This window comes from Quercus suber, unplaced genomic scaffold (genome assembly GCF_002906115.3).
Source record: "Quercus suber isolate HL8 unplaced genomic scaffold, Cork oak 2.0 scaffold_757, whole genome shotgun sequence".
Lineage (NCBI taxonomy): Eukaryota > Viridiplantae > Streptophyta > Magnoliopsida > Fagales > Fagaceae > Quercus > Quercus suber.
This window is the reverse complement of record NW_027070193.1, coordinates 29424-173602: the sequence shown is the minus strand read 5'-3', so window position 1 is coordinate 173602 and position 144179 is coordinate 29424. Positions and strand designations below refer to the sequence as shown.

Here is a 144179-nt window from a genome sequence, read left to right as displayed (position 1 = left end):
CCAATAATGGAAATGACAATAATTCTTTGTTTGGTAGGGAGGCAAGTAAAGTGAGAGGAAGAAAAATGTGAGGAAGGGGGAATAAAGGAAAGAAAAGATTTACAGTATTCATTATAAGCTTTTTATAGGAGGGATAGAAAAGTGGAGAAATTCCTGTTATACTCATGTATTGAATTGATTTTAATAAACTATAGGGGATAAGATTGTAAAATCACCTATAATATTTTCTCTTCTATTTTCCTCCAATGTTGGGAATATTAAAAATGGTGAACTCAGGTAAAAAAACAATATCTTATTTTTTTTTCCTTCCTTCTACTTTTCTACTCTACCAAACAAGAGAAAATATCAATCCATCTTCCATTTTCTCTCCATCCGTTTCTATCCTCACTTTTCTACCCTAGCAAATGCAAGTTCCTAAGAAACATTTTTTGCAAACAATAACAGTCATGAAAATTTTTAATTACATATACTTTTGATAGAAATTCATAAGTTGGAACGTCTATGAGAGATTTGGAGCTAAAGCAGCTTGGAAAGAGAAAAAAGACTAGGAAGTAACATTTTTAGCAATCAATTTATAAGGAGGGTAGAACTGCAAATGAATCAGACTGATTTCAAAAAATATTAAAAATTCCAATGTTAAGAAGTAACAATCCATCCAGATGCCATTGATATGATATTGAAGAAATGAGAAACTGAAAAGCAACAAGGGTTCATATAATACCTTGAGAGTAATATTAGCACCAAACCATACATCACCAGCCACCTTAAGGCTATCAAGCTCAACAATACTAGGGATAGACTTGAATCGATTCAAGAAGTTGCCAACCTGTTAAGGAAATTAAAAATTCACTATCAATGTCAAGAATCTTCATGCATCTAACAACACCAACTCACAAAGATAATCTTCACCTTCTTAAATTCAGGCCCCAATTCAATAGAAGGATTTGCAGGATTTTTCCTCGCTTTATTCCGGATAACAAAGCCATCTTCTAATGTATAGAGATCAGACTGCGCCAAAGAAGAGGAGAGTGGGCAAGGGGGAGAGAGATAGAGATTTTAGACAAGCATCAAATTACCACCTAAGTTCCTACGCCTAATGTCAGAGAAGAGATGGTAACCTGGACAAGAAGCAAATCCGAAGTTGCCTTCACAGGAAGAAATCGAGATCGAGGTACATTGCTACCAATAGCATTATCGAAGAACTGGTTGACATGAGACGGTAAGAATTACAAGATCAATTTTTGACTTCAACAAACATGTTAAGAATAATGATTAGCAAAAAAAACATGTTAAGAATAATTTATGCATAACAAATACCCTAATGGCTGCACCAGCAGCAGTTTCCAGCTGAAGAACTTTGATTCCCTCCACTTCCTACAAACAAGATTAACTTCTCCCAATTACTTCCCCGTCTAAGCATCAGAAATGAAGAGCACAAAATAAAAGCATCACTGTTAGAAAATAGAATATACCTTTGGGTTTGGTATGATCTCCATCTTTAATGCATCAGCCTCTACAAGCCTCTTAATTGCCTTCAAGTTAGCCCACCTGTGTGAAATCTTGTTAGTATTCAATCAATTTATGTAAATTTCAGTTAGGCCAACATGACTTACAAATTATTCGTGTTGAAGATTTTGAACTTCTCTATTGACTTGAATTCATTGACCTGTTTCAAAGAAAGCACATCACATCAACACACACCAAAGACATTCTCTAAATAAAGTTTACATTAAGATGACCTCATTGTGTCAAAAGCACAGTGCTTGTATCAAGCTAATACAAGTAACTGCAGAGCACCTCGTAGGGAGGCAGGAGCATGGTGACCACCATATATTTTCTCTGGTATGACAATCTCAGTGTCATCTAAAGTGATCTGCCAGCACAAGGCATCTTTAAAAAGGCAAGTTCAGAAACATTATGGTCTTTGTTACAATCCCAGTGCAGATATTGATTGAAGAGAGCATAAGTCTATGCTTTACAAACTATTATGACAGTTTAACTAGCAATTTTCAGAACAGAAAGAAAGGACTAAGAAGAGTAGGTGTCCCTCATAGACTAAGAAAGGACTAAGTCTATGCTTTGCAACTCTTGCAGCTCAGTACCTATAAACTAACTTATTGTTGCAAATCTAGGGCAATATCTCATCATAATTAATAAGAAATTCGTCTATTTGTTTGGATAATCTGACCTAAAATTTCTGATTGACTGGTGGAGATACAGACAAATAACAACTCAAAACTTACTTTCATAATGTCACCTCCCTCGTCAAATTGACACTTTAATTTTTCTTTCATAATTCATTTCTCCATGGTATGACTACCATACTTGTAAGGATTGAACCTATATCCTCACCCTCCATCCCTAGTTTTGGGAAGGATAATGTAATTAGTAACTATAAATAGTTATAAGCAATTGTGCCGATTATTTTTTAGCACACCACCCCCTCTTCTGTTGCTTCACATCCCTACTTCCTTCATGAAAATTAGTTCTTTCGGTGTTTAGGTATGCCAAACATAAAATCAATAAGCATTAGCTACTTGATGCCTTACTAATTAAGTTATTATGCCAATTAGATTATATCCATATACTACATATAACAATCTCTTAGGATCAATTGGACAGTCAATTAGTATTTGAATTTCAAATGTACAATTATGTAGCTGGGTGTAGTGTGTGTCGGCTTGGCTATATCACCCCTAGCCTTCAACTACAATGAGATTCTGGACAATGAAAGCATTTCTCACTTGCAGGGAAATTAAAATGACAAAGGAGATAAAGAGGAGAAAAGAGTGGAATAGAACAAGAACTTACATGTTCATCAGGAACCTGTGCAATTTCCAGTAGCTGCATCATGAAATTAAAAATAAATATGTTACTAAAACCCATCAATTCAAAAAGAAAAAAAAAAAATCTTGAATGTATTACAGTTGCATGTAACGCTCATAAGTACTGGGCTCATCTTGAAGCAAATTCACATTGCCTACAAACTAAAACCGCAATTTAAATTCCTTTAGATTCTTTGTTGAATCTATAAGCTACGAGGGGCAGGCTTTGAAAGCAATCTGAAGCTAAACATCATTGACAAGAGAGTACTTGGGCCAAATAAAAAGGTAAATCCTAGGAGGAAATATGTGTAGCATTTTGCCAATGAGCTCCAGCTCAAATGGCACCAAAGGTCATGGGTTCAAGACCCACCAGGTGGATGTGCAACTTACCAATAAATAAAATAAAATAAAAAACGTGTATCATTTTCCTCTCAGCTAGCTATAAAAACTTGCCATCATCAGCCTGATCTTAAAATATTATGTTTCTTGTACAGGCGACTATCTGCTATATTTCCTCTCAGCTATCTATAAAAACTTGCCATCATCAGCCTGATCTTAAAATATTATGTTTCTTGTATGGTGAGCATCTGCTTTTTCAAAAACTGACCAAAATGAGAAATTTTGGATAAGCAATTGATAGAATTTGACTGTATTACAACAAAAAAAAAAAAAAAAAAAAAACACAAGCCCTAATCCCAAAACTTTGGGTCAGCTATGAATCCTTAACAGCCTAATCAGGGATTGGCCACATGAATCATTTTCCACCATCTTAGTCATACTCTCTGTATGTCCTTAATTGACATATCATTTTTTACTACTATTAATTTTATTTTTAGCTTCCCCAGCATTTTTTTTTTCATTTCCTCAACTTAAATCAACTCATTTTTTCTCACTGGTGCTTTAATTGCTCTCATTTGAACATGCCCCAACCATCTCAAACGACTCTCCCTCCTCTTTTTGTCAAGAGGGACCACCATCTTAAGCAATTTCCTTATTTTGAATCCAACATTTCTTATAGTTAATATCAATTAGAAACCATAGTTAATATTTAAAATAATATCTATTATATAATAAAAATCAAAGAAAATTTGGCATTCTTAACCAAAATTAATTTCACACTCAAATAAAGTTCCCAAAAGTTTTATGCAATAAGAAAACCATTTTTTTAATGTTCTTGACTTGAAATTCTTGGTTGCAAGATTATAAGCTACATAAAACTAATTTTTTTGATAAGTAATGCGCAATTGAGCATCTAAATAAAATCAACCTCAAAACCTTTATCATGCTTTAAACAAAACAAATCAGAAGATTGTGAAGAAAAAAACACCAAAAATGCAAGTTATATATACCTGAACCCTTCCTTCATAAGAAATGAGAGTACCACCTTTCACATCAGCCAAGGTTTTGGGTGTCACTTCCATACAGTATTCATTCTTGTTGTGAACCAAATGATTTAAAATTTCTAACAAATCCAGTTAAGGATAATGGCAAAAGATATGCACTATTATCAGAAACAAAGCTAGAAACCACAAGGATCACCGAGGACCAGTAAGAGGATACTCAAGTCAACAACAGCACCCAAGTTATCCGAGTTGGCAATAAACACATACTCCTTACCCTGAATCAGGCAAAAGACAGGAAAACAGTAAAGGATATAGCTTATGCATGTACTGGTATATAAGTCAGCATTCAGATCGTAAAATCCACCATAGCACCAACCTGTGATAACAGCAAATCAAGTTTGCCGCTGTTCCTCAAGGATGGAAACACATCACCGTGCCCAGGTGGATACCTTCATGTGCATATAGTACTCATAAGTGGAAAGGAAAAATTAAAATAAATAAGCCACTAATAAGAAAAAATAACCTTTAGTACTATTGACATGGTTTTTTTTTTTTTTTTCTTTCAAATCTCTAATCAAAGTAGTAGAAATTGAAGCCTATAATCAGGGGAATATGTTTCAACAAAGATGAAGATACTGAAATAATTTAAAACTTCAACAGATTTATAAATGTCGATGCTATTCAAGTGGAGATAACTTGACCGACAAAATATAAGACAAACTTTTACCCTATTGTAGTCAACAATTTTGCAATGAAAATGTTATACTAATCAAAAATACTCTAGATCAGACATCCAAGTGAGCATAGCTTCAAAATTTGCTTTAGGTGGAGTGCAGAAATGGTTGCCATGGAAAGGTTAAGAGTTACACAATTAGAAAAAAATAAGGTTCAACTATTCAAGAGAATAGACTTTGAATTTTCATGTGGTAGATTGCAGAAACAATGGTGTTTAGAACCATTTTTTTCGATAGTTACAAAGGGGGAATAGAGATTTAAACCCTAGACATCTCTATTAGAAACACCAAGTATGGTGGTTTAGAACCATATTATAAGCAGCGAAAAATATTTCCAGTTCATAATGGGGGAAAATCATTAAATTTTTATTTAAAAATCAATCATTATTTCGCATAACAGTATAGTAGTAAGAGTTTACAAAGAAACAAGGATAAAATTTTCACATAATTAGGGCTCAAAAGAAATTGGAATAGGAAAAAATAGTACATTAGTTCTTACTACTTGGGAAAGTGAACAAAAAAATAATGAAAAATATTTCCAACATAATTGGGGCTCAGATGAAAATGGAACGGAAAAAAATAGAAGTTTATTGACTCATTCATATGCCACATTAATTGCCCATGGGATGATGCATACAACCAACTTCCCAACTTCTTTCCATTTTTAATAAGAATCATTCTCATATTGCTGGATAATTTGCAAATATTAAGTGATGGATAAATTCCCAAATAGTAGCCCATAATAAAAATCACTTGTCATAATTTTCTAACATTGATTTAGCATCTAAAAGAGGTGAGGTCTTAAGCTAAAACCATCACCTGGCTTCCCATAAACAGAGGTCCACAAAGTAGGGGCACAAAAATAGATCAAATTGTACAACAATATCTTACCAAAGCAATTAGTGAACTAAGGACTTTGAAGTTATATGATTATAATGCGAAAGCCATATAATAAAATTAATTAATTATACCATCCATCCTTGCCAGTCACTCCTTTGCTTGGCAATGGACTGAAGTCTTCAACAACCAGACGAGGATACTGGCTCTGTGTAAATCCAAAGATTCAGGATAAATTATAAATTCATTTTTTAGAATTTTCAACGGTCAGAAGGTACTTAGTAAAGCAGAAAATTCAGAACTAGTATTGCAGACCTGATTAAAAGTATGAATTTCTACATTTGCACCAGAGTATTTTTCCACTATCTGAGCAGGAAAACAAACTCATTAGTTCAATAGGAAAATATATTGAAGAAGAGATTACTGTATATGTGAGTCAAAGTAGACAAGATTTACCTTCTGTGTATCATCATGAGTGTTGAATGAATTCATTAGAAGCAGGGGAACATTGCACCCGTATTGTTTGTTGAGATTCTATAAACAATTGAAACTGTTAGTTGCAAGCCAAGACACAACAACCCACCCCCCCCCCCCCCCTATAATAAATTGAATTATATCTCTTGTATCCCATTATGAAGTAAATTTATTAGTAGATGAAAAATATTTCAAAATTGAGATCCACACTTCTGTCATACTACTAATTTAATAGGATTTGACAGAAGTTCATTTGAAAAAAAATGAAATCACTTAGATAATAAAAAATTCAATGGACTTTTTGAAGGGTATACAAATACATAAGCAACAAGACAACAGAAAGAAACATCTCAAAAGTTGGACTAAAAACACATACTTGGGACCAGTACAACCCATTGTTGTTCCAAGACCTCCATTAAGCTTTAGCACAACAAGTTTGTCCAAAAGCTTCTTTGTCTCCGCGGGATCTGCATCCATTCACACATATATAACTTAATAAGCTTCAAATCAGATCAGTGGAAATTCATAAAAATCAAGTTATTAAATTTCTTTTCTTTTCTTTTCTTTTTTAATAACTTAGGAAACATTTATAAAGAATAGTCATTTGGACTCGCCTCTACCTAGTAAAACATACGACAACAACTGACCCCACCCATCAGAACGAGTTGACAAGTAAGCTAAGCAGTATACATATACTCATATAAAGTTATTCAAATAATGAAATAAAACAAAAGATTGGTTGAGTTACCATGAGGAGCGGGTTTCAAGGTATCATAAGGAACCACTACTTCATCAGTTGGGGTCTGGATCTTACTCCAGTCCACGTGTTGCGCTTCGCCACTTTTTCAGAATCATAATTAACAATATCACAACCAAACAAACCATCATAAGTATCCATTTTTTTACAGTAATAATTTCTTCAAATATACATATATATAAAGAACAGAAATTACAGGTATCAAATCTTCCATTAACAAAAATAAGAATCACATAACCAACACATACATACAAACATGCACACATAAATATATACACACATTATACCTGAGAAAGCGAGCGATGAGGCTGATGAAACCGTTTTTCTCATTCTCACTGCAAAAAAAAAAAAAAAACACAAAATAGAAATATAATCAACAAGGATCAAAATTCAGATCTAAGATCTAATGCTGAATTTATACAGAAGATCCGAAAAACAGTGAGAAATTGCGAAATTCGATCGGATACATTGAAATCGGAACCAAACAGATAATTTGAATTTAGAGTGAAAAAAAGAAAGAGGAAGAAGAACCTGATTTGGGGAAGGCCAGCTACAGAAGATTTGAGCCTATTGAGTTTCTCGGCATCAGCAGCGCTGAGAGTGGGGGCAGCCATTGTTCACAGATTCCAAAAAAGCTTCAATCTAAACCTCAAAGAAAAAAAAAAAAGAGCTCAAAGAGAGAGATAACGTTTCTGGGTGCGTATATATATGAAAACTGCTTGCGATTTGGAGTGGTGGTGAGGATATTTTTATAGTAGTTCAAGACAAACGAAGCATAATTGTCGTGGCCAAAGCCTATAACGATGTAATATTTAATTGTGGTGCTTAGACTGGAAGTTAGAAATTTTTTTTTTAAGAGAGAAGAATAGAAGTTAGAAATTAAAATAGAGTAAATGAAAAAAAAAATAAAAGGAAAGGAAATATGTATAAAATAAAAAATAAAATAAAAAGACCTCGTAAGGGAATATGCAGTCGAATATTACGATTGATTTGATCTGATCTGATCTGATCTGAGCTTATTAGCGCCTTGCGCCGTGCGCCTTGGCCCCTCTAACCTCTTCCAACGAATCCAATCTTCGAAAATTGTGGCGCCTCTTTTACGCTAAGCTGACACCTCACCCATATGCAGCCAAAGTTCTTTTAAACGGAATTTTTTTTGTTTTTAAAATATTTTAGAGTAAAAATATTATTTTCACAATATTTTTATTTTTTATATTATTTTTAAAATAAATTTTAAATTATAAGTTGTTATTAATTATTGTTGGTGGACCAAAAAAAATAATTTTAATGGTAGATATAAATTAGAAATATTAATAACTTAACATTTATGATTTGTTATGAAAGTGTACTAAACATAGTACTTCTCATTTTATATTGCACACTCATACATACTGTTTTTTAAAATAATGATAAATCTAAGAATTTTTTCTTGGGTGGTCATTATGAAACTTAAATTATACAAAATATAATAATTTTTTTTTTCATATATAGACAAAAAAGAACGCGTACAAATACATAAAGTTTTACAATTTCTTTTTTTTTTCTTTTTTTATTTTGAAATTATTACTTGATAGTCTTATTATCAATGCTGCATGCTATATTGCTTTCAAAATTTTAGTTCAATAAAAAAAAAATCTTGGGATTTTTCTTTTTGTTTGTAAAGGCCTAATATATTATTAAGGTAACCAAGGTTTAAGGACAAAGTTAGACTATAAACTTAGTCATAGTTTACAACTCTCATTAAACAAATTAATATGACTATTGTATGGGTCACATATATTGGCCTATACAAGCTCATATCATGTTTCCTAGATTGGCCCTGCCCACCCTAACTACTCACTAGGCACCTAACCCATTCCCTAGATGGGTCCGACCCAAGCTCACAACCTGACCGAATATTTTCCATTACACCAAGATCGGAAGATAATGCCTTAGGGGAATCCGCCTGCCGAGCATCAATTGGCGCTTGGTGCAAGTTCCAAGAGGTCACATCAGTTATGACTAGTGGGTCTCATATGGTTAGGAATATAGCTCAGAAAGGTCCCACCAACATGGGGAACAACTCTCTGACTCTCATCATGACGATCCCACTAAGGAAGTCTATAAATAAGGACTAATGGGTAGAGGGTTGGAAAGAATTTGGGAAGATTGGGGAGAGAAACGCGAGAGTAGTGAGGAGATATACATCTTGGGGAGAAGAAAGTTCAGTCCTGATTTCATAGAGAGGGCTCAATTACACTTTGATTTTCTCAGAGAGGATGAGAATATGAGAAAGGAAGCTAAACAGAGAAAAAGACTTTTGTTTGTCTCGTATAGAAACCTGCACCATCATCTTTAGAGCCTCCCATTGTGGGATATTCCTAACCCATAATACAAGTAAATTGGGGAACTTGGTCCAAAACCTTCATTCCAATGGGCCAAGCTACCACAACTATGTATTTAATTGTATGTTTTTTATATTTTAAAAAAAAAAAATTCATATTAATTAGATGTTATTTATTATTCAATTTTTAAACTTATTTTTTATGTATAATTTTATACTACAAAAATTCGAAATTAAAAAATTGATTAATAATGTAGCTATTAATCTTTGATCTTATTGAAATTTTGCAAGCATAAAGGATATAAGAAGAAAATGAAATCCAATGGCAAATTTCTCAAATTTTACATCAAATAATAATATATTAAATGGAGTTGTAGCCTTAGTTTATGTAAGGGTAGGTTTTGAGTCCTTAGCCCAAAAGATAGATGGATTAAGGCCCAAAGAATCCAATACAATGAATTTATAGAGAGTGGACTAAAAACTAGACTTCAGCGAATTGGACAATGCTCACAATGGACCAAAGATATTGAGAAAGTAAGAAAGACAATGAAAAAACAAGTTTGTGAAAAGAAATTCGTCATCGGCAATGTCCGAGGAGAATAATAGTTGGATCTCTATATTTCTCTTAGACTTGTCTATCATTACAGTTCTTAGTACTACAGTGTTTCTCTCTCTTTCAATTCTCAAATCCCCCATCTGTAATTGGATTCTTCTCTTTTATATTACCTCTCTATTCTCTATCTCAACCTTCCACGTATAGATCTGATGACTAGCTCCTACCCTTGTCCCATCAGCACCTTCCTAAAACTTTTTTAGAGGTAATTGTAAGGCTGAACATCACTATTCAGACATAACTTTCACATTAATGCAGCCATAAAGTTAGCTACAAAGTATTTAATGCAATAGTAGCAACATTTCCTCAGATATTTCGTACCTTCCCCATGTCTCGTTTCTTTCTGATACTTATCCTTAACAGTGGAATTACCTGGAACGTTGCTCTTGATGACAGGTCAACCCTTCTGACCTCTGCACTATTACAGCCGATGAGGAATTTGTCCTTGGACCACCTTCCTAAACTCTTATGACCAGTCACTTTCCACTATTTACTAGCCCGCACTTCTACATCAATGTTCCCTTGTCCTCAGACAGGGCCCATGGCCCAATATACACTTCTGGGCCTATCTTCCCTACGATAGCCTATTGAAATTCTCCTATTTTGCTCCTTGGAGGAAAAAACGAGGACTTCGATATTATTGCAATTACCCTAACCTTACCATACGACATCTCTATTTGTGCAAGTGTCTTTTCAACTGCTCGAAGCACAATCCTGACGTTTCGGCATCCGGGACGCGCTCGCAGTTAATTTCTGCGACTCCATGCTCCTCATGTTCTACAACGCGATGGAGATCAAATGGCTGGAGATTTTATGGGGGATTGGAGCAAGAACTTTCCCACTTATATTTCCCTCTCATATATATAACACCTAAAAGCTTCGACTGCTACACTTTTTGCACTCTCAAAACTCAAGAGCTAGTCCGAGGAGCCTTTCTTCCTTTCTGTAAGTCATCTTTAGTATTTTCTCCTTTTCTTCTATCTCTTTTCATTTTAGAGCCCTTCCTTCCTCGGCTCCTCTAATTCCATCTCGTCTTTCTGTTACCTCACACCTTCATTTCATATGGGTAGACTCGCTTACCTCATAGACACCCCAGAAGTTATAGAGAGCTTTAAGGCTCAATACCGAATTCCCCAGGGGGTTTCCATTAGGTACTGTAAACAAGGGGAGTGGCACACTAAGAAGTAGGAGGGAGAAGTAGTAATCCCCATGATTATTTTCATAAAGGGAGGGATGAGAATCCCCATGGGCAAAGTCACTAGGGATTACCTGATAGCCCATTGATTAGCCCCTACCCAATGTGCCCCAAATATGTTTAAGATCTTAGGTAGTGTCAACGCCTTCAACGAGAAGATGGGTGTGAACCTCACCCATCACGATGTTAATTGGGTTTACAACCGCCATAAACTAACGGGGTAGAGATACTACTTAAAAACTAGAGAACCTACAATCAGGCTCATATCATGCCTCTCTGAGTCCAATAAAGGAATGGATAAGGATTATTTAATCGTCTCAGGGGAGTAGCATGATGGACTCCACTACCTGACACAAGAGGATACACCAAGTGAGGTACTTAGGTTTAGGTCTATTACTCTAACAATACCCCTTCTTTTCATACTAACACTTTATCTGCTCAACCTTTCTATTGGCACCCGTAATTTACCTCTCCTTTTATATGTGCTGTTTTCTAACAATACTTTTGGTTTTTGATGAATTTGCAGATAAGCATTCTAATGTTCCAAACTTCGGCCTTGTCAACGAACCTGATTTGACGAAGATACTTAAGGCAGAAATCTTTGTCCACACCGACGAGTAATTAAGAGTAGCCTACCTCATCCTCAGCTACAACTCGTTCTCATCTAGCTTCCAAGCACCCAAGTGTGTGATCAAGGTGAGAGATCCGTGCCTACACCAAATCAATATTGTCGTTCCTAGTTTCCTTGTCCTCGGCCCCATTCCAAAAGATGTACAGCAAGTAGAGCTTCCTTCCCTGCGTGTAGCCAAAAAGCAAGCAATGCCTTCCCAAGCAACTGTTAAGGAAAAAGAAGACGTAGTTGAAATCATGGAATTCGAGGACGATTTCGAGATTTTTGACCAACTCCTATCTTCAGAACCTCTTATTGCTGAACTTGCCGACCTCCCTCCAGCTTAAGTAAGCTATACTCAGGAAGCTCCTTTTGTTCTAGATGCCATGGTGCTACAGCGTAAGACAAGAACGAGCCTTCTTGACCTCCTAGAATCCCATGCCAAGGGCAACGTGCCTGAGAAAGTAGTTCAGCCCAAACCCGCTGCCCTTCCCTCTACCCAAACCTCCCAACCCGATCTCGCTGACAAAAAGAGAAAGCGAGACCAAAAGGGAAAGGAAGAGATGGAAGAGAGAAAGAATCGTCCATCTAAGGAAGCCAAGGCCCAGAGGGGGGGCAAGCATGCTCGGGTCACACAAACTAGATCCTCTAGTGAGGAAGTTATCACAGATAGGAAGGGTGACCATCAGATTTAAGTCACAGCCTAGGACCCCTCCATAGTGCTAGATAGAGCTCCTCTTCCTAGTGATGCCTCCATCAGAAACTTCCAGTAGGGCAGGGCTGGATACGTGGCCAATGCTGTAGAGCAAGCGCTGCTGCTGCCCTCTAATATGGCTAACCTTAGGTCAATGAGGAAGCATGAAGAGTTTCTTAGCTTGAAGAGGGATCTTGCAATGGTAAATCCTTTAACCAGCTTTCTTTCGTTTAAAATTACACTCCCTTCCCCCCCCCCCCCAATTTTTTTACAATTATACCTCTTCCCTTGGCATGCTATTCAAGCCACATTCAGGGTTGAGGAAATGGTAAACTTCTCCCATAGGCAANATACCTTTCTCGGCCACCTATTATGTCCCGCCTAAGAAAGAGGAAGTTCTGTTTGCTTATGTTGTTGTAGCCTCCTATACAGCGAGCTTAATATTGATACGAGTTGATAACAGAGTACAAAGACTAGTTTATTATGTGAGCAAGTCACTGTATGAGGCTGAGGTTCATTACTTACCACTAGAAAAAACTATTTTGGCAGTGGTGCATGCTACGCGTAAACTGCCACACTACTTCCAGGCTCACATAGTTGTTGTTTAAACCCAACTTTTGCTTCAGTCACTACTTTGGAGAGCTGGTTACACAGGAAGGATTGCCAAGTGAGGCATGATTCTAGGGGCTTTCGATATCGAGTATATGCCTCGTACCTTTATTAAAAGCCAAACCCTTGCAGATCTAGTAGCCGAGTTTGCTGAATCCCCATTAAAAGATGAAGAAGAAAAGTAGAACATAGATGGAAAATCAGTTGGCGTGGTTTCCCTGCAAGAGCCTTTATCTTGAAGGGTATTCGTAGATGGTGCGGCAAATAAAAAAGGATTTGGAGTGGGGCTAGTTGTAATATCTCTTGAGAAGATCATTATTGAAAAATCCTTAAGGTTAGGTTTCTCGACCACCAATAATGAGGCCGAGTATGAGACTCTATTGGTAAGGATAACTATGGTTCAGAAAATGGGAGGAAAAAGTTGAGTTATTTTCAAATTCAAGGTTGGTTGTGGGCCAAGTAAAGGGAAAGTTGGAGGCCAGGGATTTGAGAATGCAATAGTATTTGAATCAGGTTAGGCACTTGCAATTAGGGTTTGAGTCTTTCTCCTTATTGCAAATCCCTAGGAGCAGAAATACACATGTTGATTCTCTTGCCACTCTTGTAACCTCCTTGGCGTATAGCTTACCTTGGGTTATTATGGTTGAAGATTTATGTAAACCTACTGAGATAAGGGGAGAAGGTCCAGATTCATCAAATTAGGGTGGGACCTTGCTATATGGACTTTATTGTGCTATCCCTTAAGTAAGATATCTTGCCCGAGGAGAGGGCTGAGGCTAATAAAGTGCAAAGAAAGACTTCTCGATTTTAGCTATCCGAGAATCAAAAGTTGTACAAACGCTTTTTTTTCTGGGCCATATTTGCTATGCATACACCTTGAGGCAATAGAGCTACTCCTAGAAGAGTTACACGAAAGGATTTGTGGAAGCCACACAAAAGGCAGATCCTTGTCTCAAAGAGCCTTCACTTAGGAATATTGGTGGTCGAATATGCAAAAGGAAGCACAAAAGTACGTGAAGAAGTGTGACTAATGTCAAAAATTTGCCCTAAATATTCATCAACCAGGGGGTGTCCTCAATCATCTGTCTAACCTTTGGCCTTTTGCTCAATGAGGCTTAGATATTGTAGGGCCTTTCCTGCAAAGAATAAGAGATTACTACTGGTCGGCATGGATTACTTCACCAAGTGAGTTGAAACTGAACCACTGGCAAATATCAAGGATGTGGATGCCAAGAGATTTGTGTGGAAAAATATTGTCACTTAGTTTGGGATCCCTCATACCCTTATCTTGGACAATGGTCTTCAGTTTGATAGCAAAACTTTTAGAAGGTATTGTTGTGACCTGGGCATTAAGAATAGGTATTCCACCTCGGCTTATTCACAGGGGAATGGACAGGTCGAGATTGTCAATAAGGTCATAGTGAATAGACTTAAGAAGAGGCCAAATGATGCAAAGAAAAAATGGGTGGAAGAGCTGCCACACGTCCTTTGGACATATCGAACTACACCTCATAAGTAAATAGGGGAGACCCCTTTTCAATGACTTATAGGGTCGAGGCTATAATTCCTCTAGAGATCGAATTCCCAATGCTGAGGATGAGCTCTTTCACTCCGAACAACAATGATGGGCTATTAGAGAAGAGTTTAGATTTGATTGAAGAGCGAAGAGAAAATGCTATGGTTCAATTGGCGTATTATCAACATAAGCTTAAGCAGGGGTACGACTTAAATGTGAGGTTAAGACTATTAGCGCATGGAGACTTGGTATTAAGAAAGGTTTTGGGTACTGTAAAGAGCCTAACGTGAGGAAAGTTAGGGCCCAACTGGGAAGGGTCATATCATATCATCTCGGTGGCCGGAATAGGTGCATATTACTTAGAAGATCTAGATGAAAATATTGTACCACGCCCCTGAAATGTAAATAACTTGCGAATGTATTATTATTAATGAAAGTCTTTTCTGCCATATTTTTGTTTACAACATTATGCGCTACATCTTTTGTTATTTGTCTAAGTATTAAATAGAACATTGGTCATGTTTAGCTCCTTGGACCACATACCTTAGATAAATTAATACTTCTTATTATTGGTTTAAGTATTAAACAGAATCTTGGTCATGCCTGGCTCCTCGAATCACATACCTTGGGTAAATTAATATTCTTTATTATTTGTTTAAATATTAAACAGAACCTTGGTCATGCCCGGCTTTTTGGACCACATACCTTGGGTAAATTAATACTTCTTATTATTTGTTTAAGTATTGAACAAATCTTGGTCATGTTTGGCTCCTAGGACCACATACCTTAGGTAAATTAATACTTCTTATTATTTGTCTAAGTATTAAATAAAACATTGGTCATGTCTGGCTCCTCGAATGACATACTTTGGATAAATTAATACTTCTTATTATTGGTTTAAGTATTAAACAGAACCTTGACCATACTTGGCTCCACGGATTACATAGCTTGGGTAAATTAATACTCCTTATTATTTGTTTAAGTATTAAACAGAACTTTAGTCATGTCTAGCTATTCGAACCACATACCTTGGGTAATTTAATACTTCTTATTATTTGTCTACGTATTAAACAGAATATTAGTCTTGCCTGGCTCCTTGAACCACATACATTGAGTAAATTAATACTCTTTATTATTTGTTTAAGTATTAAACAGAATCTTGGTCATGCCTGACTCCTCAGACTACATACCTTGGGTAAATTAATACTTTTTATTATTTGTCTAAGTATTAAACTGAACTTTGATCATACCTGACTCCTCAGACCACATACCTTGTGTAATTTAATACTCCTTATCATTTGTTTAAGTATAAAACTGAACCTTAGTCATATTTGGTTCCTCAGACCACCTACTACGGGTAAAGTAACACCTATCTTGGATTTGGTGTGCTGTCAAATGGATGATCAAGTAAAATTGTAAGTAAATGCATGGTACACCATTATTTAATGTTAAGAGGAAGAGTTTAAAACGTATCTGGCAATGCGAGCAGCTTGTTTCAAGCATGGCAGGTATGTTTTTGAAGCTGAAATTACTCCTTATTACAGATTATAGACTTGGAAAATTTAGTCTGTCTTGTGATTGATGGTGTAAAGGTAGCAACTATACCACCATTTGTATAGATAATTGTTGAAATCAAGGGTGTGGGTATATCCCAAGTTGGATGAAGCTATGTCTCATTTGTATATCAATTAAGTGCAAGATAATGTAAGCGTTATATTAGAATTTACACGAGTACCAGGAATATAAAATAAAACTCATCATTGTCATTAAGTTGAGCCTCAAAAAAGGAAAAATGAGTACAATTTTGAAAATTTAAACAGTCATTAAAAAAAAAAAAACTAAACTAAAAAGAAAAACTAATACATAATGTGTCTAAGCACTACTTAATCTTCAGTGGGAGGTTTTACTTCCCTGTGGCCTTTGGAGGATTGGCAGTTTTAGCAGTAATAGAGGTTGGACCTTTGTCGTTGAGATTGTCTTTGGCAGGTACAAGAAGGGTAGCAAGAATAATCTCTAAGTGCTGAGAAGTCTCTCTGCCCTTAGAAGGATCCTTAGGTGTAGCTGGAGGCTTGGTGGTATCTAGAACCATTCCCTTGGATGAGTCTTTTTCTTTTTCAATGGCCTTGACTTGTTCTGCTTCCTTAAGAGGACTGGTAGAGGAAGGGGGGACCTTAGCCAGGTTGCCTTTGTCTTCATTTGCCTTATTGGAGACAGTGGAGGCCTGAGGGCCTGAAGAGCTTGGAAGGCTAGATGCACGAATTGCTAGGGGGTAGTAGACATTCTCTGCTCTCCTAAGAGCAGAGAAGGCCTCAACCCTAGCCTAGTTGAGGGTCTTGCTCCACACTTAGAGGCAGTATGTCATACACACCCCAAGACCTCAGCCCTAAGCGCCTCTTCGATCTCTGCTACTCCCACATCGTAACCATTCTACTCGGCTTGGTCCTTGGCCCTCTCAGTCTCTTCAAGTTTCTTCTTCAGGCCCTCGATCTGCTCCTTGGCTATAGATAGCTGGTCCTCGGCTTGGTGGAGCTGCTTACATTGACTCTTCGCCTGCCTCTCAGCTCCTTGCAAGGCAGCCTCATCACTTTTCTTGTCCCTATTAACCTCCTACAGCTTAGTGGTTAGCTCTTGAATTTTCTTTTCTGCCACGTTGAAAGCATCCACAGTTGCAATGCGCCTCCCTTTCTCTTCCTTCATTTGCCTATGGGAGAAGTTTACCATTTCAGGAGAATAAGCATTCACCACAATGAAGTCCACCTCCACCACTTCTAAGCCTACTTGCACGGGTAATCTAATCTAGCCCCTTGGGATAACGACTTTCCCATCAAAGCCCACCAAAGGTGAATCATATCATGCCAAATCTTCAAGTTTTAATTTTAGTCCTTCATACAAATCAGGGTACATGATCTCTGCACCGCTACTCTGATTTACCAACACCCTCTTCACATCATACCCTCCTATCCTGAGAGTGACCACTAGGACATCATCATGTGGCTGTAAAGTTCTAACTTTATCTTTATTAGAAAAACTCAATGCTGGTCAGACCTCCATCTTACCCCTTTTCGGCTCATGGTTGGAATCCTTGGCAGGAGACCAAGTCACAGACATCACCCTGGAGGGATGAGAACTGATCCTTCTTGGAGCAGCGAGGATAACATTAATTATGCCTAAAAGTGGCCTTAAAGAAGTATCTCTCTAAGATCCCAATCCTGCCTGGCCCCCTTGCCCATTGGGTTGATATAGAAATTGTTTTAACTTTCCATTTTTGACCAACTGTTCCAGATGACTTCACAAAGTTTTACAATCTTCTATGATGTGTCCTTACTCCCGGTGGTATTGGCAATGAAAGTTTTGGTTGTGCTTCATAAGGTCTCCTTCCATCTTATTTGGCCATTTAAAATATGTTTCATTCTTAATTTTTTTCAAGACTTGATGTACCAGCTCTTGGAACACTATGCCAACCACCTGAGTAGCAATAGATCTAGATTGTCCGGCAAAATCTCTCCAAGGCCGGTTATTGTTGTATCTGTCCGACTTGAAATCCCTCATATCCTGAGGGATAACCCTAGCCTTCCATTTCCCTTGCTATTGGTCCTCCTCTACCCATTTATACTCATCAATACAATCCATGAGTTGACGCACACTCCTAACAGGCTTCCTTGTTAGAGATTTCCTCAAATCATGCTAGACGGGCAAGCCAACCTTGAAAGTCCTTCTAGCCACATCATCGAAATTCCTATCAATCTCATTGAACATCTCCCAATATCGATCAGAGTATGTTTTCTCGGTCTCCTCTTCTCACATAGTCATGGACAACAAAGAGTCCAAGGGCCGAGAAACTCTGCTGCTAGTAACAAAACAAATCTGAACGCCCGGGTGAGTTCCTTAAAGTAATTAATAGAACTTGCCCCTAGCCCATCAAACCATCTCATTGCCACAAGCCCCAAACTGGATGGGAACATCTTGCACATCAAAGCCTCATTCTTGGAGTGCATAGCCATTCTCTGGTTGAAGTGGCTCACATGCTTTATAGGGTCTGTTCGACCATTGTACATGGTGAATGTTGGCTAAGTAAACCATCGAGGAAGTTTTCCCCCTCACGAAAAAGACTCACTAGGGGGAGTTCTCGACCTGGGTCTGTAACTGCCATCTCCATCATCATCAAAAAAAAAGTAAAAATTTGAAGGAGTCCTTCTCCGTCATTTGCGGCACAACCTCCTTCGCAAACAGTCAATCTCTAGTTGCATGCTTCTAGTACTCTCTTCATGAGAAACGTGGCCCACCACTTCAAGATTGGATCCTACTAGTATGGGTGGTATGAACACTAACCTCCCGATCCCTTCTTCGCTTAAGATTGAGAAAATGATCTTGACGTTGGGACCCCATAGATTCCTTGTGATTTGGCCCAAAGCCACCATGACTGAACGTTTATCCCGCTAAAGCTTAAGTTACTCGCCACAGATGGCGCCAATTATAAAGGCGGGTTTTGAGTCCTCAGCCCAAAAGATAGATGGATTAAGGCCCAAAGAACCCAATACAATAAATTTGTAGAGAGTAATACTTGGATCTCTATATTTCTATTAGACTTGGCTATCATTACAGTTCTTAGTGCTACAGTATTTCTCTCTTTTTCAATTCTCAGATCCCCCCTCTGAAATGGGATTCTTCTCCTTTATATTACCGACCTGTTCCCTATCTCAGTCCTTCACATGTAGATCTGATAACTGGCTCCTGCCCTTGTCCTATCAGCACCTTCTTGAAACTTTTTTAGAGATAGTTGTAAGGCTAAACATCATTGTTCAGGCATCACTTCTACATTAATATGGCTAAAGAGTTAACTATAGAGCATTTAATACGGTGGTAGCAGTCTTTTCTCAAATATTTCTTACCTTCCCCATATCTCGTTCCTTCCTGATACTTATCCTTAACAGTGGAATTGCCTGGAATGTTGCCCTTGATGACAGGTCAACCCTTCTGACCTCTACACCATTACAGCCAAGGAGGAATTTGTCCTCGAACCACCTTCTTGAACTCTTATAAGCAGTCACTTTCTATTATTTACTAGCCCACACTTCTACATCAATGTTCCCTTATCCTCGGACTACTAAATGTCCTCGGACAGGGCCCATAGCCCAATATACACTTCTGGGCCTATCTTCCCTACAGCTTACAATCAAATTTGTTGCAAAGATTTGTCCAAAATTTAATTATGTTAGGCCTAAAAAAATTTAGGCCGGTCACAAATAATTTTAAGGGTAAAAAAATCATAATATTTTTAAAATTTATATATAATAATTATTTTTTTCCAAGTCAGGATAGTCCAGTGACCACTTAGCTTCAATGCAGAGCCGCCTCTATTTTAAAATCGTGTTTTTATAACACGATTTTACAATTTTAACTAAAAATGATTTCAAGTTAAGAAGTGTATAAATATCGTTACTCTTTCTTCTAAGGCAAATATACATGTGCGTGCCAAAAGTGAGGTAGATGGGCCAATCCTCGCTTGGACTCACAATCTATTTGTTATATGGACTTTGGATTTCCTGCTTTGGGTAGTTCCTTATACAGAGACCCAATGGGACTGCCTTCCCCTCTAAATTGTCTTTCCCTCTCTTCCTATTATCACTATGCTATCCAAATACACTCTTGCTCTTTCTACCCTCAGTTCCTTTTGCGAACTTTTTCCAACCCCCCTTTCTCCTTTAGCTCCTCTTATTTATAGCCAAAAATTAGTGGGGATTTATTATTACTTTCATGGTTAGTGGGAAAAGAGGTCCAATGCCGTTAACCTTAAGTGAGTGTTCAGTTAGGAGTGGGGTGTGGTAAAAGTGACATTGGAACTGGTTCCCACCTAAGTAGAAATGCTCGGTAGCAATACTCCCCAAGGCACTGCCGGGCATCTAAGTTGTCTTATTGTTCGGTAAGTGCCTCACCGGGCATGGTCCAGGTGATGAAGCATGGTGTGTACTAATTAAGACTATTCGCTCAATAGGCTTTAAGGTGTCATGAGACCTAAGCCTGTGGTCCTTGTGGGCCTAGGGCCCGGGCCTCAAGCAAAAAGAGGTTGGAGTCATAGGCCACATTGTTGGGCCGAAGTTCAAGGCCCATATAGGCCTGGGGATCCAAGTGCCGTACAATACAACTTACCTTTATAACCTTATTTAATGTCATTTTACTCCATTAAATTTGAAAAAGTGATCACGTTGCACATGAACTTCTGCAAAAATTCATATATATTTTATCATAATAATCTTTTCTTTCTTTTTCTTTTTCTTTTTTCAATTTTACATAACTACCTTTTAAATACACGTGCATCAAATTATTTATTTTACACTATCTTTTATTAAAATATTATTTCGTTTATCAATTTTTAAATACTCTCTTAAATCGTCTCTCTCTTTACAAGCAAAGAAAATATTTAAAAACATAATTGCATATGAATAGTAACCGTGTATATTTACACAATTACTGTAGCTAGAATCCTATTTTGCACAATTTTGCACGAGCTGATATAGATGCTTTTTTAAGGCTAGTAGGGTAAATTGTGGGGCTTAGAGTATTCACAATGGTAAAGCTAAAATTTTTAACTTTTAGGAACTCAAAAACTCACTTTATTTATTTTAACATAACACTTTATAACACATTCAATTCAACATTAATGGATTTTTTTTTTTTTTACCACTTTGATTAAAATAATATAAATAACTTGTGGGAGTAAATGATCCGAGCACATTTTTAGGCCATGGGCCCTATCCAAGGATGAATAAAGAGCCACACATGTGTGAACCAAAATCCACACGTGGATAAGAGGTTTGAAGAGAAAGGATGAACTAGTCCACCGACCGAGAATCCGAGGAGCATAGACACCTCGAGAATACTTTAAGTAACTGTCCACACAGGAAAGTAAAACTTCAGGGAAGACAACAGAGTCGTGCGAACAATAGAAGGAGAAAATATCTGGTAATGTGACTGCAACCTCCACATTTAATGTACTGCACCAATTGAACTGGCCGCATTTATGAGGAAAAGACACCTAAACATTGACTTCACAGCTCATAGCCCTCTCTACCACCTCCAGAAAGGTCCTGATGGGACAAGCATCCAAATGGTTTCCCTGAATTGTACATATAGAGGGCTAAGATGCAACGAAGGGAACTATATAAGGAAAAGATCCCCACAGAAATATACTCTTGCTCTTTCTACCCTCAGTTCCTTTTGCGAACTTTTTCCAACCCCCCTTTCTCCTTTAGCTCCTCTTATTTATAGCCAAAAATTAGTGGGGATTTATTATTACTTTCATGGTTAGTGGGAAAAGAGGTCCAATGCCGTTAACCTTAAGTGAGTGTTCAGTTAGGAGTGGGGTGTGGTAAAAGTGACATTGGAACTGGTTCCCACCTAAGTAGAAATGCTCGGTAGCAATACTCCCCAAGGCACTGCCGGGCATCTAAGTTGTCTTATTGTTCGGTAAGTGCCTCACCGAGCATGGTCCAGGTGATGAAGCATGGTGCGTACTAATTAAGACTATTCGCTCAATAGGCTTTAAGGTGTCATGAGACCTAAGCCTGTGGTCCTTGTGGGCCTAGGGCCCGAGCCTCAAGCAAAAAGAGGTTGGAGTCATAGGCCACATTGTTGGGCCGAAGTTCAAGGCCCATATAGGCCTGGGGATCCAAGTGCCGTACAATACAACTTACCTTTATAACCTTATTTAATGTCATTTTACTCCATTAAATTTGAAAAAGTGATCACGTTGCACATGAACTTCTGCAAAAATTCATATATATTTTATCATAATAATCTTTTCTTTCTTTTTCTTTTTCTTTTTTCAATTTTACATAACTACCTTTTAAATACACGTGCATCAAATTATTTATTTTACACTATCTTTTATTAAAATATTATTTCGTTTATCAATTTTTAAATACTCTCTTAAATCGTCTCTCTCTTTACAAGCAAAGAAAATATTTAAAAACATAATTGCATATGAATAGTAACCGTGTATATTTACACAATTACTGTAGCTAGAATCCTATTTTGCACAATTTTGCACGAGCTGATATAGATGCTTTTTTAAGGCTAGTAGGGTAAATTGTGGGGCTTAGAGTATTCACAATGGTAAAGCTAAAATTTTTAACTTTTAGGAACTCAAAAACTCACTTTATTTATTTTAACATAACACTTTATAACACATTCAATTCAACATTAATGGATTTTTTTTTTTTTTACCACTTTGATTAAAATAATATAAATAACTTGTGGGAGTAAATGATCCGAGCACATTTTTAGGCCATGGGCCCTATCCAAGGATGAATAAAGAGCCACACATGTGTGAACCAAAATCCACACGTGGATAAGAGGTTTGAAGAGAAAGGATGAACTAGTCCACCGACCGAGAATCCGAGGAGCATAGACACCTCAAGAATACTTTAAGTAACTGTCCACACAGGAAAGTAAAACTTTAGGGAAGACAACAGAGTCGTGCGAACAATAGAAGGAGAAAATATCTGGTAATGTGACTGCAACCTCCACATTTAATGTACTGCACCAATTGAACTGGCCGCATTTATGAGGAAAAGACACCTAAACATTGACTTCACAGCTCATAGCCCTCTCTACCACCTCCAGAAAGGTCCTGATGGGACAAGCATCCAAATGGTTTCCCTGAATTGTACATATAGAGGGCTAAGATGCAACGAAGGGAACTATATAAGGAAAAGATCCCCACAGAAATAGGGAGGACATTTGATACAAAGAGAGAGAAAGGCAGAGAATATATAATCTCATTGTAAAAGGAACCACGTTGATACTTAATGAACCAATCCTCCACAGACTTGCCCGACGAAGATTTTACACTAAATTTGCGTCTCTCACTCTTATGTTAATATCTATAGCCCAATTATTCTTACGTCTATACTTGCTTTGCATTGTAATTGGCTCATAAAACCCATTCTCTTACAAATCTATTGTTTTGGGCTTGTTCTAGGTCATACTGTTCTAAGTGGGCTTGGGCCACAATTCTAGTCCTTACATCACCCTTTTTTATTTTAAAAATCCACCACAAAAACTTTAGAAACCAACCACAACCACCTCCATCACCACTTCACTAGCCACAACCACAACCACCACTATGGCAACCACAACTCACAGCAAAACAAAAACCACAACCCAGTGCCATAACCAAATCCAAAAAACTCATAGCCAAAATCAATGAAATCCATTGCATAGCCAAAATCCACTACCACCACCACCAATACAACCACACCACCACTGACCATCGATCCCAACCACCACCATCCACATCCACATCTAGCAACCCAATTTTAGCCACAACCCAACCCACCACCATGAACCTATCCACACCAACATTGACCCACCACCACAAACCCACAATAACCCACACCAATCCACCTACCCACCACCACAAACCCAAACAAAGGAGGAGGCACTGGAGAGAAAAAAAGAGAGAACGAAAAAAATAGGAGAAGAACAAAGAGAGAGAGAGAGAGAGAGAGAGAGATTTTTATTTTTTAATGAGACAAGAGAGAGACAAGAATAAATAATAAAAAATTATAACTTTGTTGCTACGGTAGACTACCAAAGATGGCAATTTACTATAGCAAGTTTGTTAAATTTTTTAACAATAGCATCACTGATGTAGCTTAGTTTTTGTTGTTTGTGGTGCTAAAAATAGCAATTTGGCAATATAACTCCACTATTATAAATACTCTTTTTAAATAGACTGATATGAATGCTCTTACTCCTTTTTGTTTGTTGGGGTAGAAACAAATTTTTATGTTAACCTTGGTTCCTCAATATTGCTTTCAAGTTGTTCAAGCTGAATCTTAAGATGCTAGTACTAGCTAGCTCCAAGTGAACATCTTACTTCAAAAACTAGAGGATGAGATTTGAAAATGCAAAGTTTAATAAGACTTTTTAATAAATGCTTGAGTTAATAATGAGAATGAGAAAATTATGTGAAAGTCGTTAAATGACTAAGTTCAATTGTTGATCCTAGCTAGTATCAAGCCTAATCAAAGTGAATTGATTCTAAGTGCATCATCTCAAAGTCAACTATCTTGAAGCAAACTAATCCAGAGTAAATCATCCTGAAGCAAAGTAATTGCAAGAAATATAACAAATTCAAGAATAATTTATTACTGTAACACTGAATTGATTTGGAATAGTCAGAAAATCAAGTTAAATGTAAACAAACACCTAAATAACTAGGCAACATGGTGACGCCAGGTGATAGCCATCTCGACAATTGTCCTAAGAAAGTTCAAGGGGAATGGGATGCCATGGACACCACCCCACCCATGTCGTGGGTAGCTTGCTTGAAGAACTAGGTGACATAATTTCAAGAAGGATTATCCATGATGATGCTAGTGATGTGGCGACGTCAAGAGATAACCATCACAACAGTTTTCCTAAGAGAGTTCAAGGACATGCCATGGGAACCACCCCACCCATGTCGTGAGTAGCTTGCCTGAAGAACTAGGCGACATAACTTCGTCACGAACAATCCAAGAAGATGCTAGCAGTATGGCGAAGACAAGAGATAGCCATCATGACAGTTGTCGTGAGAAAGTTCAAGATGATATGAAGGGTAGCCTGCCTGAAGAACTAGGCAACATGTTTGTGAACAAGAGTGTAAGCCCTACCTTAAGTGCTATCTAGGAGCAACCTAAGCAATGGTCTATCTAGCTACCCATAGATGAATGGTGTAAGTATAACACCAATTATCGTGCATCCACCAAGTTGACTCCTTTTGAAGTCTCTATGGACTCCCTCCATCAACACAATTGGAATACTTCACTAGCACCACCAACCTGGAGGCATGCAGTAGATGTGCACTTGAAAACCAATGAATAGTTCCTTAACCTCCTCAAGCACATCTTACTAGCTGCTTAAGTAAAAGGCTAACATATTTAGAATTTGTATTAGGAGATTGGATCTTCCTCCTATTGCTTCTTTATAGGGGAAAAAAATCGTTGGCTATTAGGAGGAACCTCAAGGTGTTCTCAATTTTTTTGGCCCATTCTGAAACATACAAAAGGTTGAGTATGTTTCCTATAAGGTGTTCTCAATTTTTTTGGCCCATTTTGAACCTTGAGATGTTCTCTATTTACCCATGAATTGCTCTAGTGCCCACTAATAAGTCAAGTAAAATCCTAGACTCCCAAAAGAATTCCAATGTTTAGCAAAACCATGTTATCATCGTCCTCCCTCCTCTTATAGAAGGTGTGGGTCCTACCATGAGTCCTACATTGAGGCCCGTACCTCTTGTGAGAGGAGGGAGGACTCCCTCTGTAAGAGTAAATAATTTTTCCCGTGCGACTTAGCGGCTAATATATATAAAACCAAAAGCATTTCACTTTTTGTTAACCTCTTCATATTGTGCCACATTAGCTTTGAAAGTCTTACAATTTTACACGTTTTAAATATATATATATATATATAATAATAATTGATTTTAAATTATATTCTATATTTAAAACCTCCATTCAAAAACAAACATAATCATAATAATGCATATTAAGCATTACTATAATTATTAAATTTCATCATTCTTATTAATAACTACCATAATTATCTCTCTCTTTTTTCTTGAAAACATAACTACCATAATTATCAAAAGTCATATTTATACAAAATAAAAAATGAAAAGAATCTCATATAAAGAAAGTGAAAATAATCATTTTTTTTAATTAAACTTTCTCGTGCATTACATAAGTTACTCATTAACATATATTACCATCATACCATTGTATGAATCACCAAATTATGAAAGTATGTCACAAACTCCCTTGTTATTTTTTAGCCTAACAGTTTCAATATTAATATCTTTTATTTTTTTGGTACACAATGTTAATACCTCTTTTTTTTTTTTTTATATGGTTGTAATTGTAATAATACTCTCTAATGGAAACAATCAAGGTTCAAACTCCAACCAAAAAAAAAAAAAAAACCCCCCTGCATTAATCGATGACGTGGTGCACACGCGTCGGCCCATATTGTCAAATTATACTAATCTGATCAAGCATTAGTAATCTCCCACTGCTCTTAACGTCATTACGTGAAGTCCCATCCCGCACTTCGGCAGGTGTTGAGTTGAGGTCACCTTCTTCGGTTTTTTTAACATTTCCGCCTTTTGTAGTTTTTGCAGATTGTAGTTTGTAGTTTTGTATCTTGCCGCAAACCAGTCTCCCTACTCTCAAAACAACTACCATTGCTCCTCAACACTTCTTATAGCCTCACTCCCACCAAACCTGTTTACCAATCTTTCTCATTTTCTAATCCATTTTAAATCTCAAATCCTAAATCTTTTTCTTCGCAGAACCAATGGATTTCTCCCAATGGCTCTCTTTGACCCTCATCTTCCATGCGTTCCTGTCTCTACCAATTTCTTCAGAGCCCTCTCCTAGCCCTGACGTGTTGCCTCAAATTCCAGTTGACTTCCTTGACTTGGCCAAAAGCCCAGAGGTTTTTGATTGGATGGTGGGTATTAGGAGGAAGATACATGAGAACCCAGAGCTTGGGTTTGAGGAATTTGAGACCAGTAAGATTATTAGAGCTGAGCTTGACCAGATGGCCATCCCTTACAAATACCCATTAGCTGAAACTGGTGTTGTTGGATACATAGGAACCGGTTTACCTCCTTTTGTTGCAATCCGAGCGGATATGGATGCTCTTGCTATGCAGGTTTGCTTCAATTATGGGATTCTTTAAGAGTTTAGCTAAGCTTCTTGTGTTTGATTCTTTTTTTTAATGGAACTATCATGTGAAAGATTGTAACTTCTTTGTAATATATGTGCAACATGCTTAATGGTCCTGGTAATTGCAATGGATGATGATAATTCCTGATTGTTTTCGGTGAGTTCGAGTTAGGAAGGAATTTTTGGTAAATGATGGGACTTGTTGGTTACAGGAGAGTGTAGAGTCGGAGCACAAGAGTAAAGTCCCTGGGAAGATGCACGCATGTGGCCATGATGCCCATGTTGCCGTGCTTCTTGGTGCTGCAAAGATTCTTCAAGATCATCGCCATGAATTACAGGTTCCTTTCTTTGCTAACTTGCATAGGAATTTTACTTATCATGCTATTTGTTTCTCTATGACTGCTCATGCGTTCTGTCAATTGCAGAATGTCAATTGATGATTGTTTGAGTGTCCTATGAGATGGAATTAGGACATTGTATATTAAATAGCAATTATAAATAAAAATAGTTTAAAGAGATGGACAAGTTTACTCTCATTTACAGCAACAGAAACCTCTCAAACTTTTTGGGGTTGGCTATGGATCTCTATAGACTAACTGACCACTAATTATAAACTCTTTCAGTTTACGTCGAACATGTCTATTGCCCCCTGTTTCATTCATAGAGTTATACACAATTATTTTACTTCATACGGGTCAGGTGTTCTTATTTACAATTGTTTATTTCCTAGCATGCACATATTAACAATTGGGTTGGCTGGCTGTCTCAAAGGGGTCTGGAAAGAATATGTCAGATCCCTTGAAATTTTCTGTTCATGGCCAATAACTTGAGTTATTTAGTTGGAGATCTGTATTTGAAGACAAAGATATCAATTTCCTTTATTAAGATACTAAGAAAAAGATAATTTTTGTAGATTTTTATTTATGACACAGATTTATAAATGTTTAATTTTCTTTTAAGTATCCATTCTGGCCTTTCCACATCAACAATACATATGGTAACTAGTATTAGATTACTGGAGTGCTCATACTGATATATTTGGTTGTGAATCTTTCTTTGTGAGTGTGTGTGAAAAGTTTAGTAGCACTACTTCTTAAGAGGCTAAAATCTTACTCGTTCCACCAATTTATGTACATAACTGCAAATGGAAAAGTGCAAATCTACATACAAATTATCTAATGCTAGATATGTACTCTATAGTAGACTAACAAGCATAAAAACCAGCTTTGGCATAAATATTACCCTTGAATTGCTTTTTTTCTTCATTTCTCTTTCCATTTCCCACTATACCAATGTTAAGTCGTTGTAGTATTTGAGCTTCATTATTGAGTATCACTCTTAAGAAATGTATTAAATGTAAGGTATTATTCGCTAACTATTGTCTCATACATAAAAAATTATTCTCTCCCTTGTTCGCCTTTGCATAACCAGGAGCCAAATTAATGTTGTCTTACATCATGGTTTATGTTGCTGTAGCAATATTCCAGTATACGTGTGTTTTCTCCTTAAGAAAATTTTCATAATTAGTTCTTCTGTTTTCAAAAGGGAACGGTTGTACTTGTTTTCCAACCAGCTGAGGAAGGAGGTGGGGGAGCAAAGAAAATGTTAGATGATGGAGCACTAGAGAATGTTGATGCCATCTTTGGGATACATGTTTCTGCTTCTTACCCTATTGGTACGGTGGCCTCCAGGTCCGGCCCTATTTTGGCTGGGAATGGTTTCTTTGAGGCAGTAATAAGTGGAAAGGGAGGTCACGCAGCCATTCCCCAGCACACAATAGACCCAATCTTAGCAGCTTCCCATATAATTGTTAGTTTGCAACATCTTGTTTCACGTGAAGCTGATCCCTTGGATTCACAGGTTCTCTCTCTATCTTTATCTCTCTCTCTCTCTCTCTCTCTCTCTCTCACACACACACACACACATCCTTGCATCCAGATCAAACAATTTTTTGTAAGTCATAAGAACAAAGTTTATTTCCTTGTATCAGATTTTTTTTTCTTTTTTGTTTTGGTGGGTTTTGTGGGGGGTGGGGGTGGGTGTGTTGCGGTAGCCTAAGCCTTCACATCGAAACACAAATAAAAAGTGCAGCATTACAAAACCTATCTTATTCCTGCATCAATACCCTTACAGAGACTCCCATCAATACCCTTGGCCTTGTCATTAAGTTTTTCAAATAGTTTTCATATGTGGTATCTGTCTTGTGCTACTTCTTAAAAAAAAAAAAAATCCGATTTGAAAGTTTCATTCCCCCATCTGTCTTCTGTCTTTTCAGCATCTGCAAATAGTTTCACACGGAACTAATTGCATAGATTATAATTATATATATATATATAGCTTAGTTAGATTACTTCCTGTTGACACTACCTATTCCTATATGTATCTACCAACATGGCAACATGCACTTGGGTTTTTTTCCCTAGCGAGTGAAAAGAAAATACATATTTTCAATTGTCAATATATTTTAATACTTTCTTTGCAATAATTTCATCTTTTATTGCAGGTAGTTACAGTTGGAAAATTCCAAGGAGGTGGTGCATTCAATGTTATTCCAGATTCTGTCACAATTGGTGGCACATTCAGGGCATTTTCAAAGGAAAGCTTTATCCAACTTAAACAAAGAATTGAAGAGGTAAATGTATTGAATGCTACTGATTCAGAGGTCCTTTATGCTGTGTTTGGAAGTTTGGTGGGAGAGAAGAGTAGAGGAGAATGGTTATCCTCCACCTTGTTTTGATGTTTTTAAAATTAAGTAAGGGGGGGAATAATTAGTTTTTTCATAGTTTGTAATTTTGTTAATATGGTAAGGATAAATTTGGTAATTCATTTGGTCAAGCATTTCTATGCTCTACTCTCCCTCCAAATCTCACCAATCTAGGAGAATTAAAAATGAGGGGTTAGAAGTAGTTAGAACCACTCCAAACCCCTCCAAATCTCTCCCCCTCCTCCTTTAAAAAACATCCAAACAAGGTAATTTAAATTACTCTCGCTCCCTCCCTCCCTCCCTCCCCTCTACTCCCCTCCATCCAAACAAGCTATTAATTTAGGCAACCAATCTGCCCTTTTTTTCATTTTCCACCTTGACTAGAGGGTGGGCAATACAAGAAAGGTAGCTCTCTGATGCAGATTGGATAAGGGAGAAGAAAATATTTTAATATTTTATGTTGTTTTCTCTTGCCCTTAACCAATCTACATCACTAACAGGGGACTAACAATATCTAGGGACTAAGTTGGGTATTGGGACCATGTTGGTCAGTTTTGACTTCTTGGACCTAGTTGGCATTAGTCCAAACCTCAGGATAGGCTAATAAAATTTACCCAAAAGAAAATTAGAATATCCTTTTTGTTCCTAGCTTGCTAGCTCTCTTCTTGTTACATTTTATATAACATACGTTCTACTCCTACATTGAATTTCAATTCTCTTAAAATGCAAGTGCAGGTTATCACGAAACAAGCCAGCGTGCAGAGGTGCAATGCAACTGTCATCTTCAATGAAAATGAGAAGCCCTTTTACCCAGTGACTGTAAACGACAAAGATCTGCATGAACTCTTCCAAAAAGTTGCTGGGGACATACTGGGTGCCCAGAACATATTAGATAAGCAACCGACAATGGGAGCAGAAGACTTCTCATTCTATGCAGAGGTGATTCCAGGATACTTCATCTCTCTAGGGATGAAGAATGAGACCCAAGGAAGGTTTGAATCAGGGCATTCATCCAACTTCAGGGTCAATGAAGATGCGCTTCCCTATGGAGCAGCATTACATGCATCATTAGCCACAAGATACATCCTGGAGAAACAATCCAAACCTAATCTGCCAAAGGGAAGCTTTCATGATGATTTGTGAATGCTTTTACTCATATAAAGCACTGTTGAGATTTTGAACTGCATTGTATATTGGATACTAGAAAATGCAACAATTGTAAATTGAATTTGTTATCAATCATTTAAGACAACCTATCTCAAGTTGAATTCCAGAATGTGCTTTTTTTTCCCCGAGATAAGTTTATACTTTCAAATAGATGTTAAATTTGGCTGGTCCAAAATTTTGGAATTTGACTAACATATTGTTTATTTTTCTGTTCATATTAACTTTGTGTGTGTCTGCACGCACTTACAAGTGGGGGAGGAGGGTTTGTGAGATCCAATAGCTGCTTTTGTCACAACATGTTAGATCTGATAATCCTAATATCCTTGATTCCTCACCCAGTCATCACTGGTATCCTTTGTACCTTTGCCTTGCCTTCAACTCAGAGCCACTTCTAGCAGGATCCTTTCCATGATGGCAATGCAAGTTCTCCTTGAACTCTTGACAAAGGATTAGGAAAGAACATCTTTAGACTTGGACCAAGGTGGTCACTATGCACCTTCCTCAACTCAAAATGATTAGTAACTTTATTACTAGGGTAGCACCTTATCTTGTCGAGGGATTATTCTACTAGTCTTTTACCCCGCATCCACATGGTTATGGGATCATCTTTATATGAAATGGATCTATTTTATGGTCCAATTATATGTACAAATCTAAAGGTATATTCAGTACCATATCATTTAAAATTTTAAATGATAAGACACTTTGTACAGTTAGATTCAAAAAGTTGAAATCTTATCTATGAAGTGGACTCTCTCCATTTTCAAGTGAAATGGAAAGGATCCTATTCACACACACATATAAACACACTAAACCCACAATTGAGTGATCAATGAAAGTATGAAAAATCCTTTTCTATACATCCATACGAAGCAAGGGTAACCAAAAGAGAGTTACATAATATAGGTTTAGTTCTTGAATCATTTAGCTAAGTTCACTAGAAATAAAAATAAAAATAAAATGCAAGTTGGGTCTTCTTATTACAATTAGTGATCAGGAAACTACAAACTTAAAAACCTTAGATTAATCTTTTAGGCTCTGACTTGCATTAAAAGGGTGCGAATGGCATTGAACTTGTGGAAAAGAGAAAGACCTGAGGATGAATTGGTTCCTGATGATAGCAGAGGAGAAAGGAGTCAATGGGTCAAGTGACTAACAATGGGGGTAAGTGGCAACATAAGGGGGTTTATTCCAATGAAAATTTAGTGCCCATTTGGTAAGAGATTTCTAGTAACGTTATTGTTGTTTTGTGAAAATACGTGTTGATGAAAAGAGTGTGTAGAAAAATATGTAATGTAAACACTGATAACTATTGATTAAACTGTTGGTGTGTGTGTGTGTGTGTTCCAAACACTTTTATCCTTATTTATTTTCTAACCGTTGGAAATTTATGAATAAAATAACTGTTAGACAATTATGAGAAAGATAGTCGTTGGGCAATTATGGGAAAAATAGCCCTTAGGCAATAATTGATAATAAAGTCGTTGGGCTTTTAAGAGTTATTAGTAACCAATAACTATAGACTATTATCTTCATAAGTAATCTATATAATACTCATCATAACACATTTTCTAAAGGGTCTTTTTACCACTCTATATTTTAGATATACACAATTCTACTATCTTTCTCTCCCACATATTTTTCTACAAGAATATTTGTTCTAAGGAAAGGCAATAGAGGGTTGTTCTTAAACCTTTTGTGAGTGGAAGTACGTACATCACAAAGGTCGACGCTATAGTCTAATCCTGGGGGATTGTTTGGCCAAGAGAACCAATCGCACTAAATTTTACTTTGGGTGGCACAAATCAACCTTTAAAGACAACGTTCATTGCGTGATTCTATAGCACTGTGAGATTGTTCCTAATTTTACTTAAATTTATATTATTATTGCTTATTTACATTCTTGCTAATTATTTGGGATATTGTTTGTTGTATCAAACTTGTTTATTCACTATTATTTTTTCAACAATCTTAAAGGTTGATTTCATGCTTCAAAATGGATAAACAAGTTACTGATCATGAAATTTTATACTGTGATATGATATTATGTTTATAAAGAAAAAATGCTAGTAGTTATATTCTTAGATATAATTACTTATATCTTTTGTGGAGTTTATTTTGCTATCTAGTTTATCTAAACAATTTGGTGGGCTAATATTTTAGAAGAAAAAATAAATGACATCCATCCAAATGTGATTTTGATTCTCTAATCTAAATCAATGTGTGAATAATATTATGTAACGTTGTATTGATATGTGGATATCAACTTATTGCATTTGCAATTATGTGATACGATATGTGTATTATATTTTGTAAAATTGTTTTATGTCTATTGAAATCTGAGGAACATGAGATTGAAGAAAAACGTATGTGTTTTGAAAAATGTTTTTTGGAATTCAAAAAAAAAAAAGTTAGCCATAATTTTTATGAGAAATGAGATAAAATTTTATTTTTTGGTACAATTCTAAAAAAGGAAAAAAAAAATGGTGAAGACTTATGGTGAAGGCATTCCTATTGTTAAGTGGAATCAATAGTGCCGTATCAACTTGGTACTCCTTTTGTATTATGAAGATACAATGATACCATAATTTAATTAAATTTTATTTTCCTTGCTAAAGTATTCAAGCAATCATTTATGGTCAAGTGAAAAAGAAATTGTGGATGATTAAACGTTTTTATTATACAATTGTGGTATAATGATGTCAAATTTTACAAAATATTAAGTGTCTTATTCTTGTAAAATTTTGGACGTTCCTAAGAGTGGTTTCTAGTAGCTAGATGCTATTGGTTGTATGTACAAAAGCTATTATTTTTACATCTCTTGACACAAATATATGAAATGAGAAATTATGGAAAAATAATTAAAATTTTCTTTATATACATTAAAAAAAAAATGATCCAACTAGTATTTTGGGCTAGTGGATAAGATTTAGTGGGAATAAATATTCCTTTTATCCACCAAGTGCAAGAGTGATATTGAAAAAAAAAATATATATATATATATACATATTTTTATTAGCTATATGTGTTGTTTTGAGATGGTGGATAGGTTTTTATGAATTTGAAACAAAAATACCTTGCAAATATGTAACAAGGGGAACCAAACTCTTTAGTTTGGTACATAGTAATTTGGATGATTTAAAACATACAATGACTAGAGGTGATAAAAGATTTTATGTAATCTTTGTTGATGACCATTCTATTTTTACTTAGCTTTGTTTATTAGGAACCAAAGATGAAATTATGGAAATTTTTATAAAATATAAAATGAAGTTGAAAACGGTGTAAGCCTAACTTGGTATACCTTGAATTGTGGGGGTGGTTCGCTAGGATGTTACCCAAATCTAAAAGGAAAATACCTCAAAGTGTGAGGGTACTTGCCTAAGGTCATGCTACATGAACCTAAAATGAGAAAACTTGAATCTTAAGTATGTGATTGTGTGTTTATTTGTTATGTTTGTTATAATTCATGATATAGAATTATCTTCATCAATAGTGATGTATTTAGAATTTAATACTATTATTAAATCTTAAAAGTACTTTCTTTAAGTATGAGTTTTCTTTGAAAAATAAGGAAAATATGTTTCATGAACCTATTGATACTTCTAATGATCTTGTTGTGATGTGCAAGAATTGAAAAGAAGTAAGCAAACTAGGGAGAAAAAGAGTTACGGTAACAATTTTCTTACCTATATTGTCAAAGATGAACATGTACGTTATTATGATGCAATTAAATTTGTTGATGCACCATTATTGTTGGAAGCTTTTAACAAATTATTAGATTATATCTAATCACACTTGGAATGGGTTGAGCTTCCACATAAGGTGAAGCCTATTGGTTGCAAGTGAGTGTTTAAAACAAAATTTGTATGGTTGCAAGTGGGTTTTTAAAAGAAACTTATAACTAAATAGGATCATAGATAAGCATAAGGCATGCTCGGTAGCTAAAGGCTATAAGCAAAAATATCATGTTGATTATTTTATACTTATTCTTTGATTATTAGAATTGCATCTATAAGAATGTTGTTTGTCATTTTATCTATTTAGAAACCTGTTATACATCATATGAATGTTAAAACTGTTTTTCTAATCGGTGAATTAGAAAGAAAGAAAAAAAAAAAATATATATATATATATATATGGAGCAACCCAAGGGTTGTGCTGTCCTTGGACAATAACGTAAAATTTGTAAATTAGTTAAATCCTTGTATGGATTAAAACAAGCACCTATACAATGACATGAAAATTTTGATATGATGTTTACACATGGATTTGTGACTTATGGTCATATAATAAGTTAAATAATAATGAAGGTGTCATTATTTGTTTATATATTGATGACTTACTTATATTTGGAACTAGCCATAATGTTGTGCATGATACTAAATGTTTTCTTGCCTCTAAATTTGATATGAAAATTTTGGTTGAAGCAAATGTTATTTTAGGCATCAAGATCCTTATGGATAATGATTGCAATGTACTATCACAATCTCATTATATGAAGGAAAAAAAAAATTAAACACTTAGATATGTGACCTATGTCTATTATGTATGACTTAAAGGTGCACTTGGTAAAAAATTGTGGTAATAATGTTTCATAAGATAAATAAGTACAAATTATTGGTTGTTTAATATGTTGACAAATTGTAGTCGCTTTAATATTGCATATGATGTTGGTAGATTGAGTAGATACACTCATAGTCCTAGTATTGAGCATTCGGATACAATATCTATATTATTGATATATTCAAAGGAGACTTTGTATTTTTGTTTGTCATATTATGGTTATTCTATTGTTTTAAAAGGATATTGTGATACTAACTGGATCTCTGATACAAATTATGTAAAGCCCACTAGTGAATATGTGTTCACACTAACTAGAAGGGTTGTCTCTTGGAAGTCATCCAAGAAGACTTGCATAGTGAGATCTAATATGGAAACAGAGTTAGTGGCCTTAGAGAAGGGTAGGTCCGAAGCTGCATGGTTTAGGAGTATATTAATTGATATGCCTCATTTTACTAACTCTATTGTCTCTGTTTGCTTTCCTTGTGATTGCCAAACTACCATAACACATGTTAAGAGAAAAGTCTATAATGGGAAAAGTTGACATATCCAAATGAGGCTAAGGCAGCTTATTGATAATGATGTTATGTCATTGGACTTTGTGAAATGGGAAAAGTCAACATATCCAATTGAGGCTAAGGTAGCTTATTGATAATGATGTTATGTTATTGGACTTTATGAAGTCTAAAAGGAACTTGGCCGATCTTTTAACCAAACCACTAGCAAGAAGGCTGGTGAGTGAGACATCTAGGGGGAATGGACTGATACCCAAGTTGCGACACTGCGGCTAATGCCCAACCTCTATGATAGATGATTCCACACAAGAGGTTAAATGGGTAGAGGCCATTAGTGGTCCATGGGCACTGTCATCTGTTATGTGTTTTCCGCTATCTCGGTAAGGAGATTAGTGATGAGTCCATCCATATGGTGTGAAATTGTGCTAAGTTGCAGAATTTGGTGAGGATGAGCTTAGGCTCTTAATGGATCCATATCCCTACCTATTGGGATGGGGTGTATCTGCACGCACTCTTGATGGATGTCACCGATTAAGTTGCAAATTGTTGAAGGTTGAGCTTTAGGCTCTTAATGGATCCATACTCCCTACTTGTTGGGATGAGGTGCTCTGCACGCACTCCTAATAAATGCCACCTATGTGTGAATGGAAGTTGTGCCGCTTTTTATAAGACTTTTTGGGTAAATCTCTAAAGCTCTTATGAAACCCAGTGGCGCATGGCCTAGATAAGGCGCCAACCTGCCTAAGAATAACTTTGATAAAGAAAGTTATGTGGGTGGTAAGTTTGGTTTACTAATAGCTTGGTTAAAAAAGTTTTAACTCCACCAATATCTTTTAGTTCCTACTTATTTATCCTATGTATGGTTAAAACCTTCTGGTACCAAAATAGTCATTAGCCAATTATAAGAAAAATAACTGTTAGGCAATAATTGATAATATAGCCGTTGGGCTTTTAAGGGTTATTAGTAACCAATAACTATAAACTATTATCTTCATAAGTAGCTTGTATAATACTCATCATAACACATTTTCTAAAGGGTCTTTTTACTGCTCTATATTTTAGATATACACAATTCTACTATATTTCACTCCCACATATTTTTTACAAGAATATTTGTTCTAAGGAAAGGCAATAGAGAGTTGTTCTTAAACATTTTGTGAGTGAAAGTGCATACATCACAAAGATCGACGCTATAGTTTAATCCTAAGGGTTATTTGGCCAAGAGAACCAATCACGCTAAGTTTTACTTTGAGTGGCATAAATCATCTTTTAAGGGCAACACTCTTTGCGTGATTCTATAGCATTGTAAGATCGTTCCTAATTCTACTTAAATTTATATTATTATTGCTTATTTACATCTTGCCAATTATTTGGGATATTGTTTATTTTATCAAACTTGTTTACTCACTATTATTTTTTCAACATAAACAACAGTAACAAACACCTGCTTAGTTGCACATTGTAGAAAGAGAGAGAACAACTGATTCCACCCGTCAAAGCCAATTACCGAGTAATCTAAGCAATTTATATATAATTTATTAAAATAATGAAGAAAACAAAAGAATGGTTTGAGTTACCATGAGGAGCGGAGCGGGTGCCAAGCTTCTATAAGGAAGCTCTACTTCACCAGTAGGCGTCTGGACTCTGGATCATACTTCTCCAGTACACGTGTTGCGCTTCACAAGTAATTTATTCAAAAAATAAATAAATAAATTATATATATACATTATACCTGAGATAGCGAGCGACGAGGTTGATGAATCCGTTTTTCTCATTCTCACTGCAAAAAACACAAATAGAAATATAATCAACATGGATCAAATAAATTCAGATCTAAGATCTAATGCTCAACCTATATAGAAGATCCGAATAATAGTGAGAATTTACGAAATTCGATCGGATACAGTGAAATCGGAATCAAACAAAGAGTTTGAATTTACAGTGGAAAAGAAAGAGAGGAAGTACCTGATTTGGTTAAGCCCAGCTACAGTAGATTTGAGGTTATTGAGTTTTAAATTTTTTTTGAGAGAAGAATAGAAGTTAGAAAAATTTTATTTTTTAGAAAAAAATCTGGGAGGGAATATAATATTAGAGCCTTACGTCTTGGCCCGGGCCCTTCTTCCAATCTTTGGCGCCTTTCTTTTACGCTAAGTTGACACATTCCCCGTATGCAACCATAGTTATCTTTAGCGGAAAATCTTATATTACATAAATGTTCTATTGGACATTTAGTACGTTTTTTTTTTTTAAGAGGGATGCTATGTTTATAACAATTTTATAATATTTTTATAACAAATCATAGGTGGTTAGTTGTTATTGGTTTAAATTTGAAACTAATACTAAGATTACTTTTTTGTCCTAACAATAACAACCAATAATAACTTGTCACTTAAGATTTATTGTAAAAATATTGTAGACATATCATTTCCCTTTTTTTAAATCAACACAAATTTACATTTTTAACTCAATCGGTAAGCCTCTAACGGTTAATAAGATATTTAAGATTAATCTTCATCTATACTAAAAATTAATTGGTGTCTTAATTTGATAATAAAAAGTTATAATCAAAAGTGGACGCTATAAATTGAAATTCTCTATAAAAAAAAAATTTAAAATTATTGGTTAAAATTATATTTAAAAAAAAAAATTATTTCAATTATGTGGCCGTGTATGGTTGTTTGAGTTGAATCTTAAGATGCTAGTACTAGCTAGCTCCAAGTGAATATTTGACTTCAAAATTTAGGGTTTGAAATCTAAAAATGCTTAGTTTAATAGGATTTTAAAAAAAATGCACAAGTGTTATATAATTGACACTTGTCAATGAATTTTTATCCAGCTTACCCATAAAAAAACCTAGCTATATAACATGCTTTTCTCCCTCCTTTATATTTTCCTCTCTTACCTCATAAATGGATGGCCCTTGTTCTTCAACTTTGACTCACTGCGGCAATCACCATCGTGCCAAGCCACTTATCACACTAGCCATCATCTTCGCTCGCACCAACATATCTAACAACAGCCACATCTCACACCAGCCACCAGCGTCACTCTCCCCTAAAGCTTGGCCTACCGATGAATTGCTCTAGTGCCCACTGGTAGGTTGAGTAAAATCCTAGCTAGACTCCCAAAAGGAATTCAATGTTTAGCAAAGCCATATTATCATTGTTCTCCCTCCTCTCATAAAACGTGTGGGCGTCCACACCTCCTGTGAGATGAGGGAGGACTCCTCACGTAAGAGTGAATAATTTCCCTCACACAAGTTAGCAGCTACTATATATAAAACCAATAACTTTTGAATCTTTGTTAACCTCTTAATATTGTGGCATATAAGTTTTGAACGTCTTACAATTTTACACGTTTTAGATATATATTTTAATTTATATTTAAACCCTTTATTATTATAATATTTTTCTTGTCATATATTCTTTTAAATGGTAAATTATATAATTCTATATGCAAAAAAAAAAAATCATAATAAATGCAAATATTAATAATTACCATAATTATTGTAATTTTCATCATTCCTATTGATACCTACGATAAATTTTTTCCTTGAAAAACATAACCACCATAATGATCAAAAGTTATATTTATATAAAATAAAAAGTGAAAATAATCAGTTTTATTAAACTTTCTCATACATTATGCACTAATTACTTGTTACTTTTAGTATATACTACCGTCATACCATGGTGTAAGGACTAGGTTTGAGATCCCAGCCCACTACGTGGGTGGACTTAGACTCAAAAAGCCCAAAATAATGAATTTGTAGAGAAATGGGTTGGAAAACTGGGTTTTAGTTGATCAAACAAACGTTGAAATAAATTCAGATGATAAGATAATAAAAATAAATAGGGTTGTATCGAAGAAAAATGGTACTCGGCAAGGTCTGAGGTGATCTGTTCTTGTATTTTATTCTCAAATCAAGTTACAAGTTTGGTTCTTGAACGCTACAATGTTTCTTCTTCCCCCCTCTCTTTCTTTCTCCCTCCATCTTCTTTTATACTCTCCTTCCTTCTCCTTCCCATCTTACACATGCATGTTAGAAAGTTGGTGTTGATACTTGTCTCATCAGCCCATCTTCCAAGTCACGATGCAGTAGCTGTAAGGCTGAAACACACTGTTCAGGTATCACCTTCACATTAATACGGACAGAGAGTTAGCTGCAATGCATTTAATGTGGAGGTAGCAGCTTTCCCTAAAGATACTACATGGTCACATTCTGCCCTATTCACCTGTAGTACTTATCTTCTCATATGGAATGGTATGGAAGGTTGCCTTTGTCGGTAAAACACTTCTTCATACCTCAACCTTGGTTAATCAAGGAAGGGTTCCTCCTCGGCGTAATTTCTTGGACTGTTACGATCAACACTGTCTTCTTCGCCTACAACTATGAGCCTCTATGACACCACGTGTTTGTCCTCGGACATGTCCTCGTCCTCAGTTTGGGCCTCGGACCCGATACGTACGTGGATGAATATCTTTGGACCCTCCGACCCCACACATGGCATGCATGACTTGATTATGAAAGTGTGTCATAAAGTCATGACTAGATTATGAAAGTATGTCATAAAGTCTGTAAACACGAAACTTGTTCTTCTTTTTTTTCCTTAACAACTATAATATTAATATCCTTTTTTATGGCATGTAATATTAATTCCAGCATTTTTTTTATGTTCATAATAACAATAGTATCCAGTTAATAAATGCTATTAAAGTATTTATTAATAAATCATTTTATGCAAGTTTTTATATTACTTTCATGGGAAATGTAAAGAACTATTTTTTAATATAGTTGTTTCTAGAAAAAAAAAAGTTATTTTTTTTCTTTTCCTATAAAAAGTTTTTAAAAATATATACTAAACCAATGTTCTTAGGACATGTGTTAACTTTTTCAATAATAATAACATTTTTTGTCAATAGTTTTGTAACTTTAAGTATCTTGTGTCTCCAAGATAGGGTTCAAATCCCAACTGAAAGGGGGAAAGTATCTCTTAAGCCCGAATAAACGGATCCATAATTTGCACGGGCCCCCTGTGGACGGACCTAATGTGAACGGGCCGGATATGGACAGGGTGACGAATGGTGGGCTAGTTATCCATGGGCCTGCTGAGCCCCTAATGAAGGATATTTTGACCCATTCTCATAAAAGCCCAAATAGAGTCCTTGCGCTAGTAGGACTCTGGAGATCTTGTATAATTGGTAAAAATCTTCCGCGTAAAGAGGAGACTTATTCATCACGTTTAGGATTCTACAAGAAGAGTCCTATAAGGAAAAGACTTCCGCGCCAAGGAAGGGATGTCAACCTCAAGCCACTATAAAAGCCCCAATATCCTCACAAGCCAAGGTACGCATAATTAACCCTCTCTAACACTCTAGAGTTGTGAGCATTCTTTCTAACTTGACCTTCGGAAGGTATTTGGCCGGCACCACACCGGTGCTCTCTGTTAGGTCCTCTTTTCTCTGTGCAGGTGTCGTTTCGAGAGTACGAGCATTGTGCAACTCACTGTTGATATTTTCGGCATCATCAGTTGGCGCCGTCTGTGGGAAACGCTTTTAAGTGATTAAGCCACATTATCGTTTCCCGGACTAAAGGGTTGCATGGTACTCACTCGCTCAATGGCAACTACTAATGACGTACAAGGAGAGGAACCACCCACGACTGCCCTCGAGAGACATAAAAAAAAAAATCATAATAAATGCAAATATTAATAATTACCATAATTATTGTAATTTTCATCATTCCTATTGATACCTACGATAAATTTTTTCCTTGAAAAACATAACCACCATAATGATCAAAAGTTATATTTATATAAAATAAAAAGTGAAAATAATCAGTTTTATTAAACTTTCTCATACATTATGCACTAATTACTTGTTACTTTTAGTATATACTACCGTCATACCATGGTGTAAGGACTAGGTTTGAGATCCCAGCCCACTACGTGGGTGGACTTAGACTCAAAAAGCCCAAAATAATGAATTTGTAGAGAAATGGGTTGGAAAACTGGGTTTTAGTTGATCAAACAAACGTTGAAATAAATTCAGATGATAAGATAATAAAAATAAATAGGGTTGTATCGAAGAAAAATGGTACTCGGCAAGGTCTGAGGTGATCTGTTCTTGTATTTTATTCTCAAATCAAGTTACAAGTTTGGTTCTTGAACGCTACAATGTTTCTTCTTCCCCCCTCTCTTTCTTTCTCCCTCCATCTTCTTTTATACTCTCCTTCCTTCTCCTTCCCATCTTACACATGCATGTTAGAAAGTTGGTGTTGATACTTGTCTCATCAGCCCATCTTCCAAGTCACGATGCAGTAGCTGTAAGGCTGAAACACACTGTTCAGGTATCACCTTCACATTAATACGGACAGAGAGTTAGCTGCAATGCATTTAATGTGGAGGTAGCAGCTTTCCCTAAAGATACTACATGGTCACATTCTGCCCTATTCACCTGTAGTACTTATCTTCTCATATGGAATGGTATGGAAGGTTGCCTTTGTCGGTAAAACACTTCTTCATACCTCAACCTTGGTTAATCAAGGAAGGGTTCCTCCTCGGCGTAATTTCTTGGACTGTTACGATCAACACTGTCTTCTTCGCCTACAACTATGAGCCTCTATGACACCACGTGTTTGTCCTCGGACATGTCCTCGTCCTCAGTTTGGGCCTCGGACCCGATACGTATGTGGATGAATATCTTTGGACCCTCCGACCCCACACATGGCATGCATGACTTGATTATGAAAGTGTGTCATAAAGTCATGACTAGATTATGAAAGTATGTCATAAAGTCTGTAAACACGAAATGCCCTTGTTCTTCTTTTTTTCCTTAACAACTATAATATTAATATCCTTTTTTATGGCATGTAATATTAATTCCAGCATTTTTTTTATGTTCATAATAACAATAGTATACAGTTAATAAATGCTATTAAAGTATTTATTAATAAATCATTTTATGCAAGTTTTTATATTACTTTCATGGGAAATGTAAAAAACTATTTTTTTATATAGTTGTTTCTAGAAAAAAAAAAGTTATTTTTTTTCTTTTCCTATAAAAAGTTTTTAAAAATATATACTAAACCAATGTTCTTAGGACATGTGTTAACTTTTTCAATAATAATAATATTTTTTGTCAATAGTTTTGTAACTTTAAGTATCTTGTGTCTCCAAGATAGGGTTCAAATCCCAACTATAAGAGAGAGAAAAAAAATGAAAAAAGAAAAAAAAAAAAAAGGAAGAAGAGGAATTTCTATTGCACTGCACTCACTCACACTCACACAGTTTTTAAAACTAAAATCATGAGTTCAAACTTAAAATCATGATTTATGTATCAAAGTAATAAGTGCGTGAAATAGACATTGATCATCACATTCATTGGCCCAAATTGTCAAATTATACTACACATATACAGCTTCAAGTTAAGCATTAAACTAGTAATCTCCCATATTTAGGATAGTGTTTGTTTTTTTTTGTTAAAAGGATAGTGTTTGTTACATACAGCTGTTAAGAACATGTTTATAATAGTCTATTCTCTAAATTGTGACAAAAAATATATATATATTCTTTAAATATTTAATATCTACTCTCTAAATTGTGACAAAAAAAAATATCTATTATTTCTTTAAACGTTATTATTTGGAGTCCCATCCCACACGCGTTGAGATCAGTTTCCTAAGATTTTTTAACATTTCCGCTTGTTTGTGCTTTGTAGTTTGTAGTTGTACTTTCCCACAAACCAGTCCCTCTTCTCTCAAAAAACTACCACTGCTCCTCAACTCTTCTTATAGCTTCACTTCCACCAAACCCATTTTCCAATCTTTCTCATTCTCTATTCCTTTTTAAATCTCAAATTCTAAATCTTTTTCGTTGCAGAGCTAATGGGTTTCTCCCAATGGCTCTCTTTGACTTTCATTTTCCATGCGTTCCTGTCTCTACCAATTTCTTCAGAGCCCTCTCTTAGCCCTGAAGTGTTGCCTCAAATTCCAGTCAACTTCCTTGAATTGGCTAAAAGGCCAGATGTTTTTGATTGGATGGTTGGTATTAGGAGGAAGATACACGAGAACCCAGAACTTGGGTTTCAGGAATTTGAGACCAGTAAGCTTATTAGAGCCGAGCTTGACCAGATGGGCATCCCTTACAAATACCCAGTTGCTGAAACTGGTGTTGTTGGATACATCGGGACTGGTTCACCTCCTTTTGTTGCAATCCGAGCGGATATGGATGCTCTTGCTATGCAGGTTTGCTTCAATTCTGGGATTTTTTAGCTAAGCTTCTTGTGTTTGACTTTTTTTTTTTTTAAATGGAACTATTATGTGAAAGATTGTAACTTCTTTGTAATATATGTGCAACATGCTTAATGGTGTTTGTAATTGTAATGGATGATGGGTCTACCTAGTAATTCCTGATTTTTGGTATATGATGATAAATGACGGGACTTGTTGGTTACAGGAGAGTGTAGAATGGGAGCACAAGAGTAAAGTACCTGGGAAGATGCACGCATGTGGCCATGATGCCCATGTTACCATGCTTCTTGGTGCTGCAAAGATTCTTCAAGATCATCGCCATGAGATACAGGTTCCTTTCTTTAGTAACTTGCATAGGAATTTTACTTATGATGCTCTTTACAGTATTCACTTTATTATATGTGATAGGTTTGTCTCTTTGTTTCTCAATGACCGATCATATGTGTTCAGTCAGCTGCAGGATGTCAATTGACGATTGTCTGAGTATCATATAAGCTGTAATTTGTGCATTGTATCTTAATAGCAATTATGCATACAAATTGTTTGAAGAGATAAACAAGTTTAGTCTCAGTTTCAACAACAACAAAAGGCAAGCCTTTGTCCTAAAATTTTGGGGTTGGCTATGGAGCCTCAACAGATTAAAAGAACACTCTACTTATAAACTCTTTCAGTTTATGTAGAACATGTCAATTGCCCCCTGTATTATTCATAGAGTTATACACACAATTATTTTACTTCAAGCAGGTTAGCTGTACCTATCTACAATTTTTTGTTTGCTAGTATGCTTACACATTAACAATTGGGTTGGCTGACTGGCTGGCTCTGTAAAGAATACTTCAGATGCCTCGAAATTATCTGTTCATGAACAATAACTTGAGTTGTTTAGTTGGACATCTGTATTTGAAGACAAAGATATCATCCTTTATAAAGATACTGAGAGAAAGATAATTTTTGTAGATTTTTATTTATGAGAGAGACATTTCTACATTTTTAATCTTCTTTAAGTTATGTATCCATTCTGGCCTCCCCACATCATCAATGCATATGGTAAGTCGTATTAGATTACTGGAGTGGTTGTCAATCTTCTTCGTGTGTATGTGTGTGAAATGGTTACTAGTACTGCTTCTGAGATGCTAAAAATCTTACTTGTTCCACCAATTTATGTCCATAACTACAAATGGAAAAGTTCTAATCATATATAAAAATTACCTAATACTCGATCTATAATCTAAAGTAGACTAGCAAGCATTATAAGTACCAGCTTTGGCATAAATATCACCCTTGAGTTGCTTTTGTTTCTTAATTTCTCTTTCCATTTCGTACTCTACCTATGGTAAATCATTGCAGTATTCAAGGTGCATTATTGAGTATAACATCAAAGCAATGAAAATATTACTCTTAAGAATATGTATTAAATGTAGGGTATTGCTCACTGACTAGTGCCTCATACATGACAAATTATTCTCTCCCTTGTTTGCCTTTGCACTACTAGGAGCCAAATTTATGATGTCATACATCACTGTTTATGTTGCCGTATCATTATTGCAGTATGTGTGTGTTCTCCAGAAGAAAATTTTCATAATTTGTTCTTCTGTTTTTGAAAGGGAACGGTTGTACTTGTTTTCCAACCAGGCGAGGAAGGACATGGGGGAGCAAAGAAAATGTTAGACGACGGAGTACTAGAGAATGTTGATGCCATCTTTGGGATACATGTTTCTGCTTCTCACCCTATTGGTGCGGTGGCGTCCAGGCCTGGCCCTCTTTTGGCTGGGAGTGGTTTCTTTGAGGCAGTAATAAACGGAAAGGGAGGGCATGCAGCCATTCCCCAGCACACAATAGACCCAATCTTAGCAGCTTCCAATGTAATTGTTAGTTTGCAACATCTTGTTTCACGTGAAGCTGATCCCTTGGATTCACAGGTTCCCTCTCCCTCTCTCTCTCTCTCAAACACACAACACAGACAGAGGCTTGCATCCAGATCATACAAATTTTTTAACTTGGATTAAGTCGTAAGAACAAAGTTTATTTCCTTGTATCAGATTCTTTTTTTGGTTGAGGGAGCCTTCCCATCAAAACACAAATAAGTAGTGCAGCCTTAAAAAACCTATCTTATTCCTGCATCAATACCCTTACAGAGCTTTCCCATCAATACCCTTGGCCTTGTCATTAAGTCTTTTCTGCCTCCCACCACATATATTTTTTATGTGGTATCTGTCCTGTACAATCTCATTATTAAAATCCCATTTGAAAAAGTTTGATTCCCCCCCTTTGGTCTTTTCAGCATGTGCTAATTGCATAGATTATTGTATATATAGTTTAGTTAGATCACTTCCGGTTGAAAAAACCTGTTCCTATATCTAACAACATGGCAACATGCACATGGGATTCTTTTCCCTAGCAAATGAAACAAAGATACATATTTTCAATTGTCAATTTATTATAATACTTTCTTTGTAATAATATCGTCTTTTAGAAATGCTGCCTTCTTTTTTATTTTTTTATTTCTTTTTGTTTCCCTTTATTCCATGTTGTGCCCTACCATTTTTTAGTGAATGAATTATAAATGTCCATAACAACTCTTGGCAGAACGGCATCTTGGTTACTGCCTAGCTTTTTAGTTAAACTTTCAAACATAAAAGCATAAGCTTGCAGGTAGTTACAGTTGCAAAATTCCAAGGAGGTGGTGCATTCAATGTTATTCCAGATTCTGTCACAATTGGTGGCACATTCAGGGCATTTTCAAAGGAAAGCTTTATCCATCTTAAACAAAGAATTGAAGAGGTAAAATGTTGAATACTACTGCTTGATTCAAAGGTCCTTTAATTTTGTCAACCAATTTTCCCTTTTTTGAGTTTTTCATTTTTCCCCTTGACTGGAGGTGAGCAACACAAGAAAAGTAGCTCTCCCGCTACCATGCCCCCACCAAAAACATTTATGAAGCTGAAATTTGGTCCCACATATCTGGGATAGCACCAAGAGACTTATAAGCAGGCTAGTTGGGGAACAAAAAGAAAATTCGAACTCTTTGTTTTCCTTGCTTGCTCTCTTCTTGTTACATTATATATAGCATATGTCCTAATCCTACATTGAATGTCAATTCTATTAAAATGAGCTTCAGGTTATCACGAAACAAGCCAGCGTACAGAGGTGCAATGCAACTGTCAGCTTCAATGAAAATGATCAGGTCTTTTTCCCAGTGACTGTAAACAACAAAGATCTGCATGTACACTTCCAAAAAGTTGCAGGTGACGTACTGGGCACCCAGAATGTATTAGAAATGCAACCGCTGATGGGATCAGAAGACTTCTCATTCTTTGCAGAGGTGATTCCAGGATACTTCTTCTTTCTAGGGATGAAGAATGAGACTCAAGGAAGGTTTGAATCGGGGCATTCACCCTACTTCAGGGTCAATGAAGATGCGCTTCCATACGGAGCAGCATTACATGCATCATTAGCCACAACGTACATCCTGGAGAAACAATCCAAACCTAATCCGCCAAAGGGAAGCTGTCATGATGAACTGTGAGTGCTTTTACTGATATAAAGCACTGCCGAGATTTTGAATTGCTTTGTATATTGGATACTAGAAAATGCACACCTGTAAATTGAATTTGTCATCAATCGTTTAAGACAACCTATCTCAAGTTGAATTCCAGAATGTGCTTTTTTCCCCCAAGATAAGTTTAGACCTTTGAATTGATGCCAAATCTGGCAGGTCCAAAATTTTGGAATAAAATTCAGAATTTGGCTAATATATTGATCATTTTTCTGTTCGTATTAACATTGTTTTATTATTATTATTATTATTATTATTATTTTGTCTTTGTGCTTACAAGTGGGGGAGGAGGATTTGTGAGAACCAATAGCTGGTTTTGTTGCAACACGTTAGATCTGGTCGGGATCCTAATATCCTTGAATCCTCACCCTGCTGTCACTGGAATCCTTCGTAATTTGGATTGATCTTTTTGGCTCTGACTTGCATTAAGAGGGTGTGAATGGCATTGAACTGGTAGGAAAGAGAGACTAGAGGATGAATTGATTCTTGAGGGAATTGTGGAGAATCCTGGAATTAAAAGCGACGAGGGTGAGTTAATGATAGCAGAGAAGAAAGGGGTCGATGAGTCGTGACTAACAATGGGGCAAGTGGCAACAAGCAAGGTCATGGAGGGTTTATTCCCGTGAAAATTTAGTTGCAAACCAAACAATACATATCAGTGTTTCATTTTTAGGCTTAGAGTTTGATTCTTACTCAAATGTGGTCATCATCAGACATGGTAACTTTGAAAGTTAAGCCTACTACATTTCAAACTCTCTTCTCCCCTCCCTCCCTCTATTAAAATTCCTGAAAGAAACCTCCATTGATAAAACAAAGTTGTAATTACCATTTCCAAGTGCAATGGATTTGAGTTTAAATCCCTCAAAAGTGCCTCCAGAATTTCATTGTATCAAAAGGGCCAGTGAATTGGGATTTCCCTATTGAGCTAGGTCATTTCGGGGCAAGCGGATCAACATAGGATGAGCTTCAAGAGAAAGATTCAGAGTTCTTGCAAAGTGGAACCATGCAATACCAAACAAGAGAGAGATCTTCCAAAGAACAAGGATTTCTTGCAGTTACCATTCTTTATTTCCAAATACAACTCATGATGAGTGCAAAGAATTGAGAAAGTATTCAAGTGCTGACTCATTCTCAATTCAAGTCTCACAATCACACTTCATACTATTTCTTAAATATTATAGTATGAAAATAAAACATTCAGGAGTTAAAACTAGGACCGTAAATAAGCCGAGTATTAAAAGTTTAAAATTCTTCATTAATTAAATTTCGAATGATTAAATTACATATTCAAGCTTGATTTAATTTTTTTAAACAAGCTCTTTATTTTTATATTTACAAGCTCTAACTTTCATGAGCTACTTGATTAACTTATTCTTTTTCTATATATATATATAATAAAATCATGACTAATATCTTTTACCCCTTCACAAATCAAAGCTAATAATTAAACTAAATCAAAGTTGAAATTATATTATTTGTATTGATTAAAGAGAATGATTTTTGTTTATAAACTAATAAAAATTATATTCACCAATCTTGTAGTGTCAAAAATTATATTTATATTAAGAAATTATAAATAATAATTTGATATCTTATGAACTTATTTACAAACTTACACAATTTAATCTTAAATCCATATATAAGCATATATTTAGTATATATATTTTAAACACGTATAGATATAAACTTATAATGTATAAATATATCTTAAATCCATACTATATATTTAATATAAAATTTAAACACGTATATATATATATATATATAATAATGTATAAATATTTAGTGACCTTTTGGATATCCCACAATTTCTAGTAGTTTATTTGCATAATATTTATTAAAAATAATAATAATAGTTTTTAGTAACTTTTATATTAAATATATGACAAAAAGCGAAAAATTAGCTTTTTTTTAAAAAAAAAATTAATCAAATTATTTGCAAATAGACTGAGACACTCTTAAATTTAATCCCATACTGAGGAGCTTGTTCACAAACCAAGTAATTTTGTTTAAATTTAGCCCATATTAACAAGCTTGTTCACAAACCAAGTAATTTTGTTTAAATTTAGCTCATTTTATATTCAAATCTAAATTTAGAGCTTTAACTCGGCTTTTTTGCTTATTCAAATCTTTTCCTGAGTCGAGCTGCACAATTTGGTTCATTCACAACCCTAGCTCGAACACCAAAAACCAAGCATGTGCATCTACTTACTCGACTTACGAAAACTACTCTCTTTTTCCTATTATTTCTCGACCTTCATAATACATTTGATTATCAAAATCATCACAAATAGACTATTAAGTATGAATGAAATTTCATTGTTCGGGGAGAATGAATATAACTTCCAACCAAAGACCCTCCAAAGGTTCATGTTAACCATCAATATGTTCATCATCATAAGCACCGTTACTTTCTATTCTGAACAACTACACTATCGTATTGCCATGTTTTCACAATTTATCAAGATGCAATGTCCAAGATTTTGCAAGTATTGAAGCACTAGCACCATTCTACTGGTCCAAGCCAACAAATTTGAGAACTATAAAGAACGTATTCAGTCAAGAAACAAGGATTCTAGCAATGCCTCAAACTTGTTTCTCAAAAAAATAAAGCAAAGCAAAAGACTGACTGCAGCCATCCTCGTCTACATAAAGTCTGAGAGGCCGGTAAAACTAACATATCTTCATTAACTACAAATATGAATGAAAAATTTTAATATTATTATTATTATTATTATTTATTTTTATGACATTGATCCTCACCAATGCAAAGTCTTTTGGAGTCTTGGACCCACCCCTAGGAAGTAAACCAGGGAAAGATACAAAATACAAAAATAGAATTATAAAAGCTACTAATTAAGTACTAACGAAAAAATTTACCACAAATATTTGGAGCAACACATCTATGCAAGCTTGCATTGAATTCATTTGATTTTCTATTTATTTATGATGATAATTAGATATCCACTTGCTTTATTTGTGATTACATTTGATATCTACTTGCTTAGGAATGATATCATATCTAACCCTCACTTTCACAAAACATAAGGTATCAAGACATCCATGTTGATTGAAAGAACAATTTTAACCTAAAAGACCAAGCTTCCATCTTATTCAAGACCAATACTGAAACATTCCTGCTTTCCCCATTTCAGAATTTCAAGCATAATTGCATTAGAAATGAGCTCTCTTCATACGCATCGCATAATAAGGAGGTGGAAAGAGCTAAAAAAAAACCACCAAATAACTAAATTCATTTTTTGTCCAATTCTTGAGCAAACCAACAATCAAACATAAAAAACAAAAACAAAAATCAAAATCGACAACCTCGGTCAAAATCACATCATTTTCAGATTAATTAACCAAGTAAGCATTATCCAACATGATTTGAATTCAGTACAAAATTCCAGCAACTAACATCATCATCATCACAGTCTTCAATATAACATTAAAAACAAAAATAATAAAACCCAACAAATTCTTTAACCTAAAACACTCAACCTCTTCACTTCTCGGACGAGTTGGGTCCCCTCTTCTTGCCAAATCCGACCACTACAAACAAACAACGGCACCAATCAAAATCACAAATTCATCAAAACCCATTTCAAAAACTTGTACTAAAACCACGTTGTCACAAAACCCAGATGCTAAAAGCAAACAAAACACACAAAAAAGAGAGATTGAGAGAGATATATATATATATAGATATATACCGGCTGTGACGAATCGGCGATTGTATTGCATGCGCTTGTGGGCGCGACCACGGGGCTTCTTCTTCTTGTCTTGCTTTGCAACTTTGGGAGTTTGGCCTCTCACCTTACCAGCACGAGCCAGAGATCCGTGTACCTTACCTGAAAAAACAAAAACCCCAAAACACATAAATCAGGTATTGGAAAAGAACCCATATAGAATATGAGAGAGATCTGAGGAAGAGATGCTTTTTGAGGAGAAATGATGAGATTACCCATGGTGTATTGGTTGAGAGTTGTGTGTCTCTTCTCTCTGTGTGTGTGCCTCGAGCGAGAAAGTCTGAAAATGAGCTAGGGTTAGGGTTTTACGAGCAATATATAAATTTTCTATATATAGTGGGAGGTTGAGTCCGTGTGGGCCGAGTTTGGAGGCTCTTAAGGGTTTTCGATGGGTTTTGTTTGAGATTAAAAAGAGGAGCCAATTGGGCCCATCAGAAGTGGTGTCTCTAGCTCATGTTTTTGGGTCTTAGAGTAATCTTGGTCCAATCAATTGTCTATTGTATGAAAGGAGGGCGTCTCTAGCCCATTAAGTGTGTTTGGCATCAGTTTTTAACATTAGTTTTTAGCTTTTATTTAAAGCTTTTTAAAACTTACCATTTTTCACTTTTTTTTTTTACATTTTTCCTTTTTTCACTTTTTTTTTTTTGAATAACTTATCTAACTTTTTGCTAAAAATTTGTAAAAGTATACTTGTACCTTGAAAATTTTGAAAAAGTAAGAAAAAATGGGAGAAAATAAGGTTTTAAAAAGCTGCACATAAGAACTAAAAACTAAAAGCTAAAGTCAAAAAGGTTCTTAGTGTAATCTTGGTCTAGTCAATTATAATCTTTAACAAAAAAAAAAAAAGGAAGTAAATGGTAAACAAACCTCCCCCCCAACCCCTTTTTAGGAGACAGTAATAGTCATTAGTCCAAACTTGGGTTCAAATCCAAGAACCCGTAGCTAGCTCAACGACATTGTCCAATTCTCTCTTCTTCTTCTTCTTTTCAAAAGGTTTTATACTATAGGGGTGAGACTTAATAGTTTAAGGCACATTAATAAATTAGATACGTCACAACAGAAAACTGAAAAACACGGTAGCAAAATAATTTTTAAATGTATAAATAGTATCGTGGGACCCATTTTTAATAAAAAAATTTCTGAAAAGTGAAATTTGTGGGTCCGTGAACAGTAAAATTTGTGCTGAAAAGTCAACTACTGCTGCTATTGTTCATTGAACAATAGCCGCTACAATGCTGCTACAGTAAAAAAGAGCTGGAAAATGCGTTAAAAAAAAAAACTGAAAAAACGCAGACGTCAAATGTAAACGTGCCAGCCAAACGAGCACTTAGTGTACGTTTGGATGGGCGTTTTTCAGCAAATCCGTGCATTTGCGTTTCTTTTGTGAGTCTATGGGTACTATTCACAGACCTATAAAAGTTAGCAAAACACAGTTTTCTCTCTCTCTTTGGATCTCACAATACTATTCATATTTTTAAAAATTATTTTGCTACAGTGTTTTCAGCAATAAGTTTTCAGTTTTCAGCAAATAAAATGTATCTAAACATACCCTTATTAGTAAATTGGCTTAACACCCTGCGCTATGCACATAAAAGTTAGGCCTTTTTGTGAGTAACTGTAGGTTATGAAATATGCCTTAAACATTGTCCAATTCTCTCAACTGGGTAAATCTGGGTTCAAATTCTCCTACCATACTTATTTTTTGGAAAGAAAAATGAATGCAAAATGCAAATAATTTATGTATATTATTTTTATTTAATATAGGGAAGCGGTGTCCAATCTTTAGCCAAACTATTCCACTTCATATCCATAAAATGCATTGAAAATCTCATGGATCAATAGCGGGTTAATGAAACTTGGGACCTTCAAGTTTACAGTACCCTTTAAATCAATTGAGCCCACAACCCGAATGTTCCGGGACTATCTACATCATTATATGATATTACATACTATTAGTTGAATGTTAATGTAAATATAATTTCCTTTGAGTTCTTGGAATATTTTCATCTTGTAGTGCTACTGCTATATGGTATATATCCTGTACTGTAAAAGATGGTTGGAAGTTTGAGAATAAAGTGGCATAAGAAATTGGCATCCAAGTATGCAAGTTGAAGGAGTCCTTTGACATTGAGTGTGTCTTCGGCTTGAAGGCTGAAGCATGGGGTAGATGTCTTACTCTTTATCCGACCAGTAACACTGGAGAAAGGAATCAAAACATTCCACGCGAGTCTTTAATGATAGCTCAAAGAAAAGAAAAAAAAAAATGATAGCTCAAAGAAGCTCAAAGAAGGCTATTCTAGACGCTGGCATTCTCAATTGGAAAAAGTTTCTGTAACTCATTATATGACGATTGAAAAATTTATTTATGTATAATTTTAGTTATATAACTTTCTTACTAAATCGTGTGACTTATTTGAATAATACATATATATAATTTGGCTTCAAACTTGTTCGGAACTATATCTTTCAATTTATTATGTGACAAATTATAAAATTATTCACGTGTATTATTTAAACAAGTCAATGACTTATTCAAAAAGTCATGTAACTAAAACTATATATGAATCCATTTAGTTGCCACATGGTAAGTTCAAGCAAGATAGCTCCAAACATGTTTATAGCCAAATTTGATCCTCTTATAAATTACCATATAATGGGTTGGAGGAGAATTCTCTAAATTAGTTTGGAGCTAATCTTTGTCCTTTTCAATTTAAGAATATGATTTTCTCTTTTTTGTTTGCAACTTAAACAAGGGTAATTGTGGGGATAAATAATATCAAAACTTCAAAAAAACAATTAAAAATGCAACCTAAATTGAGAATTTTCTAAATTAGTTTGGAGCTAATCTTTGTCGTTCTCAATTTAGGAATATGGTTTTATCTATTTAAACTTAAACAAGTGTAGGGCTTATTCATCGTAGGGATAGAACATTTAAAATAAATATAATATAAAATAAAATAAAATAAACTAGCTTGATCTTTGTAGTTTGTGTACCCTTCCCTCTTCTCCCCCACCCCCCCAAAATAAAAAAAAAAAAAAAAAAAAAAAACTTAATAAGTAACAAATTGTATACATTCATAGTAATACATAGAAGTACAATCAATTTGAATTAAGTCTTTGTATTTTTCTAAGTTTAGATGCATGAATTTGCATATAGATATAATTGATTTGAAATTATAGTACAATTGGAAGTACATTTGACATGAAATTGAAATGCATTTTAAATCTCAAGTCAATTGGCATTACATTATAGGACAATTAAACATACACTTCTCACAAATTAAGAATACAATTATAATCAAATTTAGATTATCTTAAAAAGATTATTGATTGAGCTTCTATTTCAATATATATATATATATATGATTTTGATGTTTTATAATGGTGTAGATAATACAAGACATTACACTTTTACCGTAGAAAGATCATATGCATTTTTAAACTATCTACTATGAAACGAAATGATTAATTGATTATTAACTATAGATGGAACCCCTTATATGATGTTTTTTCTTATTAGAACGTTAGCATTCAGTAATATGAAATGCATTTAAAAAAAAAAATTTAGATAACAATGTAGTAAAAAATACCGAAAATAATACTCCCACATTCAGTTTTGCATTTTTCAAATTTGCACACATTGTTACAATATTAGTTAAATATACATCACCATCATAGCAATGTATATATATTAAACACATTTTTTTTTTATTCCACACACTTTGAAATAATAATATTACTCTTCCCACACACCTCTAGGTATTTTGTGATTGAAAAATGTAGTAATCCAAAATTAATGGATGTAAATCATTAACTTTTTTTCAAAAAAAAAAAAAACCTGTGATTATTGGAGAGTGGTAGTTTTACTTTTATATGAACATCAATATTTTACTTGAGTTTTTAAACGTGTAGTTATCCACAAATTTGGGGGAAAAAAAAAAGGTGGATGGGGGTAGGGTTTTTTTCGGATAGAATCATAGAATGTGGGATTATATATATTTTTTTTCAAAATAGAGATTGTACACACAATTTTTGTAAAAGAAGAATCACATGATCATGAAATAGTGTAACAAATTATCAATTGTATTGATTTGTATATATGTGAATACAATCCTCTGTATGACTCTTTACAATGAAAAAATACAATAAAACTCCTCTGATTCGATCTCCAAGTAACTTTACGATTCGAAGGGCTATGAAGCTTGATCTTGAATCGTATTTTGATGTCTCCAAGTTGGATGTGTGATTGGATGTACTTGAGTTTTGATTTGAAGTTGAGGATCGTTGGCTTGATCTCAAACTTAATTGAAGGAAAATCTTTACTTTGATTTGAAGAAGTAGAAATGAGCCTTGATTTTGACGGAGCAAATGTGCTTTTTTGGACTTAGAGATGACTCTCTATTTTGGCAGAGTGTCAGTAGGGTTTTTCTCTCTAAGTTTTTCCCATTTTTCTAATATGAGAAGCCCCTATTTATAGGCAACTCAATCGTAATTTATTTGGAATTTTCTCTCAACATTTATTGATATCTAATTATGGATTTAATTTGGTCTTCCATTTAATAAGAACTTTCCATATAGGTCTTTTCTTCTGACATTGTCATATGGCTTTCTTATTTGATGTTGCCACATGGCTCGATTTCATTTGCTGATCGTCCACCTCATTAATTAGAGATTAATTTGATCACAAATATTTTATCACGAACAATCAGACATTTGGAAATACATCATAAAATTTCAATGTCTACAAATGCCCCCACTTCAAGATTCAACTTTGCTCCTAATTGTCATGCAAGGAAGACAAGGCTTGAAGTATTTTATTAATCTCAATTTGGACTAAGTTTACGGGAAAGCAAAACCTTCATCCACGTACAAGAAGGATTTAGACAATTGACAGTTCATCCTCGTACAATAAGGATTTCAACTTGTCTTTGTTTTGATAGTCAAAACAAAAACTTGTCTTTTTTTTTTTTTTTTTTTTTTTTTTTTTTTTTTTTTTTTTTTTAAGACGGTTGACGCCTTGTGGGCTTGATTGCACAAAATACCTCTTTTTTTTTTTAACCACAAGCCCGCGTTGGTCTCCTTAGTAGAGTAGTGTTGAAGTTGTCTTGCTCAGCAAGCCTTTTTTTTTTCTTTAGCCGCCCTCTTATAAATCACTAGGGTTTTTTGTGAGCACTACCTCTATAAAAGGACTTTGTGTTTTTTATGGGTGGGAATAAAATTGAGCACCGTTTTTTTTCTTTTCGAGTTCTCTTTTTTTCTTCAGCTGTAGCAGGCACCCTCTTTCTTTCTCATTCTTTCTTATGCCTTTTTTTTTTTTTTTTCTTTTTTTTTTCTTTTTTTTTTTTTTTTTTTTGTTCTGAGCCCCTTGATTTTCTCTGTGCAGGTCCTAGAAGTTGGTACTGCATGAGCCAAGCCTCAGTTTCAAGCGAGTCAACATCATGTCCTTCTTGTTTCGACGTCTGACGGATTCGAGCAACAGCAGTCCTCTTGTGGACTCCAGGTTTGTAAGCTTCCGCTGCTCTTTGTCTCGCAATCATTGGTGTGAGTGTTTCGTCTGCGTAACCTTCTCAAAGCCTTTGTCTTGCATTTTTTGAATTTAGCTAAAATTTAAGAGTTTTTAAATTAATAATTTTGCATGTATAATTCTATTACTTTAGACATCAATATTGAAGAATCCCAACAGAAAAAACCTTTTAAATAGTATAAATAAATAAATAATATTTTGGTTCTATAAAATAGATAATTGTTACATACCCCGATGATTTTTTTTTTTCTTTTTAATTTGTTTTAGCTCTTAATTCCTAGGATTTAAGATTACGCTGAAATTGCTTTCAAAAAAGAGATTACGCTGAAATTTAAAGATACCATACAAAAAGTAGACACCGAAATAGTAATGAAGAGACATGTCAATTTGTCAGCGTTGTCACACAAAGTGCACTATTTTTGGAAAAATCAGATTCGGGCACACAACTCACGCCTAGAATCTTGGAACTGGAATCTCGTAACGGGCCTACAGATTCCTTGGATTTTTTTTAAAAAAATTTATTTTTATGAAAATTATACCCGTTGTTTTACTTTTACCTCATAATTATTAATCAGTAGCTTTTTTTTTTCCGGTTCTAATTAGTTTGTCTTATTTTCTTTTTAGGATATTATTTTTAAAACCAATACTCTAAATTTATATTTATTTTAAAATTAGTAATAGTTATTTAAAGTCAATATTTTTCTCTAGAATTAGTTTTTTTTTTTAATCAAACTTTTGTAAGGTGGACTAAAAATTGCTTTTATATTAATTAAAAATGATAAATGAGTGAGAAGGTGTCATCATAAATAGATAGTTCTTTACCTACTCACCAATTCATCTAATTAAGTTTAGTTTTTTACACTTAGCTCATATAGTTGTTCTCAAGGAACAAAAAAAAAAAAAAACCTCTTAACTCACATGGTAAAATTTGTTGTCATCGTATTTATACACTAGTCACAACAAAATTTGATATTCTCTTTGTTTTTGTTTTTTGTTTTCTAAATATATAATTTGATAATTATGATTATTATTAATAAACATTATTTCTTTTTAGACATTGATTATAATTGTATTTGTATATAAAATTATTTATTCATGTCTATATATTTACATAGTGTTTAAATATGAAGGTTTTTATAGGTAATTTTTATAAAATATATATTTAATTATAAATATATATTAAAATAAAGACTAAGAAAAATGTATGTTTTCTAAACTGTATGTGTCAAAATTATAATAAGTTAGTTAACAAAATAGCAAAGATTCTGTTTTATATTGATTATAAATTAAAAAAGAAATAGTTTTAAAAGTTTCCGTGATGGGATTTTAAAATATTAACAAATTATAATAAAATATTTGGGTCAAATTTTGTTATTACATTATTAACATTTTAAACTAAACTAAAATAGTGCCAAATGATTTGACAAAACAACTTTACAATGCACATTTACTCCATAATTTTTTTGAGAGTATGATATTGTATACTATTATAAAAAAAAAAAAAAAAAAAAACAAATTCTACCTTGATATTACTTTTATTTTTCACTGCTCATAACTCATAACCAATTATAGCTTTTAAATAGAGTTATGGTGTGCATTTATTTTAAAATCTATTTTCCTCTTCTCTGTAATGATTGTTAAAAAAAAAACCATTTTTATTACAAGGATATAAATATAAACTTTACTATTTGAAGGGGTGAAAAAAAGTGTTTGAACAATGAGAGACTACGATAGAACTTGTAGCAGCTGATTATTTCTCCACATGATATATAAAAAAAAATGGGGGTTAGGGTTTTATCAGCAAAACTAATCTAAAACCACACTCTCTTCTCTCTCCGCCAAACGCCACAGATTCAAACAAACAATGGCAGAGGACTCGACAGCACTACCGACCCAACTCGCCGCCGCAACGCTAAACGACGTCGCATCATCGACCCCCGTAGAATCTCTGAAGGCCGAGTTCTCGGACCGAGTCCCGATCCGATCCATCATTGCCAGACCCGACGGCGGCGCGGGGCTCGCGGGGCAGCGGGTCCGGGTCGGAGGATGGGTCAAGACGGGTCGTAAGGCGGACAAGGACGCCTTCGCGTTCTTGGAGCTGAACGACGGGTCGGGTCCCGGGAATCTACAGGTCATCGTGGACGCTGCTGTAGCGGATCTTAGCCCGCTCGTGCCAACCGGCACATGCGTCGCCGTTGACGGCGTTCTGAAACTTCCTCCGGCTGGGACCAGGCAGAAAGTGGAGCTTCGGGTCGAGAAGGTGATCCATGTGGGTCAAGTTGACCCGGCCAAGTACCCATTGCCTAAGGCCAGGCTCAAGCTCGAGCTTCTCAGGGATTACGTTCACCTTCGCTCCAGAACCAACACGGTAAATCCTTTTCGTTATTTGCTCATTACGTTTGAGTTTTGAATAGTGAGCATGTTATTGGGCTTTGGATTGGTAGTGAAATTTTGCAGTTAGAATTGGAACGGTGTGAAAAAGTTGGAAACTTTTTATATATAAAAGAAAAGCAATATATTCCAATTGTGTATGCTTATTTCTGAAATGGGTATTTGTTATGCATGTGATTTTGATTCACTTTTAAATTTTAGGTGCAAAATGTTAGTTGGGTCTGATTTGTGATGATTGCCTAAAGTTATTTACAGCAAGACAGAAAGGACCTTGAAGAAATTGTTGTCCCCAATTTTGAATATTTTGATTAGAAATAAAGCTCATTGAAGAAAGAAAGAAAGAAAAAAAAAATCAAGGATGATTATAATGCATCGTCAAATAAAGTTACATTTGGGTCCGAATTATAAATTTTTTGGATCAACATTTGGGAATTCTCATTTGTTTTTTGATTTTTATTTTCTTAATTTAAGGCCAGCTAGAGTTCTGAATGTCGTGTTTTGGATTTAATCTAATTCTAAAAACGCATAAGGCCTTTCTGCAATTTTGGCAGACATAATGTTGCTGGCGGTTTGATGTTAAATTTACAGTGTTCATTGCTTATAGAAGGGAGACTGATTATTATTATTATTTTTATATAAATTTTATAATTTTGAAGGCTGCATTTTTACTTAATACACAAGTGAAATTTATTTATAAGGTCCTATAAAAAAATATTTATAAGGAGCTTTTGTGGGACTTAAATGGCTTGCTTATCTCTTCCACTCATTCCTTATCTGCTAAATGGCGGGAGGGATCAATTAGTTGAACATGTGCATCAAGAGACAGTCAGGATGTTGTAGTACAACCAGTAGAATGGCTGTTTAATGCTCATTTTTGTGTTTACTACCAGATCCAAGTTAAGAGAACTAGATCTTGGATTTTGACGATGATGGAATTCTGATGTAAATTGATTTCTTATTGACTACCACTTAAGGATGACATGTGTGTTGTGGCAATATGATTTCTTGCTGATTGAGTTCTGATGTGTATCTTTCTTACCCTCTCGTGGTTATCTAAATATAATTCTTTGTGGTTACAGATATCAGCAGTTGCTAGAATCCGCAATGCCCTTGCATATGCAACACATACATTCTTCCAGAAGCATGGCTTCCTTTACGTTCACACTCCAATTATCACCACTAGTGATTGTGAGGGTGCTGGTGAAATGTTTCAAGTTACAACTCTGATTAGTGAAGCTGATAGGTTGGAGAAGGACTTGATTAGGAATCCTCCTCCATCAGCAGCGGATATAGAAGCTGCTCAGCTTGTTGTCAAGGAGAAAGGAGATATTGTTGCTCAACTGAAATCTGCCAAAGCAAAAAAGGATGAAATTCTTGCTTCTGTGTCTGAACTAAAAATAGCAAAAGAGAATCTGGCAAAGCTGGAGGAGAGATCAAAGCTTAAACCTGGTTTACCCATAAAGGATGGGAAGATTGACTATACCCATGATTTCTTTGCCCGTCAAGCATTTTTGACTGTCTCTGGCCAATTACAAGTTGAATCTTATGCATGTGCTCTTAGTAGTGTCTATACGTTTGGACCAACTTTTAGAGCTGAAAACTCTCACACTTCCAGGCATTTAGCTGAGTTCTGGATGGTGGAACCTGAAATAGCATTTGCAGAGCTTAAGGTATGTGAAACCTATATCTTGTATGCTCATTGATATTTATGGTGTTTGAGAAGGCTGATCTATAGGCTATTGAAGTTCTATTGAATGCTTCTAATGAGTATGTGCATAGGTGTTTGTATGTGTGGAAAATCCTGGTGTGGGCAACTCCATTATCATAATTTAATAAATTAATTGTTGTTAAATACATCAACCTTGACATGGCTTTGTCCAAGGAACAATGTAATTTCAAGATAATAGGGTTTTGTTCCAATGAATTCATTCTACACCACTTTGCTCATCCATCTGCACTATTTCATCAGCAATTGTTATGTGTTGGGATTGCAATGCAAGCTGTTATGCAATAGGCTGTTAAGAAATACAAGGAAATATTGGTTGAAATGTCAATTGTTGGGTAAAAAAAGGTTGATTGTTGATGTTTTATCTGTTTGTGGTGCACATATATACATGTAGTGTGAAATATAATACACAGGTGTAAAATTAAAGTGTCTGTTTTTGTAGGATGATATGAACTGTGCAGAGGCATATGTGAGATTTCTGTGTCAGTGGTTACTTGATAACTGCCTTGATGATATGGAGTTTATGGCTGATAAGTTTGATAAAACTTGCATTGAGCGCCTAAGAATGGTATCTTCCACCCCTTTTGAGCGGATTTCATATACAGAAGCTGTTGAACTTCTAGAGGAGGCTGTGAAAAATGGCCAGAAGTTTGATAATAGTGTTAAATGGGGGATTGATTTAGCATCTGAACATGAAAGGTCTGTGACTGTCTTTTATGGGTTCCTTCTGCTTCAATAGCAGTTGCTGATCTCCTGGGTTTTCTAATTTTGCAGATACTTGACAGAGGTAAAATTTCAGAAGCCTGTCATTGTCTATAATTACCCAAAAGATATCAAGGCATTCTACATGAAGGTGAATGATGACTGTAAGACAGTTGCTGCTATGGATGTCCTTGTACCAAAGGTACATTGTCTTATTCTACTTGTTTGTTGTTTGGTTTCGATGTACTTAATTCTGGTTTTAATTTTTGCCGCATCTTTGCATGTGAACAAATTGATATATGTCTTAAATTCCAGGTGGGTGAGTTAATTGGAGGAAGCCAAAGGGAGGAGCGTTACGAGGTTATTCAGCAGAGGTATGGGAATGTTTATGCTTGATTGGTCACTTTTTGGGGTGTGAATATCCAAATGATGCTAAAATTTTCCACTAGTTATTTTCCTAAAGATTTGACATTTATTTTCCTCAATTAGACTTCGCTCCATAGAAATCATTTTTCCTTGAATTATTTAAGCAATTTTGTTGGGATGCTTTCTTTTCTTGCAGAATACAAGAGATGGGGTTGCCTCTTGAGCCATATGAGTGGTACCTTGACCTGCGGCGTTATGGAACAGTAAAACATAGTGGTTTTGGTCTTGGTTTTGAACGCATGCTTCTTTTTGCCACTGGCATTGAGAATATCAGAGACGTTATTCCTTTCCCTAGATATCCTGGGAAAGCAGACCTTTGAGTTATACCATTGCTTATTAATCTTAGTAATTTTGCTTGTAGAATTCAATGTAAGCTATTTTCCTTGTGATTCTGAGGTTATCGTTATGGCTGATTGAATGCAAACCAAAGTGACTAAATTATAGTAGTGAAATTATTATATCTCTTGTCAGAGCCTGTACTTCCATTACTCACCCGTGAGATCATTTTGGTGTTTTCCATGTTACTCATCTATGAGAGAGTTTGTCAAAATGAGATAATTGTGGCATTTAATTCATGCAGCCTTGCGCTTTCCTGTGTTGAAAATTGCATTTGCAAATCTTATTATCTAACTAGTTGTGTTGGGATCTTTGGAATCTTAGTGGGTACAAAAACTTACGCCAATGCTATTATAATTAACCTTACTTTCAATGAAGTGAAAATAAATTCACATTTCAAAGGGCAAAGAACAGATGTGCACGAGTTGTACTTATTTAACTTCCTACGAGGTTGTTTCAATTTATCATGATTCGTGAACAAATGCAGATCACTTATACTTATTATCTGCCATCTGAGTTTCTACATCTTGCTCCATTGAGCCACAAGTCAAAGAAAATACATGAGAAGCTGTTAGAATAATTGATTGGAATATTTGATGGAACCAATCTTGTATGTGATAAAATAGATGAAATTTGTTGGAACTAGCCTCTACTGCATTGTATACTTCATTAGCTATTAGATGTAAATACTTGTAAATTTTTTGGTACCAAAAGATGCAATATTTCTACAATGAGGATTGTGCATAAATTAATTTTGAACAACAATAAGAGAGATGAGTATTGCAACAATTAGCACACAAGCAATAATTCCAGAAATCAGACAAATGCACTTGAATGTGGGGAAGGTACACTTCGTTGTGAGGTTGTAAATTCAACTTCATATAGGCAAATGCTATAGAAGACTGTAGCCATGAGAAAAAGCAAGATAATTGTGAAGTGTCTTTTGAGTGGGGAGTTGCCCAAGACTTGAAAGTGTAGTCCAACGAGGGATGCCAATGAGGTAAAGAGAATTGAGAAAGACAAAAGGCTATGGAGTCCCGCGAAGGATTTGAGTTCTTCACTGGTGCGCACACAAGCAATAATTTCTTCAGCTTTGTTATTGTTTTTTTTTTCTTCCAAGCATAAACAAATCAACCATAATGACATAGGTTTTTTCCCCCAGGTTATTCAGTTTAATAGCTTCTTGATAAGACAAATTGTCATACATTGTCTTATGAATGAGGATGGAAAGACAAATAATTATTAGCTTATGCACAATTTTTTCTAAGGTCTAGTTGTACTTTTGCACAATTTTTTTTTTTTTAAAACCCACTGAGTCAATGGAAATAAACTCTCCCAAAAGATAATTAATCAAAGATATTAATAATTCGTTATTGTCTTTCCATCCTAATTCATGAGACAATGTATGACAATTTGTCTTATCAAGAACTTAAAAAAATTGATTGATCCAATTTTAAAATATAGTCCTATAACAATAATTATAAATATTTCTCTCTCTTCCTGTTTCAATGTCCCTAGTTTGTTTTTGGGTTAAGTATAACAAAATTTAATAAAAAATCACCGCTCATCTTTGGTGTGATGGTCGTTCTACAAGTATAAGTGATTGTGAGGTGTGAGAGAATTTCTATTTTGTATTAAAAAAAAAAAAACATACGGTAGAGGGATAAATTAACCCTTCAATACTAAATTTCGATATTTAATGATAAAACAGATTACGAAGGGTTAAGTATTACAAAGTTTTCTATTTAGATGGGGCTTAATTTTATTTAACAACAAGGGATTTAATGTATGAACATGACCTCCTTTTCTCCCTTGACTTGTCCACCTCCCTTGGTACAGATAAAATAAGGCATAATAACACAACACAATTCTACATTTCTACCATTTGCTTTTAAAAAAAAAAATTCTACATTTCTACCTAGTAAAATGCTAAAAATACAAACTTTGTTACAAATTACTTATATAGTGAGTAATTATTGATGATGGTGCAAGAAAAGCACCAAGTCAATTACTCGTCCATCCCAAGTCAATTACTCGTCCATGTGGTCGTTCATATCAATGTACAGAGCGGAGAACGAATGGTTGGTACACTCGTCCTTCCATAACCGTCCTCTTTCATTCTCCATTCGCTCGTCCAATGAAGGACGAGTGAGCAATGAACCTCGTCCTTCATTAATGATGGACGGGTGAGGCTCACCAAGGCTTACACTTAACACTTTCAACCAAGAGTCACATTGATTGAATCTCAACACAAGTCCCGATGAGATGACTCTTATGACAGTTAAGGAAGTTACCCTCTGAATCTTCCAAACTCTACGACGATTGGGAGAAATAACTGATTTCTAACACTATATAAAGACCCTTCTACGCAGAGGTAAGGAGACTTTTCCTCTTTTTTGGAATTCTAGATAAAAGTTAAGTCTTTGAGGGCTCTTCTTTCTCCTTCAATCTACTAACTTTATCATCGGAGAATTAAAGGCCAACTCCACCCGGTCTTCTCTGATTTTCTTTGGTTTTCCAGGACTCATTCTTCAAGATCAAGTGCATCCGAAGATTTTTCAGCCCACTGATCCTTTAGGACTCATCAATTGATAAATAAAAAAAGATATTATTAGATACAAGAAGCTTGATTTTTTTTCTTCTACCAATTGGTGTCCTAAAAAAAAAAAAGAAAAAAAAAAAGCTGTGTTTGCAGAATATGGCCGATTACATCTGACAAACCACGAGTGAGTAGCTTGTAGTTTAAGCTTACAAGAGTAAGAAGACGACCGGTCGTTTTTCATCAGAGTTCAACGCCGTCATTCGACACTCCCCAAATCCCAATTAGGATTTTAAAGAAAAAATCGTCGTCGTTTGCCTTTCTCTTTTTCTCTCTCACTGTGGTACGAAGTTCTAGTGCTACTCCAACAATGTCGATGGGCATGGGTCCTCCACCTCCCAAAACCCTAACCCTAGACACAGACCAAACCTCTTCCAATCCAACAGCAATGAAGCCCCCCATGGCCCCACCTCCCGAAAACCCCGAACCAAACAACTCCGATACCTTACCCGAGGCCACCGAGAGCTCCACCACCACCACCACAACCGAAACACCGTCGTCGTCGGAGGAGGCGGAGGCGGAGGTGGAGGCAGAGGCATCTCAATCTCAGTCTCAATCTGAGAAAGTTGCTGCTGCGGCGGTTCCGTACACGATTCCTCCGTGGAGCGCAGCTCCGTGCCACCGATTCTACCTTGAGGTTCTCAAAGACGGTTCTATCATCGACCAATTTCAAGTCAATGACAAAGGGGCTTACATGTTTGGACGCGTCGATCTCTGCGATTTTGTGCTTGACCACCCCACTGTGTCCAGGTTTCATGCAGGTATACTACATTTCCAAATCTCTGCTCATTGTTCAAATTCAAATTTGACCATTCTTGATAGTTTGGCATAATAATTATCTAATGGTAATGGAATTGGGTTTTTCTTTTTGGTCAGTTATCCAGTTCAAAAGAAATGGTGATGCCTATCTTTATGATCTAGGTAGCACTCATGGTACTTCCATTAACAAGTCTCAGGTAACTTATCAAAAAATTTAATTTTCTGTATGAAATAGTCCCAAATTATATGTGGAACACATAATATATGCTCGGAGAATAGGGTATAACTTAGATACAGTTCCTTAAGTGCAGTACATTAGGTTCTGTGATTAAATTCACACATATGGTAGCATTGAATTTAATTTTCTTTCGAAAACATAACATTGTTAGTGTTTCATTGATCCATGCAACCATGTGTTTGAATTTAAGGAACTGTATCTAAGTGTTGCCCTCAAGAATATGTTAATTTGTTGATACAAAAACACTCGCGGACTTGTATTATCTCTTTTTGCTGATGGCTTTATATATAAATCGTTTCTGATTTTGTTATGTTATAATTGCTGATTGGTCATATCTTTACTTAATCAATCTTCCTTTTTCGCCATTTAATCAGGTTAAGAAAAGGGTTTATATGGACTTACGTGTTGGTGATGTTATTCGGTTTGGTCTGTGAGTATCTTTTCCTTGAGTTTTGACTTGCTTAATATCTGTTTATTCTTTTTCTATGTCAATACGTTGTGATCCAGTTCCAGTTGGTTTATGGCCATACCAATAAGTAATAGATTCTTTTAGATTATATAACATGCATTGTATGGTACATGTGGCCGATCCTGACTAATTTGTTGAGGATCCATAACCAACCCCAAAAAATTTGGGACTAAAGCTTTGTTGTTAATGTATCATGCATTGTCTATGAATGCTATTAGGCCCAAAAGGTTAGCCTTATACCCGAGCTAAATCTTCAACTATCTTTTTGATGAGTTCATGTGGTCTAACTCATTTGTGAGATTAATAAATCATAAGGATTTGATTTTACCAACATAATATTATCTTTTATTCTGTTTGACTTGGCTAATACACCAAAGTTATGATTGTTCAGTTACCCATTTTCCACAAAGATTTTATATGAACTTTTGATTATTGGTTCTTCATAAAAGAAGTATAGATATGTATGCTATCAATAGTTGTAGAAAATGTTTTTATATTTATTCCTGTTATCATCATGAACTGTTGTCTGTTCCTCACTCAAGTGAAAGAAAAGAGATACTTTTCTTTATTTACAATTTGTTAGAGGATAAATTCTGTTAAATACGTTATGTTGGCATTGGGGAAGTCTTGCTCCCATCAAATAAATGAAGTAGTGACAAGATTGAGGAAATATGGAATGAATTCATAAAGTAGAAAAGGGCTATAAGTAGTGTATTTTTCACATGTTTGGCATATCTAGCAATTCTAACATCTTACTAAAAAAAAAAAAAAAATGAAAGGAAGCTAAAAAGTTCTGATGTAGACCTTCCTTAACCGTATGTTATTATGTCATGTTCAATCACAAATTCATATGCTCAATTCTTAAAGTTGCCATAGGGAAGTTGTGAAGCAGCTCGATGGCTCAAAATATTTTATGAGGGTACTCTATATTGTCAGAAGAAGTTCCAAATTGGAACTTGGATTTTAGTACTAGTTATTTTATGGCCAAAATGAAAAAAGACCCCTTGGGCCGTGGGGTTTGTGTCAGTTGCAATTGCAAACTGACTCCTTGTGCTTATCAATTTTGTATCACTTACCCTTGAGGTTTACAATTTTTCCAAATTGACCCTCCATCTTAATTCTGTTAACTATAACTTGTAGAAAATGGTCACTTGGTGTGCATGTGATCACTTTACTATAAAAAATCATTTTAACAATAATACATGCACGGTACTTGAACATTTTCTGTCAACTATAGTCAACAGAATTGAGATTGAGAGGTCAATTTGGAAATTTCTTAAACCTCAGGAGTCATCAATACAAAATTGATAGTACAAGGGGTTAGTTTGCAACTGCCCCAAACCTAGGAGGTCTTTTCACATTTTGCCCTTATTCTGTAGTTACTTTGTTGATTATAATGCTGGCAGTCTGTTGTACCATATTTCTTCATCTTTGCTGCTTTCCTCCTTTTGGATACTTACTAATTATTATAGCTCAATGGTACAATGTCTTAGATGCAATGGTGTGAGGTGGAGGGTTAATACTTCTTTTTATTTAAAAAAAGGGGGGGGGGGGATGTATTATGTTTTTATAAATGAGAAGGACAAAGTTGTTAATTATTGATGTTTGTTGGAACCTACAAAGGATTTCCCTTCCCTACCTTGGTGAATTGAATTAGTTCTGCGGGAAAAACAGAAGTTTTCTGAGCTTCTTCAAGGGAGCCCATGACCTCTAGCACATAGTGCAACTTGAAAACTCAAAGATGCTAGTTTATTCATTCACTTCCAGCTTTATACAAATAAGAGTAATCATTAATGTTAACTTAATGTTCATCTGCATACAAAGTGGAACTAACTGAAACTATTGCTAACCATCAGGACGGGATAAGAACTAAGAAACTCAAATTCAAACAAACTCTACTACTCAATCAGCAACCCAACTTCCTTTTTAATTATCTCCATATGCTGCGTACCTAACATTTATCATTTTTAGCTTCTACATTTACTCTTTGAATATGAATCTTATTATTGCTTTTGTTTGTTATTTCACAGTTCATCTCGCTTGTACATTTTCCAAGGACCATCTGAATTGATGCCACCGGTAAGACTTCAATAGCACTGTTTTAAAATTTTCAGTGTCATTATTTTGGAATTCATATGGTTGGACATAATGAATCACATATATTCATTTTATATTGCCTATATTAGTGATAGTAGATTTTCTATTTATTTTACATTAATGAATTCTACATAAACATCTAAGAGAAGGATTATATGAAATCTTATGTGGTCAGAAAATCATATACAATTGCATATTAGAGCAAATAATTTTAGAGAAAGAAGAGTTTTGGAATTTCCATCTAGAAGAACAAGAATAACAAGCTAATTGATTCGGGATGCACAAGGAAATATTTATTTTATTTAAACTTGTACTCTTCCTTATTTTTTCATTAATAATAGTTTTCTGATTATCAATCAAAAACAAAAAAATTCTTATTGGAGCCAATTGTATTTCTATTGGTCAATTATATTTTATCTTAGGTCTTACTATTTGATTAGGTTTATTTTTATTTTTATTTAGAGTTAATGGTACGTTTGCCAAGTAACTCTAGGAAAGTTTTAATAATATTCTTACGTTACTTATCAAAAAAAAAAAAGAAGAAACTCTAGAAAAGAGGTTGAAGGAATGTTTTTTCTTTTTGATAAGTAATAAGATATATTGATATCAAAAGGGAAAGACCCTAGTACACAGGGAGTGAACAAGGAGCCAAACAGATCAAACACAAAAATTGCAAGAATCTAGGAAAACAAACAGAGAAGGGAAAGATTTGTTTTGCAAAGCAAACAACCAATCCAACAAAGTTCTAAAAAAGAAAAGCTTAAGGTCTGGAATAGATCTCTCAGAATCTTCGAAACAACGACTATTCCTCTCCCTCCAAAGACACCACATTAAGCCATGAGGAATGATGGACCATATATAACCATTTCGATGACGACCAAAGCTGCCTTGCCAGCACCCTAACAGCCCCAAAACAGTAAGGGGCATAACCCAAGATACTCCAAATAAACCCAAAACCATAGACCAGAGATCCATAGCAACGGGGCAAGATGGTCAACCGATTCAGCATTACTCTTGCACATGTAGCACCAATCCAAAATCCACACCTTCCTTTTTCGCAAATTATCAATCGTCAAGCATTTCCTTAAGGCAGCAGACCAAACAAAGAAAGCTACTCTAGAGGGAATCTTCTGCTTCCAAATACTTCTCCAAGAGAAACCGAAGATAGTAGGACCAGCAAGAATTCTATAGTAGTCTTTCACCAAGAACCCCTTAGCTTTGTTAGGAATCCAACACATCTTGTCCCCAACAAACCCCTAATAGAAGAACCATAAATGGTTTCCATGAAGCTTGATAAAGCCTCTAATTCTCGAACATGCACACCCCTAAAGAAACTCACATCCCAAAAAAGGACACCATTGGGGGATTTCATGAGCTCAGCCACACTAGCCTCCTTATTCCTGCAAAATCTGAATAGGCCAGGGTAGCTAACAGCAAGAGGATGCTCTCCACACCAATGGTCAAGCCAAAACTTCACCCTAGACCCATCACCAATATCATACAGAATATGGCGAGAGAAAGAAGGCCAACCCTGACTGATACACTTCCATAACCCAACTCCGAAGGGACCCTTAACAGGTCTGGTGCACCAACCCCCCAAAGACATCTGTACTTCAACTCTATCACTTGCCTCCAAAGGGCATCCTTCTCAGACCCAAATCTCCAAAACCACTTCCCAAGAAGAGCTATATTGAAAAGTCTTATCTTCCTTATGCCTAAACCACCTGAAGAAATAGGAGTGCATACAGTAGCCCATTTAACCAAATGCAATTTAGGTTCATCACCCAAACCACCCCATAAAAAATTCCGCTGAAGCTTCTCAATACGGTAAGCCACACTAGCAGGTATAGGAAAAAGAGAAAGGAAGTAAGTGGGTAAATTAGAAAGGGTGCTTTTGATAAGAGTGACTCTACCACCCTTGGATAGATACAAGTGTTTCCAACCCGCCAATTTCCTTTCCATTTTCTCTAGAATCGGATTCCAGATAGTCTTATCCTAGAATTTAGCACCCAAAGGAAGACCCAGATATTTCAATGGCAGAGAGCCCAGTTTGCAGCTAAGGACATTTAGCAACAAATCAATAATAGGCACTACTCCAACCGGAACCAATTCGGACTTGCCCAGATTAATCTTAAGCCCCGACACCGCCTCAAACCAAATAAGAATCATACGAAGAATCAAAATCTGATCTAGATCAGCATCACAAAAAATGAGAGTGTCATCCGCAAAAAGGAGATGAGGTTGAAGGAATGTTACCCTGCAGCCCAAAGCAGTCATCCACTTGTAATGGGACCTTAGCATCAATTACTTGATTAAATGATTGTGTGATAATGTTCCAATGTAAGGAATATTTTTATGTGCTTTTAGCTTAGCCTTTACCATCTTTGGTTTAGCTTCTTGATGACATTCTACAGTCTACACATTTTGTTGACACTTCTATTTGATTTTATCTTACTGTTGTTGCATTTGCATCTCTCTTTTGTCTGAATTTTCTTCCCCCAGGAGGCTGATGTGAAGATTATTAGAGATGCAAAGATCCGGGAAGGTATGCTAGATCGTGAAGCTTCACTTCAACGAGCAAGACGGGAAGCATCTCTTGCTGATGGTGTTTCATGGGGTATGGGAGAGGATGCAATTGAAGAAGAAGAGGTTTGTGGGGATTTGTAATCACTTCTTTGGCAGGATGTGACTTGGATATATATTCTTTTCTTGAATACTTCCTTATATAATACAATTTCTTTCAGAATGGAGAATCCATATTCTTTTATGAGAAATTAGTTATATGTCTTCCACACTCGCTGACACATTTTTGTAAATTTTCAGGATGATGCTGATGAAGTTACTTGGCAAACGTACAAAGGACAGCTTACGGAGAAACAGGAAAAAACTCGTGATAAAATATTGAAAAGAACTGAAAAGGCAAGTGTCTTGGTTATTATAACTTTCCAACAAGGGAATGTATCTTCAATATTGGTAGTGTCTTTGTTTTGTACATAGAGGAAATTATTTGAAGGTTGCTTAAACTCTTGATCTCCCTGTCAGTTAGAATGATCAAATAGCTTTTGATCTAGATTTACCCTATTATAACGATTTACTGGCAATTTGGGGTTGTATCTTTCGTCAAGTTTTCATACTTACATTAGTGATTTTTCTTATTTAACTGTTTAAAGTCTATTTCTTATGCCCTTTGTATTTATATACACCCACTTCCCTGGTTACAGATTGCTCACATGAAAAAGGAAATAGAAGCTATTCGTGCTAAAGACATTTCTCAGGGTGGTTTGACTCAAGGGCAACAGACTCAGATTGCTAGGAATGAGCAAAGAATGACACAGGTAAATCTCTACAGTTATAGGAGTGTGGTTTAGTCTTTTTCAGTGATAGGCTGCATGCCTACATGGTTGTTGTGAACATAGTTTTCAAAGGCAAAGGTATAAGACAATGCATCTTAATTAACTCCAAGTAGAACAATAAGCTGGGAATCATGCCACATGAAGTGGAAGTCACTAGTTCAAATCTTCTCTTCTCTTTCCCCTTGGGGCTGAAACTTACTGAAAAATAAGAAAAAGAAAAGGAAATGCATCTGAATTCTTCTAAGGTCAGGCATAAGCATTAAGAACTTTTACAGCTAGAAAATCATATAGTTATATAAAAATCATAAAGCTCAAAAAGTTAGCACATAGTGAGTAATATAAAAAAAATAAAGCTACATAAAAACAGAAGTGATATTGTGGTAAGCTTTACTATAAGCAATTAATTAATATAAATCCATATAATGATCAGTAAACAAAAAATGTCTCAAAATTGGCTATTAGAAATTTATCACCATAAGTTTTGCAAAATTCTTGAGCACCATAAAATGATAATAGTTCGTTAGGAGTTATGGTACTTTGCCAGCTAAAACAATTATCCGTGAATAATATTTTTCTTTATCTTAGGTAAGAATAAGAGAGGAAGAAGAAATGCCAAATACTGTAATATAAACACTTGGAATTCTTACAACTACCAACGATGTTAGGTATTTAGGATCATGTCAGGGAAAAACTATTATAAAATTATTTTGGGACAAGACAAACAAATATTATCTAGAATCATGAGAAGGAAAGTAGGAAAACACATGTGCGCTCACAAACACACACACATATCCCCAACCAAATCATATAAAATTGAATGAGATACCAATGAGTTCTAGCTTATCTAACACCTCCTTCCCTGCAAATGCTAGGTAGAGGCTGAGGTCGTGGGTTCAAGACCCACATGGTGCATGTGTAATCTACGTATAAAAAAATTGAATAAGATAAATATTTTTTGGAGTTGACATATAAATTTGTTGGAATATTCTCTCCTGCAAGTTTACTTAAATTATTTTTATCTCTACTATTTTTACTTATATTTTAAAAAAATAATAAAAAAATTAAAAAAAAAAAAATTCTATACTGAAAGTCGAAATTTGTGGAGGGTGACTTTGTGGGTTTAGAATCCAATGGGTGAGTAACTTACCAATTAAAACCATTGTGGAGACTCACTGGGTAGAGAAGACTGAAATCTAAGTATAATCATTGATGAAGAAAAGGGATTCTGCAGTTAAACCTGGATACTGACCCCAAGTTAGGCATACTCTGGCTAGCCTGAGACATTTGCCAATTTTAGACTTTTTAAATGGTGTTTAGGTGGCCTTTTTGTACATAAGCTTCAAGTAGAGAAGCATTAAATCCATGATAAAAAATCCACACAAAGAGCATATCTGAAGCGAAACAGGGCATAAGCCTTAGAAAGCAGGTGATGATAATCAATATATCATGCATGTGCTTCTGTATTTTGATTAGTCTTAGCATTTTTTATTTTATTTTATAAGTGATGAGTTTTAGAATATATATAAGGAATAGTCAGTACTCCAGTGATATTGTTGCTGAGAAATAAACTTTCTTTGAAAGAGGAATAAACTTTCTTTGCCCAATCTTCATTGGAGAGAGGGAGCACGTTGGTTCTTGAAAAGCTTGGAGGAATTTTTAATGACAGATAACCTGATGGAGTTCATTATATCAATGAGGTGGATGGGAAAGCCTTTGTGCTGCAATGGCACAAAAACTCGTGGACTCTTCCCGCAATTACAGAGTTCAGCAAAGGAGAATGTAGGGGGTTGCTAATTACATCACAAGGACAACAAATGTGTAGTTGGAAGGGCTTCGGTTTGGAGGAATGAAAACCGCTCGAACCAAATCAATATGCAAACCCGAACTTGCCACTGGGACATAAACCAAGCAATGGTATCCAGGTTTAAATCAGTGAACAGAACATCAAGAAAATATGTTAGCCCCAACCAATACACACCAATTGGTGATTAGTGGAGGAAGGATCTATGATAAAACACTCAACAGTTGATCAAAGTCATTGAAGGAAAAGTGTTCTATGAAGCACAGGTGCGTTTCTGGATTCAGGTGCGGGTGCAGGACTTGGCAATTTTTGAAAAAGTAGAGTTCAGGTGCGGCGATTAAAAAATTATTAAAAATATTTTTATTTATATTTTCTATATATTTTTACTATTAAAATATTTTTAAAAAGTTACTATGGCCTGTTAGTAGTATTTTTACTATGGCACGTTAAAAGCAAAATGTACAGCCAAAGCCATGAACAATCAACAAAGCCAAAGCCCATGAACGAATCAACAAAGCCAACCTGTTAGTAGTAAATTATCTCAACAGCACAACAGTTAATAATACATAAATGGTATAGTTGAGAAGTTATAAAAAAATTACAGTACTCTCTCAACACAGTCACACTCTGTTGTTTACCCTGGCCTTCACATGATTCTGATTTTTGCAATGCTTCATTTTCAACCCTTTAAACTTTTCTTCATCTCCGTCTCACTTATCTTCACCTTAGTAATTTCTTCTTCTTATTCACAACCAAACGATATGCAAGCGCTTTTATCTTTTATTCACAACCAAACGATTTCGGCTGCTGGCGGATATGATCCGATACGGAAAAATGACCTGATTCTGGCTGAATCGGCGTGAATTGAAGCCGAGTTGGTGCGAATTGGAGCCGAGTTGGCACGAATTCCAAAAAAAAAAACTCAGACGCGGCGCTGACGCGCTGGCAGCGGCGTCACTCGCGTCGGGCTGCATTGGACGCAGGTGCAGTGCCCATTTTGCCGCGTCCGTGCATCGTAGAAAGTGTTTCATATGCCGTCATGTCAAAAGGAGAAAATCAGAAAAAGCGGTCAACACAATGCAATAATGGTAGTGTGAAGGTCATGGTGCTGATTAGCCCAGACACACACAAAGGCTAGCATTAAAGATCATATGCAGAGGGAGGCGAAAGGCGGGTCTCTTGGGCCAGGAATGGGAGGAAAAAACTGACGGTAAAGTGGATTCCATGTTGGAAAAAAAAAATCAGCTGTTAATAGCATGCACATATTTTTTTTTTTTTGGGGCGGGGGGGGGGGGGGTTGTTGAATGGGCTCAGATGCATGTGGGCCTATATTAGTGGGTAAATAGCACACTTCACTCTGTTCAAGCCCAATGGTTAGTGGGTTATTGAAACAATCTGTCCGTATTGGTAAACAAGAGAGTTCCTTTGGGTCAGCAGAAAGGGCAATGAATGGGTTGCTTAACCCGGTTGACCCACAACCTGATCTTGGTAATTGAATAGAATTTACTGGTTTAAGAGACACGGCATATATAAAGGAGGCAAAGAGCTCACTTGTGAAGCCAGTAAGGGGGAATGCAATTGAGCTCATTGTCGATGACACAACTCTCTGATTACTAGGAATTGGAGAACGTGCAGGGGAAAGAGCAATAAAAATGCATATCATGTGGTGTGTGGCCCCCTATTGTGGTTCAAATTCAAGATAATAACCTTGGAATGATGCGAGTGATGGTTGACACATGCAAGGTGATCTTACAATTTGATGATGAACATAAGGAAGTGGGGAAGTAGATCAGTGGATGGCTTGGGTATTGAAGAGTGGGGAAGAAGAGGGGTTGCAAATGGATTGAGAATGGAGCTTTGTGTATGAAGAACCAGTTAAAATTGATCTGATTCTGATTGCACCCATGGAAATTTTGGAGTGGAGGAACATAGGGAATTGGACAAAAACATTGCAATGGAAGCTATGGATTGGGTGATGAGACGCATTAACAAGTTCAACACTTTTTTAGGGTTTTGTAACTTTTGTTTGATGGGTATGAATGATTGTTGGTGTGGTGACCAACCACTCAAATGTGCTTTTCCAGTTTTGTATGAGAGTGCTATAGATCGGGCGGCTTCAGTGGAATCTTTGTTGGTTAGGCAGGTGGTGGGTGAGAGGAGAGGTTGGGATGTGCAGTTCCTTCATAACAGTTGGGAGTTGTAGTTGGTGACAGCTTTTCTTCATTGTATAGTCTCATAGTTCTTCCATTGAGAGTGTGGATTGAGTGCAGTGGAGGTTGAAAAAGGATGGCGAGTTTGATATTTGCTCTTTTTATGACGCCCTGAGAGGGCCTTCTTTAGTTTTCTTCCCTTGTCTCACATCTAGTAAATCCCTCCCAATATTTATAAATTCTCTTCTTTTTAGTAAATAATTTTTTTTGTTTTCCTTTGTTTCTTTTTTGTTTACTTTGTGTCTTTTGCAAGAAGTAGTCTTTTTTTTTTTTCAAGTTAATGCAAAAGGGGGAAAAAAATATAGCATAAAGAAAGCTGGCAGAGGAGTAAGGGATTTGAAAATATGAATTTCACATTGAATTATGATACAAAGAAGCATTTTTTTTTTATCCACTCTAGTGGTTTCTTTCCTCTGGATGAGCATTTGGAAGTAAAAAATCCTATCTAGAGATAGAGTAGCTTTCTTTCTTGGGCTGTAGCTTTGGGGAAGATTTTGACTATTAATAACCTGCATAAGAGGAGCACTTGGGTTTGGGACTGTAGCTTTGGAGTTGTGTTCTATGGTGTTTTGTTTGTTTATAGTGTATTGGTTCATGCTGAAAAAAAGTTGTAGATTTACTAGCCTCTTGGCAAGGGTGATTTGGAAAGTTGTTCCTTATTGTATGTGGTATATTTGGAGGGAGTGGAATGCCTGAAGCTTTGAGGATGTTGAACGAAATCTTCCTGATATTAAACTGTTTTTCATTAAAACTTTGTTGGATTAGATGCCAGTTGTGTGACGTTATTCTTTATGTTCGGTTTGTGATTTGATTGATCATTGTAATTACTAATCAGCATGATTGATTGTATTGTCCCCATTTATATACATCCTGTATACTTGGGTGGCTTCTTTTGATCTCAATGAAGTTCATTACTTATCAAAAAAAAAAAAAAAAAATGATACAAAGAAGTGTGACAGCTCAAAAAATGCCACACTAAGAAAATGCAACGATTTGCTAATGCGATCTTAATGTAACTTAAGTTAGTTATCATAGAATATGTGCAGACTGAATAACAAGGAAAAGTGATGTAGGGTGAGAAACCTGGTGAAGTTTGGGAAGGCACATGTTATCTGCTTACAGGAGACCAAGATGGAGTTTGTCTCTTGAGATTGTGAGAAGTGTGTGGGCTAACGATGTGGATGAGTCCCATGTGAGTTCAGTGGGAGCATCTGAAGGGATTTTGCTACTTTGGGATGAAATGGTGGTAGACAAGTTGGAAGAGGCCGTGCTAGGTTACACTATTTTTTTGTAAATTCCATAATGTTGTGTATTGCTTTGTTTGGACCTCTGTTTTATATGATTCTAATTTGGATGGGGAGAGAAGGAAGTTGATGCTTAGTGGGAGAGAGAGAGAATTGAATGAAAATATTATATATATGTGTGTGTGCTATAAATTTGAGAACAAAAAAAATGAGAGAAAACACCCAAAGGGGTGTTCTCTAAGAACTGTTTTGCTTAGTGATTTTGTGAAAACAGTTTGCCAAATAAGTTATAACATTTAATGGGATCCATCAATTTATGTATTTATATGACCAAAACTGTTTTTAAATTGGACTCCTAAAAATGTTCTTAGTCTTCTTAGAATGCAGATGGTTCTCACATATTAACTTTGTTACCAATTTTGTAGATTTTGGAAGAGCTTGAAAACTTGGAAGAGACACTGAATGATAGTATCAGAGAAAGTCTAGGTGCTCGTGGAAAGATATCTCATGGTAAGAAGAAAGGAGCAACAGAGGATGATGAAGAATATTCAAGGTACTTTATCTATGGAAAATTATTTTTCAACAGAATCTTCAAGACTAACCAAGTGTTATCATGTTTTGATTTCTCTTCACTTATGAAAAAAAAAAAAGAAATTCATGCGTTGATTTCTTTTCTTGCCAAAACATTGAAATTCATCTGAAATTGTCCAGGTTCCTCTTTTTGATCAGCTATCTTTGTTAATTGTAATCCTGTCTTACTTATAAGAAATAATTTTAATCCTGTTTTACATGACTATGCATTAATGTTTTTAATGAGTGGAATTTTTTCACTGCCAAAAAAATTATCTATATGGTTTTATTTTTTAAATACAAATGATAATGCATGTATTTATATGTCATTGGTCAGTGATGATGATGAATTTTATGACCGGACAAAGAAGCCTAGTCAAAAAGCTGGTGAGAACCAGTCTATTGAAACTGCTGATACTCTTCTTGCTAAGAGAGATGCCATAATGAAGGAAATGGAAAACAAGAAAGAGTTGCTTTCAATTGAGAAGAATAAAATGGCATCAGAAACAGCAGCTGAAACTGAAGTTGGAGATGCACTTGATGCTTTCATGTCAGGGCTTTCATCACAGCTAGGTATGGATTTCTGAATTTAAAATAATTCTCTATGCATCATATGCTTGATTTTTTGAGTTTATTTTGAAATACTTACAGTGAGGAAGAAAATTCCGTTGTGATGGTTTTTGGTGGTGTGCTTGCATGCTTGCACGTGTATACATGTTTGTCCACAGGCATTTCTGTGCGATAATAGATCAGCAGTGAAGGCATTAAAATGATGTAAAATATTTATTTACTAGAAGTATGCTCACTCAGTTTAATAAAAATAAAAATAAATTAAATAGAAGTGTTAAATTCAGTATAATTTTTGTAATAAAGTTCATCCCTATCAGTATTAAAACTCTTTGGAACTTTGGTAATAAATTTTCATCTAAAATAAATTAACTTTACAATTTTAAATTACCTATAGTGACTCACATGACAAAAGTATTATAAATTATTAAAATTTAAGTGGAGTAATATTAACTTTTCTAATAGAGTTTCACATGGAGCAAATTATTTTAATAATTTTTTATGTACATATAATATGCCACATGGCAAAGAATGGAAAAGAACAAAAGTCAAGAAATCCAAAATAGAAGAAAAAGGTTGGTTTCTCCACACCGAGAACCAGTGAAGTAAGGTTCAGAAAAGTAGAAGCTTGAGATCAGGCATGGAACGCTCATTGTCTTCAAAACACCTACTATTTCTCTCATTCCAAATACACCACATCAAACAATGAGGAACGACCTTCCATATATCTCCATTATGATGGCGACCAAAACGACCTTGCCAGCAAGCAAAAAGCCCACCAACAGACATTGGCATAACCCAACAAACTCCGAATAAACCAAAAACCATATTCCACAACTCCAAAGTAACCGGGAAATGTTGAAATAGATGGTCAACACTTTCACTATTACATTTGCACATATAACACCAATCCAAAATGCAAACCTTTCTTTTCCTTAAATTGTCAATTGTCAGACATTTCCCTAAGGATGCGGTCCAAACAAAGAAAGCCATTTTAGAGAGAATCTTCTGCTTCCAAAAGCTTTTCCAAGGGAAAAACTGCTCACTATGGCCAACTAGAAGATGGTAGTATGCACTAACCGTGAACCCCTTACTCTTACAAGGCAACCAACATCTCTTATCCTCCTCGATCCCCCTTATAGGAGTGCTATAAATGGTATTGATGAAGCTTCTGAAAACTTCCAATTCACGAGTATGCACCTCCCTACAAAATTGAATCTCCCAATGGAGGACTCCATTGGTGTGCCTCATTAGATCCGCCACGCTTGCCCTTTTGCTACGGGAAATCCTATATAATTCAGGATAGCGGTCTATGAGAGAAGAAGTTCCACACCAACGATCTAGCCAAAACTACACTTTTGATCCATCTCCAATTTCATACAAAATAAATCGAGATAAAGAGTGCCACCCCCTTCTAATATTTTTCCACAAACTGACTTCATATGGACCAAAGAAAGAGCTAGAACACCAATCACCCCAATCACAACCACACTTCACCTCTATCACTTGATGCCATAGAGCATCCCTTTCTTGCCCAAATCTCCATAACCACTTCCCTAATAGAGCTACAGGTTCCTAATCCCCAACCCACCTGAAGAAAGCGGAGTACACACCGTAGACCAATCAACCAGATGGAATTTGGGCTCATCTCCTAGGCCACCTCACAGAAAGTCCCGCTGAAGTCTAGCAATGCGGTTGGCCACAGAAGCAGGAATAGGGAATAAAGAAAGAAAATAAGTAGGAAGATTTGAGAGAGTGCTTTTAATTAAAGTGACTCTACCTCCTTTAGATAAATATAATTTTTTCCATCCTGCTAACTTTATTTTTATCAAAACAAAAAATTATGATAGATATTAAAAATATTTAAAAATAAATAATGAAATTTCTTTTAGATTTCTAGAATCTTTGGTGTTAGAATTTTAATCGGAGTAGTATTTTATATTTCTTGAAATTTTCACAATAAAATTTCACTTAAGAGCAAACTTTGTTAATAATCTTATGGTTAAAATACTATTTTGCATAAAGTAGCTTTTTGAATATACATCTTTCTTACTTATAAAAAAATAAAAACTATTTTATTTTTGGATAAGTATGATTAAAATACTATTTACTCCATCTAAGTTTGAGGTTGCTTCTAAATTGGTCTCTTAACTAAGAAAATTTGCAGGGTTCCAAATGATAGCCTAGTGGTAATGGCATCTTTTGTGATGCCTCATAAGTTTGAACCCCGCCTCCCCTCCCTCACTATCTACCTATCAAAACTATGAAAATTTGCAATGTACACCCTTAAGGATTACAGCAATAGTCTTTCTCTCAACATCCATAAGAATCTTTCCGTTAAACCTTACAAAAATTATGCCGTTTTGGACAAAAAAAATAGATAAGACGGGTCAGTGCAGAAAATATGATTGACTATAAAGGAAGAAGTACATTGATACTGTTGTAATAGTTGAGGGTGTAAATTGTAAGTTTTGAAAGGTAAGGGACCGATTTAGAAGTGACCCTGAATTTAGAGGCGGTAAAGCGAATTTCAGCCTAATTTTATTGTATTTATCATGTGCCACATGAAAAGGTGAAAAATAAAATAAAAAATTGAAGAACTAAGAAGAGGGTATCAACATGGCGCAACAATGGAGTTTGATTAGTACTTATAAAAAAAGATGGTGTTTGACTAGTATATATCTTAAGCTATTTGGTATTGTCAACCAAAAATTATGGTAGAATATTAAAAATAATTTAATGAAATTCTTTTTTTAAAAATTGGAACTTTTTGTAATAGAGTTCTATATAGAAGAGTATTCATAAATTCTTAGAACTTTAGTAATAGAGTTTCATCTAGAGCAAATTATTTACTTATCAAAAAAATTAAAAAAATCTAGAGCGAAGTATCTTAATAATTTTAATGCTTGAGCCATGTAGCTGAAGCAGATATGATGCGTAACACTTGCATTGAAATAAATGATGGATTTACCTATCAAAAAAAATTGAGCTAAATGATGTAAGCGCATGTAAGACAACTTTTATTCTATTACATTGCACATGATATGTTTGGTACTACTATTATGTTAAGTTGATATGTTTGGTATTTCCTTATTGGCGTCTTCTTGTAGTAATTAGTTAATGCTTGAGATCATCTCAGCTTACTGTTTTACTGCTAATTCCTTATTTTTTCAGTGCTTGACAAGTCTGAGAAACTTGAGAAGGAATTATCAGCTCTGCAGTCTGAAATGGATAGGATATGCTACTTGTTGAAGATTGCAGATCCAGCTGGAGATGCCGCTAAGAAAAGGGATCTGAAACTACAGGAACAAAAGGCTAACAAATTGGACACCCCTGTGACTGTTATTAAGAAGCAACCTCCTATGGCATCAAAAGAAAGCAGTGGACCTGAAAAACAGGTGAATGGCTCCATGCTGAAAGAAGTAACTACAGATGCAATAGTGGAGTCAAGCAAAAAGCTAGAAGCTGTCAAGATTGTCAGTGATACAACTGAGGGAAAAACTTCTGCATACACTGTTGTAAAGCCCCAATGGCTTGGGGCTGTAGAGGACAGGTTGACAGAAGAGACCCAACAAGCAGCACCTTTGGATCTGCATGAGCCTGATGATTTTGTTGACTATAAAGACAGGAAGAATATTTTGGCTAGTGGAGATGGAACGCAGACAAACGCGGGGTCTGGGATTGAAAGTGCTGCTCCGGGTTTGATTATAAGGAAGAAGAAGCCAGTTAAAAACCCTGAAGGTGGTGATTACAACGCATCTCAGCTGGTGACATCTTCGTCTTCAGGACCTGAACTCATGGCAGAGGATGCTGTGGCACTGTTGTTAAAACATAAAAGAGGGTATTATGAACCAGATGATGAGGAAAGAAATGAAAGTCAAGACACATCAGGGGTTAAGCAATTGAGTAAGGATAACAAAAAGCCTAAGAGGATGCTTGGTCCTGAGAAGCCCACATTTCTCGATAGTAATTCTGATTATGAAGCATGGGTGCCCCCTGAAGGTAAGCTATTTGATTTTAGCTTGTTTACTATTAAATTGGAATTTATATGTATTTTCTTTAATATTTACAATATCATTATGTTCCATGCAGGTCAAACAGGTGATGGGCGGACCTCATTGAACGAACGATTAGGTTACTGAATTTCAGAAGTGAAGAAGTGATTTCGAATGTTCTGCGGTTCTGTGACATTCATCATAGACTCTTGTTGATGGCCTATAATTATCATTGATAATGTAGAATTGATGCATGCACTAAAATTATGTGTTATGGTGGCATCATCATGGGAAATAGCCAGTGATGCTTGTGGTGGCTTTACATTGATCAAGGTGAAGTTGGGGCTGGGGGTATATGATTGAAATGACTTTTGTAGGAGATGGTCTATGGAAACATATATTAGTAGAGAAGTAGCAACAAGGAATTGAGTGAAAGAATTGCACTTAGTTGTTAATATTTGGTAAACAATTGACTGACAGAGCAGCATGAAATTCACTAGTGTAGCATGTACAGAGATTACTGATAGAAACCCTTTTGTTTTTGTTCTTGAGATTATTCTCTATTTCATTTTACGAATGGTTTGGTTTGCAATCCAGATTTTCTGTTGACTGGAGCATATTCTCATCTAATGTAATGATCCTTTTGTTTCGGCAATTCATAATTTAAAAAATATATATATATATATATTTTAGATGTTTGGTGCAAGTGAAATTTGCTAGTTAACAAAAAACATTTTCATTGCCAACGGAAATTTGGTTTCTAACGATAATTTCAATGTCATATTTTGGATCCTCGGTGAGTTTCTATTAAAAGGACCAGAGGTTGAAGTTGCACTTGAAACCTATTTAGACCTTACTCCATAACCCATTATAGGATTATCATGGAATTTTGATTGTAAAAAATCTGACAAAATGAAAGCATCCTATAAAACTGTATCTGGTGAAGCTTTTACATATATATAATATATTAGTTGATGTTCTGTACGATGAGTGCACATGCTATAGTTTCATACTTATATGAATCACTAAATTTGTGATATACGATATCATTAACATTTGAGAAATGAATTATTATTATTTGCTGCTTAAAGAAGAAAAGAAACAAATGTAAATTTTAAAAGTGATACAATTATCTTATTAATATATTAAAATTGTGAATGAATGACTTAAATGAATTCAAAATTACTTAATATTTAGGTTAATCATAGGCAAGCAGTTTTCTTTTAATCTTTTTACATTCTTCATTATGTGTGTTAATTCTATTAAAAAAAGGAGATGAGTTCAAGTTACACTTGGTATAACTCTAAAAAGTTACACATTTTCTAAACTATTGGATTTGAGTAAATCCAACGGTCAAAAAAGATATTAATTAATGCTAATATTATGATTAAGATCTTATTTATTATCTCTTATTTATGACATTTCATATTTATCTCTAAACCCAAAAAAATGTATATGTTTCTCTCTCTCTCTCCTCCATCACTCTTCCACCTCCACCGCCCGGACATTATCATGTCTTCTTTTGTTCAAAAATAGTACGATCTAATATCCTGCATGTCCAGCCCATCTATCCTCATATTGAATTTTTTCTTTCCCATTCTTGAGGCCAGACAAAGTTTTTAAGAGGAACGGACAAAAGCAAAAATTTATCAACATCCACATAATAAAACAATTAAAAAAATCCAGACCAAAAGATGACTCCAAGAACACCCACAAAACCAAGGAAAAACCAAATGCTTTCCTATGCTCAAGCCTTTAAGGATCTATAAAAGGGTTGGCTGAAATATATTTCATCACCTAAAAATAATTATTTTCAAATTAAACTTAATCTATGTCACGCTTGTCTCAGCGTTATTGTTATCAGCTTCACAGCTTGCCTTCATTTCTATCTTGTAATTTTTTTTTTTGAAGGAAAGGAACTAAAAAGGAACTAAATCATGTACATATTAACACACCATAGTCTTGGACGCTGGTGTTTAAAACGTGATCCCCAATAAGATCTAATGTAACCTTTTTCCCATTTGAGACTTGGAAAGATTTTACAGATTTTAATTCGTACGTGTCACTTTTCCTTCTTCAACTCAGCTTTCCAAAATTTCAACTGCATCTTTGAGGGATTTGAGTGATGGAGGAGAAAGAGAGGGTAGAGAAAAATGTGAATTATGGAGGAGAGAGAGAGAGAGAGAGAGAAACATAGACCTTTTTTTTTGGTTTAGAGATAGATATGGAAGGTGATAAATAATGGATAATTAATGAGATTTTACTCAAAATATGATCATTAATGAGTGTCTTTTTTAACCATTGGATCTACTTAAATTCAATGGTTTAGAAAATGTGTAACTTGAATCAATTTTTTTAAAAAAGTGTATATATATGTATTGCGTATGTTAATAATTTGCTTTTACTAGAACCTTATAAATAGTTTCTCTTTTCTCAAATGTTTTTTTATAAGTTAAATATATACTATTATACGTATAATAATGGATCATTTGTATTTAATTTCATAAAGCTCTTATTGCGTCACATCACAAACTACATCACTTATTTTTTCTAAAACTTTTTCCTCTTTTCTTGTAATATTGAATATAAAAAAAATGATAATATCTATTTTTACAATATATAATAATGGTGGGTTGGTAATTAATTTTGGTTTCTCATCTTTTCCTCTTGCCATCATTCTTCCAACCCTTCTTCTACCCTTCTTAACTCCCCTTCTTCCCTATAACTAACTTATTCACCTTATTATTACTCTTCTTCTGCTTTTCATCTCCCTTTTTTTTACTCTTTTAATTCTCCCATCTTATTTTCTATAAATTATCTTTTACTTTATTTGCATCTCTCTCCCATTCATTCCATGTTGTTCCTACCAAAAAAAAAAAAAAAGGTGAATACTCTCTCTCTTTCTCTCCAATTTTCTTCCTTGTTGGTGGATTTATTAATGTGTTTGACGCCTTTAAGCTGAATCTTTATTCTTGTAATTTTGCTTTGGGTTAATGAATTTTGGTGTTTTAATTCCCATAGCATGACCTTTCTCTTATGAATTTGGTTTAATTTTAGCTTGGATTAATATATATTAATCAAGTTTGGGTTAATATTTAGTTGTTTTGGAAGTGAGAATTTGAGTTTATACAATAACACACTCAACTTAACTATGTATTTGAATGTGTTATGTGGCTATGAATTATTTGAGTATTTGATTATTACAAATTCTATTTCTTATGAACCTAAGTGTTTGTTTGGTAATTGCCTATTTCTGGTAATTTCTTTGCATAATGCGAGAAAAAACTAAAAGTTGGTGTGCTTATAAAAACGTTAAAAGTTATATTATTTAAAATAAAGTTGAGACAAAAAGTAATGTGAAACCAACAAATAGTACATAAATAAGCAAAAAGCCAGCTAAAATCACTTTTCAAACTCACACTAATCTTATTTTAATTTTGGTTTGTAAATTTTTGAAATACCTTCCCTCTGTTTTGGATATTAGGTAAAGAAAGTTCAGATTTTGATGTAACTTTTTTTTTTCTTTTTGATTTTAAATTGTGATTTTGTTCGGTTTTGACTCCCTAAAAGTGTTTGTTTCAATTTTCTTTTCCCTTGAATTATAAATTTTTAGATAGGTAATGTTTTTTTTTTTTTTTTTTTGTTAAAAGTTATATTATTTAAAATAAAGTTGAGACAAAAAGTAATGTGAAACCAACAAATAGTACATAAATAAGCAAAAAGCCAGCTAAAATCACTTTTCAAACTCACACTAATCTTATTTTAATTTTGGTTTGTAAATTTTTGAAATACCTTCCCTCTGTTTTGGATATTAGGTAAAGAAAGTTCAGATTTTGATGTAACTTTTTTTTTTCTTTTTGATTTTAAATTGTGATTTTGTTCGGTTTTGACTCCCTAAAAGTGTTTGTTTCAATTTTCTTTTCCCTTGAATTATAAATTTTTAGATAGGTAATGTTTTTTTTTTTTTTTTTTTGATATAGGGTGAGAAAAAAAGTTTGGATTTTAAGAAAGCTCGTTTTGGGGAATAATTTTCAATTTTAATGTACTTTGATGATGCACAAACTTTTGTAAGTAAATATTATTTAAGAATGAATATTTTATTTACCTAACTTTTTAAATTCTTCAGAAAGTTTGTTTTGTTTTTTATCTTATAATAAAGAAATTATTATAATTATAATATATATATATATATAGATGGGTTCAATAATTGTAATTAATGTCAATAAAATTAACGAGTTAAATGTACTAAAAAAATGCATTTATAGAAAGTTAATGTGAAATTTTGAGGGGATACATTTTAAGTCCTTTTCAAAAAGAAATTATTCATTCATTTGGAAGGAGTCCTCACTACTCCTACCGAGAGCTCACACCCCCTATGAGAGGTGAGAAGGCTCCTCTTGCAAGGGTGAATAATTTGACCCTTTCAAATTATTCACTATGCGATGTATGGGTAGATTGTAATTTTATTTTAAAATAATTTGTAGGAAAGATTTCTATATTGTTTATATGTAATCTCATTATGTTGTATATAATGTCATAAATACTTCGGAATATTACATGTCATTGAGGAGAGAAAAAAATAAAATGGTCAATCATTAATTGAATGGTGAATAAACTGACTTGAGTTTGGAACTTTGGATAAAGTAATTGATATTTACAAAGGAATCTAAAATGATAGAATTGTATATTCCATTTAAAATTCCACCCATAATGTCGAACTAAAGGCAGGTAGGCAGCTATTTGAACACTTTTGGAGAATAAAAAATAGTCATAAACAAACACCGATAGGCACCAATGTAGAGGCATCCAGCTTTTATTTTATTTTTTTTAAATGTAGTTATTTATTTATTAACTCACTGAGTTTTGTAAGCTTTATTTTATATTTTGAAGAGTTTATTACTGTGCATATGGGTTTAAATTGATTTTTTTTTTTTTTTCCTGTTGGTTATTGTTGAATGGGGGGGGGGGACAATGTATATTTATTGTTCACATTTACATGGGAAAAAGAAAAGAAAAAAAAAAAGAACTAACACCCATATAACAATTGGGCTAGAACAAGAATGGAAAAGAGGTACATATCCTGTAGAAAAAGCAAAATTTGTATCAGTCAGCAAGAACCAAAGGAACCTGATGTTAGCATTCTCCGTTGTCAAGGATATGCAAACAGGTTCTGTAATCGCTTGAATCATCATGAAGCGCTTCTTCTTTCACATGATCCTATGAAATGGATTGTCAATGAGCTGTGTCCAGTGGCAGCCAGGCAAAGCATTAAGTTCCCAGCTTCCTTTCTGGAAATGTCTTGCTTTATGATTCAGTTTCAGAAAAGCTTTTTAACCCACGTAGCATACATACATTCAGAAACTAGAGTTCATGTTGGCTGTACAGGGGCACAGAAAGCTCCGAGTTCAGGGCTGCATGAAGCAGATACTGACCATGTTTTTATCTTCTCAATGTCAATGCCCAGGAACATCTTCCAAAATATATACAAGGGTGGTGCAGCAGTTCTCAACAAGGCATCTTGATAAAACAACCTCCTTTGCCTCACCACTCATGGGTAGAAACAAAGAGAACTGTCAGAGATAGAAAACATCTGCAGAGGCCAGGGATCACTGTAGCCCTAGATAAAGAGAAATCCTTGCATCAGATCAGTTGAAGAAGTAGGGTGATTCTAAGACGTCCCTTAAATCAAAGTCTCCACGTTCAGGTAAGGGAGGGAAAGACAATGTAGGAAAGGACCGCTCAAAGCTTTCCAGTAACTGTGTACAAAAACAATGGGTTAGAAGAAAATAAACTTTTCTTAGTTTCAATATTAAGTTCAGTAGAAAAAATAAATAAATGAACTACTGTGTTTTCCTTAAAATCAGCAGCTTATGCATATATCATAATACCATCTACCGCTTAAATTTGTACAAACATGATAATAAAAAGAAAATGAGGAGTCAATAAAAGATTCAGAAAGCAAGTGATTTTAAGAAACCCAATTATTGTCATTTTGAATCAAAACCTCACCTTAACAATATGTAGTCTTTTATTTATGTATCCCCTCAACCAAAGTAACCACATAACAAATTTAAAAAGCAGACAGATAAGATTTGGGCTGATATTGCAGAAGAACTCAATGAAAACTCAAATATTAGTCACGGATTAAGATCCTCTAGAGTCTAGAGTTCTTAGGGTAACTCCACCATGGAGTTCTTAGAATCCTATCCATTCATTTTGAAATTAATAGATTAGATTTTGCGTCAACAACATTTAAAAAAACGTTGCCTATTATTATTTTGGTAACTAGTTAAATTATTGATGAAGTAGCCAAATCCAATCCACTCACTTCAAGGTACATGGATAAGATTTTAATAAGTCCATGGTGGAACCCTAAGAACCTTGATAATAGTAACAGTAAATGTGCTTCCCCTATAACTAAAGTGTATCTAAGAAGTGAAGAGACTCTACATTCTCCAATATTGGTGTCTCATAGAGTTCAACGAACTTTTCTCGAAGTATCCTGCTTAATTCATCCACATCACATGCATGTGTCCAGTATGAATCATGAACTCCTGTAATCATATACCGGTGGCATAGTTAGTAGAAGTTAAAAACAAAAAAGGAATAAAAGAAGGAATGACCAGAAAAACCTGCAAAGTTCAAGCCCGCCTTTTTGCAGGAATTTGCGGTCATCATCATATGAGAACCATCGAGGGAGTGAACAAAGTTTGGAGGGAATGCTGTCCTCTGCCGCTTGACCATAACCTATAATAGTAATATAACAATCTTGTTTAACTGAGGTTCAGAGTGTTCAACAAATATGATGGCTAAATTCATCATATCAAAGACCTCCCCCCCTTTTTTGGTTCCATTTTCATTTGGGGCCATGAAGAAGTTGACCAAAGATATGCATCTTTGTGTTCCATTAAGGATATGGAAACCAACAAAATCCATACATATTCATTGGATCGGTGTGGTAGCAATATGAATGCATTTAATTTTCAGGATCACTTTGATAATTTCCATATACAAACTTGGGTGCATATATCAAGCTAGTGAATTTAAGCAGATGACAAAGGGGAGAGGAAAGAGAAAATGGGAGGGTGGTTGTCGGTGTGGTAGAAATATGAATGCATTTAATTTTCACAATCACTTTGATAATTTCAATATACAAACTTGGGTGCATATATCAAACTAATGAATTTTAACATTATTAGGATGAGAGAAAAAAGTGGCTCCCCGGGCACACAGTGGGGCAGGATTGCGGAAGGTGTAGGAACTGCACCCCTGCAACATGCTTGCAGAGAAATGGTACAGCATAAAATAGGTGTTCCAGACATGGAATGAGATAAGATGACATCATCTCAGGACAAATATTCTGGTTGAAGGGAAAAAAAATGCAAAGCCATCTTCAATTTACATGTCAATGTACAATGCATGGGTGTATCTTGCAAGTAACCCTAAATGGCATCCAACATATCTAAAGCAGAACCCCAACAGAAAATAATTACAGCTACCTTTTCTGTTTCTCGTTGTAGTGTTAAAACCTGAAGAGAAGTTTTTACCTGCATTGAATTTCACAAAAAAAAGCTTAATGACTTGAAATCCTGCTTTGGACTTTATAAATATGATAAGAGTAGTGACCCTTAATGTTCCTATTAATTTTGGAACACTCACAAGATGCCTTCCCAATTTGCGGTAAGGTTGCACGACAGGAAGTCCAAGTGGAGTTGTCCACCTTACTGGCTGATTTTCAGATGCAATTATCTGTTCATGTTAAACTTTGAAGTCAAGTATTTGTAAAATGACTGCAGAAAAATAAGTAAATGAGGATGGTGTACACATTTAAGCAAACCAAAAGAAAAGAGCCACAGGACACACTTTTGCACATTCACCAAGCCAGCTCATGATACCACGTGCAGCTTCAAACATCTGCCCCAAGGCAGTTAAGGTGATCTGCACAGAATAATACAGAGAATTGTTATTGAAGATAAAATCATTGAATACACACACATGTAACGTGTGGAGCAAGCATTCGTCATATCTTAGTGAAGAAAAGTAAGGCTATATAGTAGTACCAATCCTCCTTCCCCTATATTCCATACCTTTGCAGCATAACAAGAAGCACCAAAGAGCTCTACATCATCTGCAATGACACTGCGTTCCTTCAACCTCCTCTTGATCTGATCCCTAGCACCAATGTAAGTGACACCATAGACTGATGTCATCACTGTTTGCTTCACCAATTTTCTGTCCACCTAGACAATATCCAGCCATTAGTTCAACAATTGGTTGCAAGAGACAGGAGGTCACGTAGGCAAAATTGCAATCTATACCAACCACATCGCATAAAACATACTTGCATTGCATCTTCTAAATGATTTATGATGAAAAATAATTCAAAATTTTGATGGTTATAATTTGCCAAGTTTATCTTAGTAACATTTGCAACACATGACATTGTTCAAATCAAGACATGAAAAGTAGGCAAAGAACCTGATTAATTAATGTTCTTGCATGCAATGCATCTGGAAAAATTGTAGGATCTTTCTGCGCATCCTCCCGCATGATCTCTAGTACTCTGCATTGCAAAAATGACATCATCAAAAAACTGTATTCTTAGACAACTTCCTTTGAAAGAGAATGATGGCCACTGCAGTTAGTTTTTTTTTTTTTTTTGGATAAGTAACGTAAGAAATTTATTAAAAAAACCAAGTATGCTAGAAATGTACTATAGTGGCACAAATCAAGAACCCAGATTACAGCGATCAATAATATCAGGGAGAGAAAATATCTTTACACCTCTTGATTATAAATAATTTATATCCTTTAAATATATCTGTTTAAATATAATTTCTTAGTCCTCACTATAATTATGTAATTGTTTACAACATATAATTTCTGTCAGAGAACCAGAAAATTGGAGATGCAGGAAATGAATAGCCATAGATGGCAGACGTACTTCTTACTTTCGCAAGAAAAAAAGAAAAAAAAGAAAAGACAAGTGCCATAGCTGCCATAGATGAAGACCTACTTCTTAGTTCTTTTAATGCAGTAGCTCTACTTGGATAACTTAAAACCATCCCGATGAAAATTCCTCCTTCCAAAATCCAAATAGCAATAGCAGAGGAAATGTAAGTACCGGAACTTTTCAGTTAGCGTCCTCCAGGATGATACTGAAAGACTTTGAGTTCCACTATGATGGCTCAACTTATGCTAACTTTCCTATTTTGCATGCATAAAATGATAGAGAGGTATGTACGCATCATTCTCTCCTACAACATATAGATGGGCATCCAGAGATATTACTTTTTCTTTTTCCTCTTATCTCAAACTGGAAATGCAATGACAGCATAATTTTTGAAATTACACATGCTTTAATCAGCAATCTAGAAAAATATAAATAATTTATTCTAATGATAAGAAATGAAGCCTTGTGCCCGTCTGGTATAACATCAATAGGAAAGAAAAAGGGCTTTAAGGGCTAAAGCTGGAAAATAGCTTTAAGCTAAAGCTGAAATTCTAACCTTTAACATTAGAGATCTTTAGTGCACTGTTATAGCTTTTAATAGAAATAATAAATTGACATAAATGTCTATTAGTATTTTTCAAAATGACGCTTGATGCTTACCTATTTTGAGAGAGAGAGATAGAGAGCTAATAATAATGATGTTGATTACAATGATACTATTAATAATAATAAAATTAATAAAAGCCTCTTAGGCATGAGGATAAACTGCTTAGCCCGTCAGGGGGTGAAAAGCCCCTGGATTACCCAGTAACTGGTTCTGGCGGGTGGGGTCAGTTGCCCGCAAGAGTTTGATTAACAGTGAGGATTATTGTACAGTATACTCTGTGACGTGCAACTAATCTGAGTGAAGTTCTCCTATGTCATCAAAATAATAATAATAATAATAATAAAACCGCCTTCGAACTTTGGGGAAGAATGGGGGGATGGACTTTTAAGTTGGGTAGGGATGTTCACGGATGTGGTTTATGGAGAGGTATCCGTATGGGTTGGGAGGATTTTAGCAAAAATACTCATTTTGTTGTTGGGATGGGAATAGAGTGAGATTTTGGCAAGATGGGTGGTGTGGGGATCAACCTCTCCAACTGGCTTTCCCGGGACTGGATGGTATTGCCATTGATAGGCAGGCCTTTGTTGAGTCTTCTTTGACAAGGTTGGGGGCGGGGGAAAGGAGAAGCTGGGATGTTCAATTCATTCGGGATCTTAATGATTATGAGTTGGTTACATGGGATGACTTTCTTTGTATCTTGGGATCCAATATTCCTTCAACGGATATTGGGGACAGGATGAGATGGAAGTTGGAGCCTAATGGGGATTTTGATATCTGTTTGTTCTTTAATAAGTTGCGAGGTTCTTCTTCCATTGTCTTTCCTAGGAAAAGTATTTGGAAAGTTAAGGCCCCTCGGCCTGTTTCCTTCTTTGTTTGGATTGTAACTTGGAACAAGATTCTCACGAGTGACAATTTGAAACTTAGGGGTTTTGATTTTGTTGACTGATGCATTATGCGTCATCATTGTGGGGAGATTATGGATCACTTATCGCTTCATTGTAAGAAGGCTCATCGGTTGTGGAATTTTATTTTTAAATCTTTTGGGACTTCATGGGTCTTACCAAGAATGGTTCCAAGTCTACTCTTTGGTTAGTGGAATTTGTGGGGGAAGCACTTGTCTAACATTTGGAATTTAGTTCCATACTATGGTGTATTTGGAAGGAGTGCAATTGGCAAACTTTTGAGGACTTGGATAGCTCTAGAGATCAGTTACTTGCTTCTTCTAGCAGATTTCTTTTCGACTGGTCTAGGGCTTTGGGGACTCAAATCTAGTGATTTTCTCCCTTCGTTCCTTTGTTCTCTCCTCTTTTGTAATTAGTGTTCTTCTTGGTTTTCTTCTCTTTTTTGTTTCTTTATTTTCTTTTTACTTATAGTTTGCTTTGTGTTTCTCATGCATAAAGTAGCATTTTGAATATACATCTTTCTTACTTATCAAAATAAATAATAATAATAATAATCATAAAACTGCCAATAATAATAATAATAACAATAATATTGGTCATTAATTGAATTAATTGGGTTCAAATATGAAATAAAAGCAGTTTTATTATGTCCTCTTTGTTATTTCTCACATCTAAAAGCTGTTTATCAGTTTGGACACCAAACGGGTCTAACAACTTCAAATGCCTTTTTTTATTGTAGTTTATGAAATGCTCAGAGTGCTAAAACTCTTTTCACTTAAACTCATTATTAAAAAAGCTCTACTTCCTACAGTAATGCCAAACAGATCCTAGTCTAATATCTAAATTCCTTTACTAAGCCAAAAGTCACTTCCTCTTTTTACATTGTATGGTATTGCTTCAAACTTCTCAAAAATTAAATTAATGCTTTAAATTTGTATATATAAAATCAACACTGGAGATTGCCTTGGTAAAGAACAGCTTACCTAGCAGCTATTCCTGAGTATACATCTGCAGGCTTCTCTCCTGCAACTAAATTGACAGCAGCTGCTCCCAACTGAATGAAACAGTATTATTTATTAATGATAAATAATGCAAAAACATCTGAGAACGAAGCTTTTTTTTTTTTTTTTAAGAGAGAGAAAAGGGAAGGAGAGGAGCGAGTGAGAGAGTTTTCCATTAAAGCATCCGGACATCAGCTCTCATAAAATATTGACAGAAAATAACCTTCAAAGGCGCAGAGTAACTAATAGGGAAATAATTAATCATCTTTTTCTATGTTCTGATATAACTAGGGAGCTTTGGTCACTAGATTTTTTTTGTTTTTTGCCTTATTTGGAGTTCATATAAGCAAAAGTGAAACCTTAATACCTACTTCTGAATTAAATTATAAATTAAAACAACACCATTACCTTGTCTCGTCCAAGAGCTGCATAGTGTTGTAAACCATTGCAAGAGCCATCCTACAGAATATCATAAGAGGGTAATAAAAAAAAATCTCATTAAAAGTTATAAATTCTGAAGAAAACATGACATACAAGACCAAACCAAAGCTCAGCAATAGTTGAAGAACTTTGAACTTATACAGCTAGCAGATGATGGTATCACATGACGAAAGAAATGTGAAATGCAATTAACTTGATAGTTCCACCCACATCTATGCAACATGCAATGATATGAGAAAGAGCCTACAATACATGGCGAAATAGTAAAAACCCTAGAAGAAACCCACTTAAGTTTATCCTTTAATTTGTCTCTATAACAGACTCGAGTAAGGAGAGAACCATTTTTTTTATTGTTTAGCGACATATGCACCCAATGGGTCCTGAATCCACGAATTCGCCCTCCACCTTTCTCTTACAAGGGGAGGAAGTGGCATTTGAGCTACAGCTCCCTGGCACATGCAAACACAAATCATGGAGTTTATGTATAAGTACATAGAAAATATTTTCTATGCCTCCTGTAGCTCCCTTACCCAGCTCTAATCCACTTATTTCCCTTTGTCCTTCCTTTATCCAATTAATGTTATCAATTTCTTTATTTAAAGTTTTCTTACTGATAAAAAAAATCTTTAATTAAAATCTAGCATACGAATATAGCTTCTTGTAAGGTCATTCACATATTTCCTTCAGAAAGATGTCCAAAACCATATGAATTACTATTCTGAGCTAATAATGATGCAGCAATAGAAGGAAGTCAAGTTGCTGTAATATACAATTTTGGCAACTTAAAGTTTTGCTTGTATGGAGATCACGTACAACATCGGCATGAGACAAGTCTTAAGAGAGTTTGACAGCTAAATCATTAGAAGTCTAGGATTAAAAGATCTTTAAATTTGATTTTCAATTTCAGAAATAAATAAAAGATCTTTTAATTTGAGCCATTGATTAATGTGTTATTATTAGCATTTTTATATGTAGGGGAAGCTGTGCATCTTCATAAAATTCCTAAGAATAACTTAATATCTAGGGTTAATTTCTTAATCATGTTTGGAATAGATATGGTGTTAGGTGTCTTCTGTTGGGTTCTACTGGCCAAATTGAGAGTCCTAACCCTAGCAGGTGGAGGGTCAACTAATTTATATGAATATGCTCCTTTTTTTTTTATTCAAAAAATTTAGACTTGGAGATTGAGTAGAGTATCGGGGCAAGATTTCCTAGTGCGTTCTCTCTTCCTCCTCTTCTTCACAGTGCACTGGTACTGTTCCTGGATACCATTCACAGCAGTCACAAACTTTTTTCTTTTCTTCTCTGTTTTGCAATTTCAAATTGAGCCTTTATCCTTACCTATCTAAACCTAAAAGCCACATATTTTTTTCTACTAAATAGCCACAGAGTAACCTATCAAACCAGCCATAATTCCCAAACACATTGGCTGTCCATCATTTTCCATCAACCTGTATTGAAACCTTAGTCAATCTCTGAACCCTAACCATTTCTTCTGAAATTCCAAACTCTAGATCCATGAATTCTGCAAGAGCTCTGCCACCACAAGCACACATAGACAGATTCCCTACATCTTTCCTATGTCAAATACATGTAGTACACTATCAACTTATGAACCCAATCCTTCAGAGTTCAAAAGAGAAAAAACTGGCAACATACCACAATGAAAGTACCTGATGTATGGGAATATGTGAAATAAAGGTCTCCGGGGACGAACTTCTCAAAGCCTCAGTGAGATTCATGCAAACAGCCAGGCACTGAAATGGATCTTCTGCATTCAACCACCAGCGCTTGCCTTCAAGTGGCCTGTCTGCAGAATCAAATATATCATCCAAATGATTCTCAGTAAATGTCAGTCGACCCTCATGAGATAATTTGTCCACACCACCAGCATATAGATTTGCAAAGTGTATCTTCAACCAACGTAAGCCTGACTTTCCAAGAGGCCGTCCCTCTGCAAATTCTAGAATACCCCGACATAGATCGGACCCAAGATGATTTAAATATGGGTGCATTGGGTAAGCACGACCTCGAAAGTCAAGGTTGTGTGGGTAGAAAAAACCTTCTTCATCCTTCATTTTTCGGGCTACCTGCTCCCAGTAAAGAAAAGTCAATATAAATCTTATTAAAAATATAATATAGTTACTATGTCACAGGAAGTGAAAAGGATCTTACCGCAAGTTTAAGTTCTATGTCACAACGCTGTGAATGTCTCTCCCTGTTCTCTTTCTTCACAGATTTGACTTTCCATCGCCATTTCTTGAGCTGAGCTTCGTCTTCAGTATCTGGCTGATCCGGTAAGGGAATCTATAACACATAAAGTTAAAACAAAAGCATTTCACTGAACCAAGCACACTTCATATAGCACATGACTTATTCAACAGTTTGTAGAGTGATGCCAATCACTTGGAGGTTGGAATACTGTTAAACAACATAAGTACATCATAACAAGAAAGATAAAAATATAAATAACATGAAGTAACTCACATCATTGCGGTCCACCAAATCAGCAAGACGGCCTCCACTAGCCCAGATTCTATCTACAACACTAAGTACCCTCTTATTAACCCTCCATTTGGTATTCCCAAGAGTATCCAGGGCCTGGCAGTAATTTACAAAAACAATTGTATCAGCCTTTCTAAAACAAAGTGGGGAAAATTTCAAGCAGATAAATTTACATATATGACAGCCAAACGTAATGCTGGTATCTAGTCCTCATGGCCAGGTTAACAAATAGTACAGATTAAATGATATAAAACATAAATAAAGGCACAAAGCAATGCAAGTGGTTTCAGACCTCAAAAACAGGTTCTAATTGCTTCCTAGGGGCCCTCTTAACTGCTTCACGTTGTTGTCTGGCTCCACGAATGCGCATGACATAGGAAGGCAAGAACAAGTGTCCTCCTTTGTCATAACTGTGAAAGTACAAAAGAAAAGAAAGAACGGTGAATAAAAGTGTAACTATTCAACCTGGAGGTAGCCTAGGCAAGCTGTTTTCACAATTATCTACCATCACTGGAACCCCCAAAAGCCATCTGTATCTCTGAACCTGATTGATTAGCTGAATAATACATGCAAGTAAGAGTTGGAACTCCCTTTCTGGTGTATAGATGCACTAATGAAATCAGAGCTCCTAGCCTCCAACTATATTGAATTTTAGCTTAATTTTTACATTTAGATAAACCAATCCTTGTCCAGAAGGGGGTATATGTGTCTATAGCTTTTTTTATAATTCATATGTGTCTATATTGATGCAAATATTTAAAAGAACCTTGCCTCTGTGAACTTCTACATGTCCAACCAAGAGGAGCAAAAAGCCCTTACTTCAAAACAACCAGGAATTTCTACATGTTTGACCAAGAGGAGCAAAAAACCCTTGCTTCAAAAGAACCAGAATATATAAAAGTACTTATTACTCCAAAGCCTAGACTTATGCTTTTTACATAATATTCTACTAGAAAACCACTAAAGTAACCTTCTTTTCCATGATAATTAGAGAGCTTAACTAAAGGTTTTGCATAGAGAAGAAACCCTTCTTACTAGTCTATCACAAGTCTAGGCCTAAAATATTTTGCAAGGTCCTAGATGATGTTACTTCTTTAATATGTTAAGAAATTCCAGAGATAATGTCAGTCTGCAAGAAAGCAAGGACCACAGGTTTTTTCTGTGAAATGGAAACAATTTAATGTCTAATAGAATCTTTTTTCCATTCAAAATTACATATATTTAATCCTTTTTGATAGTTCCATTATGATTTCTTAATTGGATCGTAAAAGTTAATTTAAAGGCCATAACAAATGGCTGGATCCTAGAAAATTTTAAGGACACACACAATATATATCTTCTTTTCAAAATTCATTGAATTAACATTTTAAAAAATAAAAATAAAAATCAACAACATATACGTGTTATCAATATGGAAATCACTCCCTCTTCATGATAAAGCTCTTTTAGGCTTTGTTTGGTTGGGACGATGAAAAAGTGGAAGGATAGAAAATATTTGTGTTTTCCACTATGTGTGTTTGGTAGAGAGGATGGAAAAGTGGGGGTAATCTTGACATTTTGCCTCCCTCAAGTTTTCTCCCCATGTTTTTTATCCATTTTAGAGAGAGATTTGTGGGCCCTGGAGAGAAAACTCTTCAAACCCCGTTTTCCTTCAACCCTATTTTCTCCTCTACCAAACAAAAGAAAATGAAAATTTCTCTCTTTTCCATCCCCTATTTCCATTCTCCCTAAAACTCATCCAACCAAACACGCTATTAGTTCTTACCTATCTTTCTTATCACTTAGTAAGTCTAAAGACCAAAACACCCTACTAGTTAAAAATTACAAAACTAAATTTAAACGCAAACCAGCACTTGCATTTCTTCATACCATTTTTAACTCCAGTATAAACTAGACCAGCCCCAAAGGGTTAAAGCTGTACTCAATGATTAGTATGAAAAATAAACGATTTTAATCATGCTATCTCCGTATGAAATCTTGAATTTCAACTAAGTTCTATAGAGAGATGATAAAATAAAAAGTAGAAGAAAAGGCAGCACACTGAAAATAATAATAATAAAAAATAAGAAGAATCAACTAACATACCCTGTCCACTTGACTGGGGGCACCAGCATTGGCACGTAAGGAATCACCATGTGCCTTGCCTGTTTGTGCAAATAACAAAATTTTAAAATCCATCATTTATACATGAAGAAAGAAGAAAATCAAGTTTCACGAAAACTTCAAGATGTGTTCCCCCACACCCCCCCCACATCCCCCCCCCCCAAAAAAAAAAAAAAAAGAACAAGGAAAAGAAAATTCAAGAGGCTAATTTATTATCTGCCAATCAACCATAACATTCTAGAAAATGATTTATCCACATTAACAATCTAGAAAATATCTACCAGCTGTCTAAACCCTGAACAAAAATCAACAAATGCCAACATGAAAGTTTTCATTATCTTATGAAAATGGTATCTAGAAGTAAATTTTTATTAAAGAATGAAAATTTGATAGGATTTTTCTTACAGTTCTCTCAAGGCCTTTGATAACTAGAGGGTCACATTCTATAATGCCAAATCTTCTGCTGATTTTCCTGTTGAAAGGAAAAGCATAGAAGCACCATTTAGAGTGATCAGGGGAAAAATATAATTGATTAATAAGATAGAGATTGATGGATCTTACTTTCCTTCCTTCATCACAGTTTTCAACGAGTGTAAAAATGCAGGCCGAATATCAGGTGGGCCATCTGCTAACTGATTGGCTGGAGGTTGTATATAAGCTGTTTGCATCAACAGTTCAATCAGACGGCTTCCAACCTGAAAAGAATAAGGGCAAAGAGCACCTTCTTAGAGCATGTTAGAATTATGTGGTTAAATGATTAAATTTACCATTTTTCAATAGTTTAAGCTTTTGGGACAATTAGTAATTTAACAAGGTATCAGAGCAGGAGGTCTTAAGTTTGATCCATGCCACCTCCATTCTACCTCTCATTTAAAATCCCACACGTTGGGCCTCACCTATTAAAAGAGAGTTTGAGCTCACACGTGAAGGGCGTTTTTGGGACAATTGGTTGTTTAAGAAAGCACATACAAATAGAAAACTAATAACTTTTTACCAAGTCAACACAACATGTCATGTACCTTAGCCTTAGCATCCTGGCCCCAGGGTTTTGAATCATCCTGTCCTTTCACTATCTGCCTTGCAGCTAACAGCTTTTGCTTCTTTATCAAAGTAGTGACCTTTTTTCTTAACTTCTCTTGATCCATAACAACAGCATTGGAGTCTTCTCCATCATTTTCTTTATCTTTATCACCCTTTTTCTTTTTTGTTTTCTCCAAGAACTTGTGTATTCTAACCTGACACAATGAAGAAACAACACATCAGCACTCATTATAGGATAAAGTGAAGGATGTAGGGAGAGCAGAACACTTCTTTGCTAAACAAAGTGTGAGATACTTCAAAATGATAGGAAGAGAGGCTAATTTGAAAAGCATGACTCCACATCCCCGAATCCATATCTCAATAGAACTTAACAAGCTAGAAATGAAACAGAACCATGTATGTGACTGACTTTAACAAGAAACATATTAGCATGTCCAACATTATAGGTAATGTTGGACACAACATGATACTTCCATTTAATTTCTAGAATTCGCTTAATCTCTCTAAAAGTATCCCATCATAAAAAAGGTAATTGGTATGATTCCAGCATATCCATTTTCTAAAGCCAGTATACTTAAATGTTGAAAACTCTCAGCTGTTACTAAAACTTTGCTCCACACTATTTCACAAAACACCAAAATTTCAAGCCATACAAACAATAAGGCCTTCATCTGCCCTTTTTAGTTGTAAGACAAAGCTTATTCATTATCAGACATCACATCCTACCGTCATAAAATCACTTATCACTCTAACTTTTGCCAGCGTTACTAAGGCTAAAATATGAACTTGCTCCATGGTTTTAACCAAACAATTTTGACAATTTCCATTCCCATTTCTATAATTTCATCACCCTTAATACAAATGCTATAACCACTACTCTCAAAGCATTTGAAAATCAAAAACTAAAAAGATCTTTCCTCTTCTTTAGTTAATATCAGCTTCCAAATCACCCTCTAAACCAAAACAAAATCTTCTTTACTCAATCCTAAAAGGAACAACTAAAGATCATAGAATGATCTGATATAAGGGTTCAAACCAAAATGACCATGAGAAGAGAGTGGAAAACAACTTCCTACCTCCTGCTCAACAGCATCACCTATCGCGCAAGCCGCCAGCACCACCCTCGCAGACCCATGTTCACCTCCGGTCATCAACAATCCCATCAACTTATGCATTGTGATTACCGACATCATGTCAGGCGGTAACTGGTTGATATAGGGAGCATAAGCCGCCTTGTTCTTCCCCCTTCTGCACAACTCTTGCTCCTTTTCAATGGCATCCCGCAAAGGCTCAAACCAACCGAGAAACAACGACTTCATATAAGGCAAATTCGGGGCCAGCTTCTGCTCACACATGTCCATCAATAGCTCCTTATACTCCTTGGCCGCCTGTTCCCACGCCTCGGTCTCAATCTTCACCTGCCTCCTCCTTAGCATCTGATACTTCCCTTGCCCCATTCCCCTCATCATAGTCCGCCGCCTCCTCCGTTTATACTCAACCTGCCTCTTCTCCTCCTTATTCATCTCCCGCAACAATTCTTGAACCTCCACCCCAACTAAAACATCCTCCTCAACATCTGTAGACGAAGCCGCCTCAGCCTCAGCCTCAGCAACACTCGCATACCCTTTGGGACAAAAAAAGCCATTAAACCCAAAACTTGGCCTCCCAGTAAACTCCTCATGTGACAAAATTTCACCATTTCTACGAAAACCCATTTCAGAAAACCCGTAACTTGGCCTGTATTTGAATTTTTCAGGAAGAATCGGGTGGTGGGTAAGACCCAGAAAGCTATTAGCTCGTCTGAGGGATTGGGAATTGAGGAGGCAAAACCTGCGGGGGTTTTGAAATTGAATGGCTCTCTTGGCAATGTTGCTCCACATGGTTGCGGAGATCCTAGAAGGGTTTTGTGGAAAGCTTGTGGGCTTAGAAAAGGGAAGGAAACGGTCGATTTGGGTGGTGTGATTTGCAGAGAGAAGTAGAGGGGTTTTAGCACTGGACATCAAATATTCTGAGGAAAACGAAACTGGTGATGGGATCGAAGAGTTGGGTTGGATAAGGAATTTACAAAGGGAATTGAATTCATGGAGAGAGGAAGAGAATAGCAGAGGAAAGAAGTAGTGAGTAGTAGCCGCCTTCTGAAGGCTGAAGCTAAACCCTTCTTAAACCTTTGTTTCTTTCTTTTTTATCTCACAACACAGTACACAGTGTCTCTTGCTTTCTTTTCTGTCCCTCAGTCGAAAAGGAGTGAATCTACAAATTTCTAGTTTTTTGGGGGTTTAGTGTAATATGGATTTATGGGCATGCGACGTGCCTGGATAGTAAGTAGCTCCCACTTTTGGTTATGTGGGCCAATAAAGTGATTAGGGTGTGGTCGGAAGAGGGAAGACTGAAGTTTGAACTGTGCGTGTTTGTGGGTGATTTCCGAGTCTTTTGGCTTGGCTAAATATTGCAAAAAATAGAGTTTAATGGTGTTATAAGTACTATTCAAAATTATTTGGTAAAATGAGAGAAGAGACTGAATTTCGGCAATATTATTGTCGAAATTGCAAGAAAAAGTATGAAGGAGAAGAAAGATGAGTGATGTGATGGGGAGGGAGAAAAAATTGAATTTCGGTAATGAGATTACTGAAATTCTTGTCCTGCCCGTGAAGTGCCCAAAATGCTAGGGGAGTGCCCAAAAGGGAAACCAATTGTAGCAACCAAGTTGCTGAAATTGTAGGGAATGGAGGAGAGAGAAAATATGAATAGTGGCAACCAAGTAGCCGAAAATGAGAGGAAAAAAAATTGTGGCAACCAATTTGCCAAAATCATGGGGAGAAATTAAAAAAAAAAAATTGTGGTTGATTTGTGGCAATGGCACTAACGAAATAGAAGGAAAAAAAAAATTGTGGCAATTAATTTGTGGAATGGCATTGCTAAATAGAAGGAAAAAAAAAAATGGTGGCAATTGATTTGTGGCAATGTCATTACCGAAATAGGAGGGAAAAAAAATTGTGGCAATGGCATTGCCAAAATAGAAGGGAAAAAAAAATTTGTGACAATGGATTTGTGGCAATGGCATTGTTGAAATAGAAGGAAAAAAAAAATTGTGGCCATTGATTTGTGAAATGGCATTACTAAAATAGAAGTAAAAAAAATTTGTAGCAATTGATTTGCCGAAAATTGGAGGAGAGAGAGAGAGAGAGAGAGAGATAAGTCTGAATAAAAAAATATATATAGTACACATATTCTTATTCTTCAATAGGTTTTTTTTACCTGGTTTGTGTGTATGCCATGTTCCTTCATTTTGTATTGTAAAAGTACCCTGTGAGGAGTCAATCAGCCAATCACCTCACCTCTTCCTCCGATTCTTATTCTCTACTTGGAATATATTCATTGATCATTCCCAATAAAACCACCTATTGATATCATGCCTAAAATCTATCTCATAGATTCTTTTTTTGTCTTTTTATTTCTCTTCTTCGTAATTAAAAGGCAAGTACCCTTGCTGAAGAATTGCATCTCCTCACAAAGTTACATCCTCCAATTGTTCAGTTACTCTTCTGCTTTGCTTCAATGTGCACAACTAAGGATTGTAAGTTTTTTATTAATGTAAGTTTTTTTGCTTTGCTTATTAACTTACAGCTCTAAAAATTAACATATTTATTATTATTGTTGTCGGGGACGTTTTTGCGACGATGGCAAAAAATGCGAAAACGTCCCATATCTCCTCTTAGGTTCTTTAGAAGTGTTTATTTATGGAGAATCAAGCCCAAAATTCACAACGTATAGAAAATAAAGGCTAATTGTGTTTTGACAAGAGATAATCAAAATGCTAATAACAAAAGTGTTGAAAAAGTATAAAAACATAACAGGTCTGAAACTTTGACCCATAGTCACTGAGAAAAGGAAATTAAGAGAGGTTGTGAGAAATAGAGGGAAGGTTCCCCAATACCCATATTTCCACCCTTAAGGTTTGAAATTGTGAGAATGTTTCCTGGCTCGGTAGGTTTTTGCTCTCAAGTTTCAATTCTATGGGGAAAACGTGGTTCAACAAGTTTGAAACTTTGACCCACAATCATTGAGAAGAGGAAATTGAGAGAGGTTGTGAGGAAGAGAGGGAAGGTTCCCCTGTACCCATATTTCCACCCCTAAGGTTCGGATTTATGAGACTATTGACTAGCTGAATGGGTTTTTGTTTTGAAGTTTCAGGTCTCTACGTAGAACGTGGCTCGTTCATTTTGAATCTGATTGGGGCCTTTTGTATTGAACTTGGGGTGCTCTAAGTGATTGGTTTTTGGTCAATAGAAGAGGCTTTGAACCCCAAGGTCTCGATCAAAAAGGTTATGATCAGATTTGCTTTAATTGGGTAAGAGAGTTGGCTTGCTTTTTACATGATTTTGGAAATAAAGTGGCTGACTCCATTAGCTATTCTTTCCTTGTCACTGTAGGCTTTTGATAGCTGCATTTGGTGGCTACAATAGGCTAGTTAATTAGTTTAGGGTCAGCTATGTTTTGGTGTGAAAAATGGAGCTGGACTGAAAATTAGGGGTACAATCACCCAGAGCATAAAAGCTCTTTTGAGGTGAAAATTTTGGGTACAAAACCTCTTCCATGAGCCTGAAGTGCTACTAGTGTCCCTTGCCTACTTCGTAACACGCATGGGTTGGGATCATGCAAAAGGTCTGAAAGGAACCAACCCATACCCTCCAAACCACACTTCTTCAATTTCCCCAATAAGTCACATGGGCTTGGGCTATGCTTAAAATAATAAAATATAATATAATACATGAATTGAGCTTACAATGAAGTCGGGCTTGGTTGAATCAGGCTTGTAGAAAATGTGTCGTGAAAACAGGTATCAACAATTGTATAAATATATGCTTTGTAAAAATTAGAAGCTAATACATTGTAAAATATTATGTATTGTTGTAGTTAATATTGTTTGTATACCTATGATTATGATTATTTTTGTTATTGTTATTATTCAAATTTTAGATTAATGAATTTTTTATGGTTAGGACTACAAGCATTTTTAGTATTGTTGTTATTTTGTGGTTTTTTTTTTTTTGCAAGTATCACTTTATAATTCTCACTCTTTCAATTGGTATCACAATTGTGGTAAGCATCTCAACTCTCTAATTAAATTTATGTATGTGTTTTGTTAATTTTGAAATTATTTAATATTATTTATTGTTATTATTAGTATATGACCACAAAAATTGTAATAAATTGTATTATTGTGATCTTTTTATAATCAATTTTACTTTGTTATTATCAATTATTACATCTATTACTTGGAAAAAATATATTGCATAATATGTTTGTTGGTTTATAATAAAGATATGTATGTGTATTATTATTATTATTTAGCACAATAAATCGTACATTTGTGTTTCTTTTTCTTTAAAGTTTAGTTGGTATAAAAATTTATTAAGTTTCTTGAATCTTTACTTTTTAGGGTGGTTATAGGTTGGGAAATAAAAATTAATTATATGCTTTATAAATATTATACACTAATATATTGTAAATATTATATATGGTTATATTATAGTTAATACTAATTATTGTTTGTGTGCTTATTTTTGCTAAAATTATTATTATTATTATTAAAAATTTTGCTTCATAATTCCTTTATTTGAGTTTCTTTCAATTTTATTATGTACTACAAGCATTGTAAGTTATATTTAATATTTAGCATAAAAAACTGTAGTAGTTACCATATATTAATTTATTATTGTTCTTTTGTTTTTATTTAGGATTATATTTTTTTAGAAGATATTTATGATTATCTGATTGTGTTTTTTTTTTTTTTTTGGTTCTTTCTTTCTTTTCTTGCAAGTATCACTCTATAATTCCTACATTCCTTCACTTCATATCGCAACTGTAGTAAGCTTCTCGGCCCCCTAATTTAATTGGAAATTATTTTCTTAGTTTGTAATTTTTTATATAGATGGTTTGTAAAAAATATACCTTCAGATGGATGTTGCATGGTATAACTCATTGCAGCATTTAATGTAGGATATATTTGAAATGAAGTCTGGGTCATTCGATTATTCTCTGCTAACCCAACAACAATATCACATCTCTAAGAGCATCCACATCTGAATTTCATATCTCATCTTATTTTACCATATTAAAAAGCTACTTTATCAATTATACCATACCATTTTACAATACACCCAACATCCCAACTTTTATTTTCCTATTCTACTCATTAAAATAATATTTCTACGCAATAAAATAATATATCCCACAATTATTATAATTTACAATACAACACATTATTTATTCTTTCTCTCTCTTTATTTCTGTTCAACAATCACAATCACCATCACCACCACTAGCAGCAACCCATAATCTACCGTCAACACCAAAAAAAAAAAAAAAAACCAGGCAGCAAACCCACGCCAGCACCCACTGACCCAAAACCCATTCCGACGGAGCCACAGACACCCACCCCACTGTCGGCCCACCAACCATAACTACTTCCACCACCTCCACCGTTAGCCCACCAGCCACAACCACAAACCCAAGTAGGTGAACCAAAAAAAACACACACACACAATCCAATGCCAACACAGCACCACCAACAAACCCATACGGTGACCACAAAAAAGATCAAACTTTGCTAATTCTAAACCCCAATCCCATCCCCAAATTCCAATTTTGAATGTCAAGAGGAAGAGGGATTATGGGTTTCTACCAAAACTTCCTGCTAACGCTAAACCCCATTTGGACGTGGGTTCTAATCTTGATGAAAATCCAAAGCCCCACAAGATCAAACGACTGACAAAAATCCCACCCAAAAAGCCACCTAACTCTTGCTCTGTTACTCCCATTTGGTTCTCTTTTGACACCTTGGTTGAGGTTGCATCTTTAGAAATAGAAAAATTTGACAAGTTTGCAAGATTGATACAAGAGAAGGCTCTTAGGAAGCCAATCTTTTTCCAAGAAAAGGTCAAGAGCGTTGCTGTTCAAAAGAGACCAAGATTTGGACATGATGATGATCAAGATTGGGGTTTGGAATTGGAAACCAAGAAATAGAGGGCAATGGTTGTGCAAGAAAAGGTCATGGGCTTTGTCTTTTCTATTCAAGATTGGGGTTTGGGTTTGGAGGCCAAGAAAAAGAAGCAATGCTCGATGCCAATCAAGAAAGTGATTGCGGGTCCACACCCACCACCCAACGCCAACCCAACACACCAAACGCCACCCAAATTCGACCCAACGCCAGAAACCCATGAACAAACCCACGCCAGAAACCTAAGAACAAGCTCACGACCTCCACGCCTCCACCACAGCTTTTCTGATCGAGCCTCCATGCCATTGCCTCCATTTCGTTGAAAAAGAGAGAGCAAGAAGAAGAAGAAAGAGAGAAAGATTATGATCTACAGAGAGAGGAGAGAGAAGACCAAACTGATTAAAATATAATTTTTGTTTTTACCATTGAGCTACAATGCGATTCTACATTTAGAATCGCACTATAGCACAATTGTATTTTTTTTTACAATACTTGCATTTTACAACGCCTAATGGAGTAGGTTTTGGGGTTTGAATGGTAAAAGGAGATTTTATTTTGGCATTTAGCCTTTCCATTTCTGATGCTCTAATGATGCAATGGAAGGCAATGTAAGTTGCGAGATCAAAATTTATTAATATCCTAATAATATCAACAATTATTCAATTTACATGAAAATAATTTCAACATTAGCAATATAACATTGTACATTTTAAAAAAAAATTTCAGGTTTCCACCCTACAAGTGCGACCCCAACCGTTTGCACCCCCCCCCCCCAGTAGTTAGGCGAGCATATCACCCCATATTTGCATCAATGTAGACTATACCATGTTACCCGCCTACTACATATAGATATTGACTGGGGTCTTATCACTTTTTTGGTGGAGAGGTGGCAATCTGAAACCCATACATTTCACCTACCTGCTTGTGAAATGTCGATCACTCTGCAAGATATAGCAATCAGTATAGGATTGCCTATTGATGGCAATGCAATGTGCGGGCCCACTAATTTGGATTGGGGAACAGTTTGTGAGAATTTACTTAGGCTGACACCACCTGCAACAGCATTGGCATATGGTGGCCTTAAAATAACATGGATATGGAATACATTCTCAAACCTACCAGAGGGTGCCAATGCTGTAACAACCCAACAGTATGCTAAGGCATACATGTTCCAGGTTTTGGCTTTACTATTTGGAAATAAGAGCTAAAGTAGATTGCATTGCTGCTTTCTCCAGCTGTTAGAGGACTTTGGTATAGCTGGGGAATATAGCTGGGGATTAATCATATTATTCCACGTGTTCTGTGAAAAGCTTAGTGATGAAGGTTAATGGAATGCCATTGCTGGACTGCTTTCATGATTAGGTTCATTGAGAGGCTCCTATTCATCTCCAACATCATCAAGGACCTCGTCGTCATCAAGTTGGTCATCATTATCCATTACTCGCATCCTTTCTAATAATGTATGGACCGCGTTTTCAGTAATAGCAGCTATGCGGTGTGTATCATTGGGATCATTAGCAGCTCTCTGAGTGGCGGTTTGGTCATACTAAACTTCAAACTCAAAACAAGTATTCTCTTGTGCAACATGCTTAGTTGGATTATCATAGTCAGCATCACTGGTGTTCATTGGCCGATAAGGAACATGTTGGTCTTTAGTTGCAACATGAGTATATGGAGCATGATAGTCAGCACCACCAATATTGATTAGGGAATGAGCCACATCTTCATAATAATGATCGGTATGAGTGGCATAAAGATCATGAAAGTGTCTGCCATGTGAATAACTAAACGATGCACTCGGTCCTTCATTGGCATATTGAATGGGAAAAACATCTCAGTGGCTTCTTATGGGCTATACACCCACGTACAACTCTGCACCTACAAATCCATATTGGTAGTCTAACATATCGAATATTAGATTGACACCATTATCATCTTCTACCAAAACTTGCTGGTAAATCACAGGATGTGGATAACATTGAAAAGGAAATATATACCAAATAGTCAATTTTGAATCTTCTCTATTTATATGAAGCGTGCATGCTACTCCATCACATAGATCTTCAAATGTAACACCCCGGCATAATGGAAGCATAGAAGGAGGTGGCCCTTCGTAATAAACCCCATTTTCGCCATGTTTAATTATTCCACCAAAATTGTTGAGAAAAATGAACAACTTTTTTGCTATTTACACTAAAACATAACAATAGTATTAATATATTAACACTACACAACCATTACAATGCAATATAAGAAGGTAATCCATTAAAAATATTCAATGTTTAAATAGCTAGAGCTGAGAGAATTCTATTAAAGATGATTGGTTCATTGATAATTTATTACTGTCCATCATAGTAGTTAAAATTATTTTTTGTTTCCCTTTTCTTAGGTAACTTAGCATAACATTAACATTTAAAAGGATCTGTTATGGTTACGTTAATTATTTTATGTAGCTCTTCATTTTGCTTATTTTAAAACAAGACAGATTATATAGTGTTCTCGTGCATCCATATGATAATAGATAAATATTTCTAATATCATACAATTTTCCTTATTATTATACCTAAAACTTAGATTTTAAGGTTTATGAGCATATACTAACCCTTTTTTTTGGGGGGGGGGGGTGGTTTATAGCATATGTGTATATTATAGGTTAACAAAGTAAGTATTTCTCTAAGGAAAATTTATGTCAATTTTGAAATATATTTTTGCTATATGAAATTTTAGGCAAGAATTCATGGATAAATAATTAAAACATATCATAGAAATCAGTTCATGTTGCAAAACACATAATACAAAAACAAGATTTGCATGAACAAATAATTTCACAAAAACAAGATTTTCATACTTAGCTATGCCCCTAAAACATATCAACATGAATATTATAAAAAGAAAAGTAACTACTTAAGAGATGTAACTCACCTTGTAAGAGATAAAGAACTGATATATATTTGCAAGTGTTGTTCCTTTTAGTTGTTTGTAGAATGTATGGCACGCATGAATTGAAAATGGTTGGTAGAATTATGAGGGAAATAAGAGTGGAGAAGAAGGTTGATGAAATTTTTAGGAGAAAAAGAGTATAAAATAAGAACCGTGGAAACTTAAGTGACATTAGTGCTGTTTAAATATGATGCAAGTTCCATATAAGTTAAATTCTTAGATTTTAAATTGTATAATTAGATACGCCAATTGACCAAATACAATACAACATAGGCCAAGATGAGACACTCTGATACAAATAAATTACTATAAACATATATTCATTGCAAAGAATCTCTGCAGAGAATCTCGATAAAGAATCTCAGTTTTTTTTTTTTTTTTAATAGTGTGCACATCAATCATTTTTTCTTTCATTTCGAATTGTAAGAATCAATGTAAGAATCTATGCAAAAATCTTAGTTTCTTTTTTTTTTTTTTTTTTTTTTGTTTACAGTGTGCACATCAATCATTTTTTGCTTCCATTTCGCATGGCAAGAATATGTACTTTTTTTTTTAGAATAAGAATCAATTTACGTTGATTTATTATTTGTTTTATAGGGAAAATCATGCAAAGAATACTTTTACTAAATGAAATGAAAGAACATTACATACACATAAACCAAACTGCTTCGGTCAAAATCTACTGATACACGGAAATATGTGTACTTTGTATAATAAGAATCCGGAATTTTATTTTTTTAGTTAGGCAACTCTCTCTCTCTCCAATTTTTAGCAACTCCATTGCCACAAATCAAATGCCACATTTTTTTTTTCTTACAATTTTTTCCCCTCTATTTCAGCAATGCCATTGCCACAATTTTTTTTTCCCTCTATTTCGGCAATGTCATTGCCACAATTGGTTTCCCTTTGGGCACCCACCTAGCACTAGCACTTTGGGCACTTCACACTCACTTGGGCAGCAAGAATTTCCGTAATAAGATTACTGAAATTCAAAATTTTCTCTCTCCTACTTTTTTTTTTTTCTCTCTCATACTTTCATTAGAATTTTGGCAACATCGTCGCCAAAATTCATTCTCTTTCCTCAATTTCCTAAATAACTTGGAACAATACCTATAAAGCAAATAAACTCGAGATTTCGCTATATTCAGCCAAAAGACTCGTGATTTTCACGGTATTTTAGGGCTCGTTTGGTACGTGTGTTTAAACAACAGTTTTCAGTTTTTTTTTTTTTTTTGGAATACATATGGGTGCAAAAGTGGATAGAAATATGTGTAATATTATTTAAAAAATGAAAATATGTGTTTAAAATAATGTACCAAACAGCCCCTTGATGTGCATCATCAATAGATAAAAGTTTATCAAGAAATATAAATCATATAATATATTCGAGTGTATTAATTAATGAAAACTTAAATCAAAATATTTGTAGGAAATATGTAACTTTATTAAATTAGGCCTTTAAAAAAATATATATTAAACATAATTTAGTTAGAATTTATTAGTGTTAAATTTAGGTTCGTTTTTATTCAAGGGGCAAGTATCAAAAAAATAAAAAATAAACCCATAGCTTTATCATTGGGACTGCCTTGCCCAAAAAAAAAAAAGTTTTATTCTTGGACTTAAACCATATACCTTTCTATCTCAAAAATAAAATAAAATAAAATAAAAACCATATACTTTTATTCATTTTGAACTCTAAACAAACCATATACTTTCATAAAATGTGCCCAAACAAATCCCTACCCTTAGTTCTTTAGAGTGGAACCAAAAACAAAATCATAAACCCCAAAAGAAAATTAGATCTCTCTCTCTCTCTCTCTCTCTCTCCCTCTCTCTCTAAAATTAGGTTAGCATATATTGCAACAATAAAATTTCTAGAGCAAAGTTATGAAAATTCAAAACTTTGAATAAAACACTAGCTTTCCATCTACCTAGGTCAAAAAACTAAATATAATATTCGACTATTATGCTCTATCACCTTGAAAATGAGAAAATGGTGGTTTCAAGATTGATTTTGGTAGCGTTTTGGTATGCTAATGATGATTATCCATAGTGGTGAGAATAGAGGGTATTTATAGCCAAAATTCAAAACCCTAAGGTTTCTAAAGTGCTGATAGCTGATAGTTGATAGTTGATAGTTGATCAAACATTGAGTTAGATATGTAATTAACTGATTTTAGGGTTGCTGTCACTGAGTGGCATACACCTAAAATAACATTAACAGACATATGTTAGTAATAATTGGTGTCCAACAACGTGTGCCACTTCTATGAGACTATTTTGGGCTTCAAAAGTGATTTGGGCTTACATCTTTTGGTCTTTTGAACTTACTATATAGTGTTAATCATTTTAGTAGGAGTTCGAGGTACTCTTCATCATTGAGACTAGGGCCTCAGGTATAGACTAGAATAGAGTGGGGGGTCAATGCTTATACTACTAGAGAAGATGAAAATGATCAATACAAGTGATTAGCATATGAGATCATTTTTTTTTTAGATAGTTATAATGTATAGCTGATTTCGAAACTTGAACCATTTTTCTCCTTAAACCCTCCAAGAATTTTGTGTATGGAGAGATACCAATTCAGCTAAAATGTCCTTAACTAGCATACGAGATTCTCAAGTTACTGAAACACAACTAAGAGCCTACCATGAAAGAAAAATCCTTAATATTACCATTAAAAAAAAAACAGATGACATCAATGGTCCTCACTTAAGGATAATAAAAGGTTCAAGGGAACCTACTTCTTGTCACAAGGAAAAAGTCAGAGTTTTACTATTTTATCCCCGAATTTGGCCATTATCCTTAAATTAGGACCTTTACTATTAAATTTAATGCTTATTGTTAGATTACTTGAGCTTAGTGACAACTCCAGTCACCATCACAAGAAGTCCATAAACAATCCATTCATTCATAAGCAATTTTTTTTTTTTTTTTTTTTAAGTCCTTGTGTCAATGTAACAACTAAAAACCCATTCATTCATAGGCAAAATTTTTATTTGGGAAGAAAAAAAAAAGGTTTGAAATGTGGCTTATTCTATTCTTTTTCTTTTTCTTTATTTTAAAAAACCCTTAATAAATAAACAAAATATAGTTCTATTATATCTTTGTGAATTTTCTTACATCAATATATTACTCATAAATGAATTTTTTCAATTAAATTCAATAATATATGCAATTGCATTGATTGAGCCAATAAATTTTCCCTGTACTTCTAATCTCGAATGGTACCTATTTTGACATTAAACAACAATATTTGCTTACAAATAAGGGTCCCAATACCCTCTTGGAGTGAACCGATCAGAATTTGTAGTGAACTTAGGGTATGTTTGGTTAGGGTGACAACAAAGATTATGAAAAATAAAAAGAGAAAAATAAGGTAAAAAATGACATTTTCTATTGTTTGGTTCAGGAGAGAAAACAAAAGAGATAGAAAATGGGTAGGAAAATTTTTCCACCGGGCCTACATTTTTTTATCCTCCCAATTTGGGAGGAAAATGAAGAAAAAATAGTGCTAAATGATGTACTTTATTTTTTTTTTTTTTTTGTTCAAATTGTCTTTCCAGGCAGAGCCATGAATTTTAAATTATTATTATAATAATAATAAAATAATTAATATAAATTTACATGTATTTGTGTTAATTTTTATATTATTTAATAAGTGTAAATATATCTATTTCTTACATATCATATAACAAGAACATAATAGTCAATTTATATAAGCTAAATTTTCCATCATCTCATTTTTCTCTCCAATCAAACAAAAAAGTTTTCCACCCTCTCACTTTTCCACCCCTCCAACCAAACACACAAGTAAAAACCAAATCTTTTCTATCCTCCCACTAATTTTCCATCCTTCCACTTTTCCACTCTTACCACCAAACGGACCTTTAAAGTTGGAGAGGAAGGAATGAGAAACACATTCATTTGATCAGATACTGCATTCAGAAAAGATTCAAGCCATGGTAGCCCATCAGTGCCAATTACCATGAGCATTAACAGCCCTTACAGGCAGGGTTTCTGCGCTCAAGAATCAGCATAATGAATCACCGGAGCAAACAATTAACCCTTTTTTAAATTCTGTTCTTTTGGCGCCAGGGTCTCGAATGAAAGTCAAGAGATACTTCAATCGGAATTAATTGACATGAATTGATGAAAATGTGTCAAGCTTAACTCATAAATTTTATAAATACAAAAAGGTAAAACTTAAATTAAGTTTCTTAGATGTGATTTATGTTCCCCCCAATGAAATTCCAACTCATGATTGCATTGAATTTAATCATCTTGATTAATGCATCCACATATTTTTATTTTATTGGGAAACTTGCCAAGAGCCTTGTAACTATCTATTTATTTAAAAAAAAAAAAAAACCTTTGAGGTATAATACCTAAAGAACTGTAATTAAGTTACTCATAACCTAACCTTGCAGTTCAAGTAAGCAAGTTATTGGCTCACTTTTGCCCATATATATATTTTCTGGTTCTCAAGCCATTTTACTCTCCATAAATTGTTGTCAACTTCCATTTGGTTTGGAAACCTAGATTAATCCTGTACAGATACGAAGTTGATAAATAACAAAAACTGTCACATGAGAGAGAGAGAGAGAGAGAGAGGTCAGACTTATTTCATTTTTTTTTTCTTTTTGGATAGGTGACAGATAGAGGTCAGATTTATTAATCAGTATTAACAATCAAATGAGACGTATGATTTTCCTTGTTAAAATAATTTCCTATTTTTCTTCTAGAAAGTGGATATGAAACAACAACACATTTCTATCACCCAAACAACCCCAATTGACCAATCAAATGAATAAAAATTCAAGTGAAATACAACCTTCAATATGTAGGCTTATCTGATAGATATCTTCTTCATAAATTAGTGGCTGTGGGCTTGAAACAATCAATATTGCATAATCCGACTGATCTCACGATGTCCCCAAAGCTGCCACCACAACGCAATTCCAACAGTGAGAAAAACCAGATATTGAATATCTATGCAATTATGCATGCCACATTGGACAAGCTTTGTTTTAAAAAGGAAGCATAAATGGGTAAAAAACAATACTATCCAGTCAAAATTATAGCTAACCTGTTCCTTGGTTTCTCCGCCTGGTCCATGCGGTCCACGCCATTGTGAACTTTAATAGACCGATCAATGCTCTTTCTTGATTTCTCTCTCTTATCACTACTGGTTCTTGATTTTTCTCTCCGGTCTGTGCTCAGCCTTGGCTTTTCTCTCTGGTCAGTACTTGGTCGAGACCTCTCCTCTCTATGATCTGTGCTGGATCTGGATTTCTCTCTACAATCTGTGCTGTTCCTGGGATTTTCTGGTTGATCTGTTATTGGCCCAGATCCTTTTCTCAGATGTGGTGATTTCTCAATGGCTGATATGAATTTCTTGAGATGCTTTATGTATTGTGGGAAAAGCTCCAAGTCACAATGATTCCCTCCTTTAATCCATAGTGGTTCATACTTCTCTTTACAGAGCTGCCAAAGTTTCCTACCATGGGACCAATCAACAACATCATCAGCAGTTCCCTGCAAGAAAGGGCAAACACAGAGCACAACAGCTTGGTAAATGAGGATTCTTCTAATTACTTGAGCCAACGTTGCTTGATGCCTTACTTTCAAGGTTCAGATGCTATGAGAGTTTCAGTTAGTGAAGAAAGGCAGCTAACCAATGTATATGGTGACAGATACCTATCGATTCTAAAATGGGTACATGAACTTATATTAATCAGATGCGCCAATTAAGATCATAGCAAGACATTTAATACAATGAGACAAGCACGCATGAACCACATCATGGTCTTTATACCCACAATGGGTGGAAGCTGCATCCAAGAACATCTGGGCCTACATCCACCTCAAGTGATGTATAATCTTTAAAGGCATTGAAATCGCTCTTCTACAGAAGGGGCAACTGAGATAGGAAATCCATAGGATTAGGGGACAAATTGCTCTGTAAGCCACAGATCAAACTTATGGGGCATAAAATATGTGATTCACCTGGTCAAAGGCAGCATCACATTCCCTCACTATCTCATCAGCCATCACTTGAAATTTTTATTTGTGACCACCAAGATTAGACATAAAAGCACCTTTCAATCCTCTAGAGAAACTTTGGAGTATGTATCCACATAAAATTACTGCTCTTGAACTCTTGCACTCATCCTTTCTTCCACTTAGCCTCTAGCATCCGAAGGGTCAGACATTCTGGTGGTTCCAATAGAAATATCCAAGGTTCAAATCCCCTCATCCAACCCCCCCTCCCACCCAAAAAAATTATCGATTATCAAAAAAGGGGGAGACCACCAAGTAAAACAGCCAAAAAAACTTAATTTGGTAATCATCCTTTTTTTCTTTTCTTTTTTGATAGGTAATCAGGAAACTATTATTAATGAGAAAAAAAGGAAAAGTACAAGTTGTTCATGATGATCAACAAGAAGAAAAAATAGAACAAACAACACAGCAAAAAGAGTAATCAAGAAACTAAGCTAAGGGAAAGAATAAACTCAGAGAGAGAAGAACAATCAGTAAAACCCCAACAACGAGACCACTCCAAAAGGCTACATTGGCATAAAACCTTTAACTCATCCAAAGTCTTCTCAATATCCTCAAAGGAATGACGAATTCACGTTGGCATAAAACCTACGTTGGTAATCATCCTTAATTCACATTTATATTCTTGTGGAAGTAACAAAGAATTTCCAAAACATGAGTTTAAGATAACCCAATAAATAATTGTTCTGGACTTTTAGTAGCAAAATGCTAGAGTGGAAACACTTCAGACCCTTCAGCAAGAAGAATATTTCAAATGAGTGGCCTTCTCCCTAATAATGTGACAAAGACATAAAAACTTGAGTCCTGGACACCTGGTGAATTTATGCTGCTGCTATGGAGTAATCTACATACATGTGGTGTCTATTTACATAACTCTTTGGGATGTTGGAGCTTTGTCAGTACATAAACAATGGCATGTATGTGATTGACCACAACATGACAAAAAAGGCAGAAACTAGCAGTGATCATTTGGGTAGGGCTGTACATAAGACCAAGTTAACTGAAAACACTGACAAAAACCAATGATTCCAGATGGAAAACATTGACTAAACCAATGATTTCAGACAGGTTCAGTCAGCATTTTAAGAGATTCAGTTCTGTTCAGTGAATAGAAGAGAGATACTGATACGACCAGGTCAGCATGCAGTTTTATGGCTTTCAAAACCAACAGTCTGTCACACAACAGCAAAAGCATACTGATAAAGGTTTTGTGGTCAGCACACCTGCCATGTGTAATTCTAACGCGATGATGCAAGACAGTCTAGGGTTCACTACCTAGAGCAGCCTGAAAACCTTAAGCTTCACCACCTAAGGGTTGCCTGGAATCACCACCATACAGATAAAGAAATTTCTCACAAATCTTATTTAAAAAAACACCATGTGGAGCATTTTTATAGTGCTTCCAGGATTACAAAGTTCGCGTAGCATAAAACTTTCACTGAACATAATTTAAATATTATCCCTATCTTAAAACATGAAACTTGATCCCTATCTGAATCCAATTTTTTTTTTTTAAATGAAAATTTAAAATAATCCAATCCCATAACATAAATGGAAATCTGAAATAATAAATTCCAAAATAATTTCAGTTGAGCTCCCTCCATCAAAGTCACATTCCCTTAACTAAAGACCCACTAAACTCAACTTCTTATCAGTTACTGACACATAACCTACCTATGCAATGTTTTTTTAGATAACGTAGGAATCCTTTTAAAGAAGAGCCCTTTGGACACACCTCTAACCAGTAAAACCTACCTATGCTATTATAAAGTTAATAGCTAAGAACTCGTTTATACATGATGAACATTTGGCAAGATTCAATTAACTACCACAAGTTTCACTAGGAACTTCTTTTTTCTATTGCTTGAAAAAGTATTGGCTTCACTGTGCACCTGTAAAGAAATCATAATAATCCAGTTTTGAATACCTAACTACAGCATTTCTTCCTCTTTTCCTCACCTGTTAGTTGTCATTGTCACCTCTCTCTCTCTCTCTCTCTCTCTCTCTCACACTAAAACCTCTCATGACCCCCTCAATTTATCACCAGTAATAAATCTTCTGACAGAGGACACCTCACTGCCCCTCTCTCCCTTGCAAACCCCCACCCTTGCAACTGAGGCAGACACGCTCCTTACATGTCATCATTTTGATCTCTTCCTTCTATGCCATGAGCACTCCAAGTTCCTCCACAGATGAGATGGCCCCAGTTCCTCTTTGTTTTTTCATCTCCCCACCCATTCCATTTGTCAGAAATCATTGTTTGCTTACAAACTGATTGACCAAACCTTTGTTTTTTGATAGGTAATATGAGATCTATTATTAATGAAATATGAAAGAAACATACAGGGTGTTCATGATGATGACCGCAGAAAAGCATAAACAGTAAACAAAAGAGAAGAAATTTTTCATCCATGTCAATTAAGTTCAGTTACAGGGCTGTGTTCAGCTAAGTTCAGTTAAGTTCTTGATGTTTTTGCCTCTTTCGTACATTTCCTATGTATGGGGCTGTGTTCTTTCAATAAACTTTTTAGTTACTTATCAAAAAAAAAAAGTTCAGTTATCTAACCATGTCATTTGGTGTCAATTGTCAACTATCACAAGACAAAGATGTAGGTTCCATTGAAAACTGGCTTTAACATCAACCAAAACTGGCTTTAACAGTTCTGGTGAAATTTTCAACGTCTTTGATAAATTTCACCAAAATGAAAGAGGTATATAGTTATCCACAGCTATTAAATTCCAACCTAATTGCGAAGAATTCCGTATTTCAAGTTTCATTTGATATAGCGTAAAGTCAACATATTACATACTGAGCGCAACCACATAACCCCTTGTTCTATACTATAAAATCCAGCAATGAAGATGCCAGAACTAGAAAAATTTGAAGCAGATATATGGTGGACCAATCAACCAGTGCAGAGACTAACTTCTATAGTCTGATTTTCCATCAAGCTATACTAAATTAGCATGCCATTTTAGTTTTACAAACATCTTACTAAAATAGAGAAATTGGAAAATACTCACATGAATTACCAGAACTGGACATTTGACAAGGGGTATTTTATCAATATTCTGCACCGCAAACAAGCAAAAAAATAATTTATGATTTTTTGAAAGATTGTAAACAATTCAACATTAAGATTATATAATTCTGCATAAAAAAAAGAAAAAATCAACCTTATAAATGTCAAACCAGTACGTCCTCTTCACCGGATACATGACACGGAGGCCAGACATGATCGGACTGTGGAGAATTACAGCCCTCAAATTCGGTAACCGAGTAGCCAAATCTAAAGTGGGCCCACTACCAACTGATTGCCCATACAAAATAATATCTTCCTCTTTTGTGCCATACTTCTCCACCAGGCATCTATATGCAGCTTCTATGTCTGAGTATGTGTTCTGCTCACTCGGCTGAGCAAGTAAAGCACATAATAACTCAGCCATCTCCCATCTTATTTTAACAACAAATTCTAAATCAATCTAATTAGAAACTAATAAAAATCTTCCATCTTTGGGTTTTTAAAACTTCCACTACTGAAAAAAAAAAAAAAAAAATCCAAAGCTTGAATATGCCAAAGAGGTAATATAAAGTTCAGTGTAGAAAAAGTTTTAATCCTTTTTGGGTCCCATATAACAAAAGCAAACTACAAATTTTTAAAAAAAAAAAAAAAAAAAAATCCAAAACTTTACCGGAAATAAAATAAAACCAAATATATAAAACAAAAATAAAGACCAAAACTTTACCAGAATGCAATCCAAACAAATTACCAAAATAAAATAAAATTACAAAAAAAAAAAAACAAAATCAAATACCTTCCCAGAGGATTGCCCGTACCCAGAATAATCATACCTACACAACACACACAAATTAAAATTAAAAATAAAGTAAAAATAAATGAAAAAACCAGATCCATATAAGCATGTAAAAATCTAAAAAATATAAACCACCACCATAATAATTATCTAATTTTCAATATATTTCGGGGGTGCTAGTGTAATTTACCCCAATATATATGCATGAAAAAAGGGATAATTTTTTTTTTTTAATATTTAGGAAGAGAGAGAGAAAGAGAGACCCCATGAAGTTGACTCGGAGGTGAATACTGAGTTCAGTGAACAAGTCATACATCTGACCCAGATCAGCTGCGTTGCCATGCGAGTGAAGCACCGTCAGTGACGCCGATGGGTTCCGTATATACACCGCCACCACCTCGTTCCCTCTCTTCGTTTTCAGCCTCAACACGTCGCCGTTTTCCCTCCTAGTCTCCACCCCTCCCGTCATCCTCAGCTTCAGCTTCACTCCACCTCCACCTCCACCACCACCGCCCTCCTCCTCCTCCACCTCATACGACGGCGGACTCGGCGGAAAAAACGCGAACTTCGCCGCCATCGATGACGTCATCGCCCCCATTATTTACAACCCCACAACTTTCAAATTTTCAAAATTAAAAAAAAATATATATATATATATATATATATACGTATATTTATTGCGGAATTTAAGAGTGACCCAGATGGTGTTTTAGTGGTAAAAACTGAAATTTAGATTCACTTTAAGGAAAACGTGTGAGAGTTTGATTCAATCTTTGAAGGTAGTTTATTTTTGGTATCATTTTCTAGGGTTTGGAGAAATTGAGTTTGGGTTGTGACTTGTGAGAGGCAATAGCAGAAGTAGGAAGTAAAGAGAGAGAGAGAGAGAGAGACAGAGAGAGCGGAGGAAATTCCGGCGTGGAAATTGAGAGTGGGCACGTGTGGAATAAATTTGGGGAGGTGAGGTGAGGTGGGAAGTAGTGATTGCCTGTGAGTGACAGTGAATATGTGAGGGTGATGGTGATGTTAGTAACAACTATTACGACAACAAGACATGGGGGGGCTGCCTATCCACGTGTCCTTGTAGGGCAAACCTTCAGCTGCTGATGTCAGTAATAATTAAATAAAGGGAGGATTAGCCTATTCATTTTTTTTGTTTTTGTTTTGGTAAAAACTGAAGGCTGCCTATGGCTTTTCAATGAACCGTAGTTTATTGCCTCTCTTTTTTTTTTTTTGCTACTTGGTGGTAATTGAGCCAAAATCTCTTATATAATCAACTGAAATCTACTAAAAAAACCAATACACTATACTACACAACAAATCTCGTGTGTGTGTGTGTCAATATATATTTTTTGGAATCTCATTGTTTTACCCAAATATCTAATTGTTTAGCTAAGAGGAACTAAAATCTACTTTTGCCTATATTTGAATAGGGTAAAATTTGGATATAGTATTTAAGTATTTTTCTTTAAAAATTTTAAGAGCACGTAAGAAACAGTACATGTACTTAAGTTTTGTCTATTTGAATAATGATGTGGAAAAATATGAACTTTCAAAAGTTTATATGTCAATATCAAAAGAAATTAACAACCTATTTTTTTTGGCCAAAATATCGTGCTTAATTCCTAAATTTTACATATTAGTCCTTTAAATTTTGAAAAACGAGCTATATTAATCACTCTAGCAACCTCCATTAATTTATTTGCCTATGTGTGGTGTTCACCAAATCGCAAAAATTGCACCAAAATCGTCCACAAAATGACATAATTGTACTACATCACAACCTCTCTATATTTTAATATATTTATTTATTTTAATATTAAATATATTATTAATAGTTTAATAACACTAGTTTTCAAAAAAAAAAACATATAGTTTAATAACTCTAACAAGTGTTAATTAGGAAAACTAGCCCAAAATTTAAAAACTAAAAATAAAAATAAATAAAAATATAGCTCAATAGTTTAAAATTTTGTCCAAAACAAAGGGAAAAATCAGTTTTTGGCTGGGCAGGAAAAACCCAAAATTTGAAAATATATCAGCTTCAAACTGCATCTTATACACCACACCGCACATGTGAACGCAAAAATGAGGTGTGGTGCGGTTATAATTTTGGCTAAACTCTAAACCGCATTGCACTGTACATGTGACTGAAAAAATGAGGCACAGTACGGTTATGGCTTTAGCTAAACTGCACCGCAAAATACGGTGCTAAAAATAGCCTAAAACTACCTCGCACCGCATCGCATCGCATTGCACTGCAAACACCCTTGATTCTAACTAAGTAATAACTTTATATTTTTTAATAACTCTGCAACTTTTATTTTTCAAAAATTACATATCAAAATCACACTTCAGCTTGGGTAGACTAATTTTTATTTGGGTTCCCTAGATCAAAATCGGAAGAACATAATTCTCTAAAATTAATATACATTTGAAGGTTTGAAGGGTGAGAAGACTTGAAAAATAAAAAGACACTAATTGGTTTTTGGTAAAAGTAAGGATTAAATCCCACATCTCATGTTCGATAATAAAAATCTTTACTAGTTGAAGTAATTGAATCCTACTAAATTAGCTATAATTAGCTAATTGGTTTGGCTTTTAACTCCAATGGCTTAGACCATATGTGAAATTTGTTTGAAGCTCCAAAGATTTACAATTAATACGGTGGGTTTCATAACATGGTGTTACAAACTCATAGGTAGAACTTACCATTGAAAACTGGCTTGCAAGGGAAGGGTGTCCAAGAGCTTATAGACACGTGGTTAAACTTATACTTAATCCATGTAGGACATTAGGATCATAACACATGGTAGCCGCCTATGGTATAATCATTTATGAATTTTCATGGTCCTAGAAGTGGTGCAATTAGGTATAATCATAACGTCTCTTTACAGTGGCTTGGATGTCAACTGCAAATAAAGTTTTAGGAATTTTGTTATACTGATTTGGATTTAGGCAAAGACCCAACTAGAAATGGGGCTTCCTAAACTGATACATAATTTCTTATGTGTAATTTTTTTAATAATAAAAGTTGTTAATACCGCTACAATGCTTTGGCACTGTGCACCAAGTGTTTTTCACTGTGCAAGCACTATAGCGGCAGCAGTGCTTTGGTTTTGTAAGTCCTTTTTTTTTTCTTTTTCTTTTTTTTCACTGCTTTCTTTTCTTTTTTTTCTACTTTTTTTCTTTTCTTTTCTTTTCTTTTCTGCTTTTTTTTTTGGGGAGGGGGGTAATATCCTGTCCACTTTTTACGCCAGTTTTGGTTGTGCTGTTTTTGTCTTTTCTTTTAAATATTTTATATGTGTATGTATAGTTGCACTAACTTAACAAATTCTTACAATATTTTTACAATTATTGACGATTTGCACTATTCATTGGCCCTTTTTTTTTTTCCCACAATACGCTGGTTTCGCATGTGCTTGTAAATATTATATTATATGTGCATACACAATTACACCAACACAACAAATTTTTACAATATTTTCATAATTATATTGAGGTGTCAATTTTTGAAAGGTCAAAGTAAAAAAAATAAAATAAGAGACTGAGAATAATCACAACTAAAAATATATTTATTATGAAAATGTTATAACGTATTCTTCTTGTCGCAATATTTTCACAATCACGAGATCTTAGTTCCTTATAGATCAAAATAAAATAAAATAAAAATAAATGTTATGTTCACAACACTTTCATAATAATTTTTTTAATATAAAAAGCGGCTATGCCGCTACAGTGCATCGGCGCTGTGCACCCAGTGTTTTTCACTGTGCAAGCACTGTAGCAGCAACAGTGCTTTGGTTTCGTGTGTCCTTTTTTTAACTGCTTTCTTTTTCTTTTCTTTTCTTTTTTCTTTTTTGGGGTGGGAGGGGGTAATATCCTGTCCACTCTTTACGCTAGTTTTGGTTGTGCTATTTTTGTCTTTTCTTTTAAATATTTTTATGTGTATGTACAGTTACACTGGCTTAACAAATTCTTATAATATTTTTACAATTATTGACGATTTGCACTATTCATTGGGCCTTTTTTTTTTTTTCCACAATAAGCTGGTTTTGCTTGTGCTTTTAAATATTTATATTATATGTGCATACACAATTACACTGACACAACAAATTTTTACAATATTTTCATAATTATATTGAGGTGTCAATTTTTTAAAGGTCAAAATAAAAAAATAAAATAAAAAAAGAGTCTGAGAACAGTCACAACTAAAAATAAATGTATTATGAAAATGTTATAACATCTTTTTCTTGTCACAATATTTTCACAATCATGAGATCTCAGTTCCTTATAGATCAAAATAAAATAAAATAAAAAGAAATGCTATGTCCACAACATTTTTATAATAATTTTTCTTTATATAAAAAGCGTCTATGCTGCTACAGTGCTTCGGCATTGTGCACCCAGTGTTTTTCACTGTGCAAGCACTGTATCGACAACAGTGCTTTGGTTTCATGAGTCCTTTTTTTTTTCTTTTTTTCTTTTCTTATCTTTTTTTTTTTTGCTTCTTTTTTTGGGGGGGGGGGGGGGATTTAATGTAATATATACTCACCAAAAATGCTACAAAGAATGATAATGAATGTCATTATCTTTCTACAATATTTAAATTTTCGCAATGAATGATAATATATGCTACAATTTTTTTGAAGATCTTCATTAAATTAAATATTTGCAATAATCTACAATGAAGATTTTGTTATTCATATTTCATTCTTTATTATCTTCTTTTATGAGTCTAACTACGGTGTTTAGCTTACTTATTTTTAATGAATACCCTTTTAAGTAGGAAAATAAATTAAAATAAGAACATAATAACAAAAGACATATGTCATCAAAGTTTTTATTAGATAAAANTTTAATAATCCAAGTATGTGGGATGTGGTTCAATATAAATTATGATTCAACTTTACTTTGGGGGGAATGCAACTACCCCGAACATAAAGGAGGAAACAATGTGTAAAAAAAAATCAACCTAAAAAAATTATGCATTAAACAATGAATTTTAGTTCAACAAATCAAATAAACCAAAATAGAAGTCTAGAAACACAATAACAAATCACGATATTTTTACAATACCTTTATTTTTAGCTATAATGGGTCTTAGTCTGATATTTTATTATTTTATTTTAGAGTAATGTTATGTCCACAATATTTTTTTATAACAAATCATAGGTGGTAAATTGCTACTGGTTTTAAATTGGGCCAACCACTTTTAATCGTGTATTTAAAAATAAAATAAAAAGCCAATTGAAGAAAATTGTGCCTAAAACAATGAGTTTTGGCTTACTAAATTTGACTAAACAAAAAAAGAAGCCTAGGAACACAACAAAATGTCACACAAAAAAGAAGTTTAGGAATATAACAAAAGTCACAACATTTTCGTAATATTTTTTATTTCTAGTTGTGGTAGGTCCCAATTTTATATTTTATTATTTAATTTTTACGTTCACAGCATTTTCACAATGAATCTTAGGTAAAAAATTATTACTGGCTTTAAAATTATGCATTAAAAAAAAAGAAGCAAAAAGACAATACAAGAAAATTGTGCGTGAAACGTACAGTGAATTTTGGTTCACCCAATTTGACTATATATTCTAAAAAGAAGTCTAAGAATATAACAAAATATTAAAACATTTTCACAATACTTTTATTTTTAGGATCCGAATATATATATATATATATATATTTTTTTTTTATTGAGGGAATGCTACATTCATAACATTTTTAGAACAAATTATAAATGACAAGTTGTTATTGGTTTTAAATTGAACCAACTACTGATATCACTTTTTTATCCGTCAAAAATACCTTGCCACATAAAATTTGTTACAAAATTATTATGAAAATGTTGTGGACATAACATTTCTTTTTATTTTATTTTATTTTGATCTATAAGGAACTGAGATCTCGCGATTGTGAAAATATTGTGGCAAGAAGAAGACGTTATAACATTTTTATAATACATTTATTTTTAGTTGTGATTGTTCTCAGTCTCTTATTTTAACTTTTTATTTTGACCTATAAAAAATTGACACCTCAATATAATTATGAAAATATTGTAAAAAAATTTTGCGTCAGTGTAATTATGTATGCACATATAATATAATATTTAAAAGCACAAGCAAAACCAGCATATTGTGAAAAAAAAAAAAAAAAAAAGGGGCCAATGAACAGTGCAAATCATCAATAATTATAAAATTATTGTAAGTATTTGTTAAGTCAATGTAACTGTACATACACATATAAATATTTAAAAGAAAAGAGAAAAACAGCACAACCAAAACTGGCGTAAAGAGTGGACAGGATGTTAAAATAAGTTCTAAGAAATTGTCATAGTACATAGATATTCAAATAGCTATTTTAAATTTAAGTACATGACTTCATACTTCTTCTTCTTAAAAAAAAAAAATTATATTAATTCTCCCACTAAAGAGCCAGCACGTGCCTTGCATGTGCAACCCACGCTAGTTTTTATAAACATATAAACAACAAAATTAACAAAAGTTAACGGATAGACCAATAGCACTTATTTTTTAAACTTTAAAAATCAATAAAGCTCACTTGAAATTTTAGAGATCAAAAGTGCTCAATAAATAAATTTTAGGGACGTAAATAAATTTAAATGTGTTTCTATCGTTCAAAGGAGAGACATTTCACTTTACATATTTAAGAGAACTAACGACGTGAGGGTGTGAATTTGTCTCTAGGTTTTTTTGGAATTTTCAAAAAAACATGGCTTTAAAGGGATTCAATATAAAATTTTGGGATTTTTATATTTAATTTTTATTCTTTATACTTTTATTGTTATTCAAAGTGGCACTCCTGCTTGGCGGGTTGGGGCTTTATTAATAATTATGCTTGGTCTAACTTAATGCGATAATAATTTTTATTCCGTATCAGTTGGCTTTGCCTTATTTGATTGTTTAGTATGGTATAGACTTAAATATTCTTGTATTTAATACGACCGTGCATTGAAAAACATTTATTGTATTTTAATGATAAGAAGTTTGCTAGAATATTTATTAATTATCCGCGAGTGAGAGGAAAAAGAATATATTTGATTCTTTATTAGCTATCTTTTGAAAAAAAATTTCCCATTTTAAATAGAGTATAAATTTTCTATCCCTACTTATATGCTCCACCAAACATATCATGTCACGTGAACATTATTTATTAAATACAAATAGAAAACTTAAACTGAAACTTAAAAATAACTTTCCACATTTTTTTTAGGAAATAAAATGTATAAAAATACAGTTTTATAGAGTCAATAGACAACAAATAAGTTTCTCAAAAAAAGAAAAAAACAAATAAGACTAAAAAACTACACCTTAAAAAAAACTAAATAATAAACTCATCCAAATATACAGGTTTAGATTAGCATAACGACTTACTCACAAGTCACAATCATATTAGGATATTGAACTTGGGATCATTTGCTCCATGCAATTGTGGCCATGAATTGTGTTGGCAATATGTATATATTAAAAGCCAAAACTTAGAGAAAATCAAATTAGAATCTAAATTAAATTTCAATTGGAATCCAATTAATTGTGCATCACATGTCCCATTTAATTTTAATTTTTGTGCCGAGTGAATTATTAAGTGTAAAAATCGAAAAGTTCAAATCTAATTATGTTCTAAATTGGATTTCAAATGGAATGCAATTTTGCGCTACGTGTCTATCTAATTTTTATTTTATTTTATTTTTGTAGTAAGTGAATTATTGAGTGCAAAAACTGAAAAATCTAAATCCAATCAAATTTTAAATCAAATATATAATGAGAAAGCATTATATATTTTTAAAATCTATGGTTTAAGAAATGTATAAATACCATGTATAATTTCAACATCTCTAAAAAAAATGTACAACTTGAACTGTATAATTGTGATTGTTTTTAATTGTTATGTGCATGTGTACGAAATTACACACTAGTGAATTCTAATAGAAATATTTTCCTACTTCAATTAAATTGTTAAATTCAATTGATGACAATTTATGCTATATGAACTCTACTTGAAGTAAGTGGCTTCTGATTAATAATAAAATTTAAGGCAAAAACACAATTTTGGTCTATATTCTAGAGTCACTATTAATTTGGTTCTTATATTTTAGTAGTAGTCAATTTGCTTCATATTGTTTGAAACTTGCAATATTTAAAATAATGAAGATCAAATTGATTTCTGCTAAAATGTAGGGACAAAATTGATAGTGATCTCAAATGTAAGGACCAAAATGGTATTTTCGTCCAAATATATCTTAATGGAATATGTAGGTACTCAGGAAATAAAAGTTCAAGCCTACTTCGATTAGTAGTACCTGTCCTTTAAACCAAGCCCAAACAGAATTTGTGAAGAGAGTGAGAAACTAATTCAAGTGCAATTCTAGGCTAAGTTCAAGTCTAAGGCCGAAGAGCCCAAAGTAATAGATAAGCGTAAAATAAGTAACAATCGAGGATAATATCCTCCTCATGCAGATCTAAGGATCAATTTCTTGTATATATTTGGTTCAAGTTTGACACAAGATAATACCTTATTCTCTTCCATTTTTTACTGTTTCTTAGAGACAATGTTCATCCCCCATTTATGAGGGGTTCCTTTCCTTTATATCTCTCTTTCTTGTATCCTAACCCTCCACCTGTATGTCTCAAAGCATTCATTAGGATACTTGTCCCATCAAGACTCTGCTAAAGGTGGTAGAAGGGGCTGCTAACTGTGAATTTACTGTTCATGGGTCATTTCCACATTAATACAGTTAATAATGTTGGTGGAGGGCATTGAATGCGAAGGTGGGAGGTATATCTCTCAGGAAGCTTCCTCCCACCACCCTTACTCCTGCTGCTATCTCTTCTCCTTTCCTTGGGTCTTCACAGGATACCAATTGTTCTAATCTTCTTACTTTTATCGGACAGATGGAGTCCTCGAGGTTTGTTTACCCCTCTGGGTTTGGATTGGGCAAATTGTTCCTTGGCTAGCTACTCCTCGGTCCTTAGACCCCCCACAAAATACATATTCCATTCAATAAAAGTTCTAGTGTGGTGATCGGTGACCTTCATGTTTGTTTTTTTGTCCTCGTTAATTATTATAAATTGTTTCACTCTCACAAGATTTAGTTCCTTTTGTTTTTTATTTTTTATTTTTTTAATGACTACAATTTAGTTCCTATTGTTGAACTTGTGGATTACATTAAAGGCTAAGAACTTTTCTTTCATTTTTAGGAGTTTAGTAGTTTACTATATATGCTGAGAAAAATTGAGCTAATTTTGTTTGTTTCCTCCCTCAGAGTTCTGTGCGTGCAAGAAACCTTGACGTTCCAAACATCAGTTGTAAAATGATTAGGTAAATATCAATGTCCAGTTCCTCAAAAAAAAAAAAAAAAAAAAAATCAATGTCCAAAACTAAAAATTATTTTGATTCACTAACAACCACTCAAAGTCACAAGTGGGGTTTTTGACAATTTAGAAAAACTAAGGCCATATGGGTTTGGGTCAGGTGTGAGAAGAAAAAAAGGGACACCCTCCATTATTGCAATTGGATGCCTACAACATTTTGACATTAGCAGTGAAGGTTTTTAAGAATTTCTTGTCAATGCAGGGCTCCACATAATAGTCACTGAGAGTACAAGAAAATGATAGTTATCTTTCATTTCATGTCATTAGCTTTCATGGGCCATAATTCAGACCTAACCTTATTCCATATTCTTTATAATTTCACAACTCCTGCTTTCTTCAGTCCCCACAAACTAGAGAATATTTTCTCAAAAAATATAAAGTTTTTGTTTTTTTTTTTTTGATGAATAGAAAATATAAAGTAGAGAAAGGTGATATTGTCTTGATATCGATGAAGTTTTAAGAAAAATAGAATAAATTTAATTATACCAATCAATCTTTTTTTTTTTTGATAAACTATATACCAATCAATCTTGATTCTTGAGCTTTAAACAAAAAAAAAACACACACACACACAACTATCATTCTTGCCCATGCTTCGCGTGTGTTTATACTTCGTACCTAGGTCTTTTAAAAGAAAAAAAAGAAGAAGATAAATGTTCTTATTTTTTATTTTAACAAGTTGACGGGAGATATGAGCTTCAAAGCAAATAAAGGCATTTGGGTTTTTTTTTTTTTTTTTTTTTTTTGAGAGTGAAAGACATGAACTTTATTAACTTAAGCAAGCCAAATTAGTTCATACAAAATACTGAATGTGTGGTGGAACATCCTCTATCCACACTAAAAAGTCTGGTATGCTAATAGTATATCTAGCCAAACTATATGCTACAAAGTTGCCTTCTCTTTTAGTACGAGAGTAAAGCACTATTTCAAATCTTTGGGAAAACATCCTCACATCCTCAAGTAATAGACCTGATGGAGATAAAGGGTGTTCAAACTCTTTCAATGCTTTAATAACAGCCATAGAGTCCCCCACAAGGATAGCTCGCCTTACGCCCATCTCACTTGCGAAAAATAAGGCTGTTGCTGCTGCCATTATTTCTATCTCCATTACACTGTAAGCTCGGGACAAGCACTTAGTACAAGAGCCTAAAACCAACCCATTTTCATTCCTGACCACCACACTTATCCCTGATTTATTTTCCTTTGAGAACACCGCGTCATCGAAGTTTATTTTTACCAAATTCACTGGAGGAGGCAGCCATTATTTTTACCACACTTATCCACAACACCAGCTGCTTAAAGTCGACGAAACGAACAGAGCTTTGGAAATCCCACAAGGTCTGATCAACCCACACAATATCAATCTCTGAGCAAGACCACAGCACGTGCAACAGATCTTCAATAGTATTTCTGCATCTGTCACATGTTGGATCGATGATGACAGTTCTTTTCACCAAAGCTTGCTTTGTCGGCATGGCATTACGGTAGACCCTCCATATAAAAGTATTCACCTTCTGAGGCACACGCATAGCCCAAACAGCTCTCCATAAATGTTTGTCTATAAGCGGTGGTACCCGATGTGAGTTCGATAGCTCTGCTTCTTCCTTGAGGAATCTGTAGCCTGATTTACTACTATACTCGCCATTGCTCGAAAAAGGCCAATAAAGTACATACTTTGTTGCCGTTTTGCTTAGTGGAATTTTTTTTAATTAGCTCAACATCTTCCTCCACGAAAAGGCCATCCATCAAGTCCTTTTGCCATTGCCTTGTGCTAGGATCAATGAGGTAGCTCACAGTGGTGTGTTCAAAGTCCTCAATGAGGCATGTAGGTAGATATGGAGGGAGTTTTCTTGGTAGCCACCTGTGTTGTCATATATTTATTTTCTCACCATTTCCAATCCTCCATCTTGAGCCCTTTTTGATGATCTCCCTTCCTACTAAAATACTCTTCCAAGCATAAGACCTCATTCTTGAATCCGAAGCCTCCATGATTGTAGTATTGGGGAAAAATCGTGTCTTGAAGACCTTGTAGAAGAGAGAGTGTTTGATGTGCAAAAGTCTTCAGGCCTGTTTTGCTAACAAAGAGTCATTAAACATGGCTAAGTCTCTAAATCCCATTCTGCCTACCATCTTTGACTTTGTCATTTCTTCCCACTTCACCTAATGCACTTTCCTCCTATCACCTTGTCGTCCCCACCAAAATCTCTTGATTGAAACTTCAATTTCTTTACACAAACCAATGGGTATTTTAAAACATCCCATAGTGTTGGTGGGAATAGTTTGAATAACTGCCTTTAACAATACCTCCCTATCGGCTTGAGATAGTAATTTTCCTTTTCACCCTTGCAATTTCCTCCACACTCTCTCCTTAATGTAGCTAAAGCTCGCTTTTTTTCCTTTCCCCACAAAAGAAGGGAGCTCCAAATACCTCTCATATCACATAATTTCTGGAACACCCAAAGCCACCTTGATTTCATGCTTCACATCGGTTGGAGTGTTTTTGCTAAAAAATAATGATGTCTTGCTCCTATTAACATTTTGTCCCGAAGCCACCTTATACATGTTCAAAATTTCCAAAACCTTACCACATTCTTCTATAGTTGCCTTGTAAAAGAGTAGACTATCATCTGCAAAGAGCAAATGGGTTAGTTTAGGTCCTCTCCTACAAAGACAAAAACCCATGTATATCACCATTGCATTCCACTCTCTTAATAAGCCCATTCAACCCTTTGGTACAAAGCAAGAATAGAAAAGGGGACAGTGGGTCACCCTGTCTAATCCCACAGGTAGGTTGGATCATGCCACATGGTTCACCATTTACTAGGACTGAATAGGAGACTGTTTTTACACACCCCATAATCAAATGTATCCATCTTTCATTAAACTCCAATTTCCTCATGAATTGTTCAAGAAAATTCCAATCCACCCAATCGTAAGCCTTACTCATATATAATTTTATTGCCATAAAACCATGAGTTCTAGACTTATAATTTTGTAAGCTATGTAAGGTCTCAAAAGCTACAAGAATATTATCAGATATAAGTCTATCCTTAGTAAAGGCCGATTGGTGTCTTGTGATAATGTGTGGGATTAATTTTTTCAAACGATTTTCTAGGACTTTGGAATAAATCTTATACAAAAAATTACAAAGGCTAATGGGACGATAATGATGAGCATGCTCGGGATTATGAATTTTTGGGATGAGAGCAATAAATATGTGGTTCAAAGGAGTGGGCAAGATACCTCAATTCAACCATGCCAAGATGGAAGAGGTGACATCATGACTAACTGTGCCCCCAAAATGCTGGTAAAAAAGTGGTGGCATTCCATTCGGTCTAGGAGCTTTGAGAGGTGCCATTTGTTTTAAGACAGTAATTACTTCTTGTTCACTAAAAACTTGGCCAAGCATAGCATTCATATCCTCATCAATGATAGTAGGGATACATGACAACACTTCTTGGGACCTATTCAGCTCTTTTGTAGCAAATAGACCCTTGAAATAGTCAACCAACATTTCGGCATTATCACCTTGTTGATCCCTCCAATTTCCTTCCTCATCTCTAATACCCTTCACCTTATTTCGTCTATATCTTCTTTTTGCACCTTATTTCTTCTATATCTTCTTGTTGCACAACTGTGGAAATATTTTGTATTCCTATCCCCCTGCCTTACCCATAATAATCTCGACCTTTAAGCCCACATATTAGACTCCCTATCTAGTAATACATCAATCTCCTTTTTCAGCTGCAAAACCTGAAGGTTACTACCATTGACCATGGCTTTAGATTTGGCATTTGTGAGAAGCTTCCTCAACCGGTTCCACTCTCTTTGCACATTTCCAAAGACATTTTTGTCCCACCAAGTCAAATCCTTCCCACATTTTTTAACTTTAGCCAACACATCACCACCAAACCCGAGGGCACCACCACTATTCCATGCAGAAAAACAACTTCCTCACACCCCCTATTCAACAACCACATCTCCTCAAAACGAAATAATTTTTTTTGCCTAGGAAGATCCAAATCCGAGAAGACAATATGGAGAGGAATATGATATGATGAATCGCACCTCAAGTGATAAACCTTTGATCCTGGGAATTTCAAAAACCAACTACTAATGGCCAAGCATCTATCAAGTTGTTCCCAAATTGAGTTGCCATTTTCAAAATGCCTACTCCAAGTGTATTTTGGGCCCTCATAGCCCAAATCTATAAAACCACACTCATCAATCACTTTTCTGAACAACTGTATTTGGGCATGTGGTCAAGTTGCACCACCCAATTTCTCATATTGTTGGATAATTTCGTTGAAATCACCACAACACAACCATTATCTCTCCCTTCTTGAACTCAAATTTTGAAGTTTTTCCCATGCCTCGTATCTTCTTTCTATGTCAAGTTCACCATAGAAACCTGTCAACTGCCACTCACTTTCCACATCTTTGTTAATGACTACATCAATATAATACTTATCCAACCCCTTAATTGAAAAATTGATTGATGATCTCCAATAAAGAACCAAACCACCACTTCTTCCTACCCTCAGAACCACCCACCTATAATCAAAATTGATACTGTTTAGAATAAATTCTAGTTTTGCATCATTTGTTAGTGTCTCAGCTAAAAACACAACAAAGAGATCTTTTTCCCATACAAGTTCCCCGAGCTCTCTTCATGTACGCAGGTTCCTAAGCTCACGATAGTTCCACACTAGGCAACTCATTGCTGCTGGCGGGGCTGGTTATCAGCCTCTGCCAATATGAAATTTGTGTGATCATCAGCATGCAAAGCTTGAATACGTTTAGTAAACAAACCAAGCTTTTCATCAATTCCTTATATAGTTCTTTTCTGACTTGAGAGTCTCTGCCCTTTACTCGGTACACTAGTGGTAGTTTCTCTAAGTTTTTGTGTCCACGCTGGGAGAATACGTCTATTCTTATTAGGTAGCTTGGTAGGCATCTCATTAGAATCACTTAAAGCCACACGTGTGTTGGATTTCTTGCTCACTTCATCCGCCAACACAACTCCTCCAACCCTATGTAAATCTCCATCATTATCATTAAAGGCCGAATCCAAATCATCGGGCTCCAATAAATCTCCTACAATCACGGGATTGGCTAGAATTGATGAGCTGGTATCGGTTTTGGACGAGCACTTAACTCCAACAAATTCGTTAAACATTAATGGAGCAGTAAATGAATCTTTGTAACGTCCCTCTTCCTTATGTGGTTACTTTGGTTCAGCTATCCTGTCAATTTGTAGTGGCTGGCTTGAACTCTGGTCTATCGAGGTAGAAGAGTTGGCTTCTTTTTTTTTTTTTTTCTCTGCATAATAGCCTGGGACATTGATCACATTCTTTCTTGCCGCGACAAACGATGGAGCTCGAAGGTAAGGACTAAATGCTCTCTAATCTGGTTGCAAGGTCCCTTCACTCTCAATCCAGAGATCACAGTCCCTATCATCGTGGAATGCCATGAACCTGTGAACCCAAAGGGTGGTTCTATCAAATTTGATATCCTGCGAAGGAGAATTACTATCATATCTCTGTATGACTACCAGATGCTTGTCGAAACTCCAAGGTTTGCTCGGAAGAATTCTGTCGAATCCCTCTCATTATCAAATGTAAACAGAAGTTTATGGTCACCAAACCTCTGAATTTTAAACCTATTTCTAGACCTCCATAAAGGCGTAAGAGTTCTAGCTGTAACCTCCACGTTGATAGCCCTCTTTGTCAAAAACTTTGTAGCTATGGAATACTTAGTGATGCTGTGATTAGTTGTGAGACTACAGCCTGGACCCTCTCTCTCAGAGAGAGTGAGCCTTTTCCAAGAATGAGCCAGATCGTCCATAGTGTTAATCCCCTAAAACTGTTTCCCAAATCCCCTCAAAGAGAACCCAAACAAACCTAGGAAAAGCCTTGCTATTCCAAGGATACTACTAAACACCTTCTACGAAGGGACAATCAATTCTACACTATAAGGGAGTTAGGCGAAAAACACTACTTCCCTAGGTAGAGAGAAAATCCATATTGTCAATTAAACTTATTAAATTGTTTCAGTATTTGGGTTTTAATAGTTAGAAATGTAACAACACACAATAATAACATTCAAGAATATAAAAGACTTGGTAAATAATGATATATATATATATATACACACCCACATACTTTTATGAAAATAACAAAATATGGACACCATACTAAGAGCATTTGCAATTGTTCATGTAAAAATCATTGTCTATTTTAGCATAAAAATCTATTTTTTCTATTTTACATACTTTTTTTTTAAACATTCAATATCAGATTATCTATTTTACATTACATTAAATTAAAATATCATTTTTTTTATCTTTTTTTTTTATCTTTCTTCGTACACAACAACTACCATGTACTATTTTCTTTCATCCTTGAGATACGTAAATAAAAATTAAACAATCAAATACAAAATGAATAGTGTCAATATTACTGTAGCAAACTTATAAATTTACACAATTATATACAGATTGATATGGGTAATTTTTAGGCAAAACTATATAAATTCTGCACATTTTTTTTAAATTTTTTATTATACACAGATGTGAATGATGTAATAGTCCTATTCCAATTATATATAAAAATTCTTTTTTACCTAAATATGCCTATTGCCTTTTGTTGAAAATGAAAGAGGTGCAAAATCGTGAGCACCATTAAGCATTAGGAAAGTAATTTATCATGCGAAGGATTCTGATCATTTCAAAATAGAAGTAAAAGACAGAATAAACAAGACAAATTAAAGTAAATCGATCATCACATTGTTATTCTAAGATAAGAACCGAATTTGTGCGAAATACCCGACCTGACATTGGTATAACTGTCTTATTGGGTTAGTGATTCATGCACAAGATGAATCTTTTTGGGTAATAAATGCTTTTTTTGCTAATTCATCACCAAGCTGTCGCCTGCAAAGTAACACTATGAATATCTGTGCTAAAAATCAATGAAACTCCCGGCACTGCCAATGCTTAACTTGGGCCGAAGTCTTAACTTGCTCTCCTCCTTTGTATTCCTAGCTTTTGTTTAAAGAAATAAAAGAAATTTTGGGTCCTCTGTCACGAATAAAATGGGCTGGGCCCTTGGTAGGTTTTTGTCTTTGTGTTTCTTTGTAACTTTACTTTAGGGGAATTTCCTGAAGTGGTTGTATGGCTCATTACAAGTTTCTTTGAATCAACATGGGCTACTGGGCCTGCCTAGCAGCTCAGAGTTATTTTTTTTAACAGAGAAGTTTTATGAACTCTTTCCCAAATTTCTCTAAACCAAAATAAAAATGGAATCTCAAAGTTGGAATTTCCACCCAAGGAATGTTAACAAATTTCATGAACTTAAAACAAAATATCAAGGTTTTGATAAAAGTAAATAATTTAAGAGCATCTGTCTTGGTGTTGTAGTTGGCTATGATACAGCAGCAGCAGCAGCAGGCAATGTGATGCAGTGCAGCACCAAGCAGCGGGTAGTTGCAGGCTTGCAGCGGCAGGCTGTTGGTTGGTGCAGTGGTTCAATAATAATGAAAATAACATAAAAAGAAACTAAATAATATTTCTAAATATTATTTATTTGAGATTAGAAAATAACAAATTTTAGTTACAAAATTAGTTGTAGCTTAATAAAATAAACATTACTATATATTTTGAAAATTTAAATGTTGAATTGCATATTTTTTATGCTCTTAATATACATGTCAAATTTTGTACAAATTTGATATTATTTACTATATAATCTATGGTATTATATTTTATATATAATTTTAAATTACAAAAAATTGTAATTTAAACAATTTATTGATGACATAACTATTGATCTTTAATTTTCAAGAAATTTTATAAGCATGGAGGATATAAAAAGAAGATGTAATTCAATGGTGAATTTGTCAAAATTTACCTCCAATAAAAAGATATTAAGTAAGGTTGTAGTTCAAGTTACAACTAATTTTGTAGCTAAACTTTATCTTATTAAAAAATACACAACACTATTTGAATTGAGGTATGACACTCGCTCAACAGCCCAACAAATGTTGTATGGCTAGGTCAACATTATAAGAATGCTTGTAATTGCTGGTTTTTATTTTTTTATTTTTTGGTTTTCTCAAATTAATCTGATTAATTAGGTTCATTATTCTAATGTAGTGGGTGTTACAAGATTAATTGCTGGATATGAATCTGATGGGTTGGAGTTATACAATTGGATGGATGAGATAAGAAGTGATGGGTTGGAGTTACACAATTGAATGGGTGAGATAAGGAGTTTATAAATAAATAAATAGACCTAATAACTAATCCATTAAGGGCATGTTTGGTAGACTGTAATAAATACTGTAATGTAATAGATATTCCTATGGCATAACTATTCAGTTATTTGATTATATTTTTATTATAATGAATAGTTATTAAGGAATAACTATTCTTTAAAATGAGGAATAATTATTCCTTATCAAAAGTATTGGATATTTATTGTTTATTCCTTTACCTTATGTAATAATTTTTTAAAATTTTTTTCTAAAAAGCCATTAGTTGCCACATCTTCAAAAGGAAAGAAAATAAATTTCCTTATTGTTAATTATTAGCTTTATTTTGAACACCCTAAAATAAGTGTATTTTAGGAAATTTGACTTAAAAATTATTTACACCTTCTTTTTATACTCTACTAAATTGTGGATGCATATTTAGAATTCTATTCCTAAATGATCACCAAACTAATGAATAATAATACTTATTACATTCCAACTTAATGTATTCTTTATAATACTTATTCTTATTCCCATATAATAATTATTACAGTGTACCAAACATACCTTAAGTGGGTGAATGACTATTCATTTTTCATAATAAAAATGTCATTTACCCATCAATGAATATGGAAATTATTTATGAATGTATCCAGCCAAATATTTGGTCTAATACATATCGGCCCATTAATCACCACAATTAAATAAAATAAAATAGCCTCTCTCAATTTCAATGTGAGATTAAATATTTTCACTAACTTCTTATCTTCCATATTAACTTCCACATTTTTACATTTATATTGTCATATAATTTTAATTAATTAATATTAAAATGCTCCAACACTATTTTTTTTTTTAATAGATAAAATAGTATTTCAAACTTATGGTATCAGCTCTGTAATGAATATATTTTTTATTATCAGGCTCAAGCATTAATTGACATTTGGTGTAGGCGGGGATCAAACTCCAAATTTCTCATTTGATCACAAGAGATTTTACTAGTTGATCTAATGGGAACTCACATCCACATAAGCTAGTGTTATGTTAGTGCAAGAGCTTAGTGGTTAAGATTTAAGTGTTACAAACTACTTGATGTAAGAAAGTTATTTAGAGGCTGGTTAATTAATAAATAATTACAAGTTCTTGTGGGGTTGGGGGATAAGGGTCGAAGCTCAACTCTTTAGAAGAGAGTTTCGTACACATATATACTTATTAGATTAAGCTATAATAAAATTCTAAATAAGATTAAAAAAAAAAGTTAATAAACAACCAATCGTGCTTTGTAACTGTTTGTTATGTAGCAGCCAATCTTGAACATAACATCATCTTTCTATAATTATGTTGTAAACTTAAATCTTGCTATACTCATATTGCAGTAAAACGATATCTAGCTCCATATGATCAACAACATATTCCTTTCTTGAGATTACTAAGCATATCCTAAGCATTTTTTTTTATTTGTGGTGATACTCCTCTTTTTAATAAGGGATAATTTCAGATTACCCACCTATGGTTTAGGCCGAATTTAGCTTACCCACTCTTGGTTTCATTTTTGACACTTTACCCACCTGTGCTTCATTCCGTTACTACTCCGTAACCCACCTCCCTTTCAGATGTTACTCTACCACATTTTTTTTATCAAAAACAAAACACAAAATAGAGCAAACACTCCTCTCTCCCAAAACACACTCCCATCCACATGAGGTAGATGTATTAATTTGCTTGAAAATCATGAGTACATACAATATGAACATCTTAGCATATCAATAATTATGATAAAGTCAAGAACATTTGAACTGAAAGATGTACCACAAAATCAGCAACTTGCGCAACAACAAAAAGGAAAAAAGTTATTTTGAACACCCTAAAATAAGTGTATTTTAGGAAATTTGACTTAAAAATTATTTACACCTTCTTTTTATACTCTACTAAATTGTGGATGCATATTTAGAATTTTATTCCTAAATGGTCACCAAACTAATGAATAGTAATACTTATCACATTCCAATTTAATGTATTCTTTATAATACTTATTCTTATTCTCATGTAATAATTATTACAGTGTACCAAACATACCTTAAGTGGGTGAACGACTATTCATTTTTCATAATAAAAATGTCATTTACCCATCAATGAATATGGAAATTATTTCTGAATGTATCCAGCCAAATATTTGCTCTAATACATATTGGCCCATTAATCACCACAATTAAATAAAATAAAATAACCTCTCTCAATTTCAATGTGAGATTAAATATTTTCACTAACTTCTTATCTTCCATATTAACTTCCACATTTTTACATTTATATTGTCATATAATTTTAATTAATTAATATTAAAATGCTCCAACACTATTTTTTTTTAATAGATAAAATAGTATTTCAAACTTATGGTATCAGCTCTGTAATGAATATATTTTTTATTATCAAACTCAGGCATTAATTGACATTTGGTGTAGGCGGGGATCGAACTCCAAATTTCTCATTTGATTACAAAAGATTTTACCAGTTGATCTAATGGGAACTCACATCCATATAAGCTAGTGTTATGTTAGTGCAAGAGCTTAGTGGTTAAGATTTAAGTGTTACAAAATACTTGATGTAAGAAAGTTATTTAGAGGCTGGTTAATTAATAAATAATTACAAGTTCCTGTGGGTTTGGGGGATAAGGGTCGAAACTCAATTCTTTAGAAGGGAGTTTCATACACATATACACTTATTAGATTAATCTATAGTAGAATTCTAAATAAGATTAAAAAAAAAGTTAATAAACAACCAATCGTGCTTTGTAACTGTTTGTTATGTAGCAGCCAATCTTGAACATAACATCATCTCTCTATAATTATGTTGTAAACTTAAATCTTGCTATACTCATATTGCAGTAAAATGATATCTAGCTCCATATGATCAACAACATATTCCTTTCTTGAGATTACTAAGCATATCCTAAGCATTTTTTTTATTTGTGGTGATTCTCCTCTTTTTAATAAGGGATAATTACAGATTACCCACCTGTGGTTTAGGCCGAATTTAGCTTACCCACTCTTGGTTTCATTTTTGACACTTTACCCACCTGTGCTTCACTCCGTTACTACTTCGTAACCCACCTCCCTTTCAGATGTTACTCTAACACATTTTTTTTTATCAAAAACAAAACACAAAATAGGGCAAACACTCCTCTCTCCCAAAACACACTCCCATCCACATGAGGTAGATATATTAATTTGCTTGAAAATCATGAGTACATACAATATGAACATCTTAGCATATCAATAATTATGATAAAGTCAAGAACATTTGAACTGAAAGATGTACCACAAAATCAGCAACTTGCGCAACAACAAAAAGGAAAAAAGAAGTCACTAATCTCTCTCTTTCCAATTCTCTCTCTCTCTCTCTCTCTCTCTTTGCCTTCCATTTTCCATGATCCATGAGCTCCACCCAACATCGATTATCAAGATATAATCACCAATTAGAGCTGCCACTGCACCACCAAATCCACGGTTGTATTTCTCTCTCTATCTCACTCTCCGATCTGGCCTACCATGATTTAAACCCAGGGCTCTGAGGTATTCATATGTTTTTTTTTTTTTAATGGCTGACTTGGGGGTTGAATCATGGATTAAGGTATGGGTCTTGAACAAAACCCAAAATCAATTCGTAGAAAATCTCACTTCTTTTTTTTTTTCCAAAATGATGATATTGATGTGTTGAATGTTTGATAGTGGGTTATTGATTGGTAATGGGTTTTTTGAATTATGAATTTGGTTAGTGGAAGGTGTTGGATTAAGGCTGAACATGGTTGCAGAGGTCAAGGTTGCCTCATGGCAGCGACAAGGTGGGGGGTTAATGCTTTTAGCATTGAGATATATATATATATATATATATTTTTTTTTTTTTGTGGGTTTGTTGTTTTCCTTCGAAACTTGAGGTTCTTCAAAACTGGGATTTTTTTTTTTTTTGTTTTGTTTTGTAGGTTGGCTTTCACAATGAAGGTGATTATGGTGGTCTTCTTGTGTTTTGGGTTTGAAAAAATTTTAATTTGAGCTATGTTTTAAGAGATGCATATTCTTGGGTTTAAAATAGCCAATTTTGATCTTGTTTTCTTTTACTTTTTTTGTTTTTCTTGTTTTGGGATGAGAGAGACACAAAATGAGAGTAAAAAGACTTATTTGCCCCTCTTTTTTAGCAGAGGTGGGTAACAAAGACTAAACAGAAGTAACCTCGGGTGGGTAAAATGTCAAAAATGAAACCATGAGTGGGCAAGTTAAATTTGGGCTAAACCACAGGTGGGTAATCTGTAATTATCCCTTTTAATAAATGAGATTTTGGGTTTTTATTTATTTATAATTTTTATAATTCGATTGTTGAGAGTGAGGGGAGTTTTAACCTTAAATTATTTTGAAATTTTCTATGGGTGACCATAATTTTTTTTAGAGATAGTTTCAACTTATTGCGTCTTCTCTTGATGATTGCTTTTTATCATTAAATCAAGACACCAATTAGTTTTTGGTATATATGATGGTCAAATTCCAAATCTCTTATTCGACAACAAGAGACTTTATCAGTTAAGTAACTTGGAACCTATGGGTGACCATAATTAATATTGAAGTTCTTGGAGGATGGAACTAATTGAGACATTGTAGTTTATGATAGTAAAATTTACATGAAGTGATGCTAAATTGCCAATGGTGTTAAAAATACCCTAAAAATTTTTGTTGAATTTTAAGGCTTGTAGAGAGAAAAAAAAAACCAAAACCCCACCTTTGTTTGTTCATGATAGGATTAGATTTTCTAACTCAATTTTGGCTCATGAAATGTCATTCTCAGTAATAAAAAATTATATGGTTAATCATGAGCTTTAATTTCAAATATTACTCGCCTAACTTGGATTTAAAATGAAAATGAATAGCTATAGATGTGAAATGATTGGAGGTCAAAATTTAGTTAAAAATGAAAAAAAATTACTAGTGTTTGAATATACTTAGTGTCCATTTGATATCCTATAGTTTTTTAGTAGTTTATTTGCTAAATATGAGACAAAAAAAATATTGCTTTTGGTAGCTTATTTGCTAAACCTGGGAAAATTGGACCCAACCCTATAAGACTATATAACCTAACCCGAACCTAAGATTTTTTACTCAAGGTAAATACAGGTTGACCTGTGACTTGAGTCCCATTTTTTAAACAATATTTTTGTTAAAGGATGATGGGTATGTAGGGATAGTGTAAATGGTGTGGGAAATTTTATATGGCAGGTAACATTTCTCATGTATGAAGATTTCCAATGTTGAATCTACTACTAGCGTTGAGCAAATTAAGGAGTAATTCATACTAAATATTTACTTATTCTTCTTTACCTAATATGTTATGTTTTATTTTTAAAACTTTTTTTTTTATTTAGTTATCTTTCTAGGTAATATAACTTTATTATTATTTTACATGCGACAAAAACAAGTGCATCTGAGAAGGTTAATAACTTGATATGATCTACGATATATATATATATATATATATTTTTTTTTAAAAAAATTTTGTTCTTTATGGTGATGATTCAACTCCCTCTGATTGTTTATCCTTGAATGTTGAATAGAAAGGCAAAAGAAAAAAAAAGGAAAAAAAAGAAAGAAGAAAAGACAAAAAGTCTAGATGCATAATATTACTAGGGTAGAGGGTGTTGTTGTGCTTTATATGTAAGGTTTGGACCTTAATTGGTATGATGCGTCTTAATTTTTAAAGCCGTTAGTTTGTGTGACTAAAGTGAACAATATCTTATATATATATATATTTTTAAGTTTTGTTCTTTATGGTGATGATTCAACTCCCTCTGATTGTTTATCCTTGAATGTTGAATAGAAAGGCAAATGAAAAAAAAAAGAAAAAAAGAAGAAGAAAAGACAATAAGTCTAGATGCATAATATTACTAGGGTAGAGGGTGTTGTTGTGCTTTATATGTAAGGTTTGGACCTTAATTGGTATGATGCGTCTTAATTTTTAAAGCCGTTAGTTTGTGTGACTAAAGTGAACAATATCATGCCAGTAATGAATTGGGATGTGACGGAATGATATCGGGAGTTGCTGTGCTTTATATGTAAGCCTTCGACTTTTTTATTATAATGGGCTTCAAAATGGTAAAAAAAAAAAAAAGGCGAAACTACAATATTGGTCTCTTAAATTTACCCTGTGTGTACAATTGGTTCCTCAAGTTTGTAAAATGAGTAATATAAGTTCTTTTACTAACTGCCATTAAAGGTATTACTCATACTGACAATGACTTGACATTTTATTTTAATGATGTGGCATATTTTAATTAAAAAAATTACAAATTGAAAGTACACATGAGAAACTTTTTTTACAACGGTACCAAATTAAAAAAAAAAAAAAAGAACTCTTTTTTTTTTCTCTAC

At 34.6% G+C, this 144179-nt stretch overlaps 8 protein-coding genes across 9 annotated transcripts in view; 4 read left to right on the top strand and 4 right to left on the bottom strand.

The window, feature by feature from the left end:
• LOC111982955 (UTP--glucose-1-phosphate uridylyltransferase) overlaps positions 1–7831 on the bottom strand; it is a 9052-nt gene extending 1221 nt beyond the window's left edge. The window contains 17 exon segments of the mRNA XM_065766929.1: positions 722–826; positions 910–1008; positions 1119–1202; positions 1318–1374; positions 1473–1548; positions 1614–1666; positions 2812–2844; positions 4175–4287; positions 4386–4443; positions 4545–4617; positions 5874–5947; positions 6055–6105; positions 6196–6289; positions 6548–6680; positions 6962–7053; positions 7258–7305; positions 7502–7831. Coding sequence (XP_065623001.1) covers positions 722–826; positions 910–1008; positions 1119–1202; positions 1318–1374; positions 1473–1548; positions 1614–1666; positions 2812–2844; positions 4175–4287; positions 4386–4443; positions 4545–4617; positions 5874–5947; positions 6055–6105; positions 6196–6289; positions 6548–6680; positions 6962–7053; positions 7258–7305; positions 7502–7584 — 1326 coding nt within the window. The 5' untranslated portion in view covers positions 7585–7831.
• Positions 7832–26590: 18759 nt separating this feature from the next.
• Positions 26591–31223, top strand: LOC111982956 (IAA-amino acid hydrolase ILR1-like 4). The gene is made up of 5 exons (XM_024014574.2): positions 26591–27229; positions 27456–27581; positions 28789–29103; positions 29747–29875; positions 30683–31223. The coding sequence occupies exons 1-5, from the start codon at positions 26870–26872 to the stop codon at positions 31088–31090; spliced, it is 1338 nt and encodes a 445-aa protein (XP_023870342.2). The 5' UTR covers positions 26591–26869; the 3' UTR covers positions 31091–31223.
• A 12631-nt stretch (positions 31224–43854) lies between these two features.
• Positions 43855–48224, top strand: LOC111982971 (IAA-amino acid hydrolase ILR1-like 4). The gene is made up of 5 exons (XM_024014589.2): positions 43855–44437; positions 44649–44774; positions 46048–46362; positions 47096–47224; positions 47562–48224. The coding sequence occupies exons 1-5, from the start codon at positions 44078–44080 to the stop codon at positions 47967–47969; spliced, it is 1338 nt and encodes a 445-aa protein (XP_023870357.2). The 5' UTR covers positions 43855–44077; the 3' UTR covers positions 47970–48224.
• Positions 48225–51327: 3103 nt separating this feature from the next.
• Positions 51328–52095, bottom strand: LOC111982974 (small ribosomal subunit protein eS30z/eS30y/eS30x). The gene is made up of 3 exons (XM_024014594.2): positions 51964–52095; positions 51713–51850; positions 51328–51551 (listed from the first exon to the last, which is right to left on the bottom strand). The coding sequence occupies exons 1-3, from the start codon at positions 51965–51967 to the stop codon at positions 51505–51507; spliced, it is 189 nt and encodes a 62-aa protein (XP_023870362.1). The 5' UTR covers positions 51968–52095; the 3' UTR covers positions 51328–51504.
• Positions 52096–59054: 6959 nt separating this feature from the next.
• LOC111982975 (asparagine--tRNA ligase, cytoplasmic 1) lies at positions 59055–63121 on the top strand. Its single transcript, XM_024014595.2, has 6 exons — positions 59055–59640; positions 60743–61333; positions 61832–62088; positions 62164–62293; positions 62407–62465; positions 62654–63121. Exons 1-6 carry the CDS (start codon positions 59137–59139, stop codon positions 62835–62837), a joined length of 1725 nt encoding a protein of 574 aa, XP_023870363.1. The 5' UTR covers positions 59055–59136; the 3' UTR covers positions 62838–63121.
• A 2517-nt stretch (positions 63122–65638) lies between these two features.
• On the top strand, positions 65639–83410 carry LOC111982954 (uncharacterized). Its single transcript, XM_024014572.2, has 11 exons — positions 65639–66213; positions 66329–66408; positions 66824–66879; positions 68949–68997; positions 71518–71664; positions 71839–71934; positions 72237–72350; positions 78049–78176; positions 78531–78766; positions 81935–82762; positions 82853–83410. Exons 1-11 carry the CDS (start codon positions 65763–65765, stop codon positions 82900–82902), a joined length of 2235 nt encoding a protein of 744 aa, XP_023870340.1. The 5' UTR covers positions 65639–65762; the 3' UTR covers positions 82903–83410.
• A 4308-nt stretch (positions 83411–87718) lies between these two features.
• On the bottom strand, positions 87719–102713 carry LOC111982969 (DNA-directed RNA polymerase 2B, chloroplastic/mitochondrial). The gene is made up of 19 exons (XM_024014587.2): positions 101385–102713; positions 100287–100502; positions 99829–99962; positions 99673–99739; positions 99250–99308; positions 97457–97574; positions 97147–97260; positions 96835–96966; positions 96333–96749; positions 94627–94677; positions 94201–94271; positions 91234–91318; positions 90843–90995; positions 90619–90693; positions 90415–90504; positions 90255–90302; positions 89388–89502; positions 89206–89309; positions 87719–88511 (listed from the first exon to the last, which is right to left on the bottom strand). Exons 1-19 carry the CDS (start codon positions 102306–102308, stop codon positions 88401–88403), a joined length of 3084 nt encoding a protein of 1027 aa, XP_023870355.1. The 5' UTR covers positions 102309–102713; the 3' UTR covers positions 87719–88400.
• A 12219-nt stretch (positions 102714–114932) lies between these two features.
• LOC111985688 (uncharacterized) lies at positions 114933–121124 on the bottom strand. Of its 2 annotated transcripts, XM_024017348.2 has the most exons (6): positions 120391–121124; positions 120128–120164; positions 119489–119725; positions 119336–119383; positions 115338–115786; positions 114933–115190 (listed from the first exon to the last, which is right to left on the bottom strand). In XM_024017348.2, exons 1-6 carry the CDS (start codon positions 120723–120725, stop codon positions 115118–115120), a joined length of 1179 nt encoding a protein of 392 aa, XP_023873116.1. In that variant the 5' UTR covers positions 120726–121124; the 3' UTR covers positions 114933–115117. The 2 variants fall into 2 exon arrangements, with proteins under 2 accessions (XP_023873116.1, XP_065622999.1); XM_065766927.1 differs by lacking the exon at positions 119489–119725.
• Between the last annotated feature and the right edge of the window lie 23055 nt (positions 121125–144179).

Excerpts from the sequence above, each read along its gene's own strand:
- LOC111982956 (XM_024014574.2), top strand. The coding sequence starts at position 26,870 with ATGGATTTCTCCCAATGGCTCTCTTTGACCCTCATCTTCCATGCGTTC. Across the intron at positions 27,230-27,455 it reads TGGATGCTCTTGCTATGCAG|GAGAGTGTAGAGTCGGAGCA; the intron begins GTTTGCTTCAAT and ends TGTTGGTTACAG. Across the intron at positions 29,876-30,682 it reads TTAAACAAAGAATTGAAGAG|GTTATCACGAAACAAGCCAG; the intron begins GTAAATGTATTG and ends ATGCAAGTGCAG.
- LOC111982971 (XM_024014589.2), top strand. The coding sequence starts at position 44,078 with ATGGGTTTCTCCCAATGGCTCTCTTTGACTTTCATTTTCCATGCGTTC. Across the intron at positions 44,438-44,648 it reads TGGATGCTCTTGCTATGCAG|GAGAGTGTAGAATGGGAGCA; the intron begins GTTTGCTTCAAT and ends TGTTGGTTACAG. Across the intron at positions 47,225-47,561 it reads TTAAACAAAGAATTGAAGAG|GTTATCACGAAACAAGCCAG; the intron begins GTAAAATGTTGA and ends AATGAGCTTCAG.
- LOC111982974 (XM_024014594.2), bottom strand. Across the intron at positions 51,552-51,712 it reads TCGCCGATTCGTCACAGCCG|TGGTCGGATTTGGCAAGAAG; the intron begins GTATATATCTAT and ends GTTTGTTTGTAG.
- LOC111982975 (XM_024014595.2), top strand. The coding sequence starts at position 59,137 with ATGGCAGAGGACTCGACAGCACTACCGACCCAACTCGCCGCCGCAACG. Across the intron at positions 61,334-61,831 it reads TAGCATTTGCAGAGCTTAAG|GATGATATGAACTGTGCAGA; the intron begins GTATGTGAAACC and ends CTGTTTTTGTAG. Across the intron at positions 62,294-62,406 it reads TGGATGTCCTTGTACCAAAG|GTGGGTGAGTTAATTGGAGG; the intron begins GTACATTGTCTT and ends CTTAAATTCCAG.
- LOC111982954 (XM_024014572.2), top strand. The coding sequence starts at position 65,763 with ATGTCGATGGGCATGGGTCCTCCACCTCCCAAAACCCTAACCCTAGAC. Across the intron at positions 68,998-71,517 it reads CATCTGAATTGATGCCACCG|GAGGCTGATGTGAAGATTAT; the intron begins GTAAGACTTCAA and ends TTCTTCCCCCAG. Across the intron at positions 72,351-78,048 it reads ATGAGCAAAGAATGACACAG|ATTTTGGAAGAGCTTGAAAA; the intron begins GTAAATCTCTAC and ends CCAATTTTGTAG.
- LOC111982969 (XM_024014587.2), bottom strand. The coding sequence starts at position 102,308 with ATGTCCAGTGCTAAAACCCCTCTACTTCTCTCTGCAAATCACACCACC. Across the intron at positions 97,261-97,456 it reads AATTAGAACCTGTTTTTGAG|GCCCTGGATACTCTTGGGAA; the intron begins GTCTGAAACCAC and ends AATTACTGCCAG. Across the intron at positions 88,512-89,205 it reads AGACACCAATATTGGAGAAT|TTACTGGAAAGCTTTGAGCG; the intron begins GTAGAGTCTCTT and ends TTTTGTACACAG.
- LOC111985688 (XM_024017348.2), bottom strand. The coding sequence starts at position 120,725 with ATGGGGGCGATGACGTCATCGATGGCGGCGAAGTTCGCGTTTTTTCCG. Across the intron at positions 119,384-119,488 it reads ACTGGTTTGACATTTATAAG|AATATTGATAAAATACCCCT; the intron begins GTTGATTTTTTC and ends TTTGCGGTGCAG. Across the intron at positions 115,191-115,337 it reads GCGGAGAAACCAAGGAACAG|CTTTGGGGACATCGTGAGAT; the intron begins GTTAGCTATAAT and ends TTGTGGTGGCAG.